Consider the following 144,179-nt stretch of genomic DNA (forward strand, 5'->3'; position numbering starts at 1 on the left):
TGAAACCAAGTTCTATGAAATTAATTTCCTAGAAAATATGCATCATCTTATGTTTAGTTCGTAAATAAAACTATTTCCAGGAAATTGGGTAAAAAAATCAGAAATCGATTAAACCAGAGCTCCCACCGCATCCCTCTCTCTCTCTCTCTCTATATCATTGTGCCCAAATCTTTCTCAAAAGCCCCAATCTCCCTGTCCCATAGCACTAAAATCTCCCAAATCTGTTTGAACAGAGACCTTGGTTCCAAGTCCCTCAAAGAAACATTCAATCAATCCAAACCCTCAAGCATCAGGTACGTTTTTTTAGTGATTTTGCCGAGATTTTATAGTTATTTTTCCTGTAATTGTTCTGTTATTTGCAGCTAGTGTTTGATTAGTGAGCAGTGAAACCATCTATATAGTTTTTTGTGGTTCACAGTGATTTAAATAGAAGTATAGTGATTTGCAGTTATTTAATTTGATTAAATAACTTTTTTGCAGAGCTTTTAGTGATTTATAGTAATATGTAGTTTTATACAAAGTAAATATCTCATTAAAAAAAAAGAAATAGCGATTAAATATCATTTTTTTAGTGATTTATAGTAATTAAATAGCACCTCTCTATCTCTGTCTTGTTGGTTCATTTTGATTTTGAAGCCTAGTGACTTTGTAAATGCAAATCATTGACTTCTTTTTTTTCTTTATTGAACTTTGTTTCAGCTATTTGGTAATCTTGATTTGAGCTAGAGATATAAATTGGGTTCTCTGTTTTCCATTGTTTTTCATTTCAATTGACTTTAATTTGCTTGAAATCAAGCACCCCTCAATTAGATTAGTGTGATTGTTGTTTATATTTCTTTGATAAGATTTTCTTACTGCGATATCTACTACATGAATCAATAGTACAATATTTATGTAGTTCCAATTTGTAGAGGAAAAGAATAATTTGTTTATGGTCCTCTCACATCTTTACTTCAGCCTCAAATTATACGAGCTGGGTGAATATATGAGGTATTCCAAAGTACTCATTGGTCATCTGATTTTAGATGGCATGGAAACTAATTGGTCACCTTCTCTGGCTTGACAACTTCATTTAAGCTCATAAATGGTGATCATGGTGTTCTATATTGTGTATTTTGGGGGCTAGGAACTCTCTCTCCCTAGAATGAGTGAGATTGGTTGGAGCATTGGTTGAATGGGAGTAGGATGACTATTGAAACCCAACACTTTTAGGGTTCAATGTGTTTGAATTATTTTTTCTATAGAATATGTGAGGGGGCTGGGAACTCTCTCTCCCTAGAATGGGTGAGATTATTTGGAGAAATGGTTGAATGTGGATTGGTTGGAGAAATGGTAAATGTAGAGTGGTATGACTATTGAAACCCAACACTGAGACTGATAACCTAACCTCCATATTTTTATATTTATTATTGTTGCACAAGTCAAAGAGAGATTTCAGATCCCTCTGCATTATCTTAGGTATGTTGAATTTTTGTTCCATTTTTGAAGAAATTTGTTCAAGAAAACTTTTTGCCTTGTTCTGTTTTATTGCTGTTGTTAATGTTTTGATTGATCTTGAGAATTAGGTTTGCATCATAATGACTTTTTAGTGTGGGATTTATGCTCGTTTCTCTCTTTCCATGTCTCAGATGATGATTCCCTGTTCTTGAACCAAAAAAAAAGGGTCCATTTTGCTGGAAATAAAATTAGAAATTTATCATATTGGACGAAAGAAGCTTCTAAGGTAGACAGTGAATTATTTTGTTTCTCCCCAAAAGAGGGGTTATGGGTATTTATCATAAAATTGAAAAATGGGTGCATGGGTATTTTTGCAGTGATGTGATGGTGGTTGTTAAGTACGGTTGTTGCGTATTGCTGTATATCAAAGTGTTGTGCTCCTATGGGGCACCTCTGATCATGATCTTGCAGGCATCATGATCTTGCTCAAGCAATCTTGTGATGATTGATCTGTGCCGGAGTGGAAATAGATGAATTTTTAAGGCCAATAGGTGATCCAATGAAAATGAAATTGGAGAAAATCAAGGAACATCTTCCTACTGTCACAGACCAAGCTGACCTAGTAGAGGAAAAGGTTAATTTTGATGGTAGTCCTTTGGGGAACCAAGACTGTAGGTACAGATGATGCATAGGCTCCTCAAGTGTATGAACTATGAAGTCATCTCCCTGGAGTAGGCACGATAGTCTTATAATAAAAAGCAGGTGGATGAGCACACTGGATTTTGAGCCTACACGATTGATAAAGCCCATATACATCAGGCATAAAGACGAGGAATTTCCTAGCTCTTCCATGTCAATAAGTTTTTTTTTTTAAATTAATGAAGTCAATGAATTAGTGTTCTGTTTTGATTCACATATCAAAGAAGGAAAATGAGCCTGTCATTGCCTGCCATAAGCATGTTATCTTCATATATTAAACAGTTATATATTACCTTGGAGAAACTCATCCGATATGTACAGAAATTTGCAAACTGATCTGTCATTAACTGAATGAGGTTTAGCTTGTGTATATTCAATGAGTGAAATTTGTGCAAGAATTCGTTGGACTTTGGGAAGGTGTGCTCATTTAAGTTGTATATCCATTCTATCTATGTCTGATCAATACAAACTTCACTTGCAGTGCCTGTACTTGTGCTCCTCTAATCATTTTGTGTTGGCTTTGTTTTCTTTACTACATTTTTTATGCAAATAAGCATTAGTGTGTGTGTTTGTGCATGCTCATGCACATAATAAATTGTTTTATCTTGGGCTTTTATTCATTCTGTCGCACTTATGATCAATGCTATGTGTTTGGTCCATCCTAGCTGGAAGTTGTGTTTGTTTGTATTTCATTTCAAGTATTTGTCCTGCATATCGAACAGACTCACTTTGGCCATAGCTTGAACCCCTTGATTTATGCTATAGCTTGAACCTCGTGTTTATTTGCACACTCAATGGTAACTAATCATTTTCAATAGATATAGTGTTTTCCTCGCTCAATCCTTTGTCTGCAATTCTTTGCATGGGTGAGTGGTGAGGACTGGTGATAGATATATTTGACCTAGTGGATGCTGGGTGTTCTGGTTATGCTCCTATAAGACTCATTTCTTGAGAACACCCATGGCCGGAAAAAAATAGTTGGGAGCACAGTTGGTGCTTTTGTTTCAACAATCCACTTGAGAGCCATCTAGGAAGAAGATAGTAACTCACAGTCCCCAAGGCAATGCACATTTGTGCGACGAGGTAACTCAACCATGAGCGAAACCAGATTTCCTTGTCACTTGATATGCATAGGCAGTTTAGGACAGGTTGATCCTTGTCACTTCATGGCTTTGAGAGACAGAGAGGTTCAGTTATATATGGGATTCCTGATGGGGCTTTGACTGTTGTACCTATGAAATTCCTTGGATATCTGATAGTGGGTTTCTCATTCTCGATGTGCTGATCAGATATGTAAAGCGATTCGTATTCAATTTGCAATTGGCAACACTTCCTAAAACTTTACTCATGAATTTGTGTTACAACAACATTTGCAGGGGGTGCAATTTGCCAGCAAAATTGAATGAATATTTCTCACATTTGTTTTGGTTGGAGTGGCTCTAGCCTTGGTTGTTGCGTTTGCTTATGGTCTCAAGACAAAAGGAGAGGAACAAGCTTATGAGTCTTCTAATGGTCAGCCCTAAGCTCTTTATGCCTAACTCATGGTTTGCTTTAGATTTTTGATAGTCAAGGCCAAAGTCTGAACATCTAATGAAAAATAATGGAAAGTAGATGGTTGTATAATGCATTGGATGGTGTCAATGAGATATCTTATTTCTGATACACTGACTTTCCTTGTAAATATAGTGGGTGTAACTATGAAGTTCTATGTGTGCAGGGTGTTTATCATGGAGAACTCTGAGCAGGGTATCCATGAGGATTTACAAAACAAGGCCAAGTTGAGGAAGAGGGTGGGGGTCGATAAGAATGACTCTTCAATGAAGGACTTGGTGATGTTCCACTTTGAGACTATATTGCTCACATTAGGTTTCAGCTTGGACGACCCCAACACTTTTGCAGGGAGAAGTCATATGATGCTTAAGTTGGGTCTGAGCATCAATGAAGACAAGGCTGCTAATTGGGCACATGAGAGACCCCTCTCTCTCTCTCTCTCTCTCTACTCGAAAACTTTTTGTTGTTTTGGAGATGGATGATAGAAAGTATTGAGTTGTTAATATCGTTGGGTTTTATAGATAATGATGTTTTTGAAGTTCATGAATGAAATAAAATGAATATGAATTTCATTCTTTGGACGTATACATGTTAATCTATTTAGCTTTTTAAATCTATTTGAATGTCAATCTTTAAAAAATATGTTCTTTACTCCAAGGTGGAAGAATGGTTATTTCTCTACTCCAGGGTGAATGAACCATACAATTTCACCATCAATGGGTTCTCTTATACTTTTATGATGCAAATTTTTTTAACATTGTGGTAAAATCTAATGGACTTTTGCGCTACGGCCGGTGGATATAAAGATCGGTAGAGAGAGACCATTTAAAGACTAATAATTCAAACAAAAGATATATCAATACCAAATCCGTTTTTCATGTCTTCATGGGAAGGGATAGAACGAATAAAAAAATTATATGTATGTGGATCTAATTGTTTGAACCAATGGTTTAAAAAACGGATCGGGGAACCGGATCCGGATCGGCGAATCGGCGATCCTGATCGGGAATCTGGTGAATCGGTCAGAATAAAGCTTTAAAAAAATCCAAAAAAAATATTAAAATTCATTATAAATATTTTTTTTTAGGAATTCAATAAGAAATGAGGGTACTCCATTAAGAATTTTCATGTTTTTGAATGAATATGCGCATATTGATATGTTCTTTCCCTGCATGAACCGACATTCAGCATTTAATTTACATCACATAAAAGGATAAACATAGAATTATCATGGAATACGTATATCAACATACATGGACTACAATAAAGCATAAGCATAAAATTAGTAAACATATGATCTAAAAATAAAATGATAGACGACGTTATTGCTCTTCTTGATCACGTTGGTGCCATTGATTGAATTCGTTTAACAATTCATTGATTCGATCTAAAAACAAATCATCGATATTAGCAGGCGTCTGACTATTCCCAAATCCCTGAGTGTTAGTGTTCTGTTGTGTCCCCAATCTAAAATCCTCAAAGATTGTCCATCCTTCATGCTCACCTGCACTGTCGTGCTCATCCCTACACTGTTGCTGTTGGGACTCGATATGTGAATAATATGGCTGGGATAGGGTGGCCTCAGAATCATCATCTCTCTCATTTTCTCTTTGAATAATATGGATTAAAAAAAAAATAACAAATTTTCAAAAAAATCGATCATGGATTAAAAAAAAAAAATCACAAATTTTCAAAAAATTTTATCATGGATTACAAAAAAAAATTCGATCATGGATTAAAAAAAAAATCATAAATTTTCAAAAACTCTATCATGGATTACAAAAAAAAATTCAATCATGGATTAAAAAAAAAAAATCACAAATTTTCAAAAAATTCAATCATGGATTACAAAAAATTCAATCATGGATTACATAAAATTCGATCATGGATTACAAAAAAAACAAACAAAAAAAAACAAACAAAAAAAAACAAAAAATTCGATCGTGGATTACAAAAAAAGAAAAAAACAATTCGATCATGGATTACAAAAAATTCAATCATGGATTACAAAAAACTCTATCATGGGTTACAAAAAAAACAAAAAACAAAAAACAAAAAATTTGATCATGGATTACAAAAAAAAAAACAAACATTTCGATCATGGTTTACAAAAAAAAAACAAACATTTCGATCATGGATTAGAAAACATTCGATCATGGATTACAAAAAATTCTATCAAGGGTTACAAAAAAAAAAACAAAAAACAAAAAATTCGATCATGGATTACAAGAAAAAAAAACAAACATTTCGATCATGGATTACAAAAAATTCGATCATGGATTACAAAAAATTCTATCATGGGTTACAAAAACAAAAAATTTGATCATGGATTACGAAAAAAAAAAAAAAAAACAATTCAATCATGGATTACAAAAAAATTGATCAAGTATTACAAAAAAATCTATCATGGATTACCAAAAAAAAAAAAAAAAAATCCGTACGAGGACTCGCCGATTCACTATACGGTACTCGTCGATTCCGTACAGTGAATCGGCGAGTCACTGTGCAGAATCGTCCGGTTCTCTCTAGAACCGGACGATTCCCATTTTTTTCGTCGATTCGATCCGTCCATGGCGATTCCCGAGTCGAACCGGGCGAGTCCGGTTCGACTCGGCGTTTTTTTAAACACTGGTTTGGACCATCTAATATGTTAGTCCAGATAGGCAATTTGCAAAATATGCTATTCAATGGATAGGTATTAGGGCCTTCTCAATAATATTTGTAATTAGAATTAAATGTTAAAATAGGTTAATTCTAAGATGGTTGATTTCCAAACACGGTTACGAAACGAAAGAAAATAATTTTATATGAAATCTAATAGTGTTACCAAACATGAAAAAAAAGAGTATGGGAAACCTAAATCATATAAACCTATTTTTTAAGAAATTAATTTTCTAAAAGAAAACTATTTCACGCGAACCAAACGTATTCGAGAAAAAAAGGAAGATTGAATATATGTAGCAACCAAAAAAAACATAAGGATGCAATTTCTCTATATTTTCACTTATTTTTTTGCTTTTCAATAATCTTTTCCTCTTCTTTAGTTTTTCCTCTATTTAAGGTTTTAGTTTTTACTCAACCTCTATTTCTTTTCCTTGTGCTTCTCTTGCTTTTGTCTAGGTTCGAGTTTAAGCTTTCTTTCTTTCTAGGGTTTTAATTTTCCCTTCTTAAACTTTTTTTAGGGTTTTGATTTTATTTCTTTGGGTCTTCTCGTTTTGGAAATTAGGTTCACACCAGTATGGGCAAAAAATATTGGGTGCGGTTTCTATAAGGTTGCAACTTTCAACGATCCAATTAAAGTAAATAATCCAATTAAAGTGGACCTCCAAATTTTATCATAACATATAATTTTAGTAAAAAAAATCTTTGGATTATCTCAAAAATCTATTTTCATATCTAATTATAAAATTTTAAACTTCAAAAATAGTTAAAATCAAGTAGATCTATAAACATATGAAAATCTTGAAAATAGACCAGTCTAGATAAAGTGCTGCAAGATGAACTATTTTTGGGACTCAAAAGTCTTTTTTTTTTCATATTTATACATATCGATGTCGAGATGATCAATTAGAGGGCTTTTTAACATTAAAACAACCTTTTCTAATGGATTTTTGAGGTGCATATGGATTCTGCATTTTAAGATTGCAACCTTATACAAACTTTTTCCAAAAATATTTAGATAATTATTATGATAAATGTCGATGTAAAAGTGAGACAATCCTGGATGAAGGTATTGTATTTGTTCATATGTTTACACTATATTATATATAACTTTCGCTTGCCAAGGGAAGCTGACAAGTCTTCGAAAGAGGACGTATGTATTTTATGTAAGAATGATAATAAGATGGTAGACCATTTTTTCATGTTTTGCCCTTTTGCTATGATGTTGTGGGAGTGGAGTAGAAAGCATCTAAATCAAGGGAGTTCTTCCTTTACAATGGAGCTCATCAGGAATCCCTACGCTTGGTACTATACTGTGGAGATCTATATGGGTTAGTATCATTTGGAGAAGTTATATGCTTGGATATTGTCACTCTCAAGTCCAATTGCTTCAGCTACAAGGCATGCTATTTGGTCTCCTCCACCACCACCAACTTGTATCAAGTTAAATTTTTATGGGAGCTCTTTAGGGAATCCAGGTTTCGCTGGTTATGGGGAACTCATAAAGGGAAAATTATACTCAATTATTATCGACCGTGTCTTGTATTAAGTTAAATTTTTATGGGAGCTCTTTAAGGAATCCAGGTTTCGCTGGTTATGGAGAACTCATAAAAGGAAAGTTATACTCAATTATTATCGACCGTGTGGTGTGACCACTGTGAGGCAAGGGCAATGCTAAATCATTGCGGGGCATTCAACAGACATTTTTACATCCTTGGAGACCACGACCCTTATTCGATGAAGTTAGAGAGTTACCATCTTCTTTTTTTTGCTGAAATTTTTCATTGTTTTTGCGAAGCGAATATGGAGGCATATACTCTTGCTAAAGTGTTTAATTTCATATTTTGAATATCCAAAATTTGGCAACCTCAAGACCTGAAATTTGAGATTTAAACATTAATAAATCATCTAGACCATCCATTTGGCCCTAAAAATAAGTGTTTACATATCTGCAAGATCTCTACCATTTTTAAAGTTTCAAATTTTATTGTTAGGTTGGAAATTAATTTTATAGCCATCATGAAGATTTTTTACCGTGAAAGTGTTTTCCGGATGAGGATTTGAGGTGACGCTTTATTTTGTTTTCATAAGGCCTGGGCCCTATAGAAACTTCATCCTTTATCAAATAACATTAGTGAAAATAAGTGGTTTATAAACTATAAGGCCTAGAACTTCTGAAAAAAAACAAAAAAAATGTAAAGCTTCACCTTGAAACCTTGTCTAGAAATGCTTTGGCTATAAAAATCGGGAAAATTTCAAAAAATACCCTAAAATGGAATATCTATGCAACTTGCCCCCTCCCTAATCTTTTCTCACACTTTTTTCCCCAAACAACATTTCCTTACAAAAACTACCCAAGGTAAAAAGTTGTTATTTTTTTGATGGAAATGCCCTTCCTGTACAAACCAAATCAATTCGCGGGTCCCAAGTAGTGTATTACCGGAGAGCGTCTTTGCACTACCGGAGCGTTGTGGCGCAGACCTGCATTGTCGGAGCGCACATTCAGAATGTCGGAGCACTTGTTTATACTGTCAGAGTGCGGTCTTCCATTGATGGAGCGTTGTGGCTCCATAGACTTCATTGCCAAAGCGAAATGCCAGAGCACGTCTTTGCACTACCGGAGCGAGTTCTCACAATGCTAGAGCGGAATGCCAGACCGCATCTTTGCACTACCGGAGCGAGTTCTCACAATACTGGAGTGTTGTGGCTCAAACATGTATTGCCAAAGCACACATTCAGAATGTCGGAGCGCGTGTTTGTACTGCCGGAGTGCGTGTGAAAACATGAGAGAGAAACAAGGGTAGTTTAGTCTTATTTCATGCTACTTTTGGGTTGGGGCTGTTATTTACGAGGAAAGGTTGTTTGGGTGGAAAAAGTGAGAGAAAAGATTGGGGTGGAGGTAGGTTGCATAGATAGTCCATTTTAGGGTTTTTTTATTAATTTTTCCCATAAAAATCTGTATGATGGCTCTAAAATCAAGTTTTACCAACGATTATGAAATTTATAGCTAAAAAAATGGTATAGATCTTGTGGATCCATGAATATTTGTAAACTGATGGTCTAGACTCTAAATAATGTGTTATAACATACACTATTCTTAGAGCTTGAAATCTTAATTTTTTTTTTTCACAACTATAATGATCAAGGTTGAGATGATAGATTTGAAGATTCTCCAATGCAAGAAACTACAATTTTCCATGAATTTTGAGGTGGTCTTTCAGTACTTCCCCTACTGCATAAAACTTATATACTTCTATCTATCCAACCGTCCATTCTGAATGGACGGCTATGATAGACTCATTCACAATGTCACGTCTCTACACTATTTTATTGTTAAACATATTTTTACAAATTATTTTTACACCAAATTTTGTGCATCCACTCTTCTCTTAAACTTGTACCTGTAAAAATATTTTAAAAAATATATTTTCAAAAAAAAAGAGACTAAAATACCCTTGAAAGTTTCAAGAGATATTTTGGTCATTATATTTTATGAAAAAAAATTTAATATGTTTTTTAGGTGAGCCCCATTGAGATGATGCCATGTACCAAATTTCATATTCATATAATTCGTATAAAATACTAAAAGTAAAATACTCAAAGGCGTCAGATCTAGATCAATGGTCAATGACTCACTTGATCTAAATCGGAGGATAGGGGAAGTATATAGAAACCTTTAGCTTTACTTATTTTGATTGGGCTGCAGCGTATCAAAATATTCTCCATACTTAAAATAGAAAACATGTGAAGGCAGTGGCCAAAATTTTATTGATGGGCTTTGCTCGTGTCTAAGGATGCACTTGTATTAGTGAGTTCACGCTTCAAAATCGATTATGGAGACCGATTTTGGAATTAGTTTATTTTAAAATTTCTAATATTCAAAATATCATATCCAAAATTAAGGTCTTTTCTAGTTTTCCAGAGATCTGAAAATCCAAAATTAACGTCTTTTCTAGTTTTCCATATATTTGAAAATCCAAAATTAAGAATTAATTTTAGTTTCATATTTTCAATATTTTCAAAATTTCGAAAAACAACAACCTTGATTTTAGATTTTTGCATTTTGAATGTCCAAAAAAAAAAAAAAAACCATTAATTTAAAGTTTTCATATTTTGAGTGGGTTTAAGGCTAGGTAGTCAGGGTGGTGGTTCACCACAATATGACGTGTTTCATTCTTTATGACCTTAAGGAACAAAATTGATGCTCTCATGAACCCCTTTTGATGTAATTTCTGATGAAGTTCCAAAGATAAAAATTCATCAAATGTTGAAAAAACCTATTAAAAATTTATATTGGGATTTCGAGCAGAGGAAATGGCACACTGATGCGGTCCGCTATTGACATCGGATGGATGGGGGACATGGAGATTCGGAACAAAACCTTCACACTCAGTGAAAGCACTTTCCTTTGCTAGACATGGATTATTCTGGGTACAAGTAGTATTGTACCCGAGTTCAAACAAGAGCAAATGGCTCCAGCCAAAAAAACTCCACTGATAAATTTTGTTTCCGAATGCCCCAAAGACAACCATCAAGAAATGGTTTAATTAAATGGGGCATTTTTTTCCCTTTCAAATAAAAAAATACCCCCACATTCATATTGGAGCAGTTTTAATCTTCCTATATATCATCGTTATCGTCATTTTAACCTTTTTCCAATTAATTGGGATCGGCTACGAATCTTGATTCTCCACTTAATCTTCCCAATCAATACCATGAAAAATAACTTTCCCATGTGCTTTGGTTCAACTCAATATACTGTGCTCTATCAATTCATTCATTCTTAAGCTAGAATTATTTATCCTTTCGCATATAATCCTAAAATTTTCAATGAATTTGTAACAAATTCAGCCAAAAGAAGACTAAGAAATATATGGAAAAAAAGAAAAATATCTAAAAACGGACGAAGAATCACTTTCCGGTCACAAAGTTGGTGGCCTAGGCCCAAGCATTGTTGTTCACTGGGTCTGCAAGGTGGTCAGCCCGGTTCTCTAATGGACCCTTTCCAATGACAATGGCCTGAACAAAGAACCCGAACATTGAGAACATGGCGAGCCGGCCGTTCTTGATCTCCTTCACCTTCAGCTCGGCAAAGGCCTCAGGGTCCTCAACCAGGCCCAAGGGGTCGAAGCTGCCACCGGGCTAGAGTGGCTCAGTCACCTCAGTCAAAGGACCGCCGGCCACACGGTAACCCTCAATCGTGTCCATGAGGATCACTTGAGTGGCCCAGATAGCCAAGATGCTCTAAGCATGCACCAGCCTTGAGCTCCCCAAGTAGTCGAGTCCACCCTCGCTAAAGATTTGAGCACCGGCCACGGCCTCACTGAACTTGACACCATTGCGAGAGAGTAACTCTGGGAACACGTTGTTGTGCGCGGAAGCTCTAAATCCGACGGATTGATTTTTTGGCCAAATAAAGTGCAATAAATAAATCATGAAACAAATACCACAAGAACACAAAAATTTACATGGTTCACCCTAGAAGGTCTACATCCACGAGCACTGGAAACTGAAATCCATTATACCAATAAAAGTTACATTAGAGATTTTGGAACATAGGAACATAAAATTACATCTATTACCTCGACAAAAACTCAAGTCGAGCAAACCCTTTTGAACCACTCTTCATTCTTTAGTTTTACTTTTGGCAACCATTGACTGTACTAGATAGAGATGCGAGAGCAATGAAAAATTGACTTTCTCTTTAATTAAAAGAATAAACCACCCAAAATCTCCATGAAAACCACTTCTCTACAAAAAACCAACCTCTCAATATTGAGAAGTCTACAAGAGGCACCCTCACAAAGTCTCTCTACATAAGAAAATATCTTCTCTTTAAGAACAAACCTTACATCATCCTAAATATATAAGATTAAGAGTCCATACTAAATAGGAAACTTCTTATTGATATTACATATATCTCAAAACCACGAGATAAATCCAAGAGTCTTAATCTCTTTGGATTTTTATTTCCTTTAAGAAACTTATCAAATATAAATATCAATATCATATAATAAAGAAATATCTTATTCCCACATAATATGGGAATATCTCAATCCCACATAATATGGGATTTCCTTATGGGCGATTCTGGATAGTACCAAATCCAATAATCTCCACTTTGATATCAAAATCACCTACTCATGATGTCAATATCTATTAGATAGCTTTATGGATTCTTTATATTTTGCCAAATAAATTCATTCATCATTCTTGCTTGAAAATAATGCTTGCTATTAAATTTCTCCAACTCGAACTTTGCATTTGAAACCTTTACCGTCATACCGACAACCTCAAACCAGGCTCTGATACCACTTGTTTTGCACGGAAGCTTTAAACCCAATGGGTGAAATTTTTGGCATATAAAATATGAGAAATAAAGCATGAAACAAATACCACAAGAACACAAAGATTTACGTGGTTTACCCCAGAAGGGCTATATCCACGGGCACGGCAAACTGAAATCCATTATACCAATGAAAGTTACATTAAAGATTTTGGAATATAGAATACATCTCTAACCTCAACAAAAACTCAAGTCGAGCAAACCATTTTAAACCACTCTTCATTCATTTTCTTTACTTCTGGCAACTATTATCGACAACACCAGATAGTGAAACGAGAGCAATGAGAAATTAATTTTCTCTTTAACTAGAAGGAAGAACCAACCAAAATCTCCATGGGAACCACTTCTCTACAAGAAACCAGCCTCTCAATCTTGAGGAGTCTACAAGAGGCACCATTGCAAAGTTTCTCTACATAAGAAGTTATCTTCTCTCTAAGAGTAAACATTGTATCTTATACACAGGAGGCTCTGCCCCCCCTCTCTCTAGAAGAAACACCATTTTCATGTGGTGACCCAAATAAAACATACAAATTCTCTATACTTTCATCCCAAATATATAAGATTATGAGTCCATACTAAATAAAAAACTTCCTGTTGATATTACATAATCTCATAACCATGAGATAAATCCAATAGTCCTAATCTTTTTGGATTTCTATTTCCTTTAAGAAACTTATCAAATATCAATATCAATCTCATATAATAAGGAAATATCTCTTCACCACTCTTGTTAAAAATAATGTTTGCCATCAAATCCATGAGACTTAATCTTTTTGCATTTCCATTTCCTTTAAGAAACTTATCAAATATCAATATCAATCTCATATAATAAGAAAATATCTCAATCACGCATAATATAGGAATATCTCAATCTCACATAATATAGGATTTCCTTATAGGTGATTTTGGATATCACCAAATCCAATACATGCATCCCATAGCTTCGAGCATGGCCCACCTGCAGTGGATGACCTCGAGCTCTCTGTTCTTGGTGAAGGTCTCGTGGTCGGCAAAGAGGCCAGCAGTGTCCCACCTGTTGTCACCGGGGACTCCCCGGTGAGGTAGGATGGAAGCTCCCCAAAGAACGGGCCAAGGTACCTAACTTTGTCGGGGCCATACAACGGGCTTCCAGATGTTGGGGCCTTGCTAGCAATCTTCCTCATGCTCACTCTTCCATCACCATGGACACCAATTCCGAATTAGGATTGCGTGCTCACAAACACCGCCTTGCCGGCAAACGATGGGGAGGAGAGGGACATCGTTGCCATGGCGTTGCCTGAGCAAAAGGATGTAAAAGGTGGGCAAGGTTGGGAAGTGAAGTGAAGTGATGGTGTTTTGGTGGTGGCTTAGGGTGGTGTGTTGTGTATTTGTTTATATAGGTGGTGGTGGGGCCCTCTTTTTTATCTACTGAATATTTGAATCTTTGTTTTGATTGGCTACATTGCTCAAATGGGGCAGCTATTGTGGGGTCTCTTGAGGAGAGGCTCTCTATTGGCAACTATTGTGGGGCCTCTTGAGGAGAGGCTCTTGGGTGATTTTCAAGTGAGGTTTGTATAAGGTGTCACCCTTATACTATTGAAGCAAGGTGCACTTCAAAACTATACTGAAAATACAGTTTCGATGCCACAAAGCCTTGCAATGATATGAAAATCTATTGTTGCCCCCCCAATTATAAAATTTAAAGTTCTAGAAATGGTGACGATCAAGTAGATCTATAAACACTTGAAAATTTTGAAAACGAATAGTCCAAATAATGTGTTTGAAGATAAAAATTTTTTAGGACTAAAAATTCCCTTTTTTTTCATGTCTATAAATCTCGAGGTCGAGATGACCGATTTGAGGGTTTTCTAACATAAAAACAATCTTTTCTAACGATTTTTTAGGTGTACCTTACTTGCACAGTATAAAGTTGACACCTTATATAAATTTTTCCCTCTTTTTGTTTTTTGTGGCTCAAAGTGAAATTCATGTCTCTCTTCTTTTTTCTTTTTCGTGGCTCGATTTGAAATTCGTGTGTGGTGAGTGGCACGAATATCAAGCGAACGAGATACAATGCGACCTTCTACCTGGACCATATGTTTTGAAGTCTAGTTGTGTGCCCATGGCCAAAACCTTTTTAACTAAAGTATAAGGCCTAGGACTGGGTAAAAAAAAAACGTAAAGCTCTTTCAAGTCCAAAAATATATATGATGGTTCTAAAATCAATTTTCATCACCGATTATAAAATGTATAGCTCCAAAAATAGTACTATAGAAACGAAAAGCAATCTACGAAAACTAGAAAGAAGAAACAAAGACAAAAGAAATATACAACAAACCACAACGCAATGATATACATGGTTCGGTAACGTACCTATGTCCATAAGAGACGAGAACTTCTTTACTGGCAATGGAGAATAGGGTTACAAAAAGCTCTCTTCCTTACATCTTTCTAATTACATAGCAATCTGCTTTTTTCCCTTAACCCTAGATAAACCCCAATCGCAACAATATATATCAAGTTTCAAATAGATGGTACAAATTATCGAAATACTCTTTTAACGGCCCTCCAGAGTCATGTTTTTAACTCTACCTTGGCAGATCTATTTCCTCATAATACAAGACATCAATCCTCAACAGGTACAAATCTTGCAGTTTCATAAGTACTTGAAAGCTGATGGTCTAGACTCTAGATAATGTGTTATATCATATAATATTTTAAGGGCTTGAAATCTTAATTCTTTTTCAAAACTGTAATGGTCATCAAGATGATAGATTTGACGGTTCTCCAATGCCAGAAATACAATTTTCCATGAGTTTTGAGGTGAGGTTTTACTTATTTTGATTTTTAAAAAGAACAACCTTGATTTTAGATTTTCAAAAACAAGGAGCAAACTATATGCTTAATGTCTCGAACAAAACCACATGATTAGGTTATTTTTTTATTTAAAACATGGTGATACAATTTATCAAAAAACCCATACAAGAAATTACCCACAAGAAATTATCTTCCTATAAAAAACCATTTCTTTCAAGATATGCAACCCTTAAGAAATGATCTTTCTTAATCCGTATATGTATATGTATAGAACCTTCCCACTCATCTTGTCCATATCCCTGTTCCAAAAACTTCCATCTATCGATTTAAGTAATGTAAAATTAGATTAAAACCTCTCTTCACGCCCACATATCACTGTTGATCAATGATTCCTCTAAAAGATGGCAATTCCTAGCTCTCACCGCTACTATCTAATTGGGTCCCTTCTGTCCCTCTTATAGCATTTGATTTGATTATCTCTATCCTCTCTCTTCTCCATGCCATTCTCTCACCTCTCTCTCATCTCTCTTGTGTGGGGGTGCCACACCCCTCTCTAGTAACCCTAGAGTGGCATGCCACAAGCCCTCGCCCATTTTCTCTCTTACGGTGCCATGACCCTCTCTAACAGCCCTGGAGTGGCACACTCCTGAGCCCTAGCCAGTGTTCTCTCTCCCCAAGGGTTGCACGTTCGCTCATTGGTTATAATGTATAACATGCCCTCGCCAAAAGAACACGAGCTTAATTGGTTAGCACTTCACAATTTGCAACGCTACATCCTAGCTCAATTCCTACCAACGGGGCCCTCTCCCCACTGACTCATCCCAAAAAAAAGCCCTGGTCAAATCACCTAGCCTATTTGCTTCCCATCATGAGGAGATTACAATAAGGACCGTAGTCGGTCCACCACAGATCTAGGTGATCCAGAGTGATGTTTACTAAGTCTTTTGAAGGTGATACAAAGCAACTAATTTAAGTAACAGCCTCCCATAGTTCTTAATTTATTTACTGGCTGCAATTTTCTATTTTTTATTATTAATGAGACGAATGTCTCATTGCAGCAAGCTAGAATCCTTGTTTGGTTTTTATGTAATTGCCCATAATAGATTAACAATTTAACACTTTAATCATATCTTTTGTTTTAATAAAATATCCAACAAAGGTCTTCAGTTGGAACGGTTTCAATTTGGTAAAATATTTAAATACTTCGTTTCTTATGGGTATTTTTCATTTATAACAATACTTCCTAGTTTTGAAGCCATAGATTTCTGGAGAGCAATACATGCTCGAAAGGTAATAAGTATATGGCTAATAAAATTATCATCTCCATGTTATCACGATCCAATTCTTAGTCCGATGATTATGAGGCGAGTCGGACCAACTGATGAAACACTGGTATTTCCTAATAGGGTCTCTATCCTCTCCATCATTCTCCAACCAGTGATCAGATGACAATGGCCCTCATAACATCCAGTGATAAGGATTACAGTAACCCCATTCAAGATAAAGAAAAGCTTTTCTGATGACAATGCAAAAAGCCGAGCAATCCACATATTTTGTGGACATACCATGTCTTTAGAACAGGTGAGACTACTTTACAGCCCGACTCAAAAAACCACATTGGACATGCGGATGGAAGAACCCTCCATCATATGCTCCCCGACAGACATGGATCCAAAGATACATGGATTTGTGTACATGAGGATGGAAGAACCATCCATTATACGAACCTCAATAACCATGGATCCAAAGAAAAATGGATGGATTTAGAGCCTTACAAATGATATATCTTAGACACCATCCATTTCTATTCTTGAAAAATCATCATACTCAAGCTACTACCAAAGATCCAAATCTATTGTTTGGGAGCAAAGATCAATTTGAGCATGCTCTCATGGTTGGCCTTCACCTCTAACCTCACCCCTTTCTAGATCCTACATCGATCAGTAGAGTTTGACATCTATAAGAATTTGTACCAAGTTCTTAAGCATAAAGCACAAAGAAATTGGTTTATGGGTAGTCCGGTGGTAGGATTCAAACTTAGGATATCATCAACACCTTAGATAATCTAGCCTAAGACTGAATCCTTAAAGCACAAATATACTAGATCAAAACGAAGACAAACTGTATTTGGGAGGCTTCTCGCATCAAAAACTAAATAAATTAACTAAAAAAGAAATAAGAAAGAGGTTCCTCATCAGCTGAATTCATATTGGCATACAAACAAGTAGAAGCTTAAACATAAATATCCAATTGCGGTATCCTACAAGTCGAACTTTGAGCAGAGCAGACAATATTAAACATGGACACAAGACATTGAAGAGAAGCCGATCCCTTCAAATAAATAAAGGGAGCATGGTCGTGTCTAACCTGCCATAGACAAGGATGCAGAATAATCAATTTTCCTTATCTTATAATGTGTTTCATCCCAGTAAGTCACACGAGCAGCCACATACACGTGAAGAAATTTAAGAGGAAAAGATTTTAAGAGAAACGAGATAATAGAAATTTAGGGAGGAGAAATAGAAGATTAAATGAGAGTGCACGAGAAATTAGGAAAGATAGAGGCATGTCTCTGTGTCTGTGTGTGTGAGAGAGAGAGAGATCTGAAGGAGGGCAGAATGGATGGAGAGAGAGAACATGTAGAAACTAAGGGAATGCCAATAGTTGATTTAGAAGATTAATTTGATATTAAATTAATAAAAAAGGGTGTGCCTTCCATACTTACATGCTGTAATAATGGATGCACAGATACACCACAATGTGTATGTGTGCATGCGCATTCGTATGTGTGATCATAGCAAGACAAACCATAAGGAAAAGCAGTCAAATTGTGATTTTATATTACCTTATTGCGATGGTCTAACAAAAGCAATAATATCAAGGAAAGAGCGGCTGCTGAAGAAGCCCAGTGTTTTCAGGTAATCCCACCATTACATTCAGGTTCTGTAGTGCTTGACCAGAAGCCCCCTTTACAAGGTTATCAATCTGCATGATTTGCACAATAGATCATAAGGAAACATAAGAAACACCAACATCTAAGAATATGAAGAACAAAAGTGTTTGTGTTGTGTCAATAAAAGTGAATGGAAAAATTCACATACAACAGAAATTATGATTGCTCTTCCAGGTATTCGATCGTCAAAGACATTCATAAAGCAGTAATTTGATCCCCGGACATTTCGAGTGTGAGGCACAGCTCCTCTCTCCAACAAAACAACAAACTCTTCATCCTGAAATAACAAAAAGGATGGCAGCCTCAGTGTACCTGACTGACACGGAGAAAATAATTTTAGATTTGAAATATTTTGAGTTCAAACTGTATTGAGACAATTTTTACAAGATGACAAGTTCCGTTTGTGATCAAAACAAAGGATAGTTCATTGAGTTAGAAACGTCAAACAAGAGTAACATCACAAAATTACCAAAATAAAGTATAACTCTGATTGACCTCAGCATATGAAAGGGTATAACTTTGATTGACCTCAGCATATGAAAGGGCATACCTTATAAGTTATGCTCAACTGCTGATGGAGATCTTCAACTGTAACACCAGAAGCCATTTCCACATACACAGTAGACTGCATTCCTCGGCTCTGTTAAAATCGTTCAGAAAAATATTCAGAATCTAAATTGAACTCTACATCTTGAGGGTCATCTAGACCCTTCTTAATGAAGGACACAAAATGCATGGACAAAGAAGAAGTAGAGCGCCTATGCTATGATCCCACAGGAGCATACTGTGTATCCACTCCCTCATTCAAAAGACTGCTTGGGAGGATTTTTTCGGTCTGAAATTTTGGGAACCATCTAAGAAACAATAGATGATTATTTTCAAAAAAAAAAAAATCTAAATTTGGAGTTTTCAACCCCTAGATCTCACCATTCAAAAATTTGACACTCTCTATTCATTCTTGAGAAATTATTTTTCTCTAGTATATAGGGATTTCAACTAGGATTTTTTTTTTTTTTTTTTTTTTTTTTTGAGTAAGGTTTGTTTATGGGTTGAAGAGGTTGCCTCCCCAAAATTTAAAGTGCTAAAATTATTCCTATATTGCATTTTACCCAGGGGAGTAAATGACCGGTATTCCTGCAGGAGTATAAAATCTTTTGGCAAAGAAAGAAGTAATTCACTACAAAGAGATTCTTTTACCATTGGCATTAGATGAGGAGTGAAGCTGATTGTTACTTTTGAATTTGAAGCATCAGAAAGGCCTTGCTCAATTTCTGGAACTGAGACAGACAAAATGATCATGATGAGCTTCTCCAAGTATATTTAGTGAGTCAAGCATGGCAGTATAGTGCAAAGGAAACAAAAATAATGCTAAGAACAAAACAAAATAACCGAAAATAATGACAAAGAGAGTACCTAAATATCCACATCATAGCATGCATTAACTTCATAAAGAAAGCTAATATGAAGGCATTGACCATGATACCATCCTAAGAAAGAACGTTCTACTTGTAACTACACTTGAAAACAATGTTCAAAAAGGTGGAGGCACCTAGGGGCCTAGCCACCTAGGCGGCTGGAAATCCGCCTAAGAGGACCTCGCATTGAACACTTGGAGGTCATGTTCTTCCTTTTCTTATTCTTGCATGTAAAGAGAGAGCACATGGATCCATGTGTCCTTGTGTGCGTATGTGTGAGATAGAGAGGCCTTGCATCGAACACTTGGAGGCCATATTCTTTATGCGTGAGAAAGAAGAGATAGACAGGCCTTACATTGAACACTTGGAGGCCATCTTCTTCTTTTTTTTACATGCAGAGAGAACACATGGGCCCATGTGTGTGTGTGTGTGAGAGAGAGAGAGAGAGGGGCCTTAATAGGCTTTAATTCTCTCTTTTTTCCCCCTTTTAATGTGATGTTCTTTTTTTTTCTTTTTTTTTTCCGTTTTTTTAAGGGCGTGGCAACAGTATTCAGGCGCCTTGAAGGATTGTTGGTCAACTAGATCCACCTGCCAAGGCTATACCTAGAAAGATTGTTGGCCTAGCTGCCTAGGCGGCCAAACGGCCGATTTTTTCAACCTTGCTTGAAAAATAGCAAAACCTCACCTTAGTAACAAGAGTGATACAGAACGAACCTCATAAAGAGAAGATCAGGCTCCAACAAAATTATCAACATGAATGGTGTGGAAGAGATATCTGTGGTGAATGGTCGATATGGAGGAATCTGAAAATAGATTTGATTGGATAGGTTGAGGAAACAAGCTTAATGCTTCTACTAGACCTCACATCACAAACACACGTGTGTCAGCGTTTGACAGGGACCCCAGCGACCTTTCAAACATGACACATATACATCATTGAAAGGAGGGATAGGTAGATATGCAGAAAATTACGTGAGATTAAGCACTTCTATGATGTCAATAAAAAAAAGTTATGCAGAAGTGCCAAGTTTCTAAAGTGTTAGACACATGTGTCATGTCCATGATATGTAGGCAACTTCCAAAAACTAAAAACATGCATCCACAAGCTGCATTGATTAGAGCACATCATTACCCTTATATCCAAACTAGATCCATCATGGAGCCAGATACTTGTGAGAAATCATCCAGTGAAGATACTTCCTAGACATCTACCCTCAATAGATAAAACTTGAAGTTCACATAATTTTTTTATACTGAAAATCAAATACTTCATCCTGAATACCAATACAGGGTATAAGGAAATGGTCCAGTCATGTTGCAATTGGCTATAGCACAGTGGATAAAAAACCAAAGTGGTCAAGCAACATTTTTGCTCCACGAGACAATGCTGATGCTAAACCACCAAAACAAAAGAGATAATGCTTATGCTGACCTACATGTAAAATTCATAATTCACATTGTTAAGACTTGAAAAGACAAATAAAATACTAATAATACTGAAGATCTGCTCGGATATCCACGTAATGTATAGTTAGCTTGAAAGGCATAGCTTTTGATATGGATGGAAATGCTTTAAGAATGTCAATATGTCTAATTGAATTTACCTAAAAACCAATAATTTACAAGGTTATGTTAGGGTACTCATACATGTGAGTATTTCCTTAATGTACTAACATTTTTAACACTAATTACCCTTGCTTTGTAGTACAAAACTTTTTTTAGCAAGAGTATTTTTGCCATTAGGAGAGGCAGAATATATATTTTGATAAGAAGTTAGTGGCATTCTATTAGTGATCAAAAAGCAATTAATGCTCCATGTGGGTGATGTCACACCCAATGTGGATGATGTCATTCTCCACTATAATTAATAAATATTCTTTTTTTAATAATGAATTTTTGCTTTACCCTTGATTAATTACCTAAAATATCCATAGACGAAAAATTACTACATTATAGAGCAAGGGTATTAAATATCCAAAAATATTGAGTACATCAAGGAAATACTCACATGTATGAGTACCCTAACATAACCCTAATTGAAATGTAAAGCGGAATATACCATGCCGATGCCTAGTGATTCCATAAGAATGTATTCCTTCTGCAATTTCTGTGTATAGATTAGCTTCTTTGGCTCCACGTCCTATAAAAAGCCAAATGGAAAGAGACAAAATTAATCAAAACAACTTTGAACAATGGAAATCACACTACACAAAAAGCAATAAAAAGAATCCAGACTCCTGGTGCATAAAAAATTTTAAACTTCTAGTAATGGAGTATAATTTAAGTACTCAACTGGAGCACTTAAAAGTTACATAAAACTCAAAATAGAACTGAAAGCAATAATACTAATGATAACAACACCACCACCAACAACAATAATAATAACGATAACAACAATGATGATAATAGTGATAATAATAACAAATAATAGCACTAAGAACAACAATAATAAGAAATTGACAAGAAGTTCCAAAGATATACTATCCTGACCTGCACCACTCACACCAGACTTTGAATCAATGATGATATTTCTTGTTTCTATTAGCTTTGCCTGATACATGGTGAGATACGAGAAGGTTGAGGCCGAAAGGTAAACATCTAGCAAGTCACACATTAATCATATTCCACATGATAAAATCTACTTAACAAAGAATCTCTGAGATTGACAAGAGCTCAAAAGTCAAAACAACATGTAAATTCTCACTCTTCAATTGTCTCAACAATTTATTCTTGCAATCCCAAGGTCAGGAAAAGAATTAACTTCTTGCACCTCCATAAGATCAAATAAGCACATAGCAAAAAAACATTTGAGAGATTAAGCCCATGGCAAAATTATTTTGCACTAGTTGCATTAAAAACTCACAGGTACATATATATTTGTCGATGTTTCTTTTTTTCTTTTTTTTTCCCTTCCTTATTACTTTTCCCTATGGTCAGTAAGTGACAGGCTTCTATTGAAGGCAAATAAGTGAAGACAGAAAATAAGGCCCAAAGATTGATATTTTCCATGCCCAAAGAATAACATAATAATTAGACTTCACTATCAGAAAGTAATGATAGAAATAAACCTTGAGTAAGGGAACGAGAGGGAGTTGAACAGATGTTGGATAACAACCAGGATTAGCAACTAATCGCGCATTTCGGATTTCATCCCTCAAAATCTCCGTCAACCCATATACAGCTTCTTTCTGTATAAAATTACTGAACCCGTCATCAAACAGCACAAGAAAAGAAAATAAAGTTTGCATAATTTATAAAAAGACTATGATTATTCATGTCTAAAGTAACCTTTAAAGATACTATACTCTTCTTCCCGAAGGATAATATACGAATTAAATTTCCAAAAAAACAACCAGGGGAGAATAAAAAAAAATGAGTTGTTTAGATGTTTTTTATGGGCAATTGAGTTGCTTAGATGTTCAATAATATAAAATTACGTATCCATATTTATGAGTGGGAAGGATTCCTCTAGTCAACCCATCTGACAGATAGTATTGTATTCCCACTTGTAATGCCACAGACCAGCCTATGCCTCATTTATAGGATTGCATTGCAAAGAAGTCATTGTTTGGTCAAAGATAAATGCATCGACCAGTGAACACATATAAACTCAGAATAATGCCCAAAAGAAAATTTTCTTACCCAAAAAAAGTTACAGAATAGTCCAAGCCAAACAAAGAATGTGAACAAAGAAACTACATGCACTTAAATCTGCATGCATACCTGCAATTCAGTTGCCCTGTGAGGTTGACCATACCATTCCTCATATTCATCTACACTACGAAGCCTGAAGTCCTGCACAGAATCATCATCATACCTTCTGGAGCTTCATGAAAATAAACTGTATCGAGAACTTCATAACTGAAAAAGCCTATGCATGGTGAAAAACATGTAAGATCCAAATTTTAAGAAACCATCCCAAAGGTTTCAAAGTTTAATCGGAAACATCTCTCAGCCAACCAATATGGAGCCAATTACAAAAAGCACTCGCAATGTTAGGGATGCATGTGTTAGTCAAAGGAAAAGAAAAGTACAAAAATAACTCAGGAAAAAATAAACTTCATCAGAATTTCCTAAAAAATATATTTTTATTCATTTTGAAGAAAACATTCCTAGTGAAACCAGAGAAGATTGAGCATTGCAACAGAAACATACCGCAGAGAGATCAACAACCTTCAGGCCCCTTGGAAGTGCTTTGATGATCTCCTACAACAAGAGAGCAGCAAATGCAGCTTATTGAATGCAACAGGTTGAAACAGAAGATAGACCTTTAATAGAAACATGAAAATTAGAAACATTTCTTCATATGGATGTGGCCCGTAACCACAGTCCACACCTATAGCATTCATTTGGAAAACATTTGAAATATGTTGCTGAAATAGAGAAAAACCTGGGTAGTTCCATGAGGTAAACAGCAGAATACAGCATCCACATCAGAGAAATCAGCATCTTTAACAGCAATCAAACTTGGTAAATCCTGCATTGACAGGCATACAGGTAAAGCATCAGCACACCAACTATTGAAGACAAATTGAACCATCATTAAGTAAAGTCATTTCACAAAATTGTATTCATTCACTAACAGCATTCACGTATGAGATGCACACCAGAAACATTAATTCAATTCCTACTGCCATTTTATTTAAATAGTTTGCACACACACTAACAGTCACTAAATTCCCACTGAAATGCATGAGATCAACTACCAGGCCAGGTGTACCAAAATGCTTTTAAATATTAGAAAGGTCCGAAATATAACAGAAACATGACTATAATAACTTCTCTACACACACTAACACAAACTAACAATAAGAGTTGCAATAAGGGCATAATGATACCTCAATAAAGTTAAAGCAACTGTTAAAAATCATTTTATTAACATGGCTAGTGTTATCATGGAGAAATAGAGAAAAATGCCCTTACATCACTGACTGTATTACAAATCAAAGTCTCTAACATGAACCAACAATAATCCAATGTGTATGCCAATGTCTCAATACTCCGCCTCAAACAAGGGCATTTTTCTCATGCTAATGCCAAGCACGAGAAGGTAAATATCCAAGATCTGAACTGAACATCAACCAGCAGGTCTTTCGATCTCAGTATCGAATAACTACCACTACCATCACTACTAGAAAATTCCAGTCCACCTTGATATGTTGTGCCCACAATCCTTGCCATATATGGAAGATTGCTAATAACATAATTATCATGTTAATAGGGTAGGGTTTAGGTGCTTCCGGGAATGCACCTATTGTCGTATTTCCCCTCAGATCTGCACTAGCCATTTATGTGAACAGTGCAGACCTTTCCAACAAATCGAGAGAGGGGACCTAGGCACCACTAACACCGGTGCATTTCCCTCCCTTTCTCTCCTTCTCCCTATTCACTTTCTCAAATCCTGATTCCTTTCTCTCTCTCGCCAACCTTTTCTTCTCTTCCTTCCCTTCCCTCTCTCCGACCCTTTCTCTATCATCCCTCGATCTTTTTTGGTTGACATGCCCTCCCTCCCTGCTCTTTCTCTGACACTTTCTCTATCATCCCTCTTTTTTCTTTTTCTTTTTTGTTGTTGACATGTTACCATATATAGTTGTATAACGAAAACCAAGATTCACATTGAGGCTCTACCACGCTGATCACCCAAGCATCAGGCCAATTCCTCTCTCTTGAATCACTTCACTCACTATTTACACTTATGCCTGAGAATATTGGAAGAGTTTCAGGCCCTGTGGCGCCTAGTTGAAGTGTTGAATTTTTTGTCATGGGATTTTGAGAGGTCAAATGACGTAGAGAGAGAAGATGAGGAAATGATAGTATAGGTGATCCATTTGCGGTTTGTGCAGAGGATTTAAGGGGTCAATTGGGATAGAGAAAGAAGATGGGGAAATGGCTGGGGTTTAGGGGTTTTTGCAAAGAATTCGAGAGTTCAAGAGCAGTAGAATGAAAGGACGATGAAATGGAAGATTTTGGATATGCGTATGAAATGTTTCGAATGGATTTTGCAATGCAAAACCACAGTGCATTATTTGTATTTGGATTAGAACTTCTATAAATTCACAGGCTCAGTTTATGGTGGAAAAAATGGGTTTTGAATTAACCTTTCGGAGTGAAAGCTTGGAACTAGGAGGAGGTTTTTCACCATTTCTATTCAGCTTCATTTCTGATAATGTATGACAAAAATGGCAGGACTCTGAAGCTCATTGAATTTGAATCCTACCCTTACTCACTCAAAAAAATAATTTTCCAGGTTCGTTCTTCTGGTGCTCTTTGTAAAGTTTTGGCAGTAATAAAAGCTGGGAGCTTTGGCAATGGTTTATGTTGTAATCTTTTCTTTTCTTTTTTGAGAAAGTTGGTTTATGTTGTAATCTTGAGATTATGTTGTTTGCCTGCGATTTCTTTTGATCAGAACCTTAACATTTAATTGCTAAGATAACTCAGAATCTTTTGATCGGAATATTAACATTACAATGCACGCAGGCACGCAGCACACACACAACAAACCACACACACACACACACACACACACAGACACATGCACATGCACACTCACACGGTACATGCATGTGTGCACACACACACACACTCTATCCCTTAATTTGCAGAGAGAAGGTAAAGCAAAGGGGCAATGTAAGAGAGGGGAACCAGGGCTACCAATCGAGTTCCCCTCTCTCATTTTTCAGGAATAATCCACAGAGTCCACATAACTGGATGGTACAGATAGCCCGGGCGTATCTATTGGACTGTGTTCCCAGATGCACCTAAAACGTTTCCTTTTTTATGAGTTACATGTAATATAATTGTTTGTGTTTAGTGGCACTTCTCAGCCAAGAATGCAATTTCAAGACACAAAACAACGATACACAAAATGATATATGCGAAGTGTGCCCTGTGATATGATATCTCATCTTTTCTTATGACAGAAATGACAATATATTAGGGAACCACGTAAACACAATGTGCTCATATCAATAGCATATAAGATTGCAATCCATTACAAGCCGCATTCAACGAATAAAAAACTTATAATGCTAACAATTGGCTATGTCCACTTGACTTAAACTCACAAGTGTTGCAGTTTAATTTACATATCAGTACTCCTTACAACTCATGATAAAGTTAAGAGCCTTACTTGTGTGATTAAGTGAGGAAATACAGTTGCTAGAGAGAGACCAGCTTTTCTATCAGCAGTCATCAGGGTGATATCAAAGTAAGGATGGTTTGCCAGAAGTCTCACTATCTGTTTGGCCAATTAGAATTTCAATGAGCAGAGGTAGCAACGATCAATACACACTTACAATTAAAAAAGTACCAACGTCATGAAAAGTATCCAAATGATTTTTTCAAAACAATTGCATTACAAATACAACAAAAAGAACAACAGTTATACCGCCAAACCGACAAAAACATGACTCAAAATGAAATGCAAGAGAAAAAAATGCAAGCAATATAATTAAATAAGGATTAAAGCAAAGACCCACGTAGTGAAGTTGTATAATGCACATAGTATTTTAAATTAATAACATTAACTCTTAATTTTTAACTTAGACTTAATAATATCAGGCGATCATAGAGTTTTAAATTGAGATATAGAGGGGGAAAGGAGGAGGGGGGGGGGGAGGGGAAAGGGGGAGGAGAATTCATACCTCTGAACCAGTATAACCACTAGCTCCTAGAACACCAACACGAACTGTGTCCAAAGATTGTTGGCTCTGTGTTTGAACAGATTGTAAACTCTGAGAAGACAAAGCAGCTGAACCTCTAACATCCAGTCTGCTTCGATCAAAATGCTTCAAGTGAAACCCTCTTGCTTCCTTCTGCATTTTGAACTGACAAAGAAAAATGAAAATTTTTCTTCACAAGAAAACGCATGTGCTTTAAAAAATGCAAAAGAACCTATTCATGTCATGATTTCAAACCTTGTGTAAGCGTCCATAGTCGACTGCAACTGTTTTCCATGAAAGAGACTGCATTATTGCAGACTTCTGGTTCAGAACCCTAGAATAAACAAGAGTAAAACCTAGGAATTTCCCCAATCAGACACTGAAACTGAGAAATGTCAAGGAATTGCTCAACCCTAGGGTCGCTAAGAAATGTAAAACAAAAGATACCCGAGAAACAACAAGTGCTAAGAACACTCAATTTGAGCACAGCCAGTGCAACAAGAAACCCTAAAACTCCATTAAACTTATAAGAAGATGATCAATACGAGAGAGAAAAGGGAATCGAATACAATTCCTGAATTATTGAGCACAAAAATAAACTTTTAATTGCAGACCGAGTGTTAGAGCAAGAGTTAAAGGAATATGCTTCCCAGGACTATGGGAACCTTAGTCCATAACGCTCATCACCTTCCAATAAAATGATGGATGGTGATGAGAGGGCATTGGACCGCAGGACGAGATATTACCACGATATTGTGTGTGAACTGCCTATGTGTCGCCTCTCATTTTCTTCATTGTTTAACCGACGGTGATGATAGCGGGGATTATATGTTAGTACGATACAAATGATGAAACAATACTGGTTAGGAAATTGGAATGGGCATAACATTAGAAGATAGTTAGGGTGATGGCTTGAGTTCCATTTTTAAGGGATTAAGGGATGATGATAAAGCAAGTAGCCTTTTGGCTTTACTAAATCATGGTGGTCCATTTTTCTCTCTTTAATCATAATTATGTGAAGTGCAAGGTGTAGTGTTACCAAGACAACTAGAATTTTTTTGCATCCTCAACATGTATCGACACTAAGACACGTTAATAACACTTGACCGTAAGTATCTAATGATTTTTGAGTATTTATCAACATGCTTTATAAAAGCGTTGGTATGTTTTTATCATAGAAGCTTAAACTTAAGGTTGTGTTTGATAAGTGAAAGTTTTTAAAAATAGAAGTTGAACGTCCCACTTCCACGTTTGATATTACCACATAGGAGCACAAAGTAGAAGGGCACGCAGTAATTTTTTTTAACATCAAAAGGGGTCCATATTTTAAATATTGCCATTCCATCAAAAATCATGCGTCAAACTTTAAAAGATCAAATCCTGACAATAAATAAATTGTTATTCCATATTTAGTTTTTATTATAATAAAAAATGCAAAGACCAACCCATAGTCTTGAACCTGGGACATCTTCTACCATCATGATGCTCGGCTGCAGCTATTAAAATTTGAGGAAGATTTTATATCTAAATGATATTGTTCAATATGTCTAATGTACAGATATATCAAGTACTCACATTTTAGCTTCACATACTAGATTCTCAAACATGTATTTACATACTAACACATGTACCCTACATTGATGGGTGCAATTGGCATACAGATGCATCCGTAGGTGTAGTGGTAAGGTGCACTTTCTAATTTTATTATGGTACATAATTTTGATATAAAATGTTTTTAGGATTATCTCAAAATCTATTTTTATATCTAATTATAAAATTTTAAATTTCAAAAATAGTTAAAATCCAATAGACCTATAAACACATGAAAATCTTGAAAATGGACAGTATAGATAATATGTTGTAAAATGCATTATTTCTAAGACTTAATTTCTTTTTATTTTTCATAGTCATACATCTCAATGTCGAGATGATCAATCAAAGGGTTTTTCAACATTAAAACTACCTTTTTCAATGGATTTGAGGGGCATCCATAGTTCTACCTTACAAGGTTGCATCCTTATATAAACTTTTTCCAACACAGATAAGGGGTCCAGTAAGCAATTTCTCTCTCTCCCTAAATATACTATATTATTAAGGGTGCAGGTTGTATAGAGCCGAGGCTCTAAAAAATCTAAGTAAGGCACACCTTTAAATAGTGTCGAGGGTTTCAATATTGGCAATCTTTGTTATAGCCTTAAAATATATTTTTATCTCTAATAATAAAATTTAAAACTCAAAAATAGTGTAGATCGAGCAGATCTATGAAAACTTGAAAATATTGAAAATTGACAGTAAAAAAATGCATTACAAGATGAACCATTTCCAAAACTTCAAATCTATTTTTTTTATTGTCAGTCCATGCATCTTGATGTCATGATGATCAATTTGATGATATTTGGGCATCAAAACACCATTTTTTAGTGAAATTTTTAAGGTACACTTTAATTTGATTGTTTTGAGCCTCAACTCTATATAAACTTTTTTCAAAATAAAATAATGTAGAAGTGTAACAATATAATTGAATCCATATCAACAGTTCATTCAGATCGGATGAAGTATAGAAAGCTTGCCCTTGTTATAAATCTCTCTCGTCTATCTCTCTCATTCTAGGGGAGGAAAATAAAATGTGAAGGCCGCAAAAGTTTATCCGGTCTAGGCTTACTATAAATGTAATCCCATGCATGTGAAGCTCCGAAATACAAACCCACGCCAACTCTGATCGAATTAATTCTCTTTACAATATAGACATACAAAAGAATCAACTTATTGATCAAACTCCATACACACATGGAATGAGCTCCATACAAAAGAATCAACTTATTGATCAAACTCCATACACACATGGAATGAGCTCCATACAAAAGAATCAACTTATTGATCAAACTCCATACACACATGGAATGAGCTCCATACACATGAAATGGGCGAGGCCATAATACAAGCCTGATCTCCATGTACATAATATTACAGGAAGGAACCTGAGAGAACACCTTTTGTTAACAAAACAGAAGGAATCTGCAACTTCTGTTAGCAAAACACTAACACCATGAAAGATATGTGCACCCTACATTAAAATTGAGAGGTAAATTTGAGCAACTCGTTCTTAATTATGAATAGGAGAGCTGATATCCAACTCTGATGGCTTGGAGTTTAATGGTGAAACTTGAGGTCTAAGCCCGCTTAGATGAATCCTTTCCCCTGCTATTTTATTCTGCAAGAGAGAGAGAGAGAGAGAATTAATCAATTGAGAGAGAGACAGTCAACCAATCAGTTTAGTATTTCGAATTCCAGCTTCTCTCTTCCCAACAATCATAGCGTCAGTAATTCCTCAAAATGTTCCTCAGAACATTGTCTTGCTATTTTTTAAGTTTCTCCCTAATGGAACCTCTATGAAAGAGACCCACCTTGAATTTTAAATCTTGCAGTTCTCTTTCTGCAGAAGAAACTTGATCCTTGAGCTTATTCAGAGCATCCTCAGCAACATAAGGATTTATATCTTGGGTGGGATGTGTTATTCCAGCAGCCTGAAATATGGGTTCGACTCTTAATGCCACTTAAATTAACATCACACACACACACAGTGATTCAAGTGCCTCACCTTCAGAATGCTAGTACACACACACACAGATTCAAGTGCCTCACCTTCAGAATGCTAGTACACACACACACTGATTCAAGTGCCTCACCTTCAGAATGCTAGTACACAAGCACAATAGTTTCTGTGCCAACTGGAGTCTCTCATCTTCGGTTTCCTGTCATAAATGGCAAACAATTGTCACTCTCTCTCTCTCTCTCTCTCTCTCTCTCTCTCTCTCTCTCTCTCTCTCTCTCTCTCTCTCTCTCTCTCGCCAAGGATCCACAAATACCAATTGTCTGAATCTTACTTTTAATTTGTTCTTTAGTCTTTCCTCCTCATCAAGATCAAAGTAAGGGCTCTTTCCATTAGAAGCACGGTAGCAAGCAAGCTCATTACTCACGCGTGAAAGAAGGCCTTCGGTGTGCCTGAGTTTATCAGCAATCTCCTCATTTTGGACCTTCAAATTATCGTTTTCTTCCTGTAGAATGCATAATGAGAAAAGTCCAGAGGAGTGAACATTGCTCTTCTGGTTAACATAAACATGTTTACTGGCCACTACACATGGAGATACACGATAATAACAACAACAACAATAATAATGGAAAGCTAAAATATAAATATTCCAAAACATACAAATCAGAACGGAAAATTGGGTATTAAGTGTCCAAGACCATACAGAAGAAGATAATAAGGGTTTTACATGTAAAATTCCAATCCATTTTTATCATATTCCCAAAGAACTTGTAGAAAATGTCCAAATACAGTTACCCAAAAAACAAGAATGAAGAACATCTCAAATTGGTGGACTACAGTTCTTCATAAGAGAAGCAAATTATATGAAAAAAAAAAGAAAAATGAAACAGAAACCACCCAAGGGATGCTTGCCTTGATTTTTGCATGATGATGAATGCGTTGCTGAAGGTTCTGCTGTCCTAATAGCTTTTTTACCTCTAGCTCCAGTGCCATAACCTTCTTCTTATGATTTGTGTTATCCACCTACACATTTAAAGTGGCATTTGGAAATACACAATAAAAACATGGGAAAGTGTATCATAAGCCAACCATGGATGGAATTCCAATGAAATGATGGATGGAGAGTGAGACTCAAAGAACAAGACATGATCGTAAAGTTAGGTCATATTCTCTCTCCATCAGCATCAATCAATTTGACGGATCGTGATGAGCCTAACTCACAATAGTTTTGCACAATACATTTAGTTATCTGGTATATTTTTCCTTAAAAACAATCTAAGTTCTACAGATATAAAATTCTTTTTGTTTTGGTAGTTGGACTAAACACTAAAAGTACTCGCCGTGCATATCTGTTACCTTCAGCAATTCATTTTCTGTAGTAAGGTACTGCTCATGCTGCCGAAGCTTCTCCAATGTAATCCGAGCAGCCACCATTTCAGAGTGTTTCCTGTTTACCTCATCTAGCCAGCTGGAAACCCATGTGGTAAAACAAAAGTAGATCAGGATCTAAAACATTCTAAAAGAAGTGCAATTCAGTCCAATACTATAGAATACCATAGTCCCACAGGGACTACACCGTGCATCAGAATAATGGTCAAGGATGAAAAGAGAGTCGGACCCAATAGAGCAGACATGGCCACAGTCGTGGGCCTCTCTCTCTTCATCCGCCCATCAATTCATCAGACAGTCATGACCTTAATGGAATATGGTTTACCATGCTACATTAGACAACATAATATATAGAAATGAATGCCAAAAGCTTAAAAGTAGGTGAAGAAGAAAGAAAATCTTAAAAGGACAAGCTCACCCTGCCCTCTCTTCAATGAACTCATTCAGCTGCTTCCTTAACTTCAAGACTTCCGCCCCCTGCACAGTAAACATGTTTCTATAAAACTGCGCACTAACATATCAAAGCCAACATATGCCTGAACAGAATTGATCTTCGACCTTTTCCTGAGACTCGTCACTTTGACATCGAACTTCCTCTGAAATCTCAAGTACATGTTGATGATCCAAAAATGACTAAATTCATCAAATAAATAAACAAAATTAGGATAAGTAACATACATAAGTAATCAACGTAACAATTAAAAAATAAATGAAAAAAAAAGTACATGTCGATGATCCAAAAATGACTAAATTCATCAAAAAAATAAACAAAATTAGGACAAGTAACATACATAAGTAATCAACGTAACAATTAACAAATAAATGAAAAAAAAATCTATATCCTGTTTATTATTGAATTGCAAAGGTAAATAGAAACGATTCAGCATCATACAACGTAGTTGGTCATGTCCAGCTTAACTCCAAGCAAGTCCCTGATCACATCATGTGTCATGCTCTCTGCAGATGCGAGTCTAGTATTCAGCATGAATATCTGCGACATAATATGCAGAAGATGCCATTTACATGTATTTTACACGCAAATACCTATCACTCCAAATACAATATCATGCTCTTAAAGTTTACATTATAAAAAGCAAAGAATCATATGGAGAGGCAAAAGAGGGAAGAACCTCTTTTTGTCGACTTGCAGCTAATGCTTCGAGTTCCTCTATCCGTTGCCTTCCGGCAGAGAGCTCTTCATCCTTTTCCGAGTTTATTTGATGGGACAATCCCAAGCCAATGCATTTGAAAGGTGAGCCCGAACCTCTCGATTTTGAAGCACTTCTCTCTGTCCTCGCGGACATTGCAGGCATGACCTGGCTGGTGCTTGTTTCAGGCTTGACTTGTTGTGCCATTGCTTCTAAGGCTTTGAACTGCACTTAACATTTAAGTGAAGGAAAATCCTTGCATTCACTAACTTTTCATATCCAAAATACTCCATTTGCCAAGTTCTCACTGAATTGAATTATTTTTTGTTTTTTGGTATTTGGGTAATATTTTCCATCTTTGATTATATAATTGTTTCCTGTTTTTAGCTTGAGTAATAACTTAATTTGATGAACGCTGTTTCCAAGTACCTTTTGCTTGTATTCATTTGCCTGTGCCTCCGCATGCAAGGTCAGCTCTGTTATATGAGCTTTGCATTTATCGATCTGTGGTAAGAACAATAACCACTAAGCTCCAATTCTTTAAACTCAAATTGCACGCAGTCATCAGGGAAAACTGTTTGAAAGTATATCTCTACATTGGGCCCAATTCAAAGGATACACGGGCAACTAAGCAACAAGGCACTATACAAGTTCTGAGAAGTTACAGTTATCAGGACAATGACTTGACAGTACATACAAGGATTAGGAAAGATTTGATTGTAGCTTATCACGGAAAAAACTATAACCTACAAGAAATGACAGGACAAGCTATTCATTTCCTAAGAAATATTTAAGTAAAAACTTAAAACAACATCATCACCAAAAGGAGCATTACTTCTAATCAATGTTGCTAAACTACCAAATTAAGACCAGTACCTTATGATGGGACGCAAAAAGCTGGAGTTATTGTTAATTAGTTACAGGAAAGGTTTACTAAGAAGATCACAACTATCAAGGATAACAAAGTCTACACAGTACCCATCACAGTACAAAGACAAGCACTCATCTAAAACTTGCAACAAGATGGCTTACCTCAGCTTCCTTCTCAAAAATGTCCTTCTCAAGAATGCTTATCTTCTTTTGGGCCTCTTGCAGCTTTATTTCTTTCTTCCCTAGATGGCTGTGGAAAAGCAAATAAAAGTATAAAACTCAGATCCTCAATTGCTGTAAGTAAGGAGTTGATTTCAAAGGCTCCAAAGGCCTTGATGGATATCAAACCTTGCCATGCCATTCTCAACCTCTCTTGAAATGCTCAAGATGTCCATATCCACACTCTGTACATTTAACATCTGATGCTTTACAGCCTGGAGCTCTAGCTCTAGCTCTTCTCTCTGCAACCGCTGCCTTTCCGCGTCACCTATGATGATTTCAACCTACGACCGCAAAATAATTAAAAATGAAAAAAGCTAACATAGTCTAGGATATTCAAATAGGAAGTTGAGTGCAGAACAGATAAGACAAGTTCAAAATCGAATTATGACTCTGCTCCTCTAGTCAACTTTCAAAGGACAAAAGAGTTTGCAAATCCTGAACAAAAAAGTGAAGATAAAAGATTTACCTTGTTCTCCAAAACATTTATAGTGCGTTCCAACTCTTCCACAGACCTCTCCAACAGCTTCACCTCTTCCTCCTTTTCCTCGGCGTAGGCCTTTTGAGCCTCGCCTATCTACCAATCCAATGAAATGAATCAGAATATTGAACCCAACAAAAATTTATTACTTTTTTCCAACCCAAAGAAAACAACATAAAATTTGAATAACAAGCACCTGGCGCTCTTCAGCAGCAATGGCTTCATTTTCTTCAGCCAAAGCCTGAGCCATTTCTAGCTGATCTTTCAAGGCAAGTACCTCAGCTTCAAGACTGTCTCTCTCACTACCAACTTTAGCCAAATCATTCTTGAAACCTTCAATAAGAAGCTTATCGTGGTCTAGAAAAGAATTTATTTCAACAATTTCCTCTTCCAATCCTTCAATCAACTTAACTTTTTCTTCCAACTCAGCTTCAATAGACTGTTTCTTTGTTAAGAATACTTTTATGTCATTATTCAAACTAAGATTTTCATCTGAAACTAGCTTTACAGACTCCTGAGTATTTGCAAGTTCCATTTCCAGTCCAGAGATAGAATCAACTTTTTCTGCCAATTGGATTTCAAACATTTGATTGCGGGCAACAGCAGCCTCAAGCTCATCCTCAGTCGATTCCAGTACTTGAAGCATTTCCTCTATTTCATTGTTTCTGTCTTTTGCATTGGATGCCAACTCTTGCAATAAGTGCATATCAAATAATAATCCTTGCACAATTTCATCCTTGCGAGCCAATTCAGCACTGAGAGAGAGATTCTCAGATACCAATTTTTTAGCAGACGCCTCCAAAGAATCTGATTCTTCTATGAAATTCTGAGCAGTTTCTTCACAATCACACAGATGTTGGAGCAATTTATCTGCCAATCTGAATTTCTTTCCTTCTCTCTCCTCCAAAAGAATGCAAGAAAGTGATTCACCCTCTAAATGCAAAAGTCTGTTGCAAAGAGCATCCACAGCTTCAAATGTATCAGAGCAGTGCTCTGTCAGCATACTCAAGGAACTAAACATATTATCTATTCCATGCAACTTTGAAAGTATTTCATAGTTTTGCCTTCTTTCTGCAGCCAAACTTTCACAAGTCTCATGCTTTGTGAGAAGCAAATTATCCATTTCTACTTCCCTCCCCTTCAAACTTTCTACAACCCTGGCATGCTCAATTCTGAAATTCTGACCCTCTATTGACATTCTCTCTCCAACTTCCTTAACTTCACCAAGTTCTTGTTTTAGTCTCTGATTTTCAATTTTCAAAGAGTTTATTATTCCAGACTGAGTTGCCATTGCTTGACTTTTTGTTGCAAACTCCTTCGCAATGGCAGAATTAGAGCAATTAAGTTCCATCAATTCTGTGATTTTCTTTTCTAGATCAGTTTGAAGACCAGAAATTAAAGACCGCAATGAGCATACTTCATCCCGTAACTTCTGGTTTTTCTGATCAAGGACTGACATTTGGATGGATGATGATTCAGTTTCATCATGCTGACTTTTCAAGTCTTCAAAGATTCTGGTATTTTCAGCCTTGAGAATACGGACTTCTGCTAATACCCTCCCTCTATCCTCCATAACTTCAGTGAGTTCCCTCTTAATTTTATCAAACTCTGTTCTTGCAGTACATATTTTATCATTCTGGATTACCAGTTCTCGATTTTTCTCTGCAAGCTCACCTTGAATCTTAACAATTTCAGCATTTTTCTTCTCTATATCAGTTTGTAGTTTCTGTTTTTCATCCTGCAACACAATTTTTACACTTTTGACTTCTTCTTCTACTTTAGAAATATGGTTGCAGGAATCTTGTACCTGAAGATATAAACAATCTTTCTCCTTTTGAACTTGATCCAGCTCAGTCAAAATATTAAAGCTTAGTGCATTCCCCTCCACCATCTCTGATGCTAAATATGTAACTTCAATGTCCCTTGCAACTAGTTCTGTCATCAAAATCTCAATATCTCTCTCAATTAGTTTCTTATAGCAAGCAATGTTTAACTTTCCACCCTGAATATCTTTGATGCCAAGGTTAAACTCAGAGAGAGAGTCATCTCCAAATAAATCCAGCTCTTTTCTCATAGATTTTTTAAACCAGTCATGCTGAACCTGTATTAGCTCCTGCAACCTCTTGGAGTCGTCCTCCAATTTATGGTGACCTTCATCTTTCTCTGTCATTAGTCTTTCTTGCTCCTCCAATTTACGATGAGCTTCCTCTTTCTCTCTCTTGAGTGTTTCTTGCTCTACCAAAGCATGCCGCTCATGCTCATCCAATTCTTTGATCAAAGCAGCAAGCTCAGAACCCATAGCATTTGACTTTGCCAGCATTGACTCTTCTTGTACTTGCAAATCAAGAATCTTCTGCTCAAAAGAGCTCAATTTGGCACTAATCTTCCCCGTCTCGTCCTCTTTTCGTATTATTCTATCAAAGCTGTTCTTGATGTCAATGAGGAGTTTTCCCCTAAGAATGCTACAGGTTTCAAGTTCACCTTTTGCCTTAAGATTAAGATCTCTTAAATTAGCAACCAAAGAATTAGATTCACAGAGTCCATGGTTAATAAAACCAATCTCAGCATTCAATCCAGTAACAGTTTGAAGTAAAATCCCCATGTGACACAGGTGTAACACAGATACAGCACAATCTTTGCCAATTATCTCAGACCATATGTCTTCAAGCCATGACTTTGACAAATTTGTAGAGTTTAAGAGCCCAAATCTGAGTTCAGAAATATCATTAGTTATTGCTTGGAATTTTCCCTTGGTCACCTCCTTCACTTGAACAAAGAGTTCCTCAACTGACAAGAACACGCTCCTGATTTCTTCCAGATTCAAAGAGCAATGTTCATGTAGAAATTCAAACTGCTGCTCTAAGGACTTCAAATCTTGAAGCTCATCAACCAATGTGGCCCTCTCTTCAAGGAATTCGCATTCCCTCTCCTTATACCCTTGCAATTCAAGCTTTGCAGTTTCCTTCACTTTCATCAATGCATTTACCATGAGATCTGCCTCTTTCATAGTTTCTTGAGCCTCTTGAAATTTTGAAAGCAAAACAGAGGCTTCATCTGCTTTTTGAGCTGCATTTACCTTAGCATCACTGAGTTCCATAGACAACACCTGTAGAAAAATAGGGACCCCCAAATTTTTGATAGAAGCTTAAGCAAGAGAACAAAACAAATCCATCCGAAATTGACCACACACACACACACACACACACACACATGCACACACACACACATAAACACACATACATACACACAAAGACACGCAGACAGAACTCAAAAAATTCACATATTTATAAATTTAGAAAAAAATCATGCATGAGTTTTATACCTCTTTGGACTTGTACCAATGAGCTTTGGACTCTTCAACCCTTTCTTGAACTCTGTAAAGCCTATGAGACATCTTCGAAACAGCAAGTTGTAACCATTCTTCTCTGCAGCTCACTTCAGCTTGTAATTTGAGAATCTCTGATGCAAAGGCTTTAATCTTCCCACTGCTTTCTTCCTCTGACTTCTTCAGCTCCTTATTCTCGTGGATAATCACACTCATCTGAGCCTGCACCTCCTTTAAGCTACCAAGTGCAGATTCAATTTCCTGTCTCAGAAGCTGTATGGCCATATCTTTAGGACAAGAATTGCTTCTTCGCTCCATATCCTTAACTTCTCTCATTTTTTTGATAAAAGTTGACGGATCCTCGACCTCTTTCATTCCACTACACAAATCTTTATTCAGAGTTAGATGGGCAGTAGTCTCAGTTACTGTGCCTGCAGATATGCCAAAATATATACCTGTTATTGTGTCTTTATCCACATACACAGCACGACCATTTAAATCTCTCTCCTCCTCGGTCCACAATGCTTTCTCTCCATTGTCATGAGCCAGTACTGCCTTTGTCTGCAAAAGCACCAAATGTTAGAATTAAATAAAACTAAAATTCAGTTTCCAAATATTCTAGTGTTAATTTTTGGTAATTACTCAACCAGAAACTTGTTGTTTAAAAGGTTATGGACTCAGCAGACTAGAGGTCTGAGCAAAAGAGAAAAAATCCATGGTGTTTAGGTAGGAAGGGTGAAACGCTAGCTTACCCATTCCTCGGATTTCACCAGCCCACAAGAAGCAGCAACAACATCCCCATTCAAATCCTTCAGCCTGGTTTGCCTCTTTACAGGATTCTCCACCTGTCCAAGAAACCCATTCATGCAAGAAGTGAGGTTGTCTACCCCCATCCTAAACTGACCCAATCTCTCGTTTGTCAATAAAATCTCATCAGACTGAAGTTTATCCAAAACTTTTGTAAGACACCCAGACATGTGGTCTTGATTGGCCCCAATGGTCAGACACATGATGGCCTCTGAACTAAATGCCCTTTCCCATGCATTCTCGACCTGCAGTTCCATATCTTTCAATTCAGATTTCAAAATATCAATGCCTGTTAGAAGTCTGTCCTTTTGAAGCTCCATGGCTTGGACATGACCCAGAGAAGAATCAAGTGAGTTCTTAAGGTCAAAACTGCTTTCTTCCAATAAGTTCATTTGGAGACGCATCTCAATAATCTTGTTTCTTAATTCATTAATCTCAGTGCTTTGGTCACAAATAATCTTATCCTTCTTTGTTCTCAAATGCTCAAGCTGAACCAAATTTGTTTCTGATAGCCTGTTCACTGTGAGAAATGATACAGCAGCACAGACCTCTGCCTTCTTAATCTGGGCTTTCCCCCCTTCAATTTGATCTTGAAGCTCACTAACAAGTGAGATCTTCTCACTTAACTGTGACTGCAATTGAAAAATCTCTCTCTCCTTCTCAGTAGTCTCTAGCTGTTGAGCGTCTGCCATGGCCATTGCTGCTCCCCTTAAGGACCTCAATTTCCAGTCCAAATCATGTGCTGTTGTGTGGGCATCCCCAAGTTGTTTATGGAGGTCCTCAATGCACTCGTCTTTTTCCACAATAGTTCTAACCAATCTTTCGAATTCTTGACCGATTCGGGAATTTCCTTTAGGGAAGGAATCAGAGATACAGTTTGCCTGGTTGGAAGCATCATCAAGTGCACCATAACCATCAGCAAGAAACTCCGAAAGTTCAAAAGTTGACCTCTCCCATGCATTGTTCAGTGCTTTTATGTCATCTTCTTTCCCAGCAACCAATTCCAGAAGCCTTGAATTCTCTTGGATCACCATTTCTAGCCTTCCCTGCAAAATTTTGAACTCTTTTTCCAATGCTACCAAGTTTCGGTTTGCTTCTACTTCCTTTTCGTTGCTGGTATCAACTTGCAGCTGAAGAGTTGCAAGCTCTTCCTGTAAACATATGATTGCTTCAGCAGTTTCTGCCTCAACTTGCTGGCGTATACGGTCCATCTCTTGTTCATGAGTTGTGTGAGAAACCTGATCGTTTTGGTATCTCATGTTCAGCTTTCTAGACTTTTCCAGGGCAAGCTGCATTTGTTTGAGTTTTTCAAGCAATGGGGAATCTTTATTGCTCACATGCTTCCAAGCTTCGAGCTTCTGCAAAGGCACATCTTCTTTAGTTCCCAAACTAGGACCAATCTGCTTCTTCAAGAGGGATATTTCATCTTCTTGCCTTTGTAGAAGCTCAGAATATTTCATGTTGGCTTCTCTCAAATCTTCCAACTCATTGATTGATAAAATGTCTTGAGATTCCAGAGCCTCAGCCAGGGATTTTGCATCCTTCAGCTCGTTACTGAGATGTGAAGCCCTCTCCTCTACACATGCACGCGATAATCTCTCTTCTTCTAGGATACCCTTTACCCAGTTAAGCTCCAATTGCAGATTAAGTAATTCTTCTGAATATTTCCTTGAAACTTTATTCTCCAATTGCCCATCATTTTCACCAAGCATGTGCTTCTCTGCTTCCTGGGATAACAGAGGTTGTAATCCCTGTAAAGGATCCTGAAAGAAACATGTATTAAGCCAGTGGCAAGGGTGAGACATAGCAAATAGACAAGAACCAGAACATCAAAGCTAATGGTCTACGAATGGTCTTAAAAAAGTGGTACACATAAATACTCTGAGAGAAAGAGAGACAGCAATTTTAGAAAATTAATAAGAAGCAGCTTACAGGGAGACAAAAAAGGAATTTTATCAGATTTGACAAGGTGAGATTCATTTTTTATCATTTCGAGACATATTAAGGATATCATTCTTACTTTACTAAAATAAAATTAGCTTTCATTTGTTATAACTGTAGCATTACAGTTGTTTCATAAAATAAGTGCAAATAAAGAGGTTGAGTGAGTATTCTCACATTTCTTGATATGGCTTTAGATGAACTCTGTTTCTTTGATTAATTAAATATTTCAATAATTGTACAAAATCTCTAATACGTGGAAATAAAGTTCACCTGGATTTGTTCAATTGTTATGACAGTTTTAATGCTATCGACATCTGCTGCCTCACCACCAGATGTAGCAAATAAACTTTGTCCCTGCAATGAATATATAATTAACATGCAAAATTATGCAAGCTCTCTTTTTTTCAAAACCGTTAAATTTGATTTAAGAATTTGGGAACCATACCTGCAAAGTTTTGATCTCTGATTCATAGTTACTGCAAGTACATTTTAGTTCTTGTAGTTGAAGTTGCATATTTCTCATTTCCCTGTAAAACACAAGCAGCATATGTTAATTTCATAATGACTTTTAAGCAAGAATAGAAAAAGAACATAAAGGCAAAAAAAAGGAACCTTACGTAGTCAGTTTCTCATTGACTTCCAGGCAAGAGCTCAAACGGTTTTTACAATCTTCTAACTCCTTTAAAGTGCTATTGACCTGAAAAGGCATACAATTTGATCGAACAGTATACCAATTAGAAGACAAAAGAAAGATAATTGAGCAAAGTCAAAGATGATTTGAATATGGAAGACTAGCATGAAAACTTGGAGATCACCTCTAAATGGAGTAACTCATTTTCTTGGGCTGTGTGGGCCAATTCAGACTGTACTGCCCCCTATACATTAGAGAGTGAGTTAATGAATGACTGATATATGTGTGCGTGTGCATGTGCACGTCTGTCTGTGTGTCTACATCTTTTTGTGTCTGTATATGTGCGTCTGTATATATATATATATATATATATATATATATATATATATATATATATATATATAGACATATATATATATATCTATGTGTGCGTGTGTGTGTGCACCTCCAAATTTTATCCTAACATGTACGTTTGGCGTCAAAAATTCTTAGGATAGCCTGATAATGCATTTTCGTCCCCAATTATAAAATTTAAACTCTAAAAATGGTTCAAATCAAGTAGATCCATAAACACATGAAACTCTTGAAAATGGACTGTCCATATAATGTATCGTAAAATGCACTATTTTGGGACTCAAAATCTTTCTTTTTTCACATATTCATACGTCTCGATGTCTCGATGATCAATTAGAGGGATTTCTAATATCAAAACAGCCTTTTCCTATGCGTCCAAACCCGCATATGTAGAAATGTGGCCCATTAATAAATCTATTTTTGAGATGGATTTTTTTACTTAATTTTAAAGGGCATGTAATCTCTAACATGGAGATCATGAATATGAATAAATAAATAAATTTTAAGAACTAGAAATAATAATTCAAGTAAGAAAACATTTGGACTGTTAGTTTCCATTGTTTTGCATCCGTCTTTAAGATGGATGCTTTACACTTCTTGGACAGCATATGTAGTCATGCGGTCCTGCTCGCATGAAACATATATATATATATATATATATATAGAGAGAGAGAGAGAGAGAGAGAGAGAGAACGAAAAAATGTGAAGCAATTTACACAAACCTGAGATGTAGAGTACGAATTATGATCCTTATCTTGCTCACACTTTCCGGTTTGATCACACTTCTCGTCAAGAATATTCAAGAGCTGTAAACAATTTACTATTAAATGATGATTCATATGGCACACTAAAAGATTGAGACAGAAGAAAACAAGAAATGAGTCTGTGTCAAATATCAATCTCAGAGCACCAGACTTGACTCACCTGATTCCGCAGATGAGATATTTCTGCTAGAAGTATGTCTCTCTCTCCTTCTTGATAAAAGTCCTGAAACCTACATGTATGAAAGTAGGATAAAGCACCAATCCAGAAAATGAATGTACACATGTATAAGGCAACCAATGTTGGGTTCCAGTCTTTGTCCACTAATGTCCCAGTATTTCAATGAAAAGTGATGACCTCAATGTACTATAGCTACACAATCCATCAGATGATAGTATATTTTTCCAACAGAATATGGCAAGAATGAGGTACATCTAGTTTAAATATTTGAAGTGCTAGCAGAAGCAACTACAAGATACCTCCTAAGTTGTTCGAGAAGCCTGATATTTTCCATAGCGAAACGGGTAATTTCTGGGTTTCTATCTACTCGGGTCCGAAGCAACTGGATTTCTTCATTTAAAGCATTATTTTCCTCCTGTAAATATGAATCTGCAGGAATTAACTCATCTACAAGCATCTCCATCCTGCGAATTTTATCCTCTCGAAACCTGAGCATCATTTTGGAACCACGGCTCTCTTCCTCTCTTTGACGAACCTGCTAGCCAATAGCACCAGCAGACTTCAATTAAATGCATTCTCACCAAAGAATGTAGAATGGTAGAATTGTTGGGGGTAGTAACCACATTTATAGATCTTCCACCCATCAAAAGGTTTCATCTGTTTATCAACTATACGAAAAAAAACTTGATGATATCCTGAGGCCCAAAAGGATATGGATAAAAATAGTGAGAAAAGATATGGTGACTTTTAGTCTCACTAAGGGTATGGCCCTTGATAGAGAATAATGGAGGATCAGGAATCATGTAGCCGACCCCAAATCATTGGGATAAGGCTAAAACGATGATGATGATTTTTATCACTTTTAATATATTCATGAAACTGTGAAATCATGACTTAAATTTATAATAGATGCCTAGTTTTAGCCTCATTATTGTAAAAACCCTTAAATGATGCACAAAGTATCACATAAATAAATAGGAGTGCCTAGCCTAATCCTAATCTTAGTCATGAAGATAACCAAATGGACATAAACTTCACATTTCACAATATTCATATTACAAAAATCTCTTCCGAATTCAAATGTTTAACGTGGCCTCTAGTCAAACATATAATATGGCCAGGAAAATCCTCAGAATTACCAGGCGGTTTAGCTGTTCAATTTCGGCTTCTAATTGTTTGGTTACATTCTCTGCCATTTGTTCCCTTCGGAGAGCCCCAGTTAACGTAGCTTCCAATGACTTCAACTGCAAAATGAAAGATAATGTTAGCTGATCCATCAAACGATATTAAACTACGATGTTACTCAGAAGCAACCAGTGTTTTAAAATGCGGGATGCCATCAAAAGCGGTGGGGGGGCCGATACGGCCCAGATGCGGGTGCATCGCGACGATGCGGTAAATAAATGTAAAAAAATTCTAAAAAATCTAAAAACATAGGTTAATGCATAGAAAAAAATATGGAGGTGATATATGTGATAGTAGTTATTTTAGTTTAATGATTAACCTCAAAATTATTAGTTGTCAGAGATTTTATATCCAGTTATCCATAATCCCCTGATAGAAACTAAAAACTTGGAGCTAGATTCATGAAACATTCAACAATCAACAACCATAAGCACAAATTTGCACTATAAGCACAACCATAAGCACAAAAGTACAATCATCAACAACCATAAGCACAACCATCCATAAGCATAAAATAGTGATATTACAAACCATAAGTCAAGCTCAAGAAGAGTTAATAATTAGTAACTTAATACAATCATCCATTTTGAGAGTCAATTTTGAAATTTGAAGTTAATTTTTCAAATATCAAACAACTGCCAAATCGAAGATTTGAATGAAAAATAAATTTGTCAAAAAACATTTTCCCCCGATTTGATGCAAAAAAAGCCACAAAAGTGGATGAAAATTATCGTTTAGGGGCTTTAATAGCCCCCCAAACAGTTTCCCCCATTTTAGGATATCAAAAAGACCATTTTGCCCCTCCCCAAGGGGCAAAATGGAAAAAAATTTCGGCAGAAGGGGATGCGGTGCGATGCGGCTACAATGCAGCCTGATGCGGCGCATATGCGGCCGCATAGGTCAAAAGCGCATATGCAGTCAGTTCTGATGCGGAGCCCACCTCATACTGCATGATGCTGCATATGCAGCGATGCGGCCGCATTTTAAAACACTGGAAGCAACACAATTAACATTGCACAACATCAAAAGTATATTATATTTAAGGAATTGCAAGGAAACAGAGTCCATTGAGATCATCATTGTCTAGTGAAATGATGAATGTCGAAGGAGATTGGGCCCAGCAAGGCATAAAACAAACAGTAGGTTACACTCACTACATTACCATCCATCATTTCATTGGAAGATGATGACACTAAGGATGAAGATTACTGTACAGATAAATACTTTCCCATTGTTGTTAGCTTCAGTTATTTTCGGACTCAAGGCAAGGACTTGCTAGGGTCCCAAGCCATCTCTGAAAAAATAACAAAGACGGTCTGTGACCCAATGAGACGTGGCTTTCAGGGTTCTGAAACAGACACGACACCTTGCTATATTCAAGTGACGCTAGCGAGTCCAAGCCTGAGTCACCAAGTCTTGAATAACCGGATGTTATACCTTCTTAGTTGAGACCGTTGGACTGCCAAAAGCTACAAAACTGTGCAAATCATCCACCTTTGAGTGGATTGTTTCAGGCAGCCTTTTTGTAAAGCTGTCACTCCCTTCTCCAAACTTAAGAGACCTCGAAACATTCTGACGCTTAAAAAGCGCAAGCTCATCCTGTTTCACAAATCGCACTTGATATCTTAACATCATGAATGGATATCATACTTAGTTGTTCAATGAATTTAAAATCATTTATTCAAAGAAAATGATTTACGATCACCTTTAATAATTTTATTTGATGTTGTAATGCTGTTACATCTCCCGAAGCATCCTCATTTACAACAGCCTCACAGATGACAAAACAAATAACAAGATCAGTTGGCATCCTTAGCTCCATGTAAAATCTTAGCACTAAACATCTTCTGCAATTTCAAAACTTGAAAAGACATATTATGGTTTATTAGGGTTACAATTCAATACATTATTCTGAATGAGTTTAGCACGCTGAGCAAACTTGAGCGTGCTGAAAGTCTCATTCGCACAACTGCAAGGCAAAAAAGTATTGATTAAGGTGCTACACTGTTAGAAAATAAAAATAATAACAATAATAATACTAATAATAATAATAATAAGAAGAAGAAGAAGAAGAAGAAGAAGAAATCACCTAAAACATACACCAAAAAAGGCCAGTGAACAGAAAAATTTTAAAAGCAATATTTTTTTAAAAAAAAATCAACATCACAAACCCGATTGACGGGCTGACATTAGCTATAATCATCGTTTTCGAATTGCCACCCAAAGAATCCTGTGACCAAGAACTTTCAGAATTAGTATAACTTTGTGATGTGAAGAAGAAATATTTCTGAGCATCATAAAAATTCATATTCAGTGAAGGCAAAACCTGAAGAAGAAAAGTCAGCCTTGAATCCCTGTAAGGAACATGTCGTTGTTTTCCATGTGCCACGTCAACCAAAGCCATTATAACATGACTGCAGGTACATAAACAAAACTCATTTTGCCAACATGACAACACTAAAGACACCAAAATGTATATTGCAGTCCAAAATGATATTTTACCCATAGTCTATTTGGGCCGGGTTATCACTGTCCAATGAAATGAGGAATGTGATGAAAAGAAAGTGGAACCCACCAGAACAGGACATGCCCCAATGGTAGGTCCCACTCTCCATCCATCACCATCCATAATTTGACCGATTCTCTAATAATGTCTTCCCTAAAGGAAATTACTGATCTTATTCAAATTTGAACAAAACAATAAATACCCCAATGTTGACAAGGATTTATTGATATTAGCAGCTTCCTTGAGGCGCTCTCCTTCGGCCCCCGAAGTCTTTTGCCTGTTTCACATCTTAATTTAGGAATGCAAACTCAACATGTACCTCCAAAGCCTGAATATTGTACAACTAAACTTAATGCTGAAACATGCTACCTCTCAGAACCAGCAAGGTCTACAAGGTTTAGTCTCCCATATCGGTAATTGGTCATAGAATCCTTTTCCCACCGACTCTCAATGACACATGTGAAAACACTATGAGAACGGCTGCTCTCGCGGTTCATGTTTGTTGCTGCAACTTTCCTGTTTGCAGCACCCTAAGAAAAAAATTTCTACGTCATGAATTTTATGAATAGTTGAAGGAAACCAAAATCAAAAACTTGAGATGAAAAGAGAGAATTGAAATTACTCAAGCTAAAAAACTTGAAACTGAGAGAAGAAATATGAAAGGATTGACACAGTCAGCTACCTGAACCAGGAGCTTAAGAACATCATGTACTGTATTGACTTCATATTCTGTGAGATTTTCAACATATACACCTTTAAGCATATCCTCTCGTAGCTGCAAACCATGGCAAAAGCGTCAAAGATAAAATTACGTTGAAAGCAGGACAAGAAGCTTTTCAGAGAAAGGAGACAAGTAAAATACCAGTAAATTTGTTGATGAGGGTTCCAAAAGATCTGTTATTTGTTCGTTGTATATCTCCAAGAAGGAACACTTGCAAGCATACCTCAGCTTCTCATTTTTTCGGCTTTCTTCTTCCTGCATTCCTCAAAAACACGATAAGAAGAAAACCAACTCAACAACCATCTGCTCAGATTTAAGAAAGCAACTGGAATGAGCTTGGTCAGCATATTACCGCTCTTGTCCTTTCAAACAAGAATTCAAAGATACGTGGTGTCATTCCACGATCAGCATTGGACTTGACATCAACCTCATCAATATCGCCCAACATGGTATATGTCTTGCCGCTTCCTGTCTGTGCCAGATAGATCATAAATGGGTGATCAAAAGAGTAACATAATGAAAAGGAGTATAGTATAGTATACTCCAAAACGGCATCCATCCAACAACGCTCCTGATCGACTGTGGAGATTAACCATATCATTGTACATCACAAGGAGTGGAGGATGTAAGCCCTTTGGAGATTTGATACCATACACCATTGTATTATGGTACACCTTCCCAGGGGTAAAACTGTAAAGCCAATGAAAAGTGGCAGGGGTCAAACATAAAGCCATATGAAAGAGCTTACTTGACCATAGGCAAACATGCAACTATTATATCCAGACATGCAGTTCTCCACCATTGGCAGACCCGCAACTCTAAAAAGCATCTCCTGCAAGAAATCATTCAAATGCAACTGAATTCAATTTAAAGACAAGAATTATATTGTTACAATTATTTTTTTCTCTTTTACCCAGTAAAAAAGTAAGAACAAGGCACTTTGAACTGCACCTGATTAATAGTCTCACAGGCTACATGATCAAAAGTGAAACGGGTTTCTGGCTGCCCAATCCAAGTAATAGTCTGAGCACTCTCCTGTCTCAAACATCTGTTAAATCCATGCAAACTCCGCTCCATACTATTGAGGGGGCGGATGCGTATAAGAACCTACACATAATTAACGTAGGAAATGAATCAAGTACGAAGACTCGTCAGAAAAGAAAGAAGGAAAACTTATATGAAAGATGTCTGCCCGATGTACTATTGTGCAAATGGATAGACTTGGAGTAGTTCAATAGAGAAACCATCTTAAACCACAAGACCCGGGCTTGCTGATGTGCAACTAAGAGAATTGCCATTCAGCAACTCACTTTTTATATATTACATTTTGATTATTTATGCCCAATAGCCAGATGATCATACAATAGAAAACAATAAATAGTTTGAACAAGTCCCTCAGTTCACTTGAGTAGAGGTCAAAGAAGACAGCCTTCCCAACACCCCATGGACCGACACCATTTCCTTCCCCAGTTTTCATTCCAAACTCCACATTTGTTTTAATTTACTGGGAAAGCCTAATATCGTCCAATGCACACCATTTGATGGAATTGATGAATAGCGATGGAGGGAGAGTAACACTGGACAGAACCAAAACATAACATCAATGCTGAATCCTACTCAACGTCATTTCATAGGATGGTGATGACCCCAATAGACTAGAATTTTGATATCAATATGCTATGGATTCCAAAGCGCCATTACACTATATTGCATTTCCCCAAATTTAAAATCTCTGAATACTTTTTGCCTAATAGGTGTACCTGTACATTGTGATCCATCCAGAATGATATGTCCTCTCTAAGCTCAAAATGAGGCACCTCAATTGTGTTGATAACAGATGGTGATGGTGAAGACATTGCAATTGAGAGCCCTTTGGACATCAAAGCTGCATTCCCTGCTCGCAACGAGACACCAACAGGAGGACGGTAGCCCACACCCTGGTTAGTGGCCTTAGACCCACTCTTTGCAGGGGTACTTTGGGTAGATCCACTTTCTGAAGAATTACAAGATCCCCACTTTCCAAGAGTTCTAGTTGAGTGTGGGGTCGAAAGGACAGAACTTGCCCCTCTGTTAGATGGAGGCAATTGTGTCAATCCATGGCTACCTTCTATATATCCTGCAGACCCCTGGTTTGAATGCACCTCATCCTTGACCTCATTTCGTTTCTCTAGTGGAGCAGGAGATTTCCTTCCGTTCACCAACTCGTTCTTGCTTGCCCATCCAAACCTGTTTCTTCCTTGAATAGAAGAAACCCCATGTTTGTCTGGTGTAGTAAAAGGTGCATGTGGTTCTAGAGAGCTTTTGGCCTTGTTCTTGGAGGGAGTTCTCTCTATCTTTGTCCGATGGGTCAATTCTTGATCCGATGCAGATTTAGGTAATTGGCAGGTCTCTTGGATTACATTTAAAGGTGGCCTTGATGCCTCTTGTACTAATGAGGAGGGTGAAGGATCTATTGAATTCCCAGGTTTGTTCTCGTCAGACTCTGGCTGAGCATTCTTCCCAGAATTGCGTCGGAAGAATCTAAGTGAAGATACATCACGAAGCATCCTGATACACAGGAAATGTAGATATGAATATCATGAAATAAGGAAATGTAAAAATGAATATCATGAAATAAATTTGTTGGGGAAAATAGCATTATGGAGTTAGATATTTCGAGATAAACACCCAATTAAAAGAGAGAAACTCAGAAAAAGACCTGGAATAGAACGTCCTATATGATGATGAACAAAACGATCTTACAATTGAAATGGTGGTTGGGAACAAATGTATAGAAAAGATAGTATTCGGAGGATTCAGTAGAAAGTCCAAGCGAACGGTCAAAAAAAGACAAAAAATGCAGAGTCAAAGGACTCATACAGGAAACTCAAGGGAAACAATAACTGCGTACAAATAATTCATTCCAGTATTCACTGCCTCACGCAAGAAAACCAAATCAAACATATGGAGCCACAAATTAGAAAGAAATATGAAAGGAACTAAGCAGATACCTTCTATATAAATGCAGTAAAATATTTTCTTTGCAAATATTAAAAACAAAATTTTAAAAATGAAAATATAAAGATGATCAATATAGTAGTGATTGACCAATATCACCCGTATAAGAGCATAATGGAATGCAAATGCAACTCAAACCCTTAAAAACTCGAAAAGAGAAGCGAAAACCAAGATGATTACCTTACCAATCCAAATCAACCCAAAAAACATTGTGAGTCCATGACAGCAATGAAATCTCACATTAGACTCCAATCGATTGAACAAAATACATCCAAAATTAAACTTTGAAATAATCAATTAATTCCAACAATCAATCATAAAAATCACGACTTGATATAAATGCTCATACCTGAAATCTGAGGAATAGAATCAACAACTTGAGATAAATACTCATACCTGAAATCTGAGGAATAGAATCAATAAGATAGAGCCAATGAGTATTTGACAAAAATCTCAGAATGAACACCCTAATCCTCAGATCCACCAGCGATTCTCTCGGAGAGAAATACATAGAGGATCTGAACCCCGGAGCACAAACAAATAAACCTCTGGAGCATGACCATGTTGAAATCAATGTGTGAAAAACCCATGAGTTACTAGGGTTTCTTCTATCCCTAGTGTTTATTTCTAGGTTTTAATGGCGCTCAAAAAAATGGAATTTTCTAGTGTTTTCTTTCTGGCGTTGCTCTCACTGAGTTTCTTCTACACTTGAAGTTTGCATTTAGGAGACTGAGCCATCACTGAGCAGAGGAGAATGGACGGCTGAGATTTGTTGAAGTTTGAAATTTTCGGGCGGCTTAGATTTCGGCGCCCAATATATCCGTTTTCAAATGGCAGGACTGAGATTGGAATTTCCGCGTTTGTTTAAAGAGCAACAGTATAGTTTAGGAGAGCGTACTCTCGCGGGAGCACCTTGTACACTTTATCCCTCTGGAAAGAATACCTTTTAATGCGATTTTTTTATATAAATTTTATGTACATTATTTAATACGCTTTAAAAAAAAATTTGATTTTGAATCTTTAACACTTCCATTTGCTGTCCATAATTTCGATCCTCTCCATCTAATCTCATGTTTTCTTATGAACATTTAGAGTGCTTAAAAAATTCTTTTTTTCTGTTAAATTGATAATTTTTTAAGTCCTCTAAATACTCTGAAATGAGAGTTTTCGCCCGCGGGATTAAATACAGATTATGCTCCTGCAGGGGAGTATACTCGTAATCTTTTGCCATTTTGGTGAAGTAATAATGAGGGATAATTAGCAAAGGAGGTCCACACCAACTCAACGGCATTCTTTGACGTTGGAAAGGAACGTATTTTAAATTTCAAATTTTCGTATAGATTCTCCTTGTTCTAGAATGTATTTACAAAAGTACCCTTTTACTCACGCTTTTCAAAGAATCAAAGCATCAATTAGTATCTAGGTTGGGTTGATCTAAAATAAAAATTATATTAGATTGAATGTCAATTAAAATATGTTTCTAACCGAATTTGGTTGGTTTGATAAACTGGTTTTGACTTACTCAATCGACAAAACTTACTCGAACAATGAAACAAAATTGAACAACTTTTTTACAATATATTTAAATTCATATATTTTTTTAATATTTGTAACATCTAATCTGACCAATTTGGCTGACAGTCAAACTAATTTTGACTAAACAAGACTCTTTACCAATTCAGTGGTCGATCAAATCTTATAACACTAATTAAGAGTTTTTTTTTAAACTCTTCTACAACAGTTCAAAAACTTTCCAAATTTTACTAGGAGCGTAATTAATGGAAGAGAACATCCCTTGTAATGGTTAATGGTTGCATGTCAAGTGTTTGTACTGGCACATTAACATATCCCCTCAAACTATCAATGATGATGGCATCAAAGGCTCTCTCTCTCTCTCTCCCCTCCCCTCCCCTCCATGATTCAATCTTGGCTATCCTACTATTTTGATGCTTTGAGGCATATAGCAAAGACAGTGATAAAGCTTTTGGAGTATATGGATCCTAATATTTTCCATAGAGATTGAGATAATCAAACCAGGGACTTCAAGGTAAAGAAGTTTAAGGCATTCTAGAGAGAGAAAGCAGTAGTTTCATCCCCTCTTCTATACGTAACGTATATGAAATCTATACAATCCGGGGATTGACACGTTTAAATTTTATTTCTTCTTTAATTTCTTCAGTCTTTGTAATCACAACTAGAAGTTGTTTCTTTCTTTTGTGTAAAAATTGAATGCGAATGAAATAACTTATTTATGAGCACTTGTAACTCTTTCCCGAACCCATATTTTACTGAAAAGCTAATCGATTTTTATTTAACAATGAGTGTAATTATCTAGTTTTATTTGATTGGAGCCATATTTTGATTCAAAATCTCTTAAGTACACTTTTAGGCAGGACAGGATGGTTCATATTCCTTGACATTGAACTTGCACATAGACAGTAAATAAGGGAGATGAGTTGAACATCAATCCTTTGTTCAAAAAATAAGAGTTGAACCCCAATCAGATGGGATAATCAAAATGAGTTAGAAGTTTAATCCAAGAGGTCTTGAAGGCACCCTACAAAAAACTAGGGCATTTCAATATTATGGGGTTCCAAAGTCGGAGCCACCAACATGGCACTATTCATAGATAGGTGCCTTAAAAAGTTGGCCGATTTACAAAGCGGCTGCTTACAAACGGTGTCCAAAGCCGAAACTCAGTCAGAGGGTAGATTAGTCCTTACAAACATTTTGCTTTAAATTTCATGGCACGCCAATATCATCTGGTCCCAATTTGAAGGGATTTCTAAACACATGCATTTGGTGACTATTTGGGATATGTCTATCCAATCTCGTGGTCTTTATTACCACTGGTTTTACATGCATATATGGCCATATGTTTCATTAAATCAATAATTTAGTTTTCATATATTCCATCTATGCTCTAGTTAACAATTGATCTATTCGAATATAAAACTGAACTTGTTATAAGATCTTCTTCTATTTGAACATCTACAGGGGCAGGCCTAGGGGCCTAGGGTCATACATCCTAATTTGAGTTACATGCCTACTTTTTCTTGCATAATTAATTCTATTAAGTTCTAGACTTTATGTCCTAAATCCCTTTTCTGTAATACTTAATTTGGAGAGTCTCTTAACCAACTCATCTACAAGTTCTTGGTTGTTCCCTTTCATTTATTACATGCTGAATTTTCATGTTTCTACGGTAGGTGGAGATTTAAATAGCAAAGCTTCCCTAGGTTTTTTTTTCTTTTTCTCTTTCAGGGTATCTTTAAAGCTATTTAGGGTATTTTCCATCCTAGTAGCATGTCTGCCTAAAGTTTGTAGAAAGAGGTTTGTATAATTGTTATGTTCAATGATATGAGGTATGCCATCTAATTTTGCCATTTGGTCATCACTCTCTTTAGGTCCTAATTTAAAGGGTGATGCCTTAGTTTCAATCTTTTCTCCCCTGTGCTACAAAGCAGTTTAAGGAGGATGTATGGCCTCGATGGTTTTACCATCACTAGTATGAAAAGTTAGAAAAGTTGGAGCAGATATTCCCCTTTGCTTGAGGACATACCGAGCCATTTGAAAAACTTAACATTCTTATATTTTAATATGAATCTATTGAAATTTTCATGAAAAGCATTTTGGAGGTTTTCTTTGAATTCTTTAAAAAACCATTCTCTGATTTTTTTTATTTTCATCAGAGTAAAAATCCTTTTTCATCCATTCTTTATCAATCTTAAATTCATCTTGTTTTTTAATAACATAAGTTCCCAACTCAAAGTTTAAGAAAGTAGGCTCCTCTTGCTCAATCTTTTGTTGAGATGAGAAATCAAGAGTATCAACTCTATACATAGGTTGTTGAACCTGATCAGAGGTTTATTTTAAACCATCAAGAACAATCCTTTCATTATAGGATCGTTTGTAATCTGCTTGAGGGACGTATGAGGTAGAGACCCTAGAAGGTTCCCTAGGATGAGGATTAGCTATATTTTGTCTCGTCGTTCTTTATGATAGAAACTATATTTCAATCTCACCATCAGGGTATTCAACAATTTGTTCAAGTTCTATATTTTCAAAAACTTTTGGTTGAGTTTCAAAATGGAGAGGCGACCTTTCTAATAAGGTAATTTGATTCCAGGATACCGTTTTAGGTACACAAGATTAGATTTTTCAACATTGTTTATGAAAAAATACAGTTTCACCTTTAGTAACTATCTACTTAGCATTAGGGCATAAGGTATTAATCACCTTGTAGCATATTTTATAAACAAAAGCAAGGTTTTGGGATCCTGGATCCATATCAAACCTTGGCTTTTAGATTTAAAGTTAAAACCTTTAAAAAGATTTGGGTCCAAAAGGGTCACAAAAAAGTATGGAAAGCAGTTAAAATAAATAGGGCCATTGCATAAACTTGATTCAATAATTCCCAACAGAGAATCAGTGAACCACCTATGTCTGTTATATCTAATATAAAGTAAAATAGAGTTGTTTAACCCGGACCTGATTAAGGGCTTAATTGCCACTTAAACCAATCTAACATGCAGATAATTGAAAGTTTTCCTTTTATGTTCTTCTATCATTCTGTTAGATAGGAGCTGGAAACTATCTTGAGTTTCCATGACATAAATTGTTCTTTCAATTGCCTTAATTGATAAATCACTTTTAAAATAAATTTTTTTTTTTTTATAAACATCATGAACTGGGACATTAGGGATGTTTCAGTTTGTATTTGTTTTTCTATATTATCAATAATTATTTTATATTTATTATTAACACGTAAAACATTACTGCTAAAACTAGAGATGGTAGTAGACGATCTATAAGATAAGGTCTTGAAAAAAATTTCAATTAGATCCAATATCACAACTTAGTTCCTAGTTAACAAGAAACAATCCCTACCCCTTATCACAAATTCCTGGCCTTAGAGGGATTATCTTGTCACTGCGACTCTGAAGCCTTACTGTAGTATTAGTTCTTCAGTTAAATTTCGACAATTAACTACTATTGTTTTGGCTTTGAAACTAGAAAACAACAGTGGTTAACTATCTAAGAAATAAAAAAATTAGAAAATGACTTTGATCAATTTATATCTTGCAAATCTTATATATATATATATATATATATATTAGATTTTCTTATTTTTGTATAACAAACGTTCAAAATTTTAAATGATTCGGATTTGTAGAAAAAAAATAAAAATTTAAATATGAAATGAGGTCATGGCCATTGGATCAGGCTTACATTCAATCTAGGACGCTGGCCGACACTATAGATTCAATCCGGGGTATTGTCTTAAATGAAAATCCCCATATATATATATATATATATATATATATATATATATATATATATATATATATATATATATATATTGAAATCATTTACCTTTGGTACATGAGACATTAATCTTGACTGTTGAATGTGAAATTGGGTGACTGCAATTATTCTATTAACCAGCTCAAACTTAAAAAAAAAATACCTCGAACTTTGTGACACATCCAAGCTATCAAACTTTACAGCAAATGGTCGTAAGTAATTGTGACCACCTTGTATCAAAGGTAAATGGTCTCAATGTATAGAATCCTTATACATATATATATCAGATTCAATCTGGGCCATTGGATTCATATGTTCATATGAGTTAATGGGCTAATCCCATATTTTCCCTATATATATATAGAAAATACTACAAAATGCCTATTGGCGAAAATGAATAGTGATTTCGCCTACCTTCATCACTATCCAAACTTCATCGTACGGTCACAATTATCTGGTAGTGTTTCAATTTTCATTTGATTTTTACTAATCAGAATGATCTGAAATTTGGAGAGTGTGTACATCTTAGTGAGACGCATCTAATAAAAATATGAAAAAATAATTCATAAAATATAAATTGACTAAAATACCTTTATAAATTTTTGAGGGTATTTTGATTAATTTATACATTAGGAATTATCTTTTTCATATTTTTATTAGGTACACCTCACTAAGATGTACGCACGCTCTAAATTTCAAGTAATTTTGATTTGTAGAAAAAAAATGAAAATTGAAACACTACAAAAAACTGTGACCTTGTGATGAAATTTGGATGGTGATGAGAGTAAGCGAAATCACTGTTCATTTTAGCCTATAGGCGTTGGAAAATGTTTATATATATATATATATATATATATATATATATATATATATATATATATATATATATATATATATATATATATAGGTTATGGAAATGTGTACAAAGAGACCATTTACCTTTTGTAATGGACGTCACAATCATTATCACTAATTAGATGTCAAATTGGATGGCTCGGGGTGAGTCATGAAGTTCGATTTTTTTTTTCAACTTTTTGTCTTTTCAATGGTACTCTTATAACCACCTATTTTGAAATTTAAGGAACAATAATGATGGTGACCTCCATGTATAAAAGATAAAAGAAAAAATTTACATAGATCCAAGACTCTAAACAATCAAATTAAAACCCACCTAAAAAATTTCACTAAAAGAGGTTGTTTTGATGCCCAAATATCCTCAAATTGACCATTTGGGCAGGAAGAGGAATGAACATGAGAAAGCAATGGATTTCAAGTTTTGGAAATAGCGCATCTTGTAATGCATTTTTTTACCATCAATTTTCAAGATTTTCAAATTTTTATAGATCAGTCAGATATTTTTAAAGTTTAAATTTTATAATTAAAGATGAAAATATATTTTAAACTATCACAAATATTTTCAGTATTAAAACTATATTTCTCGATACTATTTGAATTTGCGCTTTACTTTGATTGCTAAGAGCCTTGCCTCTATACAAACTGCACCCAAAGATAAAGGTCTTTTTTAAGACAATCCCATGGGTTATATTTTTTTATTAATAAAAGCAAAAATTACAAAAACCCCCCAAACTACACTTTGTATGCAACTTACCTTCCAAACTATTTACTTCTCTCATTTTCCCCCCTAAAATACACTTGCTAGGCAAATACTCCCCCAATTAAATAAAAGATAAAAAGTGCTTAAACTACGGTCCCTTACTTTTACCTTTACTCATGCCTCTCTCTCCTTTATCCCACCAAAATAAGGCTTTGATACTGTGTAAGTATGTCCAACAGTATAATACTTTGGAGCCACAGGGCTCTGACACTGTACAAGTGCAGTTCGACAGTAGAATACTCTAGAATCACAGGGCTCCAACATTGTGTAAGTACTGTCCGACAGTAAATTTTTTGGAATTAGGGCAGTTGCAAAGGACGGTTTGATAGTAGATACTTATGATAAGGCTCGGGCACTATGTAAGTGAGGGCCGGCAGTAAAAATTCTGGAGTTACAGTGATCCGGCAGTTGCAAAGGGCAGTCCAGCAGTAGATGTTACTGGATTCCAACCGTGGATTCGAAGGGTCCGACACTATATAAAAAGTGGCCCAATAATATTAAGTTGTGGCCCAATAATATTAAGTTTTGGTCCAGTAGTTGTCTTAGGGCAGTTCAGCACTTAAGTTTATGGAATAATGGGTTCGACAATACGATGGTGTGCCCTGACAATATACTACTGAGGCTGAAAGTCAACCTCAAATTTGGTCAAACTCATTTTTGTGTATGGGAAGGATATTTTTGTTTAAAATTTTTTTTTTTTTTTCTTTAAGAAGTATTTGCATAAAAGTTTGTTTTAGAAAAAAAAGTTAGATAAAAAATTGTATTGGGTAAGTTGCATAGAAAGTGTGGACTGGGGTTTGTTTTTTTATTTTTGTTTTTTCGTTTTTTTTTTATTTTCCCTTAATAAAACGTCTCGGCAAGGGTGGTATCACCAAAAACCTGCGTGTACAATCTACCGTAACTTAATGGGTTTTTAATTAAATTAAAATGCAGTTGATTACAAATTCACTACTTTACCAGGAGTTCAGCACTGAACGTCGCGGAAAGGGTTCATTGGATCCAAGTAAACATAAAGTTGCTCTTAAGTCCTCGATTATTTTGATTTTTTTCATGAATTACAGTGGTTGGATTGACCAGAGGATGATGTTTTCTTTGTAAAACGTTTTATCGTAAATTTTTCTTCTTTTTTGTGCGATTTCTGCTTCTTTTTGGTGTAAATTACTGCTTTAGATGCTATTTTTTTGTCCCAATAATTGATGAACTGTTGGTTTTGGTGAAGTAGAATTTACTGGGACTAAGCAGTCTTTGGAAGATTTTTTTTTTCTTTTTGTGATTCAATACTGCTGATTTTGTTTGAGGATATTTTTGCAATTTATTTATCTGAGATCACCTTGATGCCTTGTACCCTAGGTTCATGATGCTCTAACTTTGGATTCTCACTAATTGGCAGTTATGAACTTTTCTGATGGAATTAAGCTATATTTTCCTTTTTCTCTATGCCCTTATCCATGCATATTTACAATATTGATTATCCTTTTTGTGAAATTTTAATGTTCAGTTTTCTTTATTGTTTGTCTGAAAGGAACAAGGAATCTAAGTATTAAGGGACAAGGAGTTTTCAGTGCTAAGTAAGAAGAATTTTTATCTCCTTATTCTTTTGAATGTGTTTTAGGGTTTTCGAGGAGTTAAAGTTATCGGTGGATGTGCTGAAAAGGCATCATGAATCATGAGGTTTTCACTCTTAATGAACTGGTGAGTGTGAAAGAAGCATGCCGTACAAAGTGCTGTATGCTATATGCTGCGCCATGTGGACATCCATTGCTTCTCTCCGATGATGGATGGTAGGGTTTACTACCCAGGTGAATGCTGGCCGTTTTGAACTATGAATTTTCTTCACCGTCCATTATTCGGAACAGGAGTTGAACAGCACATGGTGCATAATCTACCATACATGGCTGGTGTATGGTATAATTGTATCATAAATTCTGGTAACTTATGACTTCTGTAAGTCCCTGTTCGCATGTGTCCTAGAAGTTATTGGATTGAACATGTTTTTTTTTTTCAGGAGGTGGAGAACTTTGAGATACAAGAAGTACTACGCTGTACGCTCGCTTATCTTTTGAGAAACATTTTGCTTATATTTTCTAATTTGATTGTATAGATAATAGAATTTTCTTTTCTCATTTTATGGAGTATAGACTTTTGATTTAGAAGTTTCTAAATCCATGTGTCACTTGCTAGAAATAATCTTTGTGGTCTTTTTGTCATTGATTTTTTGTATCTTCCCCATGATTGGATCTTGCACATAAGTTATCTGGAGATATTTTAATTGTCGTGATTAAATTTTTTAATATTTTCTTTGGGTGGTTAAATTGTGTTGAGATGAAAATGTACATCGTTTTGGGTGTAAGTGATTAAATTGCATAACTTGTCACAGGGTTTGACATCTGTGGATCTTGTGAGTCCTATTGGAATTTTGTGTCATTTTGATTTTGGATGTGGGTTAGTGTGTTAATAACTATACATCTTAGTGTTATCCAGATGGTAATTGGTTATTGACATGAACATCTTAGAATTATCGATATGAACATCTTTGTATTATTCAAGAGATTCTCAGAAAAATAGATTAATGTGAATCCCAAGACATGTTCTTTTTTGCTTTCTCTTGACTGAACATGAAATTTAGCTAGAAGGCCTTCACAAGTTTAACCCTTTTTGGAGTTCTCTGCTTACTGTGGAAGGAGACTCAAGGAACATCATTTTATGGGCTTCCAACCCCTCCTCTTGCCCATGGAGACTCAACCACATATTCAAGGAGATAACCCAAATCTCCTGGAATCTCCACATATCCTGGAATCACATATTCACGGAATCCAATTTCACCGCTGATGCCCTGGCTAAGGAGGGGGCTCAGTCCAGCCTAGCCTAGCCATCATTAGTCTAGCCTTTTATTATTTTGCTGCTCTTGTAATCCATTCTTTGCCCCTCGGGGCTGATTTGTATAACAACCCTTTGTGGGGAGCAATTTTTGTAAAGTTCGATATACTTACTACAAGTTAACATTCTCAAAAAAAATAAAGCATGAAATTTAGGTAGTGAAATGTAGACCTTAAGATCTCTGTTCTTAGTGTGTCACTCTGATCAATGTTAGAGTGATGCAGTGGGTTGATAGGATATTTATCTTTGTCATCACCCAGTCAGGTTTTCAGGAGATGCTTCCTCGTCATCTATTGCATGCTTCCTTTTCTTTTGTTACCCATGTGCCGTTTGTTTCCCTCATATCGTTTATTTATCAAAAATAAAATGAAAAAGAAAGGATTATGTGCATGAAAAATTTGAATGCATGCAAACATTCCTACTATTGAGTGCCATGTATGCAATATTATTTTATGCGCTCTATGAATCTGGGATCGAGACAACACCTTTTAAATCTATATATGAATCGATTTGATTTGTCAGAAATTCATTCATAGATAAATAGCATGATGTGGTCATTGGACTCCCTCTGAATTTCAGCATAAATGCTTTCATTAAAATATGCGTTATTACCAAAAGAATCAGCATATATGCTAAGGAAAATTCAGCAAATCCTTGATGCCAAAATAATTTGAGCATTTTTAAGCCCTCGCATTGGTTCCATTCTGATGCGTTTTGATGGGTTCTCCTCCATTTGATTAAATTGAAGTTCTATAATAAAAAAGAAAGCTATGAAGTGGTTCTTTAATGGATACAAGCTGAAACTTTTGCCTGTCGACTGCTATAATAGTTGCGCGATTTTGCTTTGCTATCAATGTTGTACATCCGATAAATGTTTATTATTTTCTGCAAGTTTATCTGTTCATTGTGCCTGTGTTATTTGCAAGTTATTGGTATGCAGTTATTGTATTGACAATCATATTTCAGTGGTTGTTGGGCGTCCTTTTACATTGATTTACCTGGATACAGGTATTCTGCATACAATTGTGTTTCACAGAGCGTTAGGCCTTGTTCGACCTAGAGACATTGATTCTGAGCTGTTTGATATAACTTATGTAAGTTACTATGTCACATATATGCACTGTTTTGTTTCAACATTTTTTATACTTCAAACTCTTGAGCATTGAGCATGTTGCTCCATTGGTCTTGTTTTTGTTGGAAAACATTCATTGAGGACCATGATACGAAACTGGTGTGGTAAACATATTCTGGTTGATCAAGACAGTGCATTTAATTGAACAAAGAAACCATTTGCATTTGCGTCATTTGTGGAGTATTACCTAAGTATTCTAGTAATGATTAACTCTTATGTTTTGAGATTTAAATGTTATCTGCTAAGACCGGTCTTCAATGCTCTCAAAAGAGCATTTTCATTAGGACCCCATTCGATCTAGAGGTTCTTATTCGTGATGAAGTTTTCTAATGGAAATTAGAAGAACTGGTTTTAAGCCATAACATGGATTTGCCTTTAATCATAGCAATTTTCAAATTCATTTGTGGAATCTAGAGGAGATGAAAATCTGGGAAAACTCAGGGTAGATCTATTAACTGATTACATAAATAAAAGATGTTTTGTGGGCTTATAAAATTCTAGGAACTAGAAAATGTGTTCATTTCATTGGTGGGAAGCTCCTTTCTCTGGCACATGAGGCATTCAAAGTTGTCAGAATCTCATACACCATCTGTGTCACATTTCATCTTGCCCCAAGTTTTATTTGCAAAGCCACCAATTATTATGAGCGTTCCAGGAAGAGTGTTAAAACATGTGCAATATATGAAAGTAAATGTGACCAACTTTCTTTTATTGTTAAATTTCGAGGTGTAGCTATTCTGTGGTGTTTATAGCAGCAATATTTGGAAATATTATGCATAGTTGGAAGGGGGAAAAGCTAGAAGCACTTTATGCATGTTTGGACAGCAAAAAATCTAAAACTTAAACAGATACCAGATTCATATCAGATGATATTATATTATTTGTATTGAGCTGATTTGTGCCTGTAGGTTCAATGTGGAGACCCTGATGTAGAAAAGAAATTAGAGGAAAAAATTGATCAGTTCATTGCTTGGGTTGAAAAGCATCCGAACAAGAAAAGCCAGGTTTGTGTTCATTTTAAAAAAATTTCCCCTGTAGCCCGTGTTTGCTGTTAATTTTTTCGGGTAATCATCACTCTGTAGTTTCCAACATGACGAAACATTTCTAATAAATACTTTTTATTGGGGGAGGGGCATTAAGTGATGGGATTGGAACCGTTGGCATTACATTGCGTTTTCACCACCCCAACCACCGAGCCAAGAGATGGAATTACTTGACTGCTGTTACTTCAGTCAATAAATTATTCAGTTTTTTAGAAAGTGCAACCATCAATAGTGCTTGAAATGGTTGAAATTTAGAAACAAAGCAGATTGTTTTTCTGATGGGCACAAAGTAAATTTTCATGATCTAGCTTTGACCTTCTTTTTGCCATTGTATGGATGCATAGATGTGTTGGAACATTTTACCCATCGTGTAACTATGGCAGAAAGTTTGGTGTGATTTATATGTAATCGATTGCTTCATAAGGGCCTTTCATGAAGAGGCTTTCCAATCAATATTAGAACTGCTTAGCTTTGGAGCTCTTCTGATCCAATCCCCTAGTGCATGCTAATGGCACACGTTTAGGCTTGTTTACTGATTCCTCACTTCTCATAGTAGTCAATTGTTCAGTGGAAAACTTGAATAACACTTGATTTATTATTTTTTTTGATAAACAATCTTGAGGACAAATCCAATGGATGAATTTTAGCCCAATTTTTTCTGTTTTATTCTGCAGTGTAGCCCTTGAGGGGTAAGTTCCAAGTACTGCTAGACTTCTTAGAGCAGTAATATAGTTGCCATTGTTGTAGGATCCCTTTTCTTTTATATGCTGGTTGTTCCCTCATAGTGCCACAACTTGTTTTATTTATATTACCAATGGTCATATATAGAGCCATTTGTGCATTAATGCACTGAGGAAATATTGAACGATGCAGATGTGCATATCCTTTTATGAGATAAAGAACAAGCAGGCAGCATGGTTTACTAATAAAACTGAGCGCTTGTGCTGGGAGCAATGGTTCATTAATCTAAGTGTAGTTTCCTCAAAATCACCCACTGGAAAATCTCATCATCTGAAACCTTTGGCTGTAGATCCGTCAGGTATGTTGCATCATTGGATATTGAATCGATATTATTTCCACATTTTACTGAGTAATACTTTGGAAAGATGAATTGTATTTTGGTTTTTCCAAATTGTTTGCTGTTTGATTTGTTACAGAGACGGCGGTAGAGGAAATGAGTGCGCATCGTGCTTCTTTGGAGAAGTCACTCCGTGAAGTGTTGTTTAAAATCATAACGCTTGTTAATGAAAAGAAGGACCACATTCCTCCTGTACAGAATCAGGATGTTGTTTCTTTCCCATATGAAATCACAATCCCCAGGTTCCTATCTAATTTGCTAATCTTGGATGAAGAGAAATTGCTTTAGTAGATTATAGCTAACCTAACTTCTTATTCTATATCTTTGGAATGTTAGTTTGAAGGGCTTACAGCCAAACACTCTTTATCTCATTTAATTTGATTATTACTGTTCTTTTCTGATATTTTCAAATGCATATGGCTACTGCTGACCTAACTGCATTAAAACATGATCTTTGATGTATTTATCAATTGAAAGGTCTCTGGATTAGGAAGGACATGGAATTTGTATTCCTGGGTTGCTAGCCCATGATTTTCTATATACGGAGAAACTTTCCTCATAACAAGTCTCCTATCCGCCAAGTAGTTGTTCATAATATCGAAATATTTCCTGGTTAATGATTGGTTGCTCTTTCAGTTGCATTCTCCCCTTCATAGTTCCTCTTTCTTTTTGAAGCTATAGGGAATGAGTCCCATTTATATCTACGACATTATGGTTTTTGTGCTATCAGAAATTGAATTCAATGAGATATGGGTTACAGTTATAGACATTTGGAATGCATAGTATGAGGCTAACGTCTTAGTTGACTATTTTGTTTTGGTTTGTCCATATATGTAATCAAAGTACTATATTCTTGTGGTCACGAACACCTACCACTGTCTCACTTGTTAATGACATTGTCTTCCTTTGTTCAGAATCCATAGATATGCACTAATTGGTTAGTGATCAAACTCAAAATGAACATGATCTCTGGTTCAGCTTGAAAGAGTTGCATATTTCATGACAAATTAGTGAAAGAAATTTGTGAGTTATTTATCTCATACTTAAAATGAACATGATCTCTGATTCAGCTTGAAAGAGTTGCATATTTCATGTCAAATTAGTGAAAGAAAGTTGAGAGTTATCTTGCAAGAATCAACTACTTCTGCTTCTTTCTAGTACAATACCTGGCATTCTGATATTTACCTAGCAGCTTATTGCTTTATTGGTCGCACTTTAGGTCCGAATGCAACTTACTTGTTCAATTAGTTGGTATTGAGTCCTTGATTTAAGACTTGATAAATATTACGCATTGACATGCTTTTCAATTACTGCAGCTCATCAGACTCTTCCTTTGGCATGGACATGATCAAGCGAATGCTTCAGACAGGGCATCCAACCATGCTCAGTTAATTGCTTTAAACTAGTATCCAAAAGGTTTCTCTTATGATCTTTTGCTTACCCCAATTGTTTTTCAATTAATATGCCTCACAAACATAGATAAGTCGCATCAAATAATTCATTTTCTTTATAGCAGCGAAATTGGTTATTTGTTGAACTTTGGCACCCTTCTTTCTCATGTTTCAGGGGTTGTTTGTCAATAACAAAATTCTTTCTCTATGTTTCAGGGGTTGTCAATAACAAAATGGGAGGCTGATTTGCGAGCTATCTCATGAATGGAATGAAGACATGCGTCGCATATGTAATCCTATTTCTTATCTTATTTTTGTACAGTTATTTGATCATGGAGTAGGCCCTGGCTTACCGTACGCTGTACATTACAAATGGTGATTTTCAAAGTTCTATTTAGCTGGTCATCTCTGCTTGTGCCATCTTTTTAATGGTCCAAGTGACAAAAATATATGAAAATCAATGGAGAACGATGTTCATCCATCATTGGGTTGGTAGTTGTCAAGGAGATGAGAATTTGGTAGAATTGAAGGAACCGAGTAGCCTGTTTGTGTTTCTTTTTCTTCTCTTGTTCACATAATTCCTCAGAAAAATTTGAGACCCAAAGTAGCTTTTCCATTTTCAGATGTAGCTGAAATATTTGTGCATGAGCAACGATTCCTTGAAAATCTTGAGAACCAGCCAATTTAACAGCAAATCAATGATCTATTGTTGTGATTTTGAGAAGTACTCGTTTTTCTTTTTAAGTAATTTAAGCACCAGGGTAGTTTGGTCATTTTTGGATTCAAAGTCTTTGATCACTTGGAAAAAATATTTGATATCATTGCTATATGTATGTTAAGTTACACTTAACGGTAGGATCAGTGTTTTGAAACCCGGATTAGTGGGAAGGATTGTTTACCCACTCTTAGATCATTGGATTGGACATCTGGATGGGTTTGGTTCGGTTAGAATTAGTGATCCAAAAAATATTAAAAATAAATAAAATGAAATGAAAACGAGGGGTTTATGTTGTGGGGGATTAAAAGGGACGTAAGAAAGAACGAAGTTTCTATAGGGTCTAGGCTTTAGGCTTTATGAAAACAAAGTAAAGTTCACCTCAAATCTTCACCCGTAAAGCACTTCGGGCATCATAAATCTTCATGTGGTTCTAAAATCAATTTCTAATACCGACAATAAGATTTAAAATTAAAAAAATGGTACAGATCTTGTAGATCTATGAACATTTATTTTTAGGGTGAAATGGATAGTCTAGATGATTCGTTGTAAAGTACACTAGTTTTAGAACTTGAAATCTTAACTTTTTTTCACAACTAATGCTCAAGTTGAGATGATTGATTTTAAAAAAAATTTATATAAGGGTGAGGCCTTAAACAATCAAATTAAGACACACTTAAAAAATTCATTAAAAAAAAAAATTGATTTGATATTGGAAAATCCTAAATTCGATCATCACAATTTTAAGATGTATGGATATGAGAAAAAAATAAATATCAAGTTTTAAAAATAGTGCATCTTGTAATGTATTATCTAGACCGTCAATTTTCAAAATTTTCAATTGTTCATAGATTTACTTGATTTACAATTTTTGGACTTTTAAATTTATAATTAGAGATGAAAATAAATTTTCACGCCATCATAGAGATATTTGAAAGTGAAACAACATATTTCGGTATTATTTGAAGTTGTTTAGGGCCTCACCCTTATACAAATCACAACCTTAATTTAAAGGTTTTTCGACACTTGAATTGCAATTTTTGATGAGTTAGGTAAGGCTTTACTAATTTTTCCCTAAAAAAAGATTATACAAGCAACAAGAAAAAGAACAAGAAAAAAAGAAAACAAAGAGGGGAAATTTTAAAAGAAACCAGGTTAGGACCTATCCCATTCTAGGACCAATTCGATTTCAACCGATGCCCTTTCGAATCGGCGGTCAGGCTCAAAAATCGCGGAGTTTTAAAAAATTGGGGGCGACATGTGCAATTTGATGAGGGCCTAGAGCGTGATGCAGGTACCTTATTAAGGTACATCTGTCGAGGTAGAGGGAGTTTACTTTGGGTGCGTTTAAATTTTGGAAGACAGTCTTGGAAGAGATTGGATACGATAGGTTCTATAGTCTACTTTTTCAACATTAAAAATAACGTAATGCTATAGGTTATATTGTCAATTTTTCAACATTAAAAATAACATAATACTATAGGTTATATTGTCAATTTTTCAACAAGTGATACTCCAATATCTGTTTTCGAGTAGTACCTATCCATCCATTACCAAAGGAAAGGAAGGTGCCTTGAAGAGGTGTTCCAAAATTTAAACGCGGCATTAGGGAGAGAGTTTAGAGGAAGATACTATCTGTCATCCAAATTGATGGTGACTCGGTAATTTTTACTAATTCCCAAAAATTAGGCTTTTTTAAAGGATGAGGTTTCTACAAGGCTTAGGTTTTATGAAAAACGAAATAAAACTTCATCTCAAATCTTAATTTGGAAAGTAATTTTGGCCAGCTCTAAAATCAATTTCCAATACCGACAATAAAATTTGAAACTCAATAAATGCTATAGATCTTGCGGATACATAAACATTTATTTTTAAAGCAAAATAAAAAATCTTGATAATTTATTATACTGTACATTATTTTTAGAGTTGAAATCTTATTTTTTTTTTTAACGAGTTAGGAGATAAGGATTTACAGCCCCATCACCACAGTATTTTCCTTTCTTAAAAAGAAAAAGTTTTCGGTGATGCAAGTTGTCCCACACGTGCAAAGATGTATATAGTAAATGAATGCAGCCGCTGCTGAGCAGTGAAGAAAAAGAAGAGGAAAGGCGATGATTCGTTGGGCTGCATTTTTCCTCCTCCTAACCACCAATGCGCAGTCACCTGAGACTGAGAGCCCCCCCTCCTACGATTACTTCTTCTTACAGGTACTCACTTTCTCACTCTACAATTTAATCTCTCATCATTTTTATTCTATTTAATCTTCAACACCAGAAACTCATGATTATAGTCTGTTGGTGTTGTTCTTTTTTTTTTTGGACTTAAAGTCCGATGAGTTTATAAGAAATCTCCCCAGAATAAATTTCAGTGAAAGGGAGCTACCCAACTAGCCAACTACTATCTTTTTCTGAATCTTTTTCTTTTAATACTCCTACGACATTTTCATTTTTGAAAGGTTGGTTGTTCTTCCCCATAATTTGAAATTTTGGCTTACTTTTTTTTTTTGTTGATAAACAGATGATTGGTTTTACTTCTGATTTGATAATTAGGATTTCAAAGGTTGGGTTTATTTAAAAACATCGGAATCCTAACCTTGTTCTTTCTTAAATAGGATATTTTGAGGAAAATTTCTGATATAGAACAGTGGAGATTGGATCGAGTAAGATTGTCGAGCTTAGATGTAAAAAATGCGAAGATTTCTGCTGCCCAAAGATATGAATTCATTCTTCAAATTGGGGGGAATTCTTTGGCACTGAAATTCAATGATGAGAGACTTTCATGGGAAAAATTACATCGAAAGAGCAAACAAGCTTCGAAAGGAAGTGATATTTTTGAACCCCAAATGGTTAAAATTATGCAAAGAAGACCTTCCCTTAAACCATTTAAGTTGGAAGGTCCACTTGAAATGCACATCCATGGGAGTGGGGAGCCACAATTGATTCTTCCAGTATGTTTTCTCATCTTCTTTCCTCCTTCAAGATTGCTTTTTATTTATTGAAGTTCTCTGTTTGGAGTTTGAACTCTTAATTTGCCTTTATAAATTTTATCTTGATGTTGCTTTGATATTGTTCTCATTGTTCTTTAAGTTTAAGCATAGTCGATTATATGTCTAGAGAGCCTTGAACATCGCATTTGAAATGATCTAGTGTTCGTAAACAAAAAGAATGTAAAGTTCTGCAATTTACGAAGATATGCCATTTGGAAATGTTCAAGGCATGCTTTTCTTAATTAGAGTTCATCGACGGAGAGAATTTAATGCTTTGCTGAAGCATATCCTTTCTAAGAATGCGCTATTTGTTCTGGGAGATCTTTTGTATCTTTGTAAGTTGTAGGCTACTTTATTACTTTGCTTTATAAAGCAATGTCGATAAAAAAGCATGTCGATAAATATTGTCATCCTTTCAATAGAAACTGTTGAAGTTCTGGGTGGATGTTTCTAGGGCACTTTTTGCTGGGCAAGTTGGGTTAAATTTGCTCACTTCTGAAGTTAACATTACAAACTTCTTATTTTTCAAGAACTGGAGAGTGAAGTTAACATTAAAAACTTCTTATTTTGCAAGAACTAGAGACATTAACCTATAACAATGACCCATCTAACTATGAATGTGGGACTATAGCATGAGATAGTCACTTAGTTGTATCTCAAGCACAAGTTTGCTTGGAGAATTAGATGCGCACTAATTTACATCAGTAAGAGGCAATTATTATATTGAGAAAGTGAGGGTTTGCACCTAGAAATAGAAATATTTCATGTTCTTCAATGTTCAAGAAAGTGTTTGTTAAATTTTCCATATTGCCCCCATTTCACCCTTCCAAAACCAACATATCCAAGTCGAAATGTAGGAAGAAAGTGTTGTGTTGAGGCTATGAAAAATTAAGCTACATGAAGAAAGATTGTAAGGCACAAAAGCCTAGTTCAAGTAAGTGAAGAGCAAAAGTAGAGTAGATAAAACACCTCAATAGATTAGAAGAGAGTGTTCGGTGAGAATCAAGGATGCTTTGGTAAGAGACATGTTCATATGTTGTTCTTTTACTTTTTGTAATGCATCTATAATCTATTCACTAAAGAGCAATTTGAAACTGCATTTTCAATTTCAAGGAGTGCCCTCTCCCCTCTTGTTGAGACTATGTTTAGAGATTATCTATACCTAAAATAGGTCATTTGGCTGAACTGGAATAAACTAGGCCTGATCAGGCCTAATTATAGCTCAAGTCAATGCTAGATTTGGTGATCTTTTGGGTCATGTCAATGGAAATCGTTCTTGACTGGCTCCAACTGGTTAAAACAAATGTCATGGCACTGAATGCACCAAATGGCTTCTGATTGAAAGTTAATTTTCAATGAAAAGGGAACTGGGTAGTGGTTTGCTGATAGTAAATGGATTGACAGAGTAAATTATTTTAAAAGCTATATATGAACAGCGGGCCTCTTGTAGAGCTCATATGCCATATTTCAATATTGGAGCAGTCTTATAAGCCATGTATTCTTAGTCCCTAGAGGGACAGGTCTGATGTGTGGTTGCTTTGGAATCAGGGTCCTTCATATTCATGAACGATAGGGTCCTGGGTTTCCAAACGTTTCCCGTAATCTTTCTTCTTGGAGGGATTCTACGGAGGAAACTGCTGCATAGTTCCTCGAAGTTGTGTGTAAAGTAATGGTGTTTTAATTATATAATAGAAGTGATAATGGTTTTTGTGTTTGATGTTGCATCGATTTGTCTAGAGCTAAAAAAGCATAAGATATCAAATATTGTTGACCTATCAGACTATTAAAGCATCACCAGTCTATTAAATACACTGTTCAATAGTCTATTGAATCATTGACCTAGTAGTATAGTTGTTACAATGGAGGTGGACTTGGGAGAAAGCTTACTATGAACTTGTGATTAGTGCACATTCCACAGGTTCGATAGGATGGGAGAGGGACACGTTTGATAAAATGTATCAAAGATAGTGTTCTGCTATCCAGGACCATCATAACAAGCATTTTCTTCATGATTTATACTTGTGCATGCTTCTTGGACAATTTTCTGATGCGCTGGGAATGTGAAAGGCATAGCTAGATGTCCAACCATTTTATAGATAGAGACCTTACAATGTCGAAATTATTATTTCTGATTGACTGGGAAAAAGCCTTGAATATTTTAAAAAGGTAAAAAACCACAGAAAGGAATGAAAGGCATGCACTGGAATATGAAAGGCATAGCTAGATGTCCAACCATTTTATAGATAGAGACCTTGGAATGTTAAAAGTATTATTTCTGATTGACTGGGAAAAACCTTGAATATTTTAAAAAGGCAAAAACCCACAGAAAGGAGTGAAAGGCACGAAATAAGAAAACAGTAAAGAATGAAAGTTACGAAACAAAACTAAAGTGAGGGAGGTAAGGAAAAAACCACAGAAAGGAATGAAAAGCATGAAATAAGAACACCGTAAAGAATGAAAGTCACGAAACAAAACTAAGGTGGGGGAGGTAAAGTATAAAGATTGTGTTTCATTTCCGACTTGAATGCCATAGTATCTTCAGTGGTTCATGCCCAACTTGAATGGCATAGTATCTTCAGGGTATCCATCTCTCTCTCTTGCTGCGTAAGGTCCTGGAATAAACTAATGTATCTACACTTATACTGGATTTATATATGATACCGTTAGTGATATTTTTGTGCAGCTAAATCCTACTCTTATAGCTCCAAAACGAGTTCTTGTTGGTGAAGGAATTACGATAAGAGTAAAAGGTGCCCAACAAATCACGCTGATTCACCCTTCCATATCTGATTCATTCATAAATAGGACCTCAATCAATGTTTGCAAGACTACTCCTTTGGCTGTTATGTATTATTCATGCATGCCACGGCTCCTGGTGCGAATCTCAGAGCCCATTTCTTTAATTGCATATGGGATCCGCAATGCCCAAGCTCACATGAACATGGCATTTCCTTCCAATGATACTCTCACATTGATGCTGGAAAACGGTATACTTCATTGGTCAAAGAGCACCATGCGACAACCGATTGTCTCTCTTGATCCAGGGTTCCTTCCTCTTAATTCAAAGTTGGATCAACTAAGGGAATTGCTAAAGAGATTATTGGGTGAACGTATTTACAAAATGGGGAAGCTAAGGATATCTAGAGTGAGAATCATTGCTTCTACATTGGTGAGGTTTCAACTGGAATTGAAGAGGGATATGAGAGAAGAGCTTTCGGATGTGGATGCTTCAATGGCATGGAGAACCAGGCCAACACTAGAGCGAGCTTGGTTTGAGATAGTGGCGAGAGCGGAACGTGGGGAGCAATTGAAACCCTTGATTTTGAAGAGGTTGAGGCCATTTGTAAGAGCTGATTCCCGTGCATGGAGTAACCTCATGGGGAACACCTCCTTGGCAAGATTCCCATCCAGCCATGTTCCTTCTGAGGCCCTCACATTGGATGTCAAGTGGTAGGATGATTTGTTTGTTTTAGGGGGAAAGGTGATGACTAATCCATTGGCATCATAATTGTCTGATGCGAACATGGATGGTGATGCATGCATACCATTTGGTTCTTGCAGGCCTGCTTGTTGTCCCCTACAATTTCCGTAGCCTGTTGGACCATACTTTCTCTTTTGTTATTTGTCTATTGAGTAAATCCTACACCCATGTGATAACTTTTCTAAAGGTTTATGCCAAATTTAATGGTGATCATTTAGGGTTCTACACACATGGGTGTAGGAGGGTCTCATAGGATTATTGCTCTAGTCTATTTATCATTGCACAAGATGAAGGGTGTGTTGAAGCTGGAAAACCAGGAATTCTGGAATCTAGAAATATGTATAAAATAATGTGAAGTATTTCAGGTTTGAGTGCATACCTGATTATTTCAATTTATTTGAGATTTGTATTTAAATATGTATAAAATGCTGTGCTTTTGATAACTTGTCCATAATTTGTAGCGGATTTTGATAAATTGAGGTTTCCAAACATGGAGTATTTCGGTTTTGAGAGCATGTTGGACATTTCAATTTATTTAAGCCTAAGATATGTTGCCCAACGGGAGCATATTATCCATTTGCTCCCTCGGGCACATCTCAAGTATCCCGAGAATGAAATAGGGACGTCCAATTTTCATATTGAAGAACTCAAAATCCAGATTTTTTGTTTGAAAATAATCAATGGACTCAAAAACTTAAAAAAACATAATGTTGCAAAATATCTCTTGTACCTGAGGGGTTTCCCGGGGGAGCATGACATTCGTGCTCTTTGTTGAACTTTTGAGAGCATGTCATAGTATTCCAACAATTTTATTACATATTCGATTTAGCTAAAATTCTTAAATATTAACGGCATTTTGGTCATTTTAGTTTTTGCTAATTTTTTAAAATTGTTATTCAATTGAGCTAAAATTCTTAAATATTAGAGGCATTTTGGTCATTTTAATTTTTGCTAATTTTTTAAAATAATTAAAAGAAAAAGTTAAAATAAGGCAACCTTGATCATTATGGTTGTGAAAAAAAATAAATACAAGCTTTAAAAATAGTACATATTGTAACACATTATAATAAGAAAAAGCATATAATGAGACCATCTATCTTTGGTACAAAGTGGTCACAATTAATCTTAACCATTGAATGTGATATTTGATAGCTGTATTTATTCCATTGATCAAGCTCAAACTTCAAAAGAAATTTTCTCAAATTTTGGGATCTATCAAATTTCACATCGGATGGTTGTAAGTAATTGTGTTGCACAAACCCAAAAAGAGGAAATTATATAATCAAATTCAGTACATTGGTTGGGATAACATGAAAGAAAAAGAAAATCCTAGATGCAGCGGTTATGATGGCAACGAGGCTCATAGTTTAGATAGATTGTCGGTGACTTGGTTGGCCTCCTTCCAGAAGATAACAAGCGATTTAATAGAACAATTATAACTAACAGTCCAAATGTTTTCTTAATATAATTATTATTTTTAATTTTTAAAATTTATTTAATTTTTCATATTCATGATCTCCATATTAAAGATTATATATTATCTAAAAATTAAGATCATATTATATTTAAAAATATATTTATTATCAAGCCCGCATTTCTACAATACATGGGGCCGCATACCAACCACGTCCTTCAAGATGAGGCTTTACTTTCTTTAATAAGGGCTGGGCCTTATAGAAACTTGGCAACCAATTATTTGATTTTTCTCGTGTATAAATCCAAATTGAGATCCACATTGAGCACCATATCTCTTGTGTATAAATCCACATCGACTTTTCTCGTGTATAAATCCACATTGAGCACCATAGTAACAAATTGAGCACCATAATAACAAAGCTTGACTTTTCTCTTGTGTATAAATCCACACTGAGCACCATAGTAAGCAAGCTTGTGAATCAGATAAATGAGAGAGAGATGGAGAGAGATAAGGAAACGAAAAAAGCTAGCATCACCTGGTTCTTAAGCACGCACATTTATAAAGTTTGCTAATATTTAGCGTATGGTTCTTAGACAGCCCAATTAAGAAAAGAAAACAAGCACCGCTTCCCCATGCACATATTCATAAGCCCACTAGCCTTGAAAGCCAAAGCTGGACTCCTATTTGTTGGTCTAATGTCTCAACCACGCGACCTCAACAATAGAACATGAACCTCTTTACCCTGTCTTTCACAGATGGAATGACTCGAATGGGAACACTTCCCCGGCCACTCTCTGATCTCTCCACATGATCACGGTAGTGGCGACCGCGAAATGCAGCAAGATCAGCATAATATGCAGCTGGAACTGCAAAATCCATTGACAGAAAGGACAACACCTTATTTAGCAACGTTTAACAGTAACTAAGAAATAAGATATTAGTTGTACAAGCAATTCTAGCTAGAATTTAATTTAAAACTGCAAAACCCATTAAGAATTTAATTTAGAACTGCAAAACCCATTAAGAGAGAGGACAACTCCTCATTCAATAAAGGCTAAGAATAACTAGAAATGGAAAGATGATTATACAAGCACCGATTTAAAAGATCAAGTTTTTACTTATTGAGACAGAACGGTTGCAGCGAACATACCTACAAAACATTGCTCAAAATTAGTGTAATGCATTTATTAACAATACTAAATGAAGAATTTGGACGAAAAAAAAAAAAAAAATGATATTAAGAAAAATGAATGCCAACTTTTTTCCAATATATCACATTCAACGTTGCATATTCCATGTGAAATGGGTTAACTTACGTGTAGCACATATTATATATCAAACTCTGGAGCTGATCTGCTGTGAGCTTGTTATCATCGTGAAGGACATGATAATGAGCAGGACGACTTGTCCCCTGTAGACAGAGATGAGAGAGAAAGAGAGAGAGAGAGAGAGAGAGATCCCATTACAGACAGAGATTAAAGAGGGAGAGAGTCACACACACACATTGGAAAAATCGGACTCACCTACCTAAGTCCATGCTATGCTTACATGTCTAAATCTATTGTTATATGTCTATATTTATTTTCATGCAATAATAATTTGTGAGTTTTTACTAAGAAGATCACCTTAATAATACAATAGAAGATCACCTTAACGTTAATACAATAAAGTCTATACTTATTTTCATGCGATAATATTTGTAAGTTTTTACTAAGATGATCACCTTAATACAATAAAACATGTAGGTCCAAATCAAAGACAGGCTGGTCCAAATCATAAACATGTGTACTCATTTGTTCAGACACGTGTCCTGCAAAATGGACATGTCTCTTATCAAACGGACATCCAAATCATCCATTTGTGTGGGTAGTTTCCTACAAAATGGACATGCCTCTTATAATTGAATGTGTCTATATGAACTTCAAAGAGTTAAAATTCATGAATTGGTGTAGGAGTTGTGTATGATTCTCCTAAGTTTGTTCTGGAGTTAAAATTCATGAATTGGTGTAGGAGTTGTGTAGGATTCTCCTAAGTTTGTTATGGAATTATACAAGCTTATAAATGAATGTGTGCCTACATGGATCTTATTTCTGTCATCTGACTCACTTATCTACATGGCAACAGTGTCTACAACTTCAAAGAGTTAAATTTCATGAATTGGTGTGTAGGATTCTCCTAAGTTTGTTCTGGAAATGTACAAGCACACTGAGAGAGAGAGAGAGAGAGAGAGAGAGAGAGAGAGAGAGAGAGAGAGAGAGAGAGAGAGAGAGAGTTTATTTAATATTGTATATAATTTGAGGTAAGTTAAACAACCTTGAGACCACCATGGCTACAGAGGTAAAAATCATTTTCAGCAGGATGGCATATATCTCTGTCAACCACTGTGCCTGGAAAAGAAGCACAAAAATTATTTAGGTTCCCAATAAACCATTCACGAATTTTCAAGTGTTTTCAAAGGTCTTACTCACCAGGTAATAGATTTCCTTTCTTATCAGAAGTTTTGTCATCCCCATATGTCTGAGGGAAGAACTTGGTGTGATGTCGCTTCTGCACCACTACAAATGTAATACGAGGCTCATAGTTTGCTCCAAGGGACTTGCAACCCTGAGAGATGATGGATAGCAATAAGAACCATAACAATTTTCTTTGAATATCATTAAGAGATATAATGATTAGCCCTCCACATATTAAGAGGAAGACTGGCATTGCATATGGTACTCCAGGGGCATCCACCATCCATTACTGATGATGGATGTTATCCAATTCCATATACAAGGTGGATGACAATTGATCTCATTCTCTGTTGTCAGGAACGGATGTTGGATGCTCCTATGAGTGCCCATACATACCTCATTGGATTATGTCAAACTTTTTGAGATAAAGAAAAAGAAAAGAGGAGGTTGTGAAAGCTCAAAACTGACTTTGTTGATAGCAGTAAGTTCATCTCTGACAACCTGTGAAAACTGCCCCTCGCTAACACCATCCCTGAGAGAAAATTGTGCAAATCATGTAAAAATGACAAAATCATCACCTTAACTAGAGAAGGGCTAATTTTGGCCAGTTTAGTGTCTCCTCTTGCTCATGCCATCCCCAGAAAATTAGTTTCTAAACGATAAGAAGCTACAATTCCGTTTTAACCAAAAAAATTTCATTTTTCTTTTTATTAATCTTTCTATTCTCTACAATTCACTTAAATTCCTTCCATCAGGCAAGAACATATTACCAAATCAAGTTTCATTTTTCTTTTTATTCCTCTAAATTGCCTATCTTAGCATACCTGAAAAATAAGATATGTGCAGGCTCTCTATTTGTCGCAGCTTTGAATGACAATAGATGTTCCCTGTTAAAAAATACGATCGAGTGAGATCTAAAGAAAGAGAGAGAGCTGCCACGCTTTAATCAAGAAACACACTCTACATAGCATTGCCTTATCATGCCGCCAGCCTGAAAACCATGTTCAGGATCATGTGTCTCTGTGTACAAGGCTTCAATAATTTCCTTTCTGTGGCCTTGACCACTAATGATTGCTGCATACTGTGTGGCCTGAGGCCAGTCTCGAGAAGCAACCACCTATACAAATTAAAAATTTGAACCAACAGTCAGATAAAAAGTAGAATAAATGAATCATGCCAAGGAGTGTGCTAATTTTTTAACATGAAAAAATTTAATACAAAGTTACAGTAAATCATAATCCAATTTAATATAAAGTTAAAGTAAATCATAATCCATAGGAGTACGCTATTGGAGATCAACTGTAAAATCCTCTTCTCAATGGTGAACATTGGAGATCAACTGTACCTACAGGATCATTCCAGAAGTCCCATTGCAGCCAATCTCCATTGTTCCTCATAGGAAATAGGTGGTGGATGTCCATTAGGAGCATTCTTTCAAAACTCCATTGAATCACAATATACTTTCACATACACGAAAGGAAGAAACATCAATGACCCGCATTTGAAGCATTGAGTCTTACTGCAGCAATGGATGGAGAAGCGTCATCTCCTGGACGAGGATGAGTAACATCAGCTCCGAAAACAATAAAGGGCGCATTACTGAACTGAGGTATGTTGTGAGGTATAGGATCTGCAAGAGCTGTATTTCTTCCACCCACCTTTCAGAGGGGACCAATGTCTACAATCAGTATCTATCCATGTTAAGCACATACCTGTTTAGATTATCATGCGAACCTAGGCTTCATTTTCATATGACATTATGCCAATGTCATTGTTGCAACATATCATTTAATCAATTAGTTCTTATGACATTATGCCCACGTCATTGTTACTCCTTTAAAACAGATCATTTAGTCAATTAATTCTTTTCTTTTCTTTCAGATACAGACTACTTTATCAAGATCACAGCAGTACAACTTCACCTTCTAGAATAGTGTAAGCATGGTGAGAGGACATTCACTTTCCAAACCAGAAAGTTATTTGTCTAACTATATTCAGTTATCTCTCTCATAGATTCCAATTTGTTAGGGTCAAAGCTTCCAATGAGCGTTTGAAGGTTTACCTGTGATTTATTTTCCAATAAAGGGGACATTACTAGATATATTTATTCCACATCATCTGGGGTTTGGGCAGCCCAAACATACGTGGCTGCCAATTGGAAAGAGAGGGGTGGGCCATTTAGCCATCCCTTTCTGAATAAAAAAATTCCAATAAACAGAATTTGTAAGAAATAAAAACAAAACCAATACCTCTAAGAAATAAAAATAAATAAAAAATTGGGAACCATGTTGTCTAGCTCGAATCTTGAAAGAATAGGCCGGTTCCTGCTAAATGGTGGGAACTGGATCTGTCTCAGCAATTTTCGATCCAGATCAACATTCTTTATTCAAGAATATTTTAAATTCGATTTTCAAGGGGACACTTATAGCACATATAAACAGAAGGGTAGCTTAAGAGGCGGCTAAAACAATATAGTATATCCATTTCCTAAAGAGACATGGATCATGCAAAGTAATTAATATTGTGAATTATTACTGTGCACAATGAAAATGTCTTTTGCTAAAATATTAATATTGTGAATTATTACTCTGCACAGTGAAGATGGCTTTTGCTAAAATATCACAAAGTAATTAGTAGGGCTCTTGCATGCTTATGTAATGCTAAGGTTTACTTAAAAAAAACTATCTCACCTTTACATAACCTTTACATAGAAAAAGTTTACCAATCTCACCTTTACGTTGACTTTAAGTGCCAAATTTCCTAAGAGTTGTGGTTTGGGTTCCATGATAGTTTTCCTTAGACAGCATTGGGAAACCCATCCATATTCAGTTTCACACTTGTACTTCAAATCCCCTATTTTAAGAAAGAGAATATTTACAGTCTCATAAACAAATTTGTACTATGCATAATATGTTACCAATTTTCATGAAGACAATTTTATATTGGTCATTTGATGCAACATATAATATCTAACAATCGTTTATCAGTGCTACATGCTACATGCTCTCACGGATTTGCCCAATTGATTATCAGCGTATATACGACATAAATCACTGTGAATAATGTTATGAACACCAAAGAAAATCGAGCCGATGATGAAATGATGAAACAAGGAACATATTCAATGAGAACCATACCTTTCTTGGTAACAATTCAAAAAATGCTTGAGAAAGATGCTCAGCAATTGCACCTTTCCACCAAGAGCCGAAGATGCTTACAACATCAAAAAACAAGTCCAATCCTTCCTTTGCATTCATTTGGTGCCAATTTCAAAGAAATCCAAAAAATGACCCTCAATATAAAATAAACAAGTGTTTCGTTCATATTGTCGGAATTAGAGTGGGTGATCATGAAAAGCTAGAAGAAGCCCATGATTGGGAGTGTAGCCCATACAATGCAGATGTTTGGATTGAGATCTCCAAATATCAAGGATATTGATCCCAATCTTTTGGGAATCCCAATCTTTTGGGAATCCCAATCTTTTGGGAATCCCAATCTTTTGGGAATCCCAATCTTTTGGGAATCCCAATCTTTTTGGGAATCCCAATCTTTTGGGAATCTCGATCTCGACCTTTTGAGATCTCAATCCCGATCTTTTGAACTAAGAGTTTTTTATTTATTTATAGCTAACAAGCAACACAATTATTAAACCTGGTTATAAACAAAGAAATTCATCAGCTTGGTCATTACCTTGGTCTTAAAACTTGGGTTCGTGATTTCTAAAAATGGGGATCAAGATCCCTAACAGCAGGGACTTTAAGATTTCAAAATTTAAAGTCAAGATTCCTTGTAGATCCCTTTTCTATAGAGCCAGACCAAAATCCTGGAGTGGGATTTCCACCAAAAATAGGAGAGTCCAACAATTATGGTTTCGATCCTGAAACTTGATAAATATCTAAAATTGATTTATCGATGCCACATGGCTACATATATATTGCAGTAAATAATGACAGATACACTGAACATCAAGCTGATGGCAATAGCATTTTTTAGACGAGAGGATAAGAAAATAAATTCAACATGAACGACACACTCTTTAGTACAGAGACGGAATGCTCTGGAAAGATGCCTAGAATCGGGTCCATTAAAGATTAACAAGCCAATACAGACTTATTCAAAAGAACTCATGGGCTTTTTTGCTTTGGGGAAGTTCCTGTTTTTGTTGCAAGAGTTGGTATCTTTAAATTTGTTGGCCTAGTCGTTTTACTTGAATGCCATCAGTTAAAAAGTCCCTTCGTGCTTGGCTTGAGTTGCTTTGCTAGAGATGAGATAAGGACAGATGCATTGGCAAAACCAGCATTAAAACTCATCTATTTCGCATCCTAACTACTACAGTAAAAGATCAGTCTATGTAAGACAAGTATAAGTTTGGATTCAAGTGTGAAACACAATGTATAGCAGTATACAATACTAATTTATATAACTTGATCTTCCTTGTGGCAAGAAACAAGTACACATACCATATAAAGGCCCATTGTTAGGTAGAATAACAAATAAAAGGTCCAATGTCTTTCCAGAGGCAGTCAATTCTGTCTGAATACCATTTAGTACTTGGTCCAAACTATCTGATTGAGCCTCACAAATCCTCAATATGGGATTCAAATTGCATGTCTACAGAACAGTCATGCAATAAATTAGGAAAACGAGATATTTCATGCACAAGAACTAGCTTAAAGAAAACACTTATGACTTACCATCCCCAATGTTCTGCAAACTCCAAAAAGTTGCTGATAAAAGGTCATTGCAACTGCCACAGAGATGTCACTTGATGAAAAGTTCACACAAGTCCAATTGTTCAAACGACCCCCATTTAGAAATCTCTGTTTCAAAAGAAATGGGACAATTTGTAAATTAAAATAGGGAAGACAAAAAAATGGAAAAGTAAAACACCACAAATATCTAAACCAGACTTGAGAGGGGGGCTGAAAGTACACAAGTTCGTGCATAAGCAGCCCCAATATAAACACACAAATTATAGAATGAAGACATATTTATAAATAATCAAAGTTAGTGCATAAGCAGACCCAAATAAACACACAAATTAAAAATTTAAGACATGCTTATAAATAATCATTGGAAAGTACCATGCATAAATGGAAAAGTAAAAACCAGAGTTGAGTTGTGAGGGTGGCTGAAAATGAGAGGTTAGTGCATAAGCAACCCAACACAAACACACAAATTACAGAATTAAGACATGTTTATAAATCATCATTTGAAAGTACCATGCATAAATTCAGTGACCAAGTCCCGCTACTTATCAGGTATACAGTTACAAAGTGAATATGGTGTTCACTAAGACAACAAAACCAACACCAATGATAAGACTAGTCATGGATGAGCACTAGAAAATTACACAATCAGTATAATGCATCTATAGGTAGGGTACAACCGAGTGAGAATCAATTACAATAACCTGGCGAGTACCTTATCTCTCATATTCCAGTATCCCAATTCAGGGGTATAAGATATTTCTCTTCCCCTGTCATTACAATACTTAAGCTGCATTCAATTAGATATAACAACCATGTCAAGAAAAAATTAGAAACAAATCAAAACTTTGACACTAACAATATATTAATGGCATACCTTTGGACAAGCTAATGACGTAAAACTTTGACACTAACAATATGTTAATGACGTACCTTTGGACAAGCTAATGACGTACCTTTGGACAAGCTAAAAGTCTCGCGTGAACAGGGACTAATGTTTCACTGACTTCTATTCCAAACTCATTCACATAAGGACTCGTATTGTACTTATTTTCCACAACAGCCTGCAGGTGAACCAGTTTAAATCTAATATTCATAATGCTTCCACAGGAGCACCTCAGATAGCTGACTCTAAAAGTTAATGAGGTCTACCTTCAGGATGTCCGTTTCCCTATTACGAGGGTCTTGACAAGTGAAAGTCAGCATCTCTGTGGTCTGTCTCTGGTTTAGAGACTTCAAATACCGCTGACCCTTCACAATTTTGCAGACCTGGGAATAACGTAACAGTTTGTAAATAAAGTAGTTTGATGAATTTATATGATGCTTATTGAAGAAATACCACCTAGAAAAAAATCATAGAATGGGTCATAGGAGAGAACCTCCATTGGAATGTAACTCGGCCTCTCAAGGCTTCCAACTTGGAGACAAGGCAAGAGTGGATACACCAATTTCATATTATAAACTTCATAAAAGTAACCGTACACAGAAACCCTCTTTGATGTTCCATTTCTCTCCACAGTAAAACTGCAACAATGCATCACAAGATTTGAAGGAAAGTCAATAACAATTGTTATATGTGAACAAAGTTAAAAAACAAAAGTGTTAAATCTCCTGATAGATGGCTACTAAGCAAGTTAGTTCTGTCACTTGATATGACAATTAGCAACTTCAGCAAAATATTATTTATTCTCATATGTGAGGACCTTACCCAACATGCTATACCGAACTTGTATCATGAGAAGTACGATAAAATCACAACATGATGGAGGGTACTGAACTTGTATAATGAGAAGTATGATAAAATCACAGCATGATGGAGGGTACTGAACTTGTATAATGAGAAGTACGATAAAATCATGCATGATGGAGGGAGATTTCAGCTATGTCTAGCTCGCCAAATCTAAAATGGACAGGCAAGTAGTAGTTGCTCTTCATGTTTAGGAACCTTTTTTTTAGGAAGCATGTTGATTCCCCATATTCCTTAAAACTTTTGTATCCTGCATCTTGTAATCTGCCTCAAATCCACACTTAAAGTGCAATGTGCTCATAAGTTAAGTGAGCACAAGTTTGTTGTTCCCCAATGGGGTGTGGACAAAGCACAAGTATTGGTTTATGAAACAAGGATCAATGTCATGCTTATTAGAGAGGTGGAACAAGATCATATATGGGGATATTGTCAAGGCTAACTGGCTTAGTTGTTCAATGTGTGAAGCATACATACTTTTTCATATACAAATTTTGGTTCGAGATGGATTTGGTGGAGTCTCCTCCATAGAGTTGATGCTCGTGGTTCATCAAAATGAATTGATGGGCAGAAAAACCAAATGGCGTAAAATTTCATTCGAGAGGGATTTGCTGCGAATTGGATTTCATGCCATCATAACTTTTTGAAGGATTCAGGATTCAGGATTCTCTTTACTCCTCTGAACGTTGTAATATCATCTCCTTAAATTTTTAGTTACGAAAATAAATGTTCAGAAAAGATTACCAGATTATTGACTCTCAACAAAGGAAAATGATGCACTGATCAATTAATCATGAAAATACTATGCATAAAAGTTTTTATGACTACCAAATAAATAGCTTCCACTAAAACCAAGAAAAAATAGAGTTATTTACATTGTTTCCCTTGAAGATTGAGAGGACAAACCCACTATACGATACTTCCTCCGCATATTTCCCCGATGTGTGACCTCAATTCTGAGGCCCTTTAAAGCTGTCTTTACCTATCATAAAAGCAAAATGGAAATAACCTGAAGACTCACACAATCAACCAAAGGAGTCTTCTAATCAAGTTAGGAAACTCAACAATTCAAATCAAATTAAACATGTCTTAAAACTCAACAACGCAATTCAAATGTACTAAAACTCAATAATGCAATTCAAACACAATGGAGACTCGGTTCATTCCCCATCATCTTGGATGCATTTTGCAATTGTATAATTGCATGAGGTATATAATAAGTTCTGCTTGATGATACTCGAATATCACTTCAAGGAGTTAAAAAATCTTGGCTCTGGAACAAGGATATATTTACAAATGTGATTACATCTCTATCCTAATAAAATTATACCTTCACAAGATCTGCATCAACCAAAGGCCTCCTCAAATCCTTGCGTAAAATATCCGCAACATAGGCTATCACTTCTTGCTCTTTTATAAATGTTGTGGCTGACATGTCTACACCAATTGGGTGAATGGTTTATCAGAAAATATAGCATTGAACAAGAACTAAAGGAAGAAATGGATTTGTCTGAAAATGAGACCCATGGCATCTTTAGCCACATGTTAACGTCAAGATACCAACCAATATTTAATGCTAAACCAGATTGTGTAGGTCTGGCGCTCTGGAAGAAACCCTTCACAGCTTCCAATCCCTCTGTTAAAATTTTTCTACCAAATGTCCCAGAGAAAAAGGAATGGCCAATAGAAGAAAACCTAATTCCATAAAGTCCACAACTCAATTTGACAGAAAACACTTATCCCTTACGTCCAAAGCTGATGAAACAATCAAACAAATCCAAAGAGAAAAAGAAACCCAAAGAAACAAGCTCACAACCTCCTTGAAGGTGACTCACGCAGCACAACATCGAGTGCTTGTAACACATCTTGTGGAAGCTCTGTTTGGTCACCACTCAGGAACTGCTCCAGGCGATGCATACTTAACTGTGATGCGAATTTAATCACCACTTTGTATTGTTTCTCTCGTCTGCAAATTCAAAAATATACTTTAAAGCCTTGAATAAAAAGTATTAAAGACAAAACAGAGAAGTTAATAACAAAAAATAAAAAATAAAACAGAGTCTTTAATATGGCATTCCCAGTAAAATACCTATAAATATGTGCTATTTGTGCATACCCAGCATACTGGTATAGACAGGACATGACATGATACTTTGAGGATACTTTTAAATATAAATAACATACCTATGCAAAGTATAGAATGGATAAAATACAAATTATGTATTACAATATGGCTTCCACATGTATCAATGTGCCAAATATGTATATTTATGCTATATATGAGCTATAATATGTATGAATGATTGAGTTGAATGTGATAGTTGAATTTATGTCCTGGATTTCAGGAAATGCCGAATTGTATAGTGGCTCCTTGTATCCATCTCCATGAACTCTGTGTGTGTCAGGACAAGTAAAAAATCCCATAAAACAAAGTTATGGGCATTTTTTGTTAGATATGTAGTATGGAGCTGTTCATAAAGATGTCACATTATATGTAATCATTAGTTTTTTTCATGTATCTCCCTCAAGGCAGCACTGAATTCTATATTGATAGGGATGCAAATCAATCGATGGGAAGATGAAACCTTTGACATAGGTCAAAATATATTTCAGTGAACATTGCTCCATGTATCATGGAATTTAGTCTACTTTTCCCAAAATTATCTCCAAAATGGTTGTTGGTTTCTGAGATTCTATTACGAGATGCTCACTCCCAAACCTGGTCTCTACATAGCAACCATCAAAACATTGCAGTGAACTAGACTACTGCTGCACTGCACTTATTCCCAAATTATCTCTATCCAGATTATGGCTCACTTTTCATGGTATTATTTCCGTGCCTAGAGATGACATTAAGGAGGACCTTGAAGGTAAGCAGTAGATTGAGATTGGGCCAGTTCAAGGCTTTAAATCTAGCTTTGGAATTGATGCCATCACCCACCTTGATGAAGGGTCGGCAGAGACATAGGAGGATCTCACGAGGGGTTGGCAGAGACATTGGGATGAAGTAGAGAGGCTCACTGGAAATACTATGGATCCCTCACCGTTTAGGAAGGCCAAAAGAAGAGTCTTCTAAAGTTTCCTTTTTCTTTTTTTGATAGGTTGGAAGAGCCCCCACAGAGTTTAGACAATGCGCCCCCACAGAGTTTAGACAATGCAATATATCACTCATCAATTTTTTAAGGCATCTGAAAAGAGAAATGGAAGATTCTTAAAGCAATTCCTAAGTCAGTGGAAGGGTAACAGACTTCAATTTAATTTCTTATTGATGGATAATATGGTGACGATATGGATCACTCTACGCAATAGCCTCATGGTAGCCCCACCATCAGCATTTAGTCCTCTCATTCCTACGTAATAGCCTCATGGTAGCCCCACCATCAGCATTTAGTCCTCTCATTCCTACGTAATAGCCTCATGGTAGCCCCACCATCAGCATTTAGTCCTCTCATTCCTCAGCGAAAACTAAGGACCTCAGAGGCTGGTAAATTATTTTTCATTAATGGTTCTAAGCCTGTGGGGCTAAGCCTAATTCATCATCCTATGTGAAAAGTGAATGTAAACACCAAAATGCTGGATCAAGATACGTAGAGACTTGCTAGCTCTTTAAGAATCCCTTTCCTATTGCATGATTAACTAATAGCTTTTACTTTTTGCAAATTTTTCTCTCCTCCTATATATATTCGCTTGAAAAAAGTCCAACATGATACGACACTATTCTTAATCAACAATATGTAAGTAAGTCTTTCTTATTACATCCATAAACAGAGTATTTGAGGAGGCAACTAAGAAAAAAACATGGAGAGAATATGAATTAAGGAAAACAGTTTTATTGCACTTGTTCAATGCCAAGGCCTCATCTGGCCTTATTAAACTAATATAAAGTAGCCTGAAAAAAATAGAGCTTCACCTAAGTAGGCTGAAAAAAAGAGAGCTTCACCTCTGTGTCTGTGATTTGACATCTTCTTCAGCCACTTTTATTGTGAATTCCTTTGATGAAAATGGAAAACGTCCAGCTGTATACATACTCTTTCTACCATCATAGACAGCTAAATGGTTGCCCAGTTCCTGACCTCCATGGGCATTTGAGAGGTCTGTGATAATTGTACGACAAGAGTTCTTTGATGGTACTTGTGGAGAAATGGTCACCTGAAAAGTAAAGATAAAGACAAACATTAGCCCATAAATCAACATTCAAGATATGTTTTATTCCTTCACTGGATCTAAATTTTGATATGTTTTATTCCTTCACTGGATCTAAATTTCTATCTAGTTTATTTTGTTGTGTTCCACAAAACAATGTTAGAGCTCAATATGAAAGGAAAAACTGAAGCATACAATATTGGTTCAAATACTTAGATTGATCACAAAAACAACGAAAAGTAAGAAACAATGTTAGAGCTCCATATGAAAGGAAAAACTGAAACATACAATATTGGTTCAAGTACTTAGATTGATCACAAAGAACAACGAAAAGTTAAGAGTTTAGCCTTCAGATGACAACATTCGACATCCAGTCTCACAAGTGCCATAGGAAACAGTCTAATAGTCTTGGGTGTGGAGGCATGTAAGCATCGTAAACTTTTCTACATGCATGATGCCTAAAACTAGAGCTGTTTCCAAATTAATGGAATTTCGAAGTTAAAATCATACAAAAAATAAAAATATCAAATGGTACAAAAAAAAAATCTTTCAGAAAAGCTAGAAACCGCAAAATGCATGTAAGGATTTTAACTAATAGAAGTTCTTATATGTTATACCAAGAAATTACATCCAAAACTCAAAAGCATAAGAAAAGTTCATGCATATACGTAAAAAAGGTAAAATAGTAAACTAACTCACATCATAATGGAAAATATCCTCGTGAGGGAACTTCAAAAGAAAGAAGTTTGCTTTTAACATTATTTGCCGACCAAGTTTTCCAAGCCCTGGCCTCCGAGGAAATGTAATGGCCTTGCTTGAGCTTGGAGGAGCACCAGGAACTTGAGGACCTACAGAGGCCTGAACAGCTTGGGGCAGGTCGGGGACATCACTCCTACTCGAAGGACCTGCTCTAGCACTGGGACTAGACAAGACAGGCCTCCTTATAGTGGGAGGTGGGGTTTGAGATGGGCCTGAATGAGAAGCAGGCGCATGTACTGATTGCTGAATATTGCCTATGTTCGAGACATTTGAGGCCTGTGAAGAAGACTCCCCACTGCCCTCTTTTGGTGTTCTTCTCTTTCTAGGCATGAGGAAAAACCAAGCTAGTTCAAAGCAAAATAAGCCTGCAAGGGAGACAATGAAGGTGAGAATCATTTTTAGAGGTTAAGAAATGTAAAATACTACCTAGAAAATTGTAGACATGGCTGCAATATCATCATTGGGCACTTAGCAGTGTACTTATATCAGTCAGGCTGTGCATGGCACGCCTTGCCATATCTCAACAAAAAATCACAGGTATAAAAATTTGCTAGAAAAACATACAAAGTAGTTAAAAAATGAGAGATAAGCAAAGGGATCACATACATCAACAAAACATCACAGGTATAAAAATTGCTAGAAAACATAGAAAGTAGTTAAAAAATGAGAGAAAACCAAAGGGATCACACATCTCAGGTCATCAGCAGATATTGAGTAATTTTACTGCCTGAAATAAAAAAATAAATCAAAATTGAAATTTTAACACTCCATGTAATGGCATCACCTGAGGCAAATCAAGTGCTAGAGACCTTAGATTCACTAATTAGGAGAAAACTTAACAGACTAAACTGAGTAATTTTACTAACTAAAAAGAAAAAAAAAATCAAAATTGAAGTCTAGATATAAAATACTCCATGTAATAGCATCACCTGATGCAAATCAAGAGCTAGAAGCGTTAGATTCTGACTAAACTAATTCAACAAAGTTACACAGTCAATTTTTAGTTGATATGTGGAAGACTAAGCCCCCGAAAAACATATACACAGAAACCCTGAAGGCAAGACAAAGAGCACCATACTGATTCAGTGTCAATTTGAAGAATAAAAGTTTTTTTAGAATACTCACCAGAAGAAAAGTTTTTGACATTTTTCTAATTAGAAAGTCTGATGATCTTCAAATATCAAAAGAAAAAATCAAAATAAAACTTAAACAAGGAAAAATAGCAATAATCATGACTCAACTCAGAAGCAAAAATGTGCAAAGAGCAAAGGACAACAATCAAACCCATTCCAAGCACAAAACAAGTCAATAATTTGGAAATCGCCTTGGCCGAGGTACTCGGCTCGTGACCGAGGAGAGTAACGCGTAAAAGTTTTTAGAATAAGAAAAATAAATAAAAGAGATAATAGGAATCATTGGAAGATTAAAATATGAAAAAAATTATATAAAAGATGGATTATTCAAGAATTTGATGTAGAATTTGAATATTTCAGAAAATTTTTAAAAATAAGGAAGTTCCCAAATATTCTGAAAAACTATCAATATTATCAGAACCTTAATCCTAAGTCTTAATCAATACAGTGGAGTTTCCCCTTTCTTCGAATTTTTATTTTTTATATTTTTTAATAGCCTTGGAACTTGCTTCAACTCCACCTCGGCTGGGCTGAGTAAGTAACACTCTCCAACAGGCGGTTAAAATATCAAAAAACTAAGATCAGGATTGAAATTTAACACAATTATTAAGTCTTGACAATTCGAACTCAGTATTTTAGTAAACTGCTACTTCTCTTTGACAGTTAAAATTCTAAAATACAATTCAACAAACCGGCACTATAAGGAGTTAGGAATAAGAGTCAGAATTCCGATAAAAAGAAATAAATAAAATTCTAAACTGTATTTCGAGTGATGAACTCCAAATTAATACTTAACACTTCAATGGATGCCATTCCAGTATTAAAAAATAACAATAAAATAAACATAAAACATCACAGAAAAATCTCCGCAACAATCAAGAAAATCAGAAGCAAAGCCGTAAATCTACAGATGCAAAACAAACCCAAAACTGAAAAAAAAACTGAAGAAAAAAAGAACCAATTCTTACTGTAAGAAGAAACCCTGTTTGAACCATTAACAAAACCAAAATGCTTGATGATTGAAAGGAAACAAACCTTTTCCTGAAACTGAAACCTTGATCACCACGAAACCGTAAATCACCATTAACAATGAGTAATCACTGGTTTCTTCTCTCTATATACAAATGGAGTTGCTTCGCCCCGAAGGCACTAAGGAAGTTGAGTTTCGGTTCCTATAACTGTAGCCCCCAATTTTTTAAACGCTTTTCAACATAATTTTGAGAAGTGCACTAAAAAAACCCCCGAAATTTTCGTACTAACTGATTCCCATCACTTCTTTTTCACTCGTGCGTGCTGGCGTGTGGTGCGTGTGAGCGGGCGTCTGTTTTTAAAGAAAAAACGGGCCGTCTAATGAGTAACTGTCTGGTTAGATTGAAACCGGCCAGGGCTAGTTTTGCTTTTGGTGACCGGTTCGGTATTTTTATTTTCTTTTAAAAATATATAAAATCCCAACAAATAAAGATATTTTATTTATAATATTTTTATTATTATTATAATAAAGATTAAAAATTGTTTTGACTATTAAATTTTTTTTTACATTTTATTATCTTTTTAAAAAATTTAAAAAATACTTTTGAACACAAATCCATTCTTTAAAATCTATTTTTTTCATTAGTTTTTAACTTCATGTGCTTTGTTTAATCATTGTTTAAATATACTTTTCACATTTTATGAGTTTTTTATTTGTATTTTTTTGAATTGTTTAACACTTTTTTTGATGGCTCGAGATTTGCTCGATTAGAACGACCGAATCGACCGGTTTACTAGTTAGGCCGGTTGAACTGCTTTCGGGCCATATACGGTTAACCGTTCCGGTTCGATTTTTTCTAGACTGAGGTGCTTATATAGAGATGCTTATATAGAGATATGTTGAATTGACCCTTCGCTGCCGGCCTAAGAGTCAAGGCCGCACACTGGTTAGTGAAATGATTGCCCTATGATACCTAGCGTGATGACATTTTCGTAACCTTATCAATTTTGGTATATATATATATATATATATAAAAGAAAATATAATGCCCATTTGATATATTTTCCATTTTTTATATTAGGAAAGTGAGCGTAGGAATCAAATATGATAGATAGTTCATAGACTTCCAACTTATTGTAACAAAATTTATATTTTGTAAATATTGACACGAAAGGAATCCGTAACTGGTAAAATAGAATTTGCAAAAATTTATATAAGATGTTATTTCTTTTCGGGGTAACCAAAGACAACTTATATATATTATAAGGAGGTTGATTTTTTCAAAAAAGATTTTACGTGAGGGAGAGCATAGATGAGATAATAAGATGTTTTGATTAGAAGAGTTTTTTTTTTAAGTCATATTTGAATTTGAGAAGTTAAAAGGGCCCATTGAATGACAAAGTTTGTACGATGTGTCAACCTAACTTGTAGAAGCAAGTCTCAAGTAATTTATACTGTTTATTTTATTTGAACGGTATATAGATTTGTCACTATTTATAGATTTGTCACTATTTTAAAAGATAAGTTCATCTAAATTATATTATCCAACTGAAATTAACGGTATACAATATTGCAGTCAATACCTAAATCTCAATTTTGTGATGCAATATTCAACATTTATTATATATAAGCGCTGAAGATGTCCTATAGAGGGATGTACTCTTGAAGAAATACAGTTGAATTTAAAACTCTTTGTTTATGAGGCAAATGTTATATATTATTGTGACAAGGTTAAGGATCAGTGTTTTTTGTACTCCCGCGTAGGGATTACTAAGTACGAAGCATGTTGTCTTTTATATTTGAGGGAAAATAGGAGAGATGTACAAAACCACATACCTGTTTTAGAGAGGGGAAGGCTTTCGATGTGACCCCACTATATGTACAAAACGGGTTTTAGAGAGAGGAATATTTTACTCCTAGTATCGGCCATAAGATTTAAGTAGATGACTAAGTCACAAGTCAAATTGGCTTTTAATCATCAGATATTGATCGGATAATTTAGAGTTTTTAATTTTTATTTTATAAATCATTTTAAAGGAAAGTTTGGGACATGCATACATAGATTTGACAGGGTGCACATGACAAAAATAATAATAAAATATTTTGCTAATGAATAATTACCAAAATACCTTTTGAAAATTGTAGGGGCATTTTTATCGTTTTACAAAAAATATTTATTTTTTATTTTCCCCAAGTTCGCCCTATTTTTATGATGGGATGCCCAAAATTTCTTCCAAAAATATTTTGTAGAAAAAAATGAAAAATAAAATAGTGTTTGGTGTGACATTGGGGTGTGAATGATCATAACCGTTCGATTCAGATCGAACAACTGAGAAATAGGGTTACATATAACTTATATGTTGTTGGGGCCACATAGAAACATTTTCCCGTAGTAGGGAGAAAATAGGGAGTCATAAGCAACGGGTCGGGCCGGATCTAGACCAGACCCAACCCAAAGATAAAAAAAATATATTTCTATATATCTAAGTATTATGTTACATTCATATCTATATTATTTAAATATTATAACTAGTTATATTTATTTAAATATTATTTGAATATTATATACTAAAATTTATTTAAATAATAATACTATTCGAGTCGGATTGTGTCCACATGGACCCAGACCAAAGGTTAGATCTGATCTTAGGTCCCAGATCGAGTCCGGTCCATTGCCACCCCTACAGAGATGGATCATATGCTTTTAGAGAGAGAGAGAGAGAGAGAGAGAGAGAGAGAGAGAGAGAGAGAGAGAGAGAGGGGTGTAGCTATGTGTATCATTGTGTTAGGACATGGGAATTGACTCGGAGCTCAGGGCAATATCATTAAGGCAGGAGGAAAATACCAAAAAAAAAAAAAAGTTGGAAATATCAGAAAAATTGAGATTAATAGAAAATATTAAATTTTTTTGACAAAAGATGTTTATTGGCTACAAAAAAAATTGTAGGTATGGAAAATATCGTTAACAAAAAAACCACAAACTTTCAAGCGAAAAATCTAATTTCCAGCCATTAATCGAAAAATTAGTTATTGAAGATGTTTGAATTACGATAAAATAGAATTAAGTTTCAATAGAATTGGCAAAAAAACGAAGGGGAAATCAATAGCCTTTGATCCAACAAATAAGTATAGGGAGGCGTCTTGTGGAGGGATAATTCAAGAACAAATCTAACTATACGTGCCAATAGATTTGAATGAAAAAATGAGAGAGAAATCAATGTTTGGAAGGATTTATTCAAAAGCAGTTTTTTTTTACCAAAAAATGGACGAATAAATCCCTAAATCACAAGATCTGATCCAAATCAATCGAAGAAAGATTGATTTCAATGAATATTTGGGAATGATAGCGAAAACTCTGATACTTTTTTAGTACACTGAGTTAGAGGGGAATGCGGAGTAATTGGGCTCCCCAAGCGGGTGAGTTCGAGTAATTTGGCCAAGTCCAAATGGGCTATGCAGAGGGAGGGGTAGAAATATTTTTTTTGGGTACAAATTACTTTGAGCCTATATATATATATATATTTGTTGTTAAGAGTTGAGCGAGCAAACATGAGAATGGAAAATGGAGAGAGAAAAGAGATAACACAAGATAATGGAGAGAGAAGAATAACACAAGATTTACGTGGTTCAGGCCGAAACCTTACGTCCACGAATCCAAAGCCCAATAGCTACATCTTCACTATTTGGATAAATATTACATGTGCCTATATATATAAAAAACAATCAAATATTGGAGATAAAAGCAAATTGTAAAAAGCTTTATCACCAATAACAAACTTAATGACCGAACGCTTTGTCACCAATAACAAACTTGATGACAAAGTAATTGACTTGATCTTTTCTTATCTCAAGACTCCCAATTGTTATATTCTTATCATTAAGACTCCCCTTCAAGTTAGTGAATGAAGTGGAGCGAAGTGCCCAACTTCCTAAATTGAAATTTGTGAAATTTTGGGAAACTGAACTTGGAACTGGAGTGATTTTTGCTTGGCTCCTTCAAGCGGGCAAAAAATTGGAACTGAAGGGATATTTTGCTCCACTCTTTTGAGTGGGCCAAACTGAAATTGGATTTGGAAAGTTTTTTTTGCTTGGCTCTTTCGAACGAATGCGCGGCACTACGCGGCAAGGTTTTCTTTTGCGCGGCACAGCACTTGAGGCCAGAGAGGCCAGAGGTTTTCTTTTGCGCGGCACAAAACTTGAGGCCGGAGGTTTTCTTTTGCGGCGCGCGGCACAACACCACTTGAGGCCAAAGAGGCAGGAGGTTTTCTTTTGCGCGGCACAAAACTTGAGGCCGGAGGTTTTCTTTTGCGGCGCGCGGCACAACACTTGAGGCCGGAGGTTTTCTTTTGTATGGTACGGCATGCCGGAGGTTTTATGCCCACGGATCCAAGGCCCATTAGCTATAAAGATTACAAAAATATGTGCCTCTATATATAAAGAACAATCACAATGAATCTTGGAAATAAAAGTAAATCGTAAGAGGCTTTATCATCAATAACAAACTTGATGACCAAAGAATTTGACTTGGTCTCTTTTTATCTTTAAGATTCCCAATTGCTCTATTCTTATCTTTAAGATATATATATATATATATATATATATATAAATGCTGAGATTAGCTCACTAGCTCATATGAATATATGTGATCATATGAACCCAACGGCCCAGATTAAATCTAGGCCGATCTAACGATCACGACTTCATTTCGTATTTGAATTTTAGTTTTTTCTATGGATTCAAATAATTTGAAATTTTAGGTGTGTATTCTTCAAAAATAGTAGAATCTAATAAAAATATCAAAATAATAGTTTTCAAGAAATAAATTGATCAAAATACCCCTGAAACATTTCGAGGGTATTTTGATCAATTTAAACTTTGTGAATTATTTTTAAAATATTTTTATTAGGTGCTCCTTGATGAGAAGAATGAACGTCTAAAATTTAAATGAGGTCATTACCGCCAGATCGGCTTAGATTCAATCTGAGCTAGTGGGCCAATCTCAACATTATATATATATATATATATATATATATATATATATATATATATATATATATGAGAAAGATCCTGTCTGTCCATGAGTTGATAGCTACTGTGTCAGCCAATGGCCCAAATTGAATCTGGGTTGATCTGACAGTCACGACTTCATTTCGTGTTTGAATTTTCATTTTTTTCTACAAATCCAAATTACTTGAAATTTAAAGCATCTATTCTTCAAAAATAGAAGAATCTAATAAAAATATAAAAAAATAATTCGTAATATAAATTGACCAAAATACCCCAAAAAATTTCAATGGTATTTTGGTGAATTTATATTTTACGAATTATTTTTTTATATTTTTATTAGGTGCGCCTTGATGAAAAGAATGAACTCCTAAAGTTTCAAGTGATTTGGATTTGTAGAAAAAAAATGAAAATTCAAATATGAATTGAGATTGTAATCGTCAGATCAGACTAGATTGAATCCGGACCATTGATTGACACTATAGCAGTCAGCCCTTGGGCTGACATAATCCACTCCATATATATATATATATATATATATATATATTTTCTATCAATATGTACAGTAATTTTTTATTTAGTTGAGTCCGTCAAGTTATTTATTGAGATAACTATAGACAACATAGAAAGACAAATTCAAAATTGGAATATCCCCAAAGTTCCAGCCTCAGATGTGTATAGAAAAGGAATTTTTGAATTTAAAACTAGTTTTTCTATTAAAACTGTAGAACGAAGTATTTCCATTATCAGTGAGCAGAATAGTTTCCAACTCCTCTCAAATCGTATGATACAAGATCATAAGAATAAAAATTACAAATATTTACATATAGGACTAGTCCAAATTGCTATAAAACCACTTACTCGGATTGGTTTAAATAACTCCGTTCTCCTTTGTTTACGGAACGAACGACATAATAGATTATCTGATTCTCTATTGGGAATAGTAGAATCAAGTCTGTGCAACGGTCCTATATACTTCAATTGCTTTCCCAATTATCCCGTGGCCTTAACAGATCCTAACCTTCTAAAGGTTCTTACCCTAAATATAAAAACCCAAGGATTAGATATGGATGCGGGATCTCAAAATATTGCTCTAGTTTATATGATATGTTATAAAGTGATGAACACTTTATATCCAAACGCACTTCAAATAGATACTAAAGGACAGACAGTGTTCTTCCAGACCAATATGAAAAAATCTAATACTATTATACCAAGGTCTATAGCCCGGTCGCAAATAAAACTTCTTGAAAAATGGTCCTTACACTGTGAAAACCAACAGTCTAGAACCCTTATGAATAGAGAACCGGAACAAATAATAGAATACTCGGATGGAACAACTAGAAGGACTCAACTAAATATTTCAAAAGGATCGTCTAGAATGCCTTCTAGACATTCTACTTCCTCTATTCCACAGCCCCACCATGAGCAAAATTTTAGAAGACCCATAGTTGATGGGTTAATCAGAACTAATAGCCAAGTCTAACAGCCGGTTTATTGAATATTTGAACCAAGTTCCCCAGATAAAGAACCAACACCTTCTGACTTAGATTTTAATATCCTCACACTACAGAAGGAAGAAAGGTTTAAAGTAGATAAACCATGGATAAAACAGGATTTCTTGTCCGATGAAAATAAGAGAATCCGAAATTGGTATTTAGCGAAATTTTTTCAAGAATTATTGGATGCTCTACACAAAAAATTTAATAAATTTATATCAAAACATAAAAAGAATATAAAGTTTTTCGATTGGTTAAGGTACATCCTAAAGGAAAAGGAGATCAAAATTCAAGAATTTGATCTCAATACTATAGAAAATTAGTATCAAACATTTCATACTATGCAAGGGGAAGAACTGAACTCCATTCATCCCCCTAAAAGAAACCTTCAGATAAAAGGAAAATCTGAAGATAAACTCGAGGTTAAGGCTTCACCTTATAAAATTACCCCAAAAGACAATGATCACCATATCCATAAGATAGATGCAATCCCACACATAATTGAACAAAATAATTATACTCATCTCTATTTACAAACCATTGGGAGACATGCAACTAGAATTGAGAATATAAACAATAAACCCCTGATGATGGATCATAAACTTGAAGAATTTAAAGGAAAGAGAGCTTTACTATTTAGACTTCCTCCAGCTATAAATAAAGAACAGTTTAGCCTTCAAGGAATAACGAAGAAAGACAATAATAAAGAATTGGTGGATGAGCTAATTAAAAAATTAGCAAAATTGAAAATAAAAGAAAAGGGAGAAAATTCTAAAACTGTTTCTGATCAAGGAGCTATGGTCCTTCAGGAAGAACCCTTTTCTAATAACGAAATTAATAAAATAGAGCAAGCCTTCAAGTTAGAAGGCATTGAGATAAATAAAATAGACTATGGAAGAAAGGTTAGGCCTACTTCTCAAACAAGAATGTATTATCCTAGGCCTACTCCTGTAGATCTCCAGTTTGAAGAAGATCTAATCACAAGTTCTATATCTTATTCTGAAAGATCCATTGTAAACTGGAATATTGATGGAATATCAGAAAATCAGATTCTTGATCTAATGAAGCATATGACCATGTATGTGACTGCGTGCAAAATAAGTGGAAATCAATACTAAGAAATAGCTAAAGCCTCATTTGTGGATTTACGGGATAGCTAAGGGGATAGTGGGTTTTCTACATGGATGAGAATACAAAAAATGAAATACTAACTGCCACCGAGCAATGGGCAGTTAAAAATGAGTTTGGCCAAGAGATAATAAATAATGAAAGCGATGCAGTTAATACTTTAATATATACAATTACTCTCCACTTTTTGGGAAGTACTGCACTGCTCGATGCTAGATCAGAAGACCTACTTTCTAATCTCAGATGTCCAACACTATCCCATTATAAGTGGTACAAGGATGTGTTTTTCTCCAGACTTCTTTCTAGAGAAGATAGTAAATCGGATCACTAAAAAGAAAAATTTATTTCAGGTTTACCCCATTTTTTTGCCGAAAAGGTCAAGACCTGATTAAAGAATAAATATGGAGGAATAATCCCATACTCTCTACATACATTAGGAGAATTGTCAGACGAAATTTGTGCAAAAGGCCTTGCTCTTTGTACAGACCTCAAGCTGAAGAGACAGCTCGAAAAACAAAGGATGGCGGGAAGAAAAGAGTTAGAAGATTTTTGTGAACAGTTTGGATTTAATACTCTACCTTCTTCTAAAGATCCTAATAAGAAAAGATATAAAAATAAAAATATAAGGCAGAATCCAATAAAAATTTTATTAAAGAAAAATTTTCTAAGAAATTTTCTCCCAGAAATACCTTTTTTAAGAAAATCAATGGGAAAAGAAGAATTCTTGTTTGCTACAATTGCGGTAAAGTAGGACATTATAAGAATAAGTGCAAGATCAAGAAAAAAATAGATGCTTTACAAATAGATGATACTATTAAAGAACAACTGTTTAATACACTACAAATTGAGGAAAAATCTTTTGAAAATTCTTCTGATACTAAATTAGAAATGCTCACCAGAGAAATAGAAGACGAAGATATAATATTTAGCAGTTCAGATTCAGACCATAATAATCTTGATATTATTTGCTTTTGTAATACTCTTACCAAAGAGGAAAATTTAATTATAGATATAATCGATAAGATAACTGATCCTGAGACTAAGCGAGAAGCTTTGGTCCAGTATATAAATATAGCCAAGATGGATAAAAAACCCTCTCCACCTTTAGTTCGCACTCAAGAAGATTATAGTTTTGCTAAAATCTTTAGGAGAGTCAAAGATAAAAATAATAATCACAAGGAACCTTCTATCTCTGAGTTAAGGCAAGAAATTAATGAAGTTCGTAATGAAACAATAAGCCTAAAAAATAGAGTACAGATTATAGAGTTAGCCTCTAACCCTGTAGAAGAAGGTCTTGTAAATACAGATGATGAAATAGAATTTAATAATATTATAAATAATTATAGAAATCCTCTACCCCCTAAGAGAGAAGAATTTCTCCCTAAGATAGTTAATGATGAATCAGAATCTTCTCATAAAACACAAGATTGTCTTTTTTTTTGTCTTCTTGATAAAGTAATTACGCAAAAATGGTTCACCATGATAAAGATAATCGTTTATAAAGAATATAGTTTTCAAACTCTTGCTCTAATAGACTTAAGAGCAGATTTGAATTGCATAAATGAAGGTTTGGTCTCTACTAAATATTTTAGTAAGACCACACAAGTCTTAAACATGGCAGATGACAGTAAAATGATTATAAACTATAAACTTTCAAATGCTGCGGTTTGCAATAATGGTAACTGCTTTGAGTTCCCCTTTATTATGGTAAAAGGATTAAGCCAATCTGTAATTTTGGGAACTCCATTTCTAAATATGCTTTACCCAATAAAAAATGATAATACCGGAATTGAAGCCAATATAGAAGGACATAATGTGAAATTTGAGTTTTTTGAAAAACCTAAAATTCGAGAAATCAATAATATAAAAGAAAAGATTTCTAATAAAGAAAAGTTCCTATACTACCTTAAAGAAGAAATAAAATATAAAACAATAGAAACCAAGCTCCTTCTTCCTGAGAATAAAAGGAAATAGAAAACCTCAGAAAAAATATTGAAAAAGAAATATGTGCTGAACTCCCAAACGCTTTTTGGGATAGGCAAAAACATATTGCTTGCCTACCTTATGAAATTAATTTCCATGAAGAAAAAATTCCTACCAAAGCTAGACCAATTCAGATGAATCCCAGACTCTTGGAAATTTGTAAAAAAGAAATTGTTGATTTGCTTCAAAAAAAACTAATTAGGAAAAGCTCTTCTCCTTGGAGCTGTTCAGCATTCTATGTAGAAAAGGCTTCGGAGATAGAACGAGGAGCTCCACGTTTGGTTATTAATTATAAGCCGCTCAATAAAGCCTTAAGATGGATAAGGTACCCCATTCCTAATAAAGAGATCTGTTGGATAGACTTGTTAATGCTTGTATTTTTTCTAAATTTGATTTAAAGTCTGGGAAATTCAAATTGCTGAAAAGGATTGATATAAGACTGTTTTTAATGTTCCTGTCGGCATAAAAAGTAAAAGAAAAAGGTGACAGATGCTGTCATAAAAAGTAAAAGATGGTGCCGGTCACTATTTTGTCGACAGCTTTAGGACTCGTGTGCTTTTGAATTTGCAGTCGACCCGTCCTTTGTTTTGTGATATTTCTTTCTTTATTGTGATATCCCGAAATCCATATCTTCATTTCTTGCTCATAGTTTTCCTCATTCTGAGTGGATATAGACATGGCATCTTCTTCTTCATCGAATATTTGTAGTAATTTCTTTTTGAGCTCTTCCCTAGTGGCATTAGGGTTTTGTTGGCGAATTTTATTCACATAATCCGTTATATTAACTTCTTTAGGGGGTGAAAATGGTACTTTTTTTAGGACAATCTTTTCAGGGCTTAAGGCTTCATTTTCGTACATATCTCACCATTTTATATATATTTGTTTACCTAGTTCGGGAATATATTCCCAGTTATTTGTATAGTCTTCTGATATATGAGACGACCATTTAATAATCCTTGGAACTTGAAATAAAGCCATAAAATACATATGGAGGTCTATTTTAGGGTTGTTATTATTATGATCTATGAACTTTCTTTGAGATGTTTGAATATTTGGTGGAAGTATTTATGTTCCGGATTCCTGTAATTGAAACCAGTGCTTGAACCAATTCGGGATTTCTCTTATTATTGGTATTTTTATTTGTATAAACCACGTATGGGAATTTATATTGTTTTGGAAAGCAAAGACCTCATGTCATGCTTTGATATATTCAAAGTATTGAAAATAATTATTGTTGAAACCTTCCGTTTGCAATTTTCTATGTTTCAAGGGGTCCATACCCCATTCTTTGTATGAAATTATTTTTCGTATCTGAAATTTGGAATATGCTATCATATTAGTATTCTTTTTATAAAAATGGACTAAAGTAATGGATCCTGTTTCAAGCAGAATGGCCTCATACCATTCTCGGCTCTTATCTCCATTATTAGGATGTAAATGTTTATTTAGATAGATATATCAGCTATTTCTTATGGGTCTTTGGTCTTATGGTTATCTTCTATTATAGTAATAGTTATAACAGAGTTTTCTATGAATCTATTCTTTTCTCCAGTCTTATTTATAGCTATTGGTATAGGTTAAGGAGAAAATGTTATTTCCTGAGCTTGTTTTTTGATTATTTGTTTTGGAGTTATTGGGGATGATGATGTTGCCACGGTTTTACTTGGCACAAGAACTATTTCCATTTTTCCCTTTTTTGCTACACTCCTCTTGTCCCCCTGCAAAAACTCACGGGTTAAAAAATCAGGAAGGTAATTAGTGGTGCCTTTGATATGTTCAATCTCAAATTCAAAGGAGGAGAGTATACCTTGCCATCTAGCAAAAATCTGTTTAAGATAAGATTTTTGACATCTTTGTGGAGTATGTCCTTTACAGCTTTGCAATCTGTGCGAATTAAGAATTTTTGATTGAGTAAATTACCTTGGAATTTTGTAACACAGTGGACAATAGCCAGAAGTTCCTTTTTAACAGTAGAGTAATTTTGTTGGGTCGGATTCCAAGCTCGGGAAGTAAAACGATCCAGTTGTTCAGTATTGGCAATTTTTTGTTTTAATATTCCTCCCAACCCCTTTTCTGAAGCATCACATTCAATAATTTTGAAAGCAGTAGGGTCAGATAGTGTAAGGCAGGGTAATTCTTTAGCCTTTATTTTTATTTTCCGTATTGCTGAAGTGTGTTCGTTCTTCTATTCAGGAGGATTCGTTTTTAATTGTTGAAATAAGGGTTTAGCATCAATAGCTAAATCTTTATAAAAATCAGAAATATAATTGAGACAACCAAGAAATCTCTGGAGCTCAATTTTGTCTTTAATTACATCTGGAAATTTATCGGCGAAATCAATGGCTCTATCAATGGAAATTATTTTTCCTTGGAAAATATTGTATTCTAGAAATTTTATTTTTGTCTAACAAAGACTAATCTTTTTAGCAGAAACTACTAAACCAGCCACTTTGATTGCTTTGACAAAAATATTTAGATGTTTAAAATGTTGTTCCAGATTTTCAAAAAATACTAGGACATCATCAGTATAAACAATCATGAATCTAGTATAAATATTGAAGATATCATTCTCAATATTTTGAAATTTTGACGGAGCATTATTTAGTCCAAAAGGCATAACATTCCATTCATCTTGCCTAAAAGAAACATTAAAAGCGGTTTTATATCGATCCTTTTCAGCAATTTGAATTTACCAATAGCCAGACTTTAAATCAAATTTAAAAAAATACAAGCATTAACAAGTCTATCCAACATATCTCTTTTATTAGGAATGGGGTACCTTACCCATCTTAAGGCGTTATTGAGCGGCTTATAATTAATAACTAAATGTGGAGCTCCTCGTTCTATCTCCGAAGCCTTTTCTACATAGAATGCTGAACAACTCCAAGGAGTGGTAATTTTACCTGAGACCATGCCATAGACTTTGGTATAACTAAATTTGATTTTTCCATGTTTGTCTGAAAAAATATGGTTTGTCCTTCTAGATCCATGTGCCTAGCATTTGGACACAAAGTATTCATTACTTTGTAATATATTCTATAAACAAATGCCAAGTTTTGAGAACCTGGGTCCATATCAAAACCTTGAGTTTTAAGGTTTAGGGTCAAGACTTTTAATAAATTTAGGTCTGTTAAGGCCACCGAGAAGTTCGGAAAATAATTAAAATAGATGGAGCCATAACAGAGACTGGATTCAACTATTTCACAAGGAATCAGTGAATCTTTTGTGCCTGTTGTCTCTTAAACAGAGTAGAACATAATTATTTAATTATTTCTTTGTTAATGGTTTGACAACTATTTGTACTAAAGCAATATGCAAATATTTGTAATCTTTCCTTTTATGATCTTCGATCATTCTTGGTGAGAGTAATTGAAATTTTTCCTGAGTTTCCATAATAGAAATACTTTTTTCAATGGTTTTGATGGAAAAACTACTTTTGAAATCAAAAGTTCCCTTATTATAAACATCAGTTGTAGGTACCCTAGATATATTCCAATTTTGGATATGCTTTTCTATATTATCTATTATTACTTCTTTTCTATTATTAACACGTAGTGTATTACCAGTAGTAGCCGACCTATTAGATAATGTGCTAATGAAATTTGTCATTATAGTTCAAGTCAACTGAAAATAGTCCCTACACTTTTCTAGCTCTTCTTGGCCTTAGTGGCCTTTGGGTCACAACGACTTTGAACTTACTATTGCAGATTTTTCAAAATCTTATTTAATAGTTCAGTTTTCTACTAGAAATACAGTTAAACCATTGTAATATAAACTTATTTTAACTCTACAAATGTACTTTTGTCCCATATACTTTTGTCCCATACTTGTAATGGATAACATATCTTCCCAATGACTATAAGCGAATACGAATAGTGATTTCACCTATGCTAATCACCATCCAAAGTTCATCGTATGGTCACGATTGTCCGGTAGTATTTCAATATTCATTTTTTTTTCCATAAATAAGAATGAGATGAAATTTAAAGCTGCATACATCTTAGTGAGGTGTATCTAATAAAAATATGAAAAAAATATTTCACAAAATATAAATTGACCAAAATAGCCCCATACATTTTCAAGGGTATTTTGGTCAATTTTTAATTTACCAATTATTTTTTTTCATATTTTTATTAGATTCTCCTATTTTTGATGAATACATCACCAAATTTCAGAACATTCCGATTTGTAGAAAAAAAATGAAAATTGAAACACTATTGGACAACTGTACCTTGTGATATATATATATATATATATATATATATATATATATATATATATATATATATATATATATATATATATATATATATATATATATATATATAGTTCTCTCTCTCTCATACAATCCTCTCTCTCTCTGTATATCTGGTGGTGTATCTAGCCATCCAGTTTCTTCTCTTCATCTAAGTTTCTTCTATAAAGGTGTGAAATTGGCATGTGTGACTGTTTCTGGAAGGAAGTTCCTGAATATATCCCTGAGCAGCTGAAATTATTCACCAATTTCTGTATCTGTGAAATGTAAGTTTGTTGTTTCGTTTAAATTTATTGTTTTTATCTCTTCCGTTGTTATATGTTTCTCATTTAATTTGTTTCTTTTGCTCCTCCCGCACTTATGGTATCAGAGCCAAGTTTACATTACAGTGGTTTAACTGTATTTCTAATAGAAAACTGAACTATTAAATAAGATTCTGAATAATCTGCAATAGTAAGTTCAAAATCGCTGTGACCTAAAGATCACTAAGGCCAGAAAGAGCCAGAAAAGTGTAGGGACTATTTCCAGTTGACTCGAACTACAATGGCAAATTTCATTAGAACATTATCTAATAGGCCAGCTACTACTGATAATACCCTACGTGTTAATAATAGAGAAGAAGTAATAATAGATAATATAGAAAAGCAGATCCAAAATTGGAATATACCTAAGGTACCTACAACTGATGTTTATAGTAAGGGAACTTTTGATTTCAAAAGTAGTTTTTCTATGAAAACCATTGAAAAAAGTATTTATGTTATGAAAACTCAAGATAAATTTCAATTACTTTCACCAAGGATGATTGAAGATCATAAAAAGAAAGATTACAAATATTTGCATATTGATTTGGTACAAATAACTGTCAAACCATTAACAAGGACAAGATTAAATAATTCTATCCTACTCTGTTTAAGAGACATCAGACACAAAAAATTCACTGATTCCTTGTTAGGAATAGTTGAATCCAGTCTCTGTAATGGCCCCATCTATTTTGACTGTTTTCCAAACTTCTCGGTGGCCTTAACAGACCCAAATTTATTAAAGGTCTTGACCTTAAACCTTAAAACTCAAGGTTTTGATATGGACCCAGGTTCTCAAAACTTGGCATTTGTTTACAGAATGTGTTACAAAGTAATGAATAATTTGTGTCCAAATGCTAGGTAAATGGATCTAAAAGGACAAACCATATTTTTCTAGACAAACATGGAAAAATCAAACTTAGTTATACCAAAGTCAGTAGCATGGTCTCAGGTAAAACTACCGGAGTGATGGTCTTTACAATCTGAATCCCAGGTTAAAAATCCTAAAAAAAGAGACCCTGAATAAATCGTAGAATACTTATAAACCACTCAACAAAGTTTTAAGATGGATCAGATATCCGATCCCAAACAAAAGAGATCTCCTTGACAGACTAACAAACGCTTGTATATTTTCAAAATTTGATCTTAAATCAGGTTACTGGCAAATCTTGATTGCAGAAAAAGATAAATATGAAATTGCATTTAATGTTCCATTTGGACAATTTGAATGGAACGTTATGCCTTTCGGATTAAAAAATGCACCATCCGAATTTCAAAATATTATGAATGAAAATTTTAATCCCTATACCAAATTCATGATTGTTTATATTGATGATGTACTTGTTTTCTCAAAATTAATTGATCAACCTTGGAAACACTAAAGTATATTTGTAAAAACAAAAAAAAATACTGGCTTAGTAGTTTCTGCGAGAAAAATAAATCTATGCCAGACAAAAATAAGTTTTTTAGGATACAATATTTTCTAGGGAGGGATTACTCCCATGGATAGAGCAATAGAATTCGCATCCAAATTTCAAGATGTGATTACAGGAAAAACTGAATTACAAAGATTCCTTGGTTGTTTATATTATATTTCTGACTTCTATAAAGATTTGGCATTAGATGCAAAACGTTTATTAAAAGAGCATCCTCCAGAATGGACTGAAGAACACACCAAAGCAGGCAGAAAAATTAAAACATGAGTCCTACAACGTTTAAAATAGTAGAAACATATGCCTTAGAACAAAGACTTGGTGCTGTTTTAAAACAAAAACTGAATAATCAAGAGCAATTGGTCCTGTTTACCTCTAAAACCTGGAATCCAGCACAACAAAATTATTCGACAGTAAAAAAGGAGATACTTGCTATTGTCCATGCTGTCACAAAATTTCAAAGTGACCTGCTTAATCAATCATTTCTTATAAGAACCGACTGTAAAACAGCCAAGGACGTCATTCAGGAATATGTAAAAAATCTCGTCTCAAAGCAAATTTTTGCAAGATGGCAAGGTATTCTCTCTGCCTTTGAATTCACTATGGAACATATTAATGGTAATACTAATTATTTGCCTGATTTTTTAACACGAGAATTTTTGTAGGGAGGGCAAAAAGAGCCAACAAAAGAGGATGATGGAAATAATCCCTAGTCTAAGATCATCCTTGGCATCACCATTACCACCAAATGCTTTAATAAGAAAGCAAATATAAGATATTGAATTCTCTCTCATTCAAACACCAATAAGCACTCAAACTCGTAGTACTAAAACCATATATTTAGAAACAACATATATTCCTTTGCTGATTATAGAAAATGATCATCAGTCAAAAAATCCAACTGAAATAACTGCTTTATACCTCAGGCAGCATATGCATCCTAATATGGGTGACAAATGTAGAGAATGGTACGAAAGTATCCTTATAGAAACATGGTTGATTTTCATAGTTCACCATTATAGAAAAAATGATACATAAATAACATATTCAAAATTTCAAATAAAAAAAGTTATTTTTTACAAAAAATGGGGACTAGATCCTTTAAAACCAAGGATCATCAATACGAAATGATTTAAAATCAAATCCTATAACTACTTTGAATACATAAAGGCTCAGAATGAAGTCTTCTCATACCAGAATACAAAAAATTCCCATAGCTGGTATATTTAGTTCAAAATAACTGAGACAAATGAATTCACAAATTAGTTTAAAAATTGGTTCTCTATATGGGGATCAACAAACGAGATTCTACCAAAAGAGCTACAAATTTCACAGAGAAAATTCTCTGAGTATAACAGACAGTCTTAAGAGAGACTACCATATATATTTTATGACCTTATATTAAGTCCCGTGGATTTTAAAATGGAATTATCAAGTCTCAGAAGATGCATGGAAATGTGGGATTATATTTCCGAATTAAGAAGACAAATCCATATCAAATGGTGGGACAGTTATATAAAAATGAATCCCTAAATCTAGACAAAATAAAAATGAAACTTATACCTTCAGTTTCACTTCAAAAGCAAAAAATAGAAATATCAGAATATGTTGCAATATACAGCAACAAAACCCCAACCTATCCAAAGAAGATCTTAAAAGGAAGCACTGAAGTGCAATAGAAGATAATGTTGAAAAAATGTCCACCTCCACTCAGAGTGACGAACATGAAGACTTTACTCCAATGAACGGTGATGATTGTGCAGGAATTGAATTTTTTTCAAAATAAAGAAAATTCATGGGAGGACCAGAACAACTCTATTGTATCAAGGACACGTGTCCCAATTCACTGTAGCCACTACCGACAATCCACTGTAGCCACTACCGACAAAGTCACTGTAGCTACTACCGACAAAGTCACCGTAGCCACTACCGACATAATCTACTTTTCACTGAAGATAAGCATCTTTGAAAAGCTGTCGGTGCGGATTTCAAATAACTTTCAAATCCGTTTTACTTTGAAGGCTATAAAAGAAGGAAGGCTCCCCTCATTTGAGCATCTGGAGTTTTCAGAGTTTTAAGTAGTGTGCTCTCGTCTCTCTTATACAGTTCTCTCTCTCTCTCTCTCATACAGTCCTCTCTCTCTCTCTCTATATATCTCGTGGTATATCTAGCCATCCAGTTTCTTCTTTTCATCTAAGTTTCTTTGTAAAGGTGTGAAATTGGCATGTGTGACTGTTTCTGGAAGGAAGTTCCAAAATATATCCCTGAGCAGCTGAAATTGTTCACCAGCTTATGTATCTTTGAAATGTAAGTTTGTTGTTTCGTTTAAATTTATTGTTTTTATCTCTTCCGTTGTTATATGTTTCTCATTTAATTTGTTTCTTTTGTTCCTTCCTCACTTATGGTATCAGAGCCAAGTTTACATTACAGTGGTTTAACTGTATTTCTAGTAGAAAACGGAACAATTAAATAAGATTATGAAAAATATGCAATAATAAGTTCAAAGTCGCTGTGACCCAAAGATCACTAAGGCCAGGAAGAGCCAGAAAAGTGTAGGGACTGTTTCCAGTTGACTTGAGCTACAATGGCAAATTTCATCAGAACATTATCTAATAGGTCAGCTACTACTAGTAATACCTTACGTGTTAATAATAGAGAAGAAGTAATAATAGATAATATAGAAAAATAGATCCAAAATTGGAATATACCTAAGGTACCTACAACTGATGTTTATAGTAAGGGAACTTTTGATTTCAAAAGTAGTTTTTCCATGAAAACCATTGAAAAAAGTATTTATGTTATAGAAACTCAGGATAAATTTCAATTACTTTCACCAAGCTGGTATATAAAACTGTCTCCGAAGTTTTAAATCTGTACATAAAGCCAAACCTTCAGCACAGATTTCGGCTGATAATTCACCTAGTGTATATAGAGAATAAGGAATAATTCCGCCATGCTTATTTTTAAGCCTTGTTTTTACCTTTTCTGCAAAACGGTGTGGTAGCCCGGCTGTAAACTTTTATTTCCAATGGTTTGACTTACTACCTTCTCTTGATAGTAGTCTTGAGAAAAATACATCTTTGTACCATTTATAATAGGAGAGTGTTGGACATCATGGGAGAGTGTTGGACATCTTAGATTCGATAACAAATTTTCAGAGCTTGCTGCCAACAAAGCAGTACTTCCTACAAAATGGAGGGTGATAGTATATATTAGCGTATTGACTACATCTCCTTATTGTATTATATTGTCTTGGCTGTTTTCACTTTTGACTATCCATTGTTTTGAGGCATTTAATATTTGATTTTTTGATTCCTCATCCATATGAAAATCCCACCAGCCTCTTAGCCATCATGTGAATCCATATATTATGGCTTTGGCTATTCATGGTATTGATTCCCACTTGCCTTACAGGCAATGACATACATGGTCATGTGTTTCATAAGCTCTAAGATCTGATTTTCAGTCATACCATCTATGTTCCAGTTTACTATGGATTTTCTTGAATAGGAGACTAAGGTAGAGATTAGATCTTTTTCTCTCTGTAGATCTACTGAGGTAGGTCTAGGATAGTACATTCTGGTTTAAGACACTTATCTTACTTTTCTTCCATAATCAATTCTATTGATGTCTAAGCTTTTAGTTTTAAAAGCTTTTTCCATATCAGAAATTTTTTTGTTAGGTGCTTTTTGCAGAACTTGAACATCTCCTTCCTTGGTTTTGGAAGGCTGGTCTTTTTCATTGATATTTAACTTTTTTAATCTTTTAATCAATTCATCTATTAATTCACTATTTTTCTCTTTTTTCTTTATTCCTTGTAAGCTAAACTTTCCTGTCTTAATAGTTGGAGGCGGTTTGAACAGGACAGCTTCTTTTTGCTTACCAATCCTTTTAGTTTCTGCAGTTGGATTTAACTTATTTACTGCATTTTCTATTCTTGTAGTTTGTTTTCCTATTGTCTGGTGGAAAATATTTGTATAATTATTCTGTTCTGTACAGTTAAACCATTGTAATGTAAACTTGGCTCTGATACCATAAGTGCGGAAGGAACAAAAGAAATTAGGTAGAGGAATATCTTTTTCTTTTAAAATAATCATTAACCATGTGAAGAATCCTATAGTTTGCTTATTCTTTAGAATCCCAATATCAGAGATACTATACTAGTGAGGGAAAACAAATACAACGTATTCATCCTCTTAAGTAAAATCTACAAATAAAAGGACCAAATAAAGAAAGTCCAGAAACTAGGGCATCCCCCTTTAAAATAATCCCAACAGAACATACTCATAAAATAGAAATGATTCCCCATATGATAGAACATAATAATTATACAAATTTATATTTACAATATTTAGGAAAACAAGCTATTAGAATAGAAAATATAATAAGAAAACCTCAGGAAATTACGACAAAACAAAAAAACAATGTTTTGTTCAAACCACCTCCTGAGATTAATGAAGAAAGATTCCATTTAAGAGGAATGAGAAAGAAAGAAGGAAATAAAGAATTATTGGATGAATTGGTAAAAATGTTGGCACAATTAAATATTCAAGATAAAAAAGCAAAAGGAAAAATGATAGAATCGGAAGCAATGGTCCTTCAGGAAGAAATAATTTCCATGGAAAATATAGACAACATAGAAGAAGCTTTTAAAAATAGCCAGCTAAACAATATGGAAAAAGATTTGCAAAATACTAACCTAAACAGAATAGATTATGGTAAAAAATGGAGACCAATTGCACAAACAAGAATGTACCATCCAAAACCTACTCCCGTAGACATACAATTCGAAGAAGATCTCATCTCCCATACAGTTTCATATTCTGGTCGCACAATTGTCAACTGGAATATTGATGGCATGTCTGACCATCAGATCCTTGATATAATGAAGCATATTACTATGTATGCTACTGCCTGCAAACTGGCAGGTAATCATGATCAAAAAGTCGCCAAAGCCATTGTTTGTAGATTTACAGTATGGTTAAGGGGATGGTGGGATTTTCACATGAGTGAAGCCACCAAGCATCAAATATTGAATGCTACTAAACAATGGATAGTAAAAAATGAACAAAATCAAGAAATACCCCACAGTGAGAGTGATGTTGTTAATACTTTTATATACACCATAACTCTTCATTTCATAGGAAGTACATCCCTGTTGGAAGCCTGATCTGAGGATCTCCTTTTTAATTTGAGATGTCCCACTCTATCACACTATAAATGGTATAAGGATGTTTTCTTTTCAAGACTATTACATAATAGTACTGACCATTGGAAAGAAAATTTTTTAGCAGAACTACCACATCTCTTTGGAGAAAAAGTAAAAACTAGACTAAAAAGTAAAAATAGAGGTATTATCCCATATTCTCTATATACTCTATGAGAATTATCAGCAGAAATTTGTGTAGAAGGCTTAGCTCTATGTACCGATTTAAAATTAAAAAGACAACTTGATAAACAAAGAATGACAGGGAAAAAGAGTTAGGTAATTTCTGTGAACAATTTGAATATAATACAATACTTTTAACAGAGAAAGGATATAAGAAAAAACATAAGAATAAAAAACTCAAATTTGAAAGAAATAATAAAGCTAAAGATAAATTCATTAAAAAATTTGCGCCTAGATCTAAAATTAATAAAAGAAAAAAAAAAAAAACCTATTTGTTATAAATGTGGAAAAGTTGGACATTATAAAAATAATTGCAAAATAAATAAGAAGATAAATGTTTTAAATTTAGACGTGGTATAAGAAAACAAATTTATAATCTTAACCATATAGAAGAAGATTCTGAATCTGATACTTCTAGTGAAAACTCTCTAATAGGGAAAATAGAAGATGAAGAATTTAAATTTACTAGTACCATCAGCTGTATTTAATATTTGAGTAGTTTTTTAAAATTATTTTGTAGGGACAAGTCCTTCATTTATACAGTTCAAATTAGCTCCTGAATCTATTAAAGCAAGAGATTGAAAGTTATATTCTTTATTTACAATTATTCTGACTAACACAAACCATTTTTGAGTTATTACTCTATTTAATATATTTACATAATTATGTTCTTGTAAGTCTTTATCAGAAGTTTCGGGGACTTCATCCTTTGGTGATTCTTCTAAAGTAATAGTCTTATAGTTTTTTAACAAATTATCAAATTCTAATTCATTATTAGTATCTATATCTGACTCATAAACATCATTTTCCATTTCTATCATTCTAATTCTATTCTTTAATTGTTTAATTTCTATTTTTACTTCATTAATCTCATGCTTTAATTCAGAAATAGTTGGCTCTCTTTAAGGATTTTTCTTATTAATCCGCTTAAGTATTTCATTTAGACTATATTCCTCATGTGGCCTAATAATAGAAACTGGTTTATTTTTTGTTTTAGCAATATGGATATATTGTGTTAAGGCATTCCTTTTTATTTTCTGGATCTGTTAATTTATCTATTAGGTCTATGATTAGATTTTCTTCATTGGTTAAGGTATTAACAGATTTACAGATACATTCTTCTATTTCCATGTCTGATTATGAGTTTGATTCTGAATCAGAACTAGTAAATTTAAATTCTTCATCTTCTATTTTCCCTATTAGAGAGTTTTCACTAGAAGTATCAGATTCAGATTCTTCTTCTATATGGATAAGATTATAAATTTGTTTTCTTATACCATCGTCTAAATTTAAAACATTTATCTTCTTATTTATTTTGCAATTATTTTTATAATGTCCAACTTTTCCATATTTATAACAAATAGGCATTTTTCTTTTCCTTTATTAATTTTAGATCTAGGCGCAAATTTTTTAATGAATTTATCTTTAGCTTTATTATTTCTTTCAAATTTAGGTTTTTTATTCTTATGTTTTTTCCTATATCCTTTCTCAGTTAAAAGTATTGTATTATATCCAAATTGTTCAAAGAAATCACCTAACTCTTTTTTCCCTGTCGTTCTTTGTTTATCAAGTTGTCTTTTTAATTTTAAATTGGTGCATAGAGCTAAGCCTTCTGCACAAATTTCTGATGATAATTCTCCTAGAGTATATAGAGAATATGGGATAATACCTCCATTTTTATTTTTTAGTCTAGTTTTTACTTTTTCTCCAAAGAGATGTGGTAGTCCTGCTAAAAAGTTTTCTTTCCATTGGTCAGCACTATTATCTTCCCCGGATAATAGTATTGAAAAGAAAACATCCTTATACCATTTATAGTGTGATAGAGTGTGACATCTCAAATTAAAAAGGAGATCCTCATATCGGGCTTCCAACAGGGATGTACTTCCTCCGAAATGAAGAGTTATGGTGTATATAAGAGTATTAACAACATCACTCTCACTGTGGGGTAATTTTTTAATTTTGTTCATTTTTTACTATCCATTGTTTAGTAGCATTCAATATTTGATGCTTGGTGGCTTTACTCATGTCAAAATCCCACCATCCCCTTAACCATTATGTAAATCTATAGACAATGGCTTTGGCGACTTCTTGATCATGATTACCTGCCAGTTTGCAAGCAGTAGCATACATAGTAATATGCTTCATTGTATCAAGGATCTGATGGTCAGACATGCCATCAATATTCCAGTTGGCAATTGTGCGACCCGAATATGAAACTGTATGGGAGATGAGATCTTCTTCGAATTGTATGTCTACGGGAGTAGGTTTTGGATGGTACATTCTTGTTTGTGTAGTTGGTCTCCATTTTTTACCATAATCTATTATGTTTAGGTCAGTATTTTGCGAAATCTTTTTCCATATTGTTTAGCTAGCTATTTTTAAAAGCTCCTTCTATTTTTTCTATATGTTCCATGGAAATTATTTCTTCTTGAAGGACCATTGCTTTCGATTCTATCATTTTTCCTTTTGCTTTTTTATCTTGAATATTTAATTGTGCCAACTTTTTTACCAATTCATCCAATAATTATTTATTTCCTTCTTTCTTTCTCATTCCTCTAAAATGGAATCTTTCTTCATTAATCTCAGGAGGTGGTTTGAACAAAACATTCTGTTTTTGTTCTGTCGTAATTTCTTGAGGTTTTCTTATTACATTTTCTATTCTAGTAGCTTGTTTTCTTAAAGATTGTAAATATAAATTTGTATAATTATTCTGTTTTATCATATGGGGAATCATTTCTATTTTATGAGTATGTTCTGTTGGGATTATTTTAAAGGGGGATGCCCTAGTTTCTGGACTTTCTTTATTTGGTCCTTTTATTTGTAGATTTTGCTTAGGAGGATGAATACTTTGTATTTGTTTTCCCTCACTAGTATATTATGTCTGAGACTGGGATTCTAAAGTATTAAGTTCAAAATTAGGTACAGGAATATCTATTTCTTTTAAAATAATCATTAACCATGTGAAGAATCCTATAGTTTGCTTATTCTTTTTTAGGAATTTATTATATCTTTTATGAAAAGCATCTATTATTCTTGAAAAAATTCTTTTAAATACCAATATCTTATTTTGGTATTTTCATCCTATAAATAATCATTTTTTTAAAATTCTATATTAACCTTTTCTCTTGTTTGGAGAGTCAATATTTGGAAGTCATTCAGAACTACTAGATTCCGTTTTAAAGGAATTATGATTTATTGGTTTATAAATAGGTCTTTGAATATTACTAGTACTTCTACTTACACCTTGGATTATAGGTTCACTTTTTACAGAAGATGAGGTAGAGTGTCTGGACGGTACAGGAATGTTAGAGGAGGATCTTAGGATAATATCATCTGTTATATTTAATCTAGTTTTTCTATTTGAACTAAATTGTATTTCTATTTCACCGTTTGGATGTTCAATTATCTGATCTGGGTTATGACTAACAGGAGTCCTATAAGTCTGGTTTTCAATCTGAATTGATCAATTTTCTGGGAGGCTTATTTGTGACCAATTTATGGATTTTGGGACAACAGTATTTGATTTTTCTATATTAGTCTGGAAAAATACTGTTTGACCTTTAGTATCAATTTGTAGGACGTTTGGGCATAATGTACTCATAACTTTATAACAAATTCTGCATACTAATGCTATGTTTTGGGATCCAGGATTCATATCGAATCCTTGGGTTTTAAGATTGAGCGTTAAGACTTTGAGAAAATTAGGATCACTTAAAGATACAGAAAAATTAGAAAAACAATTAAAATATACAGGGCCACTACAAAGACTAGATTCAACGACGCCTAGTAAGGAATCTGTAAATTTGTTATGTCTGCTATCCCTAAGGCATAGCAGTATTGAATTATTTAATCCAAGTCTTGCAAGAGGCTTGACTGCTATTTGTATAAGCCCTATATGCAAAAACTTATAATTCTTATTTTTATGAGATTGGATCATTTTATCAAATAATAATTGGAAGTTTTATTGTTCACTGTTAACAGATAGACTCTGTTCTACTGTTTTTATTGCGTATCCAGTTTTGAATTCAAATGTACCTTTTTTATAACTATCTGTTATAAGTACTTTTGGTATATCCCAAATTTGTATCTGTTTTTCTATATTATCAATTATTATCTCTTCTCTGTTTTTTATCCTAAGTATGCTATTAGAAGGGGCTAAAGTTTTATTGGACAAAGTCCTGATAAAATTTTCCATTAGGGTACGGATGATGACTTTAGTCAACCTCTTACGTCCCTGGTACCTAAGTGGCTCTTCCTAGCCTAAAATGGTAAAACGGGTTCTGGGCGACAACGTCTCAACTCTCGGACTAACCTCTTAATGAAATATTTTATCAAGTACCTTGTACTCTAAAATTTTTGTACCTTAGAATAATAAACTTTAGATAAAAACTGAGGTGGCTCTAATACCCATTGACACAAGACCTATTTCTCAGATTTTTCTCAGCTTTTATTAAGCTAAATATTAATGATCTAAAGTTTATGATTTTAAAAATTTAAACTATCAATCTAATTATTCCAAAGTACAAACATACAATAATCAGGATAAACAAAAAAAAAGGAGATATATCTAAAACAAGCCAATTATTATAGGTAAGATTTCTAACTGTTAGAGACACTATAAACTTTATTTGCATGATACAAATACAAGTGTATTATTAATCAATTTATAGAAACAAACTAACTTACAATTTACAGATGCAAATTTACAGAAACAAACTAACTTACAATTTACAGATGCAGAAGTTAGTGAATAGCTTCCATTCATCAGGACAAAAACTCGATAGACTAGCAAAATTACAATCACACATGGAGTGGTTTATAACACACCACCCAATATACATGGTTGATAACAGTAAAGAAGTAGAGAGACTGGATTTTACAATTTTAACATAGAGAAACTAGCAGAGAAGATGAAAAACCAACAGAAAGTAGAATTCAAAGAAAAGGAGATTTAGGCTTCAGAGAGGTCTACTGAAGAGGAATATTACAAACTTTACTCGGAAAGACTAAGGTAGGAGTAGTACTGGTTTTCAATAAAGACGAACCCGTGGTTGGAACCTTTGAGTGGAGTATTTAGAAGAGATAGAGGGCAGAGAGAGAGAGAGAGAGAGAGAGAGAGAGAGAGAGAGAGAGAGAGAGAGAGAGAGAGAGAGAGAGAGAGAGAGAGAGAGAGAGAGAGAGAGAGAGAGAGAGATCAGGCTTTTCTGTCTGATTTTCCGGATGCTGCATTGAGGAGAGGCTCCTTCCTTTTATAGGCAGAGCAAAGCTGGGCTTCATTGTTGCATGCTGACTCAAAAGGTATGCCCGTGGTTGATATAGATTGTTGTCGGCCATTGACTCGGTATTGCGAAATGTAGAAGGACAGGTGGCTTGTCGTGTGGTGCAGAGAATCTTTAAAGAGGACAGGTGGATGTCGGTGGATTGTCGTCTTGCGTCGGTGGTGCATAAAGGTGGACAGCTGGATGTCGGTGGGTTGTCTTCTTGCGTCGGTGGAGCATAAAGGTGGACAACTGGCGAATCTTCAACAGTAGGTGGACAGATGGCGAATCTTCAACAGTTGTTGCTTAGGTAATAAGACAATAATTTTTTTCGGTAGTAAATCATAATTGGACAAGTGGCCTGATGATATTTGCTTATCGGGTCAATTACTTATCGGGTCATAGAGCTCATCGGGTCATGGTATTTGGGAAAATTCTTCATTGTCTTCCTCTTCATTCTGAGATGAAGTTGTTTCACTTTCTTCTTCGAGTATCTGTAACAGCTGCTTTTTGAGTTCTTCTTTAGTAGCTTGAGGATTTTGCTTTTTCATTTTGTTGACATATTATGCAAAGCTATTTGGATGCTCATTTGGTATTTGGTTTGGAATTTTCTTCATTTTGATTTTCTCTTGGTCAAGGGACTTAAGAATCAAACACGTCCCACCATTTTATGAATATTTTCTTTCCAAGCCTGGGAATGTATTCCCAATCATTTGTTGTATTTTCTGATATTGCATATTCCCATTTTACAGTCCAAGGAATTTGATATAGGGACATAAAATATAAGTGATGGTCAATATTAGGATCTTTATTATTATATTCGACAAACTGTTGCTGAGAATGCTGCACCTTGAGAGGGAAAATCTGTGAATCAGATCCCCAAATGATGAACCAATCTCGGAACCAATTAGGAAATGCCTCAAGGACTGGCATTTTGAATTGAATAAACCAAGTGTATGAATTATAATTATTTTGGATTGCAAATATTTTATGCCAGGCCTCTTTATATTCTGAATATTTAAAACATTCGTTAGAAAATTCAAGGGCCTATAATTTTATGCTTTTGGTAGGGTCTAAGCCCAATTCTTTGTATGATATTAGTTTTCGAATTTGGAGCTTTGAGTAAGCTACTAATTAGTATTTCTCTGGTAAAAGTGTACCAGAGACATTGAGCCTGTCTCCAGCAGAATGGCTTCAAACCATTCTCTTGTTTTATTTCCATTCGAAGGATTCATATTGTTGAGTAGATAATAATTAGCAACAAGTTTGGGATAAAGAAATGCATGTTCATCTTCTATGATAGTATCTATCACAAAAGTAGTTTCTATGAACTGTGATTTTTCTGAGGAAAGAATTTTATTTGGGTCAGGAGTCAGGTCAGGAATCATAGAATATGGGCTAGGAATCATAGAATATGGGCTAGGATGTTCAGGATACTTTATTATAGGCCTATTTGGGTTAGGTGAAGGAGGGTAACACATAAGAGGTGAGCCAGGAGATTCGAATAGAACAATTTTCATCTTTCCTTTTCCTTTATTCTGATTATTCATATTTAATATATTGTCTATTTGGGATTGCCCTTGATTTTCTGGGCTAGCTGGGTCCCTGTCCCTTATATTGTCTATTTGGGATTGCCCCTGATTTTCTGGGCTAGCTGGGTCCCTGTCCCTATATATAAGGCTGCAAATTTAAACTTAGAATTAAGGTGCACCTAAAAGATCCATTGAGAAAAGCTATTTTAACGTAGGAAGATAAAAGATTTTAGGAGCACCTCCAAATTTGGTATATAATGTTATTTTAATTAGAAATTTATCAAGATATCTATAAGAGATGAACTATTTAACAATTTACCTATTTGGAACTATTCAAGACCATTTATTTTTTTATAGATATTTTAAAATTAAATTAAAATATACGAGTAAAGTATTAAATTATTAATCAAGTATAAATAATTTGATAAATTTTCCTTTTTAATTTTTATGTTGTACATTAAGGACCGACAAATTTGATGACAATAAAAGATTGCTTTTTGGTTCTCTATTTGTTGGGTTTTTATGTACATAGTTGAACCTTTTGGACTATATCTACAATTCCATTGTTTTAAAAACTTTGAGAAGAGACCATGACTGCGAAGTCTATGGATTTATGGGATTGCTTGGGCATATGTTTGGTTCGTGTGGTGCGAAAATATTCCTACAATTAACCACTTGAGAGAATTCTTTCACATGAAAATATTTTTAAAGAAATATTTTCATGCAAAACAAACACGCCATAAAGGTAACTATGGCTCTATTTATTTAATGTAAATACTAAGACATTTAGTGTAAATACTAAGACATCCAAACAAGTCTTTCACTTATCACTATGATATCTAAGCCCAAAAAAATGCGCCATGAAAAGTAAAAAAAAAAAGTTTATACAAGTGCGAGGCTCAAAACAATCAAATTAGGGCGCACCTCAAAATGTATTTTAGAAGAGGTTGTTTTGATGCCCAAATATCCTCAAACTGATCATATTGACCTCAAGATACATGGACATGAAAAAAAAAAATGGATTTCAAGTTTTAGAAATAGTGCATCTTGTAATGCATTTTTGGATCGTCAATTTTCAAGATTTCATAAATGTGCTCGATCTACACTATTTTTGAAGCTTTAAACTTTATAATTAGAGATGAAACTATATTTTAAAGTTATCACAAAGATTTCTAGTATTGAAACCACATTTCTCGACACTATTTGAAGGTGCCCTTTTACTTTGATTATTTAGAGCCTTGGCCATATACAAACGACACCCAAAGTTAAAACTCAATAGATTGTTTCAGATGTCTAGTAATACTTTTTTTTGACAAATGTTATCAAATTTTATTACCAGCTAAACCATGATTACAACTCTCAGCACTCACATCACTCAGTAGTTACATCATTCAAAATCGAAATAGAATCTATCGACACCCCTCTCTTAGCCAATCCATCAATAATACCATTATATTCTCTGAACACATGCTAGAAGGATAAAGATAATACCCCTTCTAAGTCCAAAACTTGGCCCCAAATTGATTGCAACATCCAAGGAACATGAAGTTGCTTGTTGCACCACTTTATCATATTTAAATAATGACCTTCCACAACAATGCAATGGCCCAAATTCAAGGCTTTAATAAACAACAATCCTTTAAGCAACGCTGTGAATTTTGCCATGTTCGCCATTGCCCACTCAATAGTTCCAGCATAAGAGAGAATAATTGACCCAGTCCAATCTTGCACTACACCTCCAACCCTTGCATTCTCAGGATTACCCATAGAACTACCATCAAAATTTAGTTTCAAACAACCTAGTACAGGGGGTATCCATCTACCGTTCATTCTTGGCCTTGTCCTATTAGAAAAGCAAGATTGGCCAAATTTAAACGCACATCGATCTCAGTAATCCCTCTTCCATCTTTGGTGATAGATACCCGACTCCATATAGTATGAAGTATACGCTGTAGAAGATCATCATCAGAAAGCCCTTGACATTTTTAAGTACGTCTATTCCTCTCTTTCCAAATTTCCCAACACATAATACCTCTTACAATTTGCCAAATCATAGACCCCGCTTTAAGTAGAGCCGAAAACATCAATTGTGAGATGATACCCAAACCACTTTGAGGTAGAGTCATCATAAAGCTAATCAAACCAAAGAAATAGTTTCAAATACCTATGGCAAGGCGACAACGAAGAAATAGATATGAAAACGACTCCCCGTCCTCTTTACACATTAAGCATACATTGGGTAAGATCTTTCTTCATTTAATGAGATTATCAAGGGTAAGAACTTTATTTTGCCCAGCCAACCACATAAAACACTGAACGTTGTGAGAAATAGACCACTTACATATTTGGGAAGACCATCTGTAGCGATCATGAAAAAAGAGAGTATATTGTTTTTACCGAAAAAAGACCATCCTTACTGTGCTCCCAAACCAACTCATCACCAATATAATTGGATATACACACTTCCTATAAATGTGCTAACAAGCCCGTGATATGTGCCACCATATTATCATTTACATGGTTATAAGGAAACTGAATATCCCATACCACCTGATAAGTATCACTTATCAAAGCATTAGGATAATAAGTCTTAGCGAATAATTCAGGGAAAGCGATCTTCAAAAGACTATCCCCAAGCCACTTATGATGCCAAAATGGAATTTGGGCTCCATTCCCCATACACCATCGAATGTCTCTATGGAGATAGGCTTTGAACAAAAATATATCCTTCCAAAAAACAGACATCAATTTACTTCTTCTACTACCTCCAATCCATATACCATAGTTATCCACACCATATTTTGCAGTTAAGACCTTGCAACAAAGCTGGTCCTTGAAACATAAACTACGCCACCACCATTTTATCAATAAGACCTCATTCATTAAGGAAGAATTTCGAAAAGCTTGTCTACAACATAATAGAGAAAAACAAGCTAATTACCAGCATAAGAAAGGTGGAGAATTGTGGAATTATTGTGATAATGTACTATGTAGTCCTAGAATAAATTATAAAAATGGTAAGAAAGTTTTTTAAGAAAACTACCACTTATAGAAGAAGAAAAGTTTTTCCCAAAAAGAAAAAGATACCATAGAAAACAATGAAATGAGCCTCCGTGTCCATAGGAAAACCTAAATCTCAATGTAGATTTCAGTTGTTTAATGAATTAGGACATATTGCCACATAATGTTTAAAATTTTTTTTTTTTATAAAAGTTGAAGTAGATGAAGGAGAAAACTAAGAGACAATATTTGAAAAAGAGACATCAGATGAAGAAAGTATAAACTCAGAATTATCAAATACAAATGAACCTGAAGAAGAGGAAGAAATGTCAATGATGTTACAAGTAAAAAATTAGAAATGGGAAGACAGAAGAAACTGATTATAGCCTAATCAGACAAGCTAATAGGATAAAAGAACATTCTAGATAGAAAAGAATAAAGAAATATATAGTGACAAACCTTTCTCGTATGGAAAAAGTTATCAAGAAATAATAAACTTCTATAAGCCTTTTATTTGAAATATGAGATAAAAAAAAAAAATGAAGAAATAAAAACATTCGAAGAAAATACTGAAAAAATAACCATTAGCCCAAATAGTACTTATATAAAAATAGAATTCAAATTTCCTGAATATAAAAAATATCATTAGCATGCCTATATTGATACTGGAGTAGGAATGTGCTTGGCTAAGAAAAATGCAATACCTAAGGATATTGGATAACTAGCAGAACAGTAATGCAAGCTCAGATCGCTGATGGAACTATTATAAGATAAAATAAAATTGCAAAAAATGTTCAATTTAATAGGAGGAGTAAAATTCATTATAGAAAGAATATGGCAATCAGAAGGGCATGATTGTGATATTCTATTAGATAATGACTTCTTAAAAGCTACTAGTCACTTTATACAACAAAAGGATTCTATAGCGTTACCCACTATTTCAGGAAATATAGTCATCAACCCCATCCTCATTGAAGCAATTATAGATGGTTTTACACCTTCCTTATACACGGAAAATTGCAGCGCAGCGTATTGAGAATAATACGAAAACTCCAAAACCTGAAGGTCCTTAGAAAACATGAAGAAAAAGAACTAATATATTGGATAGACGAAATAAGTAATTATTATCATAATATTAAAACAACCAAACAAAAAATACCAGAACTATAAGAAACAAGAAATAGTCAAAGAAAATTTTAGTGAAAAGTAAAACATGAACTAAAAATGTTAGACGAAACAAAAATAATTAGAGCAAAACCTATGCCATACACCCCGCAAGATAGAAACGAATTTGAAATACAATTAAAAGAATCACTAGATGACAATTAATAAGACCTAGTAGTAGTCCACATAGTTTACCAGCCTACCTAGTTAGTTATCATGCAAAAATTAAAAGAGGAAAAGCTAGAATGGTAATTAATTATAAAATATTAAAAGATAATACCAAATATGATACATATTTTATTCTTAATAAAAAACTATTTAGTAAATTTGATTATAAATCAGGATATTGGCAAATAAAAATGGAAGAAGCCAGTATTCCTTATAGTGCCTTTAGTGCTCCCCTAAGGTCAGTACGAGTGGATGGTTATGCCCTTTAGAATAAAAAAACGCACTAAAAATATTCCAAAGAACATGGATGAGAATTTTAAGAAACATAGGAAATACTGTCTAGTATAAGCAGATGACAACTTAGTATTTAGTAAAACAAAAGAAGAGCATAGGTTCCATCTACAAGCATTAGGTAGAGAATTAAAAGACCATCGAATAGTGTTAGGTGAAAAGAAAATGGAGTTAGAAAAGCAAGAAATAGACTTCTTAGGAATACAAATAGATAGGGGAAGTATAAAATTACAGCCTCATATACTAGAAAGAATAGATCAATTTCCAGATAAGTTAGAACATTAAAAACAATTACAAAGATTATTATGATGCTTAAATTATGCTGAATCTTTTATACCCGAACTAGCTGAGCTAAGAAATTCATTACAGAAAAAATTAAAAAAAGACTACCAAATGGGAATTTAGTGGAGAAGATGTAAAACAAGTAAAATTAATAAATGCAAAAATGAAAAATATAGAAAAATTAAAACTCCCTCAGGAAGAAGACTTTTTGATATTGGAAACTGACGCTTCAGACCAATATTGGAGTGCCATAGTAAAATGTAGACCAGAATAAAGTACTAGAGAAGAGTTATGTAAATATACATAAGGAACTTAAAAAAATGCAGAACAAAATTACCATATTAATGACAACAAATATTTAACTGTTAAACATGGTATAAAAACGTTTGAACTATTCTTAGCACCTAAAGAATTCTTGGTAAGAACAGATAATAAGAATTTTTCTTCCTTTCTTAAAAATAAGTTAGACAAATGTTTGGTTAGAGGACGATTATTGAAATGGCAGACATGGTTTAATCAATTTTCCTCTACAGTTGAACATATTTGAGGAGAAAATAATTACCTACCAGATGCATTAACCAGAGAGTTATGTTTTATGTTGAAGAATAGCTCCATGGATTCACATGAGTTGCCAAGCAAACCGAAGATAGAGTACCTGAAAAATTTGGCTAAGGAATCTCTTAAGTCAAAATATTATGAGCTATTAATAAATTTAATAAACCAAATTCAATAACGTTCTCATAAGGACCTTTGTCAACACAAAAAATTATTGAAGAACTAGATACTTGGAAAAGTAAGAAGATTTGTAGAGGAACTTGCTGAGGCCATTCTCTCATATGAATTCCAATAAAGTTATGATAATATTTTACTAACAAGAATTTTTATTGTCCAAGCTTTAGAACATCTTGCAGATTTGTTAGGGTGGCCGCCAACAGAAGTAAGTGCGAGAAGTTTGGATAAAAGGAAGAAAAATAAGTGATAGAAACTGCAAGTCAACGCAAGAAAAAAAGAAAGAAAAAGGAGCAAGTTCTCATTATGCTATCGAGCTACCAACCGATATTTATGAATAAATAAGTAAAAAAACACAATAAGAATTCCTTGCATAGATCCAGAAACATTTTCAAAATGAAATGTATTATCAAGGAAAAATAATTATTTAGAGAGATAGGCCTCCATTCCATTACACATCATCAGGGAGAAAAAGAAGAATTATTAAAAACGATGGGTTTAACTCTTAGTTTATATTGAATATGGCAAGCAGAAAATCCTAATGTTTTGTCGAGTTCCCTTAAAAGATTATCGAAGCCACTCTTTGTGACCTGCGGTAATGCATTACCAGAAATTTATCAGGAAACGTTATATGCAGCTCACCACGTAGTCATCATTAATGAGGGAGGAGAGTGCTTCCATTTCCAAACTCAAGAGGCCTATTCTATAATGAGAAGAGTATATAGAACGCCAGGGCAGAAGGATTTTTCAATATCTATAAAATAATAAAAAAAAAACAATTACTGCACCTAAAAAATGGGTTAATTTAATCTCAAAAGAATGGTATGATATACTTGAAAGTTCAGTTGTATATCGTAATACAATTGAAATGATTCAAGTCAAAGAAAGTCCCGAGACCAAAAGGTTTCTCAATCAAGAGATGAAAGGAAGAACAATTATTGGAGGAATAGATGATAATGGAGAAGATTTGTATAAAAATTTAGATGACGTAGGATTGTCTAATCTGAACAATATGATCGAAAATTAAAAGCAATGTCGGTGGATGCTATATGAAAAAGCGATGTAAGTGATGGTGTAAGAAAAGCAATAAAAAGAATATGGAATTGGATATAAGTAACAATGCACCAGGAGCTAAATTTACTCTATTCTCATGATCTTTTGGCAGTTCTAATGGCTCTATTCATTCAGTTGGATGTTAAAAATAAAAAGGAAAAGGAAAATAGTTTCTTGCAAGGAGATCTTCAAGAAGAAGTAATATCTATCTTACTTCAGTGGAAAACTGCTTACAAATCCAGGATCATTTCAAAGAGTTTTGCAACTGTTGATTTAATCAACCACTTCTACACTGGGACATTGCATTTGGTGACAATAGGATAGAAGGTAATAGGGGAAGGCCAATCTAGTTGCAATTGAGAAGTTTTGGGTAATAAGTTTTTGTTAGAAACATACGTTTCAATGTTCCTTTTTCATATATTAAGAGCGAACATTTTATAAAAGGATAGCCAACTTTACCCGTAACGAGATTAATATTACAAGCATAAACCCAGAAGACAGTATGATTGATTGGCATATACAGCTCTCTTTGGCTATAAATGGCTCCCTCCAGAGTAGGGGTCTCACTTTCTCTACGTTCATGTGACCACACATCCCTGATGCTTAAAAGACAGTAACCATCAAATGGAGTAGACATAGACAGAGCACTCCAAAGCTACCTCCCTCCCTCCCTCCCTCTCTCTCTCTGGAGTAGAGAGAGAGCAGTCCGAATCTCTCTCTGTCTCTCTCTCACACACACATAAACACACACACATACACACAAACACAAGAGAAAGAAAAACAAAAAGATCTACCTCGAGGGAATAGGTCTCTCTCAAGGCGGGACCCTTTTCTAAACTTGTTGGGATGCAAATCTAGTAAGTGTAAACATTAAAGGTATTTTTACTGTATGCTGTAAGTTCTAAACGTCGAAGCTATTCTAAGTCTAGGTTGGAATATGTTTAGCGATGCAGATTGATTTAGCGATGCAGATTGACACATGTTTCGTAGGCACTCGTCTCACCAATAATGTTTCCAAAATGCATTTGTAAAATTTTTGGGATCAGTTTGCAAAGTTTGAATCTCTAGGTAACAACAAGCTGAACCTAGGAATGAAATCAACTCTCACGGCACTTCTCCCCAAAGTGGAAAGAGCAGACATCAAGCTCTCTGGCCTATCAGTCTTGAGGCAGTGTACCCCCAAAGTTTTAGTTAGGATGTTACTTACCACATCATGGCTCACTCTTGAGGCCATTATTTACCCACTGCAAGGTGCATTTATAAGAAGAAAGAAATTTTCGATAAACATAGGTTGCAAGAGAATGCATTAAATCCATAGAGTAAGATGGAAGACTGGGATTCTTTGTAAAGGTCAACTTGGAGACAGCCTTTGACCATGCTGAACTGGATCTGACTCAAATGGCTGTGCACTATGGTCCTTTTTAACCAGATGAGGGTCTTGGCTCACTGAGTGCATCTGCACAGTAACATGCCCTTATTTACAATCAACAGGGAATTCTTCAAAATTTAAAGAGGGTTCCGGTAAGGTGAGCCCCTAGACATGTTCCTCCACCTTGATCTGTGAATCTCGGTAGGATGATAGACAGGGGCCCTGAGACGGGGCTAGTGGCAATCTTTAAGCTATCCATGGAAGTGAGGTTCCTACCAACCTTCAAATTGTTGACAATGCCCCTTAGTTTTACTACGTCTGTTGGAGCAAGTAGAGAAACTTCATACGGTGGCATGTCTGAATTGCCACAGGTCGGAAAGTAAATGCCAACAAAAGCTGGATTATGGGGATCAATTCTAGGCTGATCTCATGATGGCCGTGGAAAAGACATTGGGGTGAAAACTGGAGGGCATCACTAGGAACTCAGAATATTTCTATTTAGGAGGATAAAGAAGGAGGCTACAAAGAGTTTAGACAAGCTAATATATACAGTCAAACAGTTTGACTTTTCCCTTTTTGGGGACATCTAGAAGACTAATGATAAAATATTTATACAGTTATCCATCCCTAGTAATGAAATCAGTGAGAGAATTAACTCTTAGATGTCTTGGAAGCCTCTGCAAGAGTTTAGACAATTCAGAGCTTGAGACCATTGTTAAGATTGGAAGACAATATGGCGACTCCTAGAGAGTGAAGCAGGGACTTGCTGGTGCTCAGGAAGTCCTCTCCTATTGTGTAAATAAAAAAGAAGGTGCTCGCATAGACTTGCTAGAGATTGGGAAGTCCATTCGTATTGTGTGAGTTTTTTTCTTTCTATTTTTTTGCATTTTGTTCCCTTTCCATTCTGTAGAGACGTTCACATGGTTCACTTGATCAAATAGATGTCAGATATAAAACTAAATAAATGACTGGAAGACTATGCTTTAAGGCTGCGACTGTAAAAACCAGTCTTGGCACCATAATTCTGAAAATCCATCATCTCCACCTCAATGAACATGGATCTGAAAAAAAGCGTTTGCAAGCCCATAAAGTGGTCTATCTTACAACACTTTTTTTAGACCACACATTTCAACTCTTCATAAATAGCTAGTTTGCACCATTATGGAAGCTCCAAATTCTACAGCCACAGGCAAAAATGGATTTGTAGGTCATCACATTGTTTCTCACAGGGTATCTGAGCTTTCCAGCAGGGTTTTGAGGCTCAGCGGTATGAAGCCGATGTACCTTATCCTAAATTATTTTCCAGTACACATGCATAATAAAGTATGACAAAATATAAACTAATAACTACAATGGCTGCATTTTACACATTACCACATGATTTCACGATCACTTTTAATGCACTTCATTCAATTTCAAGAGCCTAACCTTTCTTCCTGGGTTAATCTTATTGTAAACTTCTTTGATGAAAGTGGTAATTTTCCAGCAATATTTTTTTTTTAACATCATAGACAGGCTAACAATTGCTCAGTTCCTTATCTCCATGAATTTCTCTGAGTTCAGAGATAACTGCATGATTAGTGTGCCTTGATGGTACTTGGGAGAAATGGTTACCTGGAAGCAAACACAACTATAAGCATGTGCAATGACATTAAAAAATGCAAACTATTAGTGATGTGTTTGTAAATTCCTGACATTCATTGTACACTTTCAAAAAATGGATCAGTAGGCTGGAGCCCCTACCCACTAATACCGATCCAAATTATCTGAATCGGTATCCAGATTGGCCGAATGGTATAGCGTATCATATATGCATTTTATATTATTCAGATAAGATGGCTAATTTGGCTAGGTTATCTGTTGAGGACAACATTTGGGAGGTTGCGTTATATTATTCAGATAAGATGGCTGATTTGGCTAGATTCTCTGTTGAACACAACATTTGGAGGTCGTACCCTACAAATGCATTTGTGTTTATATCAGCCATTTTCTCTGGGCATGACAGACTTATGCATTGAAACAAAATACATCAACCATTTTCTGTTCACAATGGATAGTTGATGTGCATTCTGAAGAGTAGGGCAATTGCTACCATCATACACTTCTCCATATGTGCGTGTATGTACCTAAGCCTCTCGTTTGTATGTTATAGAAATATTTTGATATGCTGAATGATTAAATCTAGCACCACAACATTCAAAAGCACTAGGCAATCGGGAGCCCTCTCAAGTCGCCCTTACACATTTTCCCGGTTGGACAATCGGATCGTCAGCTCATCAGAGAAAAGGATGACCACCTAGGACAAGTCAACTAGGAACGTTCTCAAAAAAGCTAAAACCTACAAGGCAATAACTTACTTTGATTACGAAGATTAAGGAAAAAAAGTAAATTAATATAAGTATATAATCTATTAGCTTCCCCCACATCTGCCATCTACAACCTCAATACAGTTTAAAATGCTCCAAACTTTAAAAAGTTTAAAGTAAGCTCACATTACATAAAGGAGAGTTGGGATCTTCAAAAGTGAGGACAAAAGAAATATCATAAGAGAAGGATAACAAGGCTTTCAGGAAAGATAGAAACTGAAAAATGTATGGATGTGGACAAAGTCTCCTTCAAAATCTAAGCTCAGGTGCCAAGGCAGCCCAACAATATCCCAGATTAAAGTGACGCTCAGGCACCAAGTCAGCCTCGGGATCAACCATTGCAAATGAGATGCTGTTAAACCTAAATACTTACACATTATTTGTAACAAACTAGTCGCAATTAGATTCCCCCATATTAACACATTACGAGTTAAACAAATCATTTGATGTTTCTCATAGACGATACTCATAAATTAGATCTACAAGCCCAACATGCAATAAGTGACGCACATGCATCACAAAGCTTGAGAAAGAACCTAACTCACATTATAGTGGTAAACATCTTTTTGGGGCAACTCCAAATGGAAGAAATTTGCCTTCAACTTTATCAACCGACCAGCCTCTCCATACCCAGGCCTCCGAGGAAACGTGATGCCTTTGCTTGGGCAGTGAAGACCACTAGGAGATATAATGGCTTTACGAGCTTGGGAAAACACTTGCTGTTTCTTTCAAGTAGAGAGACTGTACAGGAGGTGCTTGCTCTTGTACATGAGGTGCGACCCCAGCAATAGGCAGAGAACTCAATCCTGAAGGAGAGCTGGTGGTGCTATAATTGGCGAAGCAACAATTGCTCTAGGACATGGCTGAATAACCTTGTGTAGGTTATAAACAGAAGGCCCCATAGAGGGCTGAATCGCTAGGTTCAGCTTGAGGACAGGAGGTCTGAATCGCTTGGTGCAGATCTGGGACGCGAGGTCCTCTGGAGGGCTGAATCGCTTGGTGCAGGTAGGGAACATCAGGCCTTTGAAGGTGCTGCATCACTTAGCATCAGTGTTTCAAAAGGCGCTAGGCGGCCAGGGGTCTAAGCCGCCCAGCACCTAGGTGAGCGCTCAGAACCGCTGCGGCCCAGTAAAAAGAAATTTTTTTTGGGGTTTTTCTCGCTCTAAAATAGGCTCTAATGGGTTTTAGGTTTCAAACAGTGTTTTAAAATGAAGGATGCGGCCTTGATGAGGTGGGGGGCCGATGCGACGATGTGGCTCGATGTGGTCTGGATGCGGGTGCATCGCGATGATGCGGTCAATAAATGTAAAAAAATTCAATTTTTTTTTTAAAAATAAGTTAATGCATAGAAAAAAATATGAAGATGATATATATGATAGTAGGTATTTTAGTTTAATGATTAACTTCAAAACTATTAGCTGTCGAAGATTCTGTATCTAGTTATCCACCCATATAAGTATTTCTACAAAGCAAGCATATCACACAATTTTTATCTTTGAGATTTTTTAGTTTAGCATATTTCTAAGGCGGATCCTTATTACTAGAAGATTGGGAAGAAGACATTGTCCCAAAAATATGTATAATATTAATACTGTATAAGAAGGAAAAAAAGTTTTACCGACTCTGTGAAGTACTGCTCGATTTCTTTACGACCTTTGAAACCCTCGATTTTTTTATCACAAACTCACCCTAACATCTCCAAATCAACAATCAAAGGCATCCAATGAACATCCAAGTATCAAACAACCGCCAAATCGAAGATTTCAATGAAAAAGAAAAATTCCGCCTATTTTTTTTTTTACCTCTATTTAATTAAAAAAAAGCCACAAAAGTGGCTGAAAATCTTCATTTAGGGCCCCTAATATCCCCCAAACAGTTTTCCTAACATTTGGATGGTCAAAAAGGCTATTTTGCTCCTCCCCGAGGGGCAAAACAAAAAATAAATTCGGCAGATACTGTTGCAGTGGGATGCGGTGCGAATGTGGCCTATGCAGGATGCGGCTACGATGAGGTCTGATGCGGCGCATATGTGGCCGCATCTGTCAAAAGCGCATATGCGCCTGTTTTTGAGGTGGATGCGAGCGCATCTTGCATGATGCGGCTGCATTTTAAAACACTGGTTTCAAATGAACCTAAAACCCCACAATTTTGCCCCTTTTGAATTAAAAAAATGACCAACTTGGGTGGCCGCCAGTCGGCCACTTAGCGGGTTCAAGCGGGCACCTAGGCAGGTTTGCTGGGTGGTCCGCTTTTTAAGCGACTGCTTGGCGCAGGTTGGGGAGACCATGCCTATTTGAAAATCTTGGTTCCCTAGCAGTAGAACCAATAGAGCTTGAGACCAATAGAGATGGGCCTCCAACGGTCGTGTTTCAGATGGACCTGAATGAGCACGTGGCACATGTACTAATTGTTGTGAATTGCTTATCTCAGTAACTTTTGGGGCTTCTGGTGGTGATTCCCCACTGTCCACTTTGGGTACCCTCCTTTGAGGCATCTTGAACAAAACCAAAGTTGATCAAATAGGCTAAAACTGCAACAGATGCAACACAAAGTATAATCACTATATGGAGTTAAAGATCTTTGTACTCATCCATCCTCTGTTCTTATGCGATGAATGTTCTTATACAACAGCAAAAACTCAATCCCCACTCACTGTCATTGATATTGGACATTGGATGCCCTTACTGTAATATGTACCAACACGGGCTGCATCTCATATACTTTTCCATAATCTAACAAACCTCCCCATAGAAAGCACTCACTAAACAACATTAAAAGGACTTCAGATATGAGAAATAAACGAAGAAACTACATTTCAGGTCATCAACTGAGATGGAGCAAAATTTACCGAATGATTCCAAGTGAATAGCTCATCTATCCACAACATAAAACACTTCATTTCTTGGTAAAGTAATCAAAGGATATTTGCTTCTTCTGAATTTCAAAACATAATGCAAATAGAACTATGTGCAGAATATGAAAATAATGGAAAACCAACCAATGCAGAAGCAAATTTTGGGCGATCGACAATCAAAATATCACATTAAGCAACAATGACAGCTAAGCTTGAGTCAGCAAGAAAAAAGAAACGATCAATTAAAAAAAGAAAAATATAAGAATCACACCCATATCCAAGTATGGAATTGGGAGTATCAGATGCAGAACAAAAGGCGCATGATCGAAACACCAAAATCAAGATTTAAAAGCCAAAATTCCGACAAATGAACCCAGAATACAAAACACCAATGCTTCTTCAACAAGTAACATGAACTAGCAGCAGTAATGAAGCAGACCCCAAATATGAATTTGCGTTATCAGGACCCGAAATCAAGAGTAAACAAGGCATATTCATCAACCTGTAAACTATAGTTAAACAGAAAAGCCCTGCAATACATTACATGAAGACGTTGCATAAACATTTTTCTAACCATACAGAAGAACGAGATCAAGAAACACAACCCCAGAGAGAATAAAGAAAGCCCTAGGTAAAAAAAAAAGTAAATTTTGCATTACCAGAACTGCAAATAATGGTAGTTAAAAGGAAACTAAACTTTTCAGAACCAGAAGAAACTGAAAGAAAACCCAAAACAACCTCAAGAAACAGGAAATGAGAAATCCCCGATCACCATTAACTGGAAAAAGTTTCGTTTTCCCACTGCATATAAAAAGACAGTTGCTTGGCTCCCAAACAAGTAGCTTACTGTTTCAGTTTGGACTTCGAAGTTTATCTTGTTTGCTCTTTTGAGTAAGGAAAAAGCTTATATGCGGTTCCCCGGAAAAAGTTGTTTTAATGTTGCAAAATCCTTTCGTTGATCGTCTTGACATCGACATCGACATGCATGATTATGCAAAATAAATAAATTTTGTGTCATGCATCTTACCACATATTATTTAGACCCTCTATTTTTAATATTTTTATATATTTATAAATCTATTTGATTTTAAATATTTTAAAAATTTAAAACTTTATAATTAAATATAATAATAGATTTTTAAATAACTCTAAAATATTTTACATCAAAATTATATATTATAAAAAAATTGAAAGTACACTTTAATTGGATTGTTTAAAATTGCAACTTTATAGGAAACCGTGACCTTCGAATAAAGGTACCCCACTCTCTCGTTGCTTTTTGTTTTGTGCAAATGTAGTATCCAGTGTGCGAATGGGTTGGTTCGTCGTAGCAACACCGACTGTACTTTAGCTAAGGTCTAGGCTCACTTGACTCATTCAAAAAACCACTAATATTTTAAAAAATGGGTAAAAGCTCGTCATCTCATTGAATTACTTAAAAAAACAAAAACAATTGTAGCTTCCGGTGTTAACCAAACTAGGCCAGTCTAATTGGAACCAAAAACCGGACATGGGCCCATCTCCTTGGGCAGTATTGGTGGTTGGGCTGGGTATTTTAAAAAAAAATTCAAGAGACTTTATATAAAATCTCAAAAACTACGGGATTGATTTGTATTGCGTTTTTGAATTTTTTTTTTATCATTTTGGCAATGGAAAGTGTTTTGGGCATGAGTACTCTCTTTTGGCTGCTTGCCATTACAATTTCAGTTTTTATTGAGAGGCTACAAAACTTCTTAGACCCACCTCACATTTATTGGCTCCTAAGGCATGGACCCACCTTATTTTCCAATTGATTTTTATTTTATTTTTGTAATTTCACGATGGCCACTTTTTTATGATTCTACTCCCGGCGGCATTAAACCTTTGACAAAAATATAATTGGATCCCCTGTTTACCTTTTTTCTCTCATTAAAAATTGCAATTACTAATTTCCTTATACTAAAGAGTAAAAAGCTCCAAATTAGGAAAGGGGTGGGGTCGTGGCGGAATCATCCTTACATCTAGTTATCGTATTCATTTTTACTGTTGTACTTTTCAATTAATACCTTCAAAATATAACTCTCAATCTATTAAACTCCCGATCTATTAAAAAAATCGGCAGGAGCTTGTCTTTTCCACTGAATTACCCAAAATATATATATATACCAATTTTATTATTACAGCCTAGGAGTTTTGCTTTGCATCGACTAGGTGAATTTGTTGGGACAAAAATGACCCTCCCAATCTACAAATAAAAATTACTTTGATGCCTTTATTCTCGTTTTCTGTTTTATGAACCAAGGTGGGTTCAAAACTGACCATTGGAAGAAAAAAAAAAAAAAAGAGAAAGAAGATTTAAACTAATTACCAGGCTTCTTATTATGAGGGGCATTTTTATCCTAAATATTCCAAAAATTCATCCAAGAGGGTAAATGCAAAAGAAAATAATAATGACGTATAGGGTGTAATTGTTTTTGTAAAAAAATGTATGGGGTGTAATAGAAACGCTAGGGGGGTTAATGAGTTAAGAAATTCTAATGTTGGGGTTAAATTTCGAAGAAGTGAGCGTTAGAGAGAGAGAGAAACAAAGCAAAGGAACCTTTTGGTGAATCAATTTACGATATATATATTTGTTTAGACCAAACTAACCATATTGGAATATATAATGGCGACATACGACAATAGAGATACAAATAAAATTGCAGCCTTGTTAGGTCCATTTGGAATGGCTCAAGCCACAAAATTGATAGCTGGTAAACTAGACTTGAAAAAAAACGTTTGCTCAATCGAATTCAAAATCAATGTAATAATGCAACTATTCATAACAAGCCAATCATCATGTATGTTCTCATACGTCGGTCCCGGTACAGATCCATTGATATAGGCCCGTAAATTTCTTTCCATAAAAAAGTATCACATCTAGAAAGACCACACAAACCATAATTCTTCCCATCAAGAAGCAAAAAGATAACACGTTGTGTGCTGTTTTTGGACTCCATGGAAAAAGATGGATGTTCACTGTTTAAGGTATTTAACAAGGTGAAAAGAAGAAAAGTAAGGTTGGAGAACAAAAGAAAATTAAGAAAAAAATAGGAAAAATTACAAAAAAACTCTCAAGACTACACTTTCTATACAATTTACTAACTTTTTCTCCCACCTTTTTTTTCGAAATACTCTTTGTTTGCAAATACGCCCAACCAAAAAAAAAAAAAAATTGTCTAAATTACCCTTCCTTACTTTTACCTTACCCAAACCTCTCTCTCCTCTATCTCACCAAAATAAGGGATCTAGTAATGTGTAAGTACGATTTGGCAGTAAAGCACTAACATTGTATAGAATGTGGTCCGGCATTAGGGCTTCGATACTGTGTAGAGTGCAATCTGGCAGTAAAGCACTAACATTGTATAGAATGTGGTCCGGCATTAGGGCTTCGATACTGTGTAGAGTGCAATCTGGCAGTAGCGTTCCGATATTGTGTAAGTGTGGTCCGACAGTTGCAAAGGGTAGTCCGACAGTAGATGTTACTAGAGTCAGGGTTCTGGCACTATGTAAAGGGTGGTCCGACAACACTTAGTTTCAGTCCGGTAGTTGTCTTAGGGCAGTTCAATACTTGTGTGCTCCAGCAATATGATGATGCTCTCCGACAATGTGCAATTGGGGTCCAAAAGCTAACCGCAAATCTAGCCAAAATGATTTTTGTGTACTGGAAAGACATTTCCATATAAAAAAAAAAAATTTTTTCTTTTAAAGAGTATTTGTATAGAAAGTTTGTTTTGGGAAAAAAAGTGAGAAATAAAGTTTGATTGGAGGGAAATTGCATAAAAAGTGTGCTCTTGAGAGTTTTTTTATAATTTTTTTTAAAAAATAAAATAGTAACATGAAAGTAAAGTGTGAGCGAGAGAAGAGAGATGGAGAGGACCTTTGAGCCCCAAGGTTTATTTGCATAAGTCAACCATAATGTTGTGAGAATCAGACCAGACTGGCTAGTTCGACCAATGATCCGATGAATTGGTATCTCTTCCTGTCCCGTCCACCTAATAAGCCAATAAAGGCTTTAGTTGTGGCTGATCCAAAGCAGGTCCACCCGCGTAAAAGTGAACTAGCTGGTCCAAATGTGGGATAAAAAGGACATTTTCTATCCCTTACTTGAGAAGAGGTTGTTATGGTCTTATTAGATATAGGGAAAATTTTATATCTCTTAAAAATTTCACTAGAAGAGGTTGTTTTGATGCTCAAATATCCTCAAATTGTTCACCTCGACATCAAGATGCAGGTACATGTAAAAAAATGGATTTCAAGTTTTTGAAAATGGGGTATTTTATAATGCATTTTTGGACTGTCAATTTTTAAGATATTCAAGTTTTCATGGATCTATCGATCTACACTATTTTTGAAGCTTTAAACTTTATAAATAAATATGAAAATATATTTTAAGACTAGCACAAAGATTTCTAGTATTGAAACCACATTTCTTGATACTTTTGAAGGTAAGCTCTAATTTGATTGTTAGAGCCTAGGCTCTATACAAACCGCACCCTTGGATATACAGTACGAAGAAAAAGGGGAAAACAAAACTTCAAGTCTTCTATAAAAGAGAAATTAAGTGAGAGAAAACGGTTTATTCAATACTCACTCTCTTTTGCTCAACTCTCAAGCGGTCAAGCCTCAAGCAACGTAGTGAGATTTTCGGCCAAATTCCTTGACATTCCATCCAGCTTCAACATGATGTTATTTAATATTTACTATTTTTTTTTAGAAAATGCAAAAATAAATAAAAATTATGTTTCCTTATTGAGTTTAGGAAATTCAGAATTATAGTTTTCCAATATTGGAGGTATTTTTCATTTTCAGATGTAATTTAGGTTCTTTTGAACGGATTTTACAATTTATAAAAGCCTCTTAATATTTTTTGGTTTTTTTCTTCTCATATTACCCAAAAATATAAAAAAAAGGAAAAAAAAAACCTAATATTTTTTTTTTTACATATACATTTGAAATTTTTAAAATTTTATATTGTAATTTGCAAGATATTTTAAAATAATTTTTTTTTATAAATAAATAAAAAAGTTTAAAAAGAAAGAAAGAAATTTATTTAACACCAAATTACAATTTTTTTTTTTTTTTTTAATTGCAACTTGCAAGGGCTTTCAAATTTTGTAAAATCTTTTGGAAAAAGAACCGAAAATGCAAAAAGAAAAGAAGTCTGTCTAGGACATTTTTGTTTTTAAATTTTTTTGAAAAACAAAAAAAAAGTGAAAAATAAAAGAGTTAGAAAAATGTAGAATAATTTTTCTTCTATGATATCAAAAGTTTTTTTGAAATAAATTGTAGCAGTGTTCTTATTTTTTCCATATTTATCATCGTGGTTCATGAATAGTCTTTTAACAAATTTGAGTTATTGTATTACTAATGATTATTTTCTTTTTTTATATATATTTTTCATATTTCTATAATTTTATCTATTTTCTTCCTTATTTTACTCTTATTTATTGATTATTTAATTTCTTGGACCGCTTCTACCAGTTTAATGCTCCAGTTCTTCCGGTCCAACTGAAATCATACTTGCAGTGGTAGGTCAACAATCAGGTCCTTACCATAGTTAGCAAGTCTCAAATTAAAAGAAGAGTTTTTCAAAAAATATTTCATGTTTTGAAATCCAGTAAGGACTCTATATTTTTCAAATGATCTTCAAAAAATAAGGTGTTTTTCATTAGACTGATATAAATCCACATTTTATCTTTTTTAAAAAAATTTCCTCCATACAACTTTATATCTTAATTGAATTATTATCATTGAATTTTGATTTAGCGAAAAACATATTAAAAGTGGGAGTAAATTAAGTATATTGAATTAATAAAAATTTCCATAAAATGTTTTTTCAATATATTCCCTTAAAAATTACAATATTGTCTCCAAAGAATAATCTATCAACACAACTTTATATATCAAAATAATAGTTAGAGTTAGGAAAAGAGTTACCCAATGAAAAATCTGTTTCTTCTCTAAACATAGAGAGACATGAGAGAGAGATAGATTCAGTAAAAACTAAAGATTTAGGTAGATAGGAAATCAGGATGAGTTTCAAATATTTAGATTTGACATTGTGTTGTATTCTTTATGTATATAGAAATTTGATTATTTTCACATTTTGAAATTTTCTTTTTAGATTTCATTAGTGTATATGAAAAAATTATTTGGATTGACTACTATTTATTAAGGGTCATTTTTTCAAATTGGATGGACTGCTATTTTATTAAGGGTCATTTTTTTTTTCTTTGAACAATGATCCTATATCTTGGGCTACTGTTTTTATTGTTTGCTACTGTAGTTTTGGCGTTTAGTATCATTGATATTGTCTTAGGGGCCGTTTGGATACCTGAAAATATATTGCCTGTGAAATATATTACTAGCGTAATACATTACCTGCAAATGGATTGTTACTGTTTGGGTAGTATTTTGATGCACCCTGGGAAATACATCTCTACTGTTTGACTATGTCTAGAAGAAATATGGGAAATGCATTACCAACATTTTACCAGCACTTGACTATAAACTATTATTTCTTTCTTTTTTGTCACAAAATTCCTCTGAAATATGGAATTAAAGTCATCATCACACAATTCCAAAAATATTTTCTAATAATAACATCATCACCATTTTAAATAGATTTTTTAATAATAATTTGTACCATTCTAAAGTCATCCTCACACCATTTCTTACTTATTTTGCATGCCTTTGACACTTACATGGAGTCACATGTCGCCTAACATGATTAGACTTTGGTTTCAATATAATAAGTAATTAGAATAATATGATTGGAATAACACATTTTTATTGTGATAGGCCTTATTTTTATTGATTTTTTATAGAAGTCTTTCAAATGTCTCTATATAATTTCAAATAAGCAATAAATTTATGATACCAAATTCAAAATCTTTATGATACAAGTTAAAAAATGGGAAGAAGTATGATAAGTAGACTAGAAGGTTTGGAAATTGCAGTAGAAATTTTTTTGAGGCATTCGAGGAGAGCATAGAGGTAGGGTTTGTTGGAAATTTAGAAATATGGTTTATCAAGGCCTAAATTCCAATAGTCTCTCATTCAGTGGGAGCGATTAAGATATTGAAATCTTGGCGTCTTGCGAAATGGAGCCCAGATTCTTTTACCCCGAGTACGCATGAGGCATTGAGAGTTCACGTGTTGAGAAAGTAATTTCTCAAGGACGTGTGAGGGTCACCTTATAGTCAGGATTTTATAGGTTAGCCTCATGTTTAGTTGCAATCGGCTAGGGCTTGAACAATCCAAATGAGAAAAATAGAACTCGAGTACTTATTGAGTATTCGCCCTGTATGGAATGGTCAAGATTTATGGGACATAAGTTTGTATCCTGACACGAGACCATTGCATGGCATGTACATTTTTATTTCGTACAGGAAGCCACTCTTCCAAATACATTACCCGAGTTTGGAAGAGCCAGTGTACATGTGCTTTGAGAGGACCCTTGTAATTAACTTGGATCATGTCCCACAGGGGTTCACCTGTAATCCATTGAGAGCCGAATGATCGGAAGTTCTAGCTCAACGGCTTTGATATGAAAAATTATGTGTCCCTGCTTTAGACTGTGGAACATAGGTCTATTGGGTCGATTTAAGACTCGGAGGAACATCATTCGAGACTAGCCAAATGGAGTACCCCGATACATATAGTTATTAGCCTGAGATCTCACTATACCTTTTGTCAGATTTTATAATGATGAGAAAAACCTAATAATTTCTCCAAAATACTTTAAATATTTATTGTGAATTTTAGAGGTTGGATGAGGATGGGTGGCTAGGTACATTAACCTCTCATGTGCCTTTGGATTAGTGCATCAATGATGTTGATTGAATCCAAGTTACACCCATGTTATGAAAGCACATCATGGGATCTCAAACAATAACTATCTCAATTGCTGAACCATTTTGGAAAATAGCTGCTCCCCTCCTTCTTCTAAGGTTTTGTGAGAGAAAATTGAAGAGAGAGAGTTTTTAGAGTTCCATTAATGATGATCTTGATGATGGCCATCCTTTCTTATGCTTAAGTCCATAGTGTGCATTTATCAAGGTAAACTCCATTGAATTTTTTTTTTTCTCATAAGATCATATCCTTGATATCTATTGTTGCTGGAGTTTTGAATTTAGGAAAGTTTCATTGATCTTAGAATTTCTATTTGATTATCTTTTTCATTATGGTTATTCATAGTGTTTTCCTTCATAAGTTATAGCCTATATGCATGAGAATCCATGATCATGCATAGTATCAATTAATTACTTTTCTTCAAACCAATCAAATAATTTAGTCTCAGTGTGTCATTTCATTTTCAGAACTTTTTCATCACGTTTTTACCTATGGGGGTTCATAATCTTTCCATACAAGACTGTTTTGGTGGTTCGAGGGACTATTGTGCGCAGTTTGACCATAACTCTCTTGTTCTTTATCCTATTCGATTCAAACCTTTTTCATTATGTTTTGGATGATAATGCAGTGTGTTGAGATCTTAAAAAGTAATTTTAAGGTATGTAATTTTTTTCCATTTGGATTGGACACTTTTGTGAGATTGAACCACTTTTGTACAATCCGAAGGGACAAAATTAAGTCCTTATAGGGCCCGATTGCGTAGCCCCGTCACAAAGGGTTTGAACTATGGCTTCCTTATTTTAATTTTGCATTCTAATTCCCTATTTAGTTGATTTTATTCTTTATAATTTTGTTTAGATTAGTCGCATGATGTATTTAAGATTTGGGACATAACTTATGTAATTTGTACTATGAATGTGTAATTCATACGCTAGTCTTGCTTTATATGTAATTGCCCCATAAAGGATTGGTATTTGAGTTTATTTACAGTGGTTATACAAGGCTAGAAATGGTTTTAATTTTTATGTAAAATGATTGTAACTTATTCACTTAGCTTGGTCTTTAGCAAGTGGCTTGTTGAAGGTATTCATTTTGCCTTGTTTTTTGGCTTGAAAATTTGTTTTAGTCTTTGTATCCACTTTCAATTGGTATCAGAGCTAGATTGATTACAACCTCTTTAAGGTTCTTTAGAGGGATTTTAGAGTTCCAAATAGGAACCCACGACAGCCTCAATAATCATCGAATTGCTTTAGGAGGAGAGGTTCAATGGAACCAACTTCTCCGAATGGAGAAGGAAAATTTGTTATGTGTTTTATGAAGAAGGTCTATTGCTATTATTGACTTCTAGACCACCTAATCCGCCCGCAATCAATACTCCTCAAGTTGTTAAGGATGCATATGAGACATGGCATAACAAAAACCAAAGTGTCTTGAATATTATTTTTGCAACCATGAGTGATTCCTTTGTTAAGGAGTATGTGAATTCTATATGTGTCAAAGATATTATGGAGAGCATGAAAAAGAAATACGACACACCAAATGATGCTCAAAGGATCATTAGAATGAGGAATCTCATGTGTTGCAAAATGGATGATCACATCAAAGTGGGTGATCATCTAAGAGAGTTTAAGAGTTGTATAAAAGAGAGTGAGAGAGCCGATCACTCATATGATAAGGTGACACAACAGACGATGTTTGTGGTTTCGATCTCTCCCTCATGGGAGACCTTTGTGGCCAATTTGATGATCAAAGATACGCCTACAACAGTAGAGGAGATTGCATTTTTCATGGAAGGGGAAGAACAAAGAAGGATGACAATAGATGGACCATCTTCCATGGTCCATATGGTAAAATCTCACCAACCCTCATCTTCTTCTACTCCCTTACTCATTACTCCTATCTCTTTTTCTCTTTCTAACTCTTCTATGGTGAATACATGTAATGTGGGAGTGAGTGGGAGTGATAATGCTAAGAACTTGAAAAGAAAGGGAAAAGGCAAATGGAAAGGGCAGGGGAAGCAAAAGGGAAAATCTTACTCCCCTTATCCATTTGGCCCTTACCCTCCTAAAACCCATGCCTACCCACCAAGCCATGCTAGCCCCATGCCTTTTAGGCCTAAACCACCACCCACACCCATGATGGTAGGTGGGAGGTCGGTTTGACCCTCAAGCTAAGATTATTCGAAGGTGCAATGCTTTAGATGCAAGAAATACAGGCATACCCAAAAGTTTTGTAGGTACCCTCTGCCTCCACAAAACCCTCATTTTGCTCCTAAGCCCAATACCGGTAAGCCTCAAGCTAATACCGGTGGAGGACTAAGGAAAGAGAGAGTTTACGTGGTCCATGAGACTCTGATTCCCAATGAGGAGGCGGATGTGTGAGTTCTTGACTCGGGGGCTACTATCCATGTGACAAATTCTATGAAGGGCTTTACAAGGTTTTATGATGCAAACCCGGTACCCATAATCTTTATATGGGTGGAAATCAAATGGAAAGGGTCTTAGGAAAATGAGACTATGTGTTAGAGCTCACTAATGGTGAGAGTCTCATGCTTAAGGACACCCTCTATGCACCCGGGATGAAGAAGAATCTCATCTCGATTTCCAAGATGAGTAAAGCTAGGTTTGTGCTCTTATTCAAGGAGGAAAATGTCTATGTGTATGATGACTCTATTAATGGAGACCGTGTTTTTGTAGCCCACTTGGTTCAAGGGCTTTATGAAATCAAAATGAAAAAAGAGTTTGCTTACATGGGTGATGATTTACAAAATTTTACTTTATGACTTTTAAGGTTAGGTCACATTAATCCATCGAGAATGCATATTATGATGAAAGAAGGATTGCTTGATAACATGAATATTGATTCTCATACTAGATGCGAGGCTTGCCTTAAAGGAAAGATGGCAAAGAAATCCTATCAAAAGGTCGAAAGGGTCTCTAGTCTTTTAGAACTAATTCAATGGGATGTGTGTGGACCTATGAGTGTGCCTACCATGGGGCACATGAGGTACTTCATAACATTCATTGATGACCATTCCCGTTTTGGTCACACCTATCTCATGAGAAACAAAAATATCGCCATAACCAAATTCCAAAAATATAAAGTGGAAGTTGAAAACCGATTAGGTCAAACCATCAAAAACCTTAGATCAGATAGGGGTGGGGAATACACCTCCCAAGCCTTCCAAGATCTTTGTGTCCAATATGAAATTATCCACCAAACCACCATGCTTTACTCACTTGAACAAAATGGAGTTGCCGAGAGAAGGAATAGGACCCTAGTTGAGATGGTGCGAAGTATGATGAGTACTGCTAATATAGAATTAGAGTTTTGGAAGGAGGCAATTCTAACCACCACATATGTCCTTAATCGGACCCCCACCAAAGAAAACAATCAACTCGTTACCAACTCTTCATGGCCCGACCTCCCACAATAAAGCACCTCAAGGTTTAGGGATGTTCAGCTCATATTCTCATACCATCCCAAAATAGGTCCAAATTTGAGCTTAAAACCATAAAATGTGTTTTCATAGGATACCCAAATCATGGGAAGGGTTTTAGGTTTTACAACCTTTTGAATCGTAATGTGATTGAAAGCCTTGATGCCCATTTCCTTGAAGATAAATTTCTTGAGAGAGAATCAACCCAAAAGAGGGTAGACTTCCATGAGCTTCAGCCTAACAAAGAAATTGAAACCATCCCACTTAGGCAAAGTGAGAGAATAAAGAGACCACCTACCTTTTTTACTTACCATGGGGAGGACTATGATAGGATTAGTGAAGAACCCGATGATGAACCTTATTCTTACCTACATGCTATGTCTTGTCCAGATAATAAGTTATGGAAAGAAGCCATGTAAGATGAGATGAATTCAATCATAAAGAACCATGTATGGGAGTTAGTCCGATTACCTCCTAACCTTAGATCCATTGGATATAAGTGAATATTAAAAAAAAGCTTAACTTCGAAGGGCATATTGAAAAATACATGGCAAGACACGTAGCAAAAGATTTTACTCGTAAGGAAGGGGTATATTATTTTGACACCTACTCACCAATTGTCAAAATGCCTTAAATTAGGATGATCATATCCATAACAGCCTACCTTGACCTAGAATTGCATCAAATGGATGTGAAACCACCTTCTTAAATGGTGACCTAGAAGAGGATATATATATGAACCAACCCTAAAGTTTTGTTGTGAAAAGAAAGGAAAAGTTCGTGTACAAGCTTAACAAATCACTTTATGGTCTCAAACAAGCTTCAAGAAGATGGTTCTTTAAGTTTCACCAAACCATGATTAGATACGAATTCAAACCAAATGAGGATGATCATTGTGTATACCATAAGACCAATGGGACTAGCATTACTTTTCATTACTTTATATGTGGATGACATTCTAATAGCTAAAAGCACCCTAGACCATATAAGGGACATAAAGGCAATGTTATCAAGTAATTCTGGTATGAAAGATATAGGAGAGGCTTCATATGTATTAGGGATTCATATTATAAGAGATAGAGCAGCCCGCACTATTCAATTATCTCAATCTACATATTGCAAGAAAGTTCTTGAGAGATTTGGTATGACTGTACACTTGTGGAAAGGAGAGGAAAATTAAATGTCAATATGAAACCAAACAATGATCTTGAGATAAATGAGATGGAAAGGATCCTGTATAGGAGTGCCGTAGGATCACTAATATATTTAACCATGGGAACTAGACCTGATCTAGCTTTTGCTCAAAGCTTGATTGGTCGATTCCAAAGTGATCCTGGATTAGAATATTGGAAAGCCATGAAAAGAATCATGAGGTATTTGAAAGGAACATTTGATTATGGATTAACCTATGGCAATGTGAGTGAGTTTAAAGTTTTGGGATACACGGACTCTGACTATCAAGGAGACCCGGATGACTCAAGATTCACTTTGGGTTATCTATTTCTTTATGAGGGTAGTGTCATTTCTTGGCGCACCAAGAAGCAAGACACTGTAGCCCTATCTTCCTTGGAAGCCGAGTATATGGCTGTAAGCTCCGCAACTTTAGAAGCTATTTGGATTAAGAAGTTTTTGAATCATCTTAACTTCAACCCTCTAAAACATGGAACTATTAGAATCATGTGTGACAATCAAGCTGCAATAGCAGTGACAGTTGAACCAAGGTTCCACAGCAAATCAAGGTACATTAAAGCTTAATATCATAAAGTAAGAGAAAAGATAACAGCTGGTGAAGTAGAAGTGGGTTACATTCCATCTGAGGCTATGCATACAGATCCATTAACCAAAGGCTTGGGAGCAAATGATTTTATGAGGCATGTCATTGGGATGGGTTTTAGGAGGTTCACATAGTTGTTATTACTTTGTCTATTAATCATAAATGATAAATCAATGGATAAGTATGCGTGCTTTGATTTATTGTGAATGATAATGAGAGAAAGAGATATACGAATTCAGGCCTGCCTCAAGAGGCCAAGTGGGACAATGTTGGAAATATGGCCTATCAAGGCTTAAATTCTAGCAGTTTGTCATTCAATGAGAGCGATTGAGAGATTGAAATCTTGACGTCTTGTGAAATGGAACCCAGATTCTTTTACCCCAAGTATGCATGAGGTATTGAGAGTTCACGGGTTGAAAAAATAATTTTTCAAAGAGGTATGAGGGTCACCTCCTAGTTAGGATTTTATAGGTTAGCCTCATGTTTAGCTGCAA

At 35.0% G+C, this 144,179-nt stretch overlaps 5 protein-coding genes, 2 long non-coding RNA genes and 1 pseudogene across 50 annotated transcripts in view; 3 read left to right on the forward strand and 5 right to left on the reverse strand.

Moving 5' to 3' along the window:
• The window catches only part of LOC105420977 (uncharacterized), a 4,761-nt gene extending 499 nt beyond the window's left edge, over positions 1 to 4,262 (forward strand). The window contains exons 1-3 of the long non-coding RNA XR_966812.3: positions 1 to 293; positions 3,513 to 3,648; positions 3,854 to 4,262. The exon at positions 1 to 293 is cut by the window's left edge and continues 499 nt beyond it. This is a non-coding gene — a long non-coding RNA (uncharacterized LOC105420977). The remainder of the gene's footprint in view (positions 294 to 3,512; positions 3,649 to 3,853) is intronic.
• A 6,830-nt stretch (positions 4,263 to 11,092) lies between these two features.
• LOC18438312 (Putative N-acetyl-gamma-glutamyl-phosphate reductase) lies at positions 11,093 to 28,107 on the reverse strand. 12 transcript variants are annotated; one of them, XR_016048312.1, is made up of 14 exons: positions 27,775 to 28,107; positions 27,502 to 27,684; positions 26,988 to 27,095; positions 24,249 to 24,335; positions 24,014 to 24,064; positions 23,582 to 23,653; positions 22,927 to 23,046; positions 22,349 to 22,456; positions 21,918 to 21,998; positions 19,641 to 19,720; positions 18,994 to 19,083; positions 18,592 to 18,720; positions 18,336 to 18,475; positions 11,093 to 11,731 (listed from the first exon to the last, which is right to left on the reverse strand). XR_016048312.1 is itself a non-coding variant. In XM_088856693.1 (14 exons), exons 1-13 carry the CDS (start codon positions 27,826 to 27,828, stop codon positions 18,368 to 18,370), a joined length of 1,212 nt encoding a protein of 403 aa, XP_088712819.1. In that variant the 5' UTR covers positions 27,829 to 28,107; the 3' UTR covers positions 11,093 to 11,731; positions 18,336 to 18,367. The 12 variants fall into 12 exon arrangements, 5 of the variants coding, with proteins under 5 accessions (XP_088712819.1, XP_020525582.1, XP_088712818.1 ...); XM_088856693.1 differs by having other exon boundaries at positions 22,349 to 22,409; positions 27,502 to 27,672; XM_020669923.2 differs by having other exon boundaries at positions 22,349 to 22,409.
• Positions 11,121 to 14,091, reverse strand: LOC18438311 (chlorophyll a-b binding protein 40, chloroplastic-like; annotated as a pseudogene).
• A 2,156-nt stretch (positions 28,108 to 30,263) lies between the features above and the next one.
• On the reverse strand, positions 30,264 to 51,288 carry POK2 (phragmoplast orienting kinesin 2). 13 transcript variants are annotated; one of them, XM_088856695.1, is made up of 40 exons: positions 50,985 to 51,288; positions 49,352 to 50,138; positions 48,543 to 48,698; positions 48,340 to 48,423; positions 47,944 to 48,063; positions 47,733 to 47,846; positions 47,553 to 47,645; positions 47,240 to 47,400; positions 47,073 to 47,147; positions 46,691 to 46,778; positions 46,536 to 46,594; positions 46,270 to 46,333; positions 46,070 to 46,135; positions 45,802 to 45,963; positions 44,319 to 44,423; positions 43,479 to 43,714; positions 43,162 to 43,231; positions 42,960 to 43,043; positions 42,068 to 42,127; positions 41,870 to 41,949; positions 41,698 to 41,779; positions 41,523 to 41,606; positions 39,254 to 41,071; positions 38,957 to 39,062; positions 38,499 to 38,890; positions 35,373 to 38,282; positions 35,165 to 35,272; positions 34,825 to 34,979; positions 34,639 to 34,726; positions 34,036 to 34,110; positions 33,589 to 33,831; positions 33,351 to 33,449; positions 33,017 to 33,091; positions 32,877 to 32,935; positions 32,426 to 32,537; positions 31,982 to 32,092; positions 31,404 to 31,574; positions 31,206 to 31,271; positions 30,924 to 31,043; positions 30,264 to 30,730 (listed from the first exon to the last, which is right to left on the reverse strand). In XM_088856695.1, exons 2-40 carry the CDS (start codon positions 50,135 to 50,137, stop codon positions 30,623 to 30,625), a joined length of 9,645 nt encoding a protein of 3,214 aa, XP_088712821.1. In that variant the 5' UTR covers position 50,138; positions 50,985 to 51,288; the 3' UTR covers positions 30,264 to 30,622. The 13 variants fall into 13 exon arrangements, 8 of the variants coding, with proteins under 8 accessions (XP_088712821.1, XP_088712823.1, XP_020525578.1 ...); XR_016048316.1 differs by having other exon boundaries at positions 35,165 to 35,268; positions 38,499 to 39,062; XR_016048317.1 differs by having other exon boundaries at positions 31,118 to 31,271; positions 35,165 to 35,268; positions 38,499 to 39,062.
• Positions 51,289 to 58,161: 6,873 nt separating this feature from the next.
• On the forward strand, positions 58,162 to 65,512 carry LOC18438314 (meiotically up-regulated protein). Of its 6 annotated transcripts, none has more exons than XM_011626687.3 (9): positions 58,162 to 58,513; positions 59,123 to 59,202; positions 59,516 to 59,552; positions 61,396 to 61,481; positions 62,428 to 62,523; positions 63,436 to 63,601; positions 63,720 to 63,882; positions 64,957 to 65,056; positions 65,248 to 65,512. In XM_011626687.3, exons 2-8 carry the CDS (start codon positions 59,170 to 59,172, stop codon positions 65,030 to 65,032), a joined length of 657 nt encoding a protein of 218 aa, XP_011624989.1. In that variant the 5' UTR covers positions 58,162 to 58,513; positions 59,123 to 59,169; the 3' UTR covers positions 65,033 to 65,056; positions 65,248 to 65,512. The 6 variants fall into 6 exon arrangements, with proteins under 6 accessions (XP_011624989.1, XP_006848563.2, XP_088712828.1 ...); XM_006848500.3 differs by having other exon boundaries at positions 58,250 to 58,513; positions 64,957 to 65,027; XM_088856702.1 differs by having other exon boundaries at positions 58,477 to 58,619.
• A 2,300-nt stretch (positions 65,513 to 67,812) lies between these two features.
• Positions 67,813 to 72,656, forward strand: LOC18438315 (signal peptidase I). 2 transcript variants are annotated; one of them, XM_011626688.3, is made up of 3 exons: positions 67,813 to 67,953; positions 68,358 to 68,693; positions 71,416 to 72,656. In XM_011626688.3, the coding sequence occupies exons 1-3, from the start codon at positions 67,858 to 67,860 to the stop codon at positions 72,184 to 72,186; spliced, it is 1,203 nt and encodes a 400-aa protein (XP_011624990.1). In that variant the 5' UTR covers positions 67,813 to 67,857; the 3' UTR covers positions 72,187 to 72,656. The 2 variants fall into 2 exon arrangements, with proteins under 2 accessions (XP_011624990.1, XP_088712835.1); XM_088856709.1 differs by lacking the exon at positions 68,358 to 68,693.
• Positions 72,657 to 74,166: 1,510 nt separating this feature from the next.
• LOC18438317 (protein argonaute 1A) lies at positions 74,167 to 89,662 on the reverse strand. Of its 7 annotated transcripts, none has more exons than XR_016048320.1 (23): positions 89,607 to 89,662; positions 87,379 to 87,803; positions 86,477 to 86,685; positions 84,353 to 84,502; positions 84,101 to 84,231; positions 83,867 to 83,973; positions 83,412 to 83,518; positions 82,172 to 82,316; positions 81,945 to 82,061; positions 81,749 to 81,856; positions 81,508 to 81,582; positions 80,778 to 80,903; positions 80,544 to 80,694; positions 78,815 to 78,936; positions 77,604 to 77,761; positions 77,058 to 77,200; positions 76,908 to 76,970; positions 76,552 to 76,615; positions 76,099 to 76,234; positions 75,944 to 76,017; positions 74,947 to 75,041; positions 74,749 to 74,780; positions 74,167 to 74,496 (listed from the first exon to the last, which is right to left on the reverse strand). XR_016048320.1 is itself a non-coding variant. In XM_006848503.4 (23 exons), exons 1-23 carry the CDS (start codon positions 89,653 to 89,655, stop codon positions 74,345 to 74,347), a joined length of 2,919 nt encoding a protein of 972 aa, XP_006848566.1. In that variant the 5' UTR covers positions 89,656 to 89,662; the 3' UTR covers positions 74,167 to 74,344. The 7 variants fall into 7 exon arrangements, 5 of the variants coding, with proteins under 5 accessions (XP_006848566.1, XP_088712833.1, XP_088712831.1 ...); XM_006848503.4 differs by having other exon boundaries at positions 77,604 to 77,741; XR_016048322.1 differs by lacking the exon at positions 78,815 to 78,936 and having other exon boundaries at positions 77,604 to 77,741.
• A 28,962-nt stretch (positions 89,663 to 118,624) lies between these two features.
• LOC110007635 (uncharacterized) lies at positions 118,625 to 131,482 on the reverse strand. Of its 9 annotated transcripts, XR_016048325.1 has the most exons (4): positions 128,289 to 128,846; positions 126,806 to 126,991; positions 122,793 to 122,881; positions 118,625 to 120,229 (listed from the first exon to the last, which is right to left on the reverse strand). It is a non-coding gene; the product is annotated as an uncharacterized LOC110007635 (long non-coding RNA). The 9 variants fall into 9 exon arrangements; XR_016048327.1 differs by lacking the exons at positions 126,806 to 126,991; positions 128,289 to 128,846 and adding an exon at positions 131,336 to 131,482; XR_016048323.1 differs by lacking the exons at positions 126,806 to 126,991; positions 128,289 to 128,846 and adding an exon at positions 131,336 to 131,480 and having other exon boundaries at positions 118,625 to 120,135.
• Positions 131,483 to 144,179: the final 12,697 nt, after the last annotated feature.

This window comes from Amborella trichopoda, chromosome 13 (genome assembly GCF_054954075.1).
Source record: "Amborella trichopoda isolate Santa Cruz 75 chromosome 13, AtrichopodaSantaCruz75HAP2 v2.0, whole genome shotgun sequence".
Taxonomy (NCBI): Eukaryota; Viridiplantae; Streptophyta; class Magnoliopsida; order Amborellales; family Amborellaceae; genus Amborella; species Amborella trichopoda.

Bases quoted from the DNA above. Each gene is read 5' to 3' on its own strand.
- LOC18438312 (XM_020669923.2), bottom strand. From the start codon at position 27,828: ATGCAGTCTCTTTCATGGAAAACAGTTGCAGTCGACTATGGACGCTTA. The intron at 23,047-23,581 runs GTATGCATGCAG...AATTTTATACAG, and splicing joins ACAGGGCAACTGAATTGCAG to AAAGAAGCTGTATATGGGTT. The intron at 21,999-22,348 runs GTCAGGATAGTA...GGCTTTTTATAG, and splicing joins GTCTGGTGTGAGTGGTGCAG to GACGTGGAGCCAAAGAAGCT.
- POK2 (XM_020669919.2), bottom strand. From the start codon at position 50,137: ATGCTTCGTGATGTATCTTCACTTAGATTCTTCCGACGCAATTCTGGG. The intron at 43,715-44,318 runs GTAATTCTGAGG...ATTGGCTAGCAG, and splicing joins TTGAACAGCTAAACCGCCTG to GTTCGTCAAAGAGAGGAAGA. The intron at 31,272-31,403 runs GTAAGATTCAGA...CATTTATGACAG, and splicing joins GACTAAAGAACAAATTAAAA to GAAACCGAAGATGAGAGACT.
- LOC18438314 (XM_006848500.3), top strand. From the start codon at position 59,170: ATGAATCATGAGGTTTTCACTCTTAATGAACTG. The intron at 61,482-62,427 runs GTAAGTTACTAT...TTGTGCCTGTAG, and splicing joins AGCTGTTTGATATAACTTAT to GTTCAATGTGGAGACCCTGA. The intron at 65,028-65,247 runs GTTAATTGCTTT...TCTATGTTTCAG, and splicing joins AGGGCATCCAACCATGCTCA to GGGTTGTCAATAACAAAATG.
- LOC18438315 (XM_011626688.3), top strand. From the start codon at position 67,858: ATGATTCGTTGGGCTGCATTTTTCCTCCTCCTAACCACCAATGCGCAG. The intron at 67,954-68,357 runs GTACTCACTTTC...TTTCTTAAATAG, and splicing joins ACGATTACTTCTTCTTACAG to GATATTTTGAGGAAAATTTC. The intron at 68,694-71,415 runs GTATGTTTTCTC...ATTTTTGTGCAG, and splicing joins AGCCACAATTGATTCTTCCA to CTAAATCCTACTCTTATAGC.
- LOC18438317 (XM_006848503.4), bottom strand. From the start codon at position 89,655: ATGGTGATTTACGGTTTCGTGGTGATCAAGGTTTCAGTTTCAGGAAAA. The intron at 76,971-77,057 runs GCAATGCTATGT...ATTTTTTAACAG, and splicing joins CAGGCTGGCGGCATGATAAG to GGAACATCTATTGTCATTCA. The intron at 76,616-76,907 runs GTATGCTAAGAT...ATTTTCTCTCAG, and splicing joins GCACATATCTTATTTTTCAG to GGATGGTGTTAGCGAGGGGC.